The 121,417-nt window shown below is 44.9% G+C and overlaps 3 protein-coding genes, 1 non-coding gene and 1 pseudogene across 7 annotated transcripts; 2 read left to right on the plus strand and 3 right to left on the minus strand.

Annotated features, from left to right (window-relative positions):
• Window positions 1-51,736: 51,736 nt before the first annotated feature.
• Window positions 51,737-63,660, plus strand: USP29 (ubiquitin specific peptidase 29). Of its 4 annotated transcripts, none has more exons than XM_054673011.2 (4): window positions 51,737-51,841; window positions 54,097-54,246; window positions 55,793-55,893; window positions 60,421-63,660. In XM_054673011.2, exon 4 carries the CDS (start codon window positions 60,437-60,439, stop codon window positions 63,173-63,175), a length of 2,739 nt encoding a protein of 912 aa, XP_054528986.1. In that variant the 5' UTR covers window positions 51,737-51,841; window positions 54,097-54,246; window positions 55,793-55,893; window positions 60,421-60,436; the 3' UTR covers window positions 63,176-63,660. The 4 variants fall into 4 exon arrangements, with proteins under 4 accessions (XP_054528986.1, XP_054528985.1, XP_054528987.1 ...); XM_054673010.2 differs by having other exon boundaries at window positions 51,768-51,965; XM_054673012.2 differs by having other exon boundaries at window positions 51,781-52,165.
• Window positions 63,661-65,780: 2,120 nt separating this feature from the next.
• LOC112206460 (small nucleolar RNA U3) lies at window positions 65,781-65,992 on the minus strand. Its single transcript, XR_002940826.1, has one exon. It is a non-coding gene; the product is annotated as a small nucleolar RNA U3 (small nucleolar RNA).
• Window positions 65,828-76,702, minus strand: ZIM3 (zinc finger imprinted 3). Its single transcript, XM_001141874.1, has 5 exons — window positions 76,359-76,702; window positions 74,127-74,183; window positions 69,980-70,106; window positions 68,608-68,706; window positions 65,828-67,828 (listed from the first exon to the last, which is right to left on the minus strand). The coding sequence occupies exons 2-5, from the start codon at window positions 74,139-74,141 to the stop codon at window positions 66,651-66,653; spliced, it is 1,419 nt and encodes a 472-aa protein (XP_001141874.1). The 5' UTR covers window positions 74,142-74,183; window positions 76,359-76,702; the 3' UTR covers window positions 65,828-66,650.
• Window positions 76,703-83,844: 7,142 nt separating this feature from the next.
• On the minus strand, window positions 83,845-98,216 carry DUXA (double homeobox A). The gene is made up of 6 exons (XM_524417.7): window positions 98,136-98,216; window positions 91,374-91,528; window positions 89,881-89,992; window positions 89,042-89,187; window positions 85,992-86,097; window positions 83,845-85,207 (listed from the first exon to the last, which is right to left on the minus strand). Exons 1-6 carry the CDS (start codon window positions 98,158-98,160, stop codon window positions 85,137-85,139), a joined length of 615 nt encoding a protein of 204 aa, XP_524417.2. The 5' UTR covers window positions 98,161-98,216; the 3' UTR covers window positions 83,845-85,136.
• Window positions 98,217-104,632: 6,416 nt separating this feature from the next.
• On the plus strand, window positions 104,633-109,273 carry LOC469033 (small ribosomal subunit protein mS39-like; annotated as a pseudogene).
• Window positions 109,274-121,417: the final 12,144 nt, after the last annotated feature.

Consider the following 121,417-nt stretch of genomic DNA (forward strand, 5'->3'; position numbering starts at 1 on the left):
CTGTGACAGGCTGTAGATGCAGTTGTTGTGATTGAGTTTTCTGGCGCCAGGCTCGTGGGCTGAAGCCCCAGCTCCACAAGTTACTAGCTGTGTGCTCTCAGGCAAGTTACTTAACCTCTCTGGGCCCGGGCCACCTCCGTAAATTAAGCATCATAAAATTACCCCCTTCATGTGGTTGTTAGGCAAATTAATGAATATGGTAAAATGCCTGAATACAGGGTCTGGCCCAGAGTAGGTTGTGTAATCATTTCTACAGCTACTTTTCTCCATCCCATGCTGCTAATGACATCTGTATGATTAGCAGTGCTCTGCGCTGAGCCCTGAGGATGCTGGGGAGGTAGTGATGCCCAAGGAGGAACTCTCCACCCCATAGCATAGGAATGGCCATACATCCTAGTAGGGTGAGGGCTCCAGGCTGGGCCACCGCAGAGAAAGGCGCCAGCCCCAGTTAGGAAGACGTCTACACGATGTGTTGCCTGAGAAGAGTACACCAGCCTCTCTATGCCGAAGCCTGGTTCTACTCCATCCTGGCTACTGGACCTCAGATAAGAAGTCATTGAACTGCCCTGTGCCTCGGTTTCCCCATCTGGAACAACAGTATATTGATAGTGTCAACCTCGGAGAGCTGTTGTAAAGATCAAGTGAGATGATCCTATGAAACTCTCAGCACAGGCAGCTATTATTATTATTGCTGCTGTTGTTGTTGTTAAGGAGCGAGGCTCTGAGGAGTGGGTAAGGATAAGGTGGGTACAGATAAGCATGGGATGGTGCACGCGAGAAGCAAAGTTTAGTGTTTTTGTAAAGCAGAAAAGGGCCCAGCGAGCTCATTTTCTAGAGCTGCCATCACAAAGCGCCACACACCAGGTGGCTTCTACAACCGAAATCAAATTTCTCATGGTCCTGGCAGCTGGAAGTCTGAGATCCACGCGTCAGCAGGATTGGCTTCTCCTGAGGCCTCTCCCCTTGGCTTGCAGACGCCATCTTTACCCTGGGTACTCACGTGGTCGTCCCTCTGTGCGTGTCTGTATCCTAACCTCTTCCTATAAAGACGACAATCATATTGCATGAGGCCTACCACCCTAACAACCTCATTTTACCTGAATTACCTCTTCAAGGACCCTATTTCAAAATACAGTCATATTTTGAGGGCCTGGGGGCGAGGACTTCAATATATGCATCTTGGAGGACACAGCCTAGCCTGTAACAGCCCCAAGCCCAGGAGGTGGGCTGGGCAGTGGTAAGAGGAGGCTGGAGGGTTTGGTAAAGGCTGGATCTGGGGGTCTATTTTACACCACAGTCAGCAGCCTGGCTTCCACCCTGAGTGCGGTAGGAGCCCCCATGGGTCACAGGAGGGCAGGGTCACACTCTGTGTCCAGGCAGGACGGCAATGGCTCCCTGTGGGCCCAACTGGATGCTAGAGGAGGCTGTGTGGAAATCCAGGCAAAGGCTGGAGACGGGTGGGTCAGTGGAGTAGACAGGTCTGGGCGAAGGAAAGAGAGTTTGCACCCATGCCATAGGCCGTGTGGAAATCCAGGCAAAGGCTGGAGACGGCTGGGTCAGTGGGGTGGACAGATCTGGGCGGAGGAGAGAGAGTTTGCACCCATGCCATCAACGCATGAGCATCTTGGCTTCCACCTCCCCTACTAGCAACAAAGCTCGTAAATGAGCTCGCACCCCTGCCTCTCCCCTCCGCTCCCCTTCTCCATGGAAGGAAAAGGGACTGGGTCTAATGCCGTTTCTTTCTCAAGCTCTGCCTGTGATTTCTTTCCTTTTGTAGATTTTAGACTAACTCTGTGGCGCCCTCTACTGACCAGGTGCGTCTCGCCCAGAGCGTTGTCCAGCCCCTTGAGGTCCAATCCCGCGGTCTGAGGCCACCGTGGCTACAGACGCTTGAAGAGGAGCTGGGGGAATTGAGGTGGGCTCAAAGGAAAAGCACACGCCGGATCTCAGAGACTTTGTTACCAAAAAGCACTGGAAAATATCTCGTTAACGGTGTTGTGCAATGGCTGCATGTTGATTACATCATCGTATTTTGAATATACTGGGCTAAATAAGATACAGTCTTTTTTTTTTTTTTTTTTTTTTTGTCGGAGTCTTGCTCTGTCCCCCCAGGCTGAACTGCAGTGGTGCGATCTCGGCTCACTGCAGCCTCCTCCTCCCTGGTTCCAGCGATTCTCCTGCCTCAGCCTCCCGAGGAGCTGGGATTACAGGTGCACACCACCACGCGCAGCTAATTTTTGTATTTTTAGTAGAGACAGGATTTCACCATGTTGGCCAGGCTGGTCTCGAGCTCCTGATCTCAAGTTGATCCACCCGCCTCAGCCTCCCAAAGTGCTGGGATTACAGGCATGAGCCACCACGCCTGGCCAAGATACAGTCTTCAAATTATTTTTACCTGTTCTTTTTTACTTTATTAACATAGATACCAGAAAACTTTAAATGATATTTGCGACTCATATAATATTTCTTTATTTCCCCCTGCTTTAGACTATTATAAATGTAATGTATACATACCAGGGATTCGCAAATTCGGCACTATTGGCATTTGGGGCTGGATAACTCTTGGTGATGGCTCTGCGCTGTGCATTTGTGGGATGTTGAGCAGCAACCCTGGCTTCTACCTATGAAACGTGAGTGTCCCTGCCTCTCACCCAATTGTGACAACCAAAAATGCCTCCAGGCATTGCCAAATGTCCCCTGGGGCACAAAATCACTCCCAATCTAGAATCATTGAAATATATATGTATATGAAAAAGAGACATTGATGAAATGAAAAACCATGAACTCTAAGGACTTTTGACTCTTACAGAGCGCCATCCTGTGTGAGCTCCGTGTTGCATGCCCACCTGTGTTTCCCTCTCAGTCCTCATAATGACCCTACAGGGTGGACATTATCATTATGCCCTTTTTGCAGATGAGGAAACTGAGGCACTGGGTGGTTAAGTGACTGGCCCTGAGGTGCACTGCTAATGGGTGGCCCAGCCCAGACCCAAATCCAGGCCACGTCCCCGGTGTAAGAGAGGCAAGCGTGTGCCTGGCACCTGCAGACCCACGGTGAGAACCCAGATCTCCACTGAGTGCCCCATCCCTGACGTGGAACCTGAGTCCTCCCTTTGGGGAGGAAGGTGAAGAAGTGGGTAGGAGTCACGATTAACTTTACCTCCCTTGGTGGCCAAAAGAAACCAGAAAATAAGCTCCATTCCAACCCCCTCCTGTGGAATTATGATAGAGCAGGAAAGCATAGCAGAGCACGGTGGCTCACACCTGTCATCCCAGCACTTTGGGAGGCTGAGGAGGGTGGATCACTTGAGGTCAGGAGTTCGAGACCATCCTGGCCAACACGGTGAAACCCCATCTCTACTAAAAATACAAAAATTAGCCAGGCGTGGTGGTGTGCACCTGTAATCCCAGCTACAAGCAGGAGAATAGCTTGAACACGGGAGGCAGAGGCTGTAGTGAGCCGAGATTGAGACACTGCACTCCAGCCTGGGAGACAGAGCAAGACTCCATCTCAAAAAAAAAAAAAAAAAAAAAGAACAGGAAAGCAGGAATCCATTCATTCATTCATTGCAGTCAGGTCGTGTGTATGGAGGCCCTGCTGTATGCCAAGGTCTATTGAAGGCAGTGAGAGTGCAGCCATGAAGAAAACAACACAGCTCTGCTCAGGAAACTCACCAACACTGAACAAGGATGGGGAATCACAGAAAAAGGAATTTAAAATTAATTAATTAATTAAAAAAAGGATTTCAGGCCTAGACAAGTTATTTGGAGAAAATAAGACAGAGAAATGACTAGCGTGAGGACAGATGTGAAAGACTCCAGAAACATTTTTCTAAGGTGTCTCCCGGGAGTCACATGTTTAATCCGCATTGTGGGTGATTCTGCAGTGAGGGAGGGGGCTTAGGGCATCCTTGGCAAACCCTGCCTTGGACCCAGCCTGGGTTAGCCCCCCTAGGCCCATGGGGGGTTCAGGGTGGAGGAGACGCAGCCTCCACCCAGACCCTCTTCTGCGTACCCAACCCCCAAGTCTTTAGGGGGTCCCCGCGGTGAGGCCAGGCTGGGATCTGAACCCGCAGGCATGCACAGGCTAAGCCCTGAGCCTAGAAAATTCCAGGCCCCGCATCCCTCCAGCATTGGCGCAGCCCCTCCTCTTCCCCGCGGTTTCCATGGCAACAGCTGTCGCCAGGTGAGATCTCTGAGGGGACTGAGCCTCCCAGGAGCCAGGTGGGGATGGGGAGGGTTGGGCGCATTCATAGTCCACTCTTGACTTTGATGCAGTTAAACGCATCCTCAGACAGGGGTCTTTGCAGAACAGGGCAGAAAAACAGGCCTATGCGGGTCTCTGCAGACTCTGGTAGAAATCCCAGATCGCCAGAAATGACTAGTGACAGAAATGATATCTGTCCGCCCTTTCACTCCTTCATTCATTAAACCACTTAATTTTTGCATAAAGATCAATTCGATCAGTATAGATGATTAATATGAGAGTTTTATGAATCTATTAATGCTGTATCTATTTCGAGCTGCTGGCATTGTTCTAGGGAGACAGTATTGATGAAGAAAAAACCTGCAGTGCTTCCTTAACAGGGTTGGCTTAGATGGGGCTGCCGCACAAAACACCGCGGACCCCGATATGTAATATGATGACAGGCTTTGAAAAGTTCTGCGGAGGCAAGAAAAGCAACCCGTATTGTTTTGGATTTAATTTCCTTCATTTTGAAGTGGTGATACATTCGCAGAGTCAAAATGACATTTTAAGATGTGATTTTAACTCTGCGACTGGAATAATTTCTGGGGAAACATTGTGCAATGAAAATTAAACCTCATGCCCTCATCCCAAGGCACCCGACACCCCTCCCGGAAGCCACATCTGTTCCACGTTCCACATTCCTTCTTGAATAATTCTGAGCACACCGTATTGTCAGCTGCCCTCCCCACCATTTTATTTATTTTTATTTTTTAATTTTTTTTTTTTTTGACAGAGTTTTGCTCTTGTCATCCAGGCTGGAGTGCAATGATGCAATCTCGGCTCACTGCAACCTCTGCCTCCCAGGTTCAAGCGATTCTCCTGCCTCAGCCTCCTGAGTAGCTGGGACTAGAGGCACCTGCCACCATGCCCAGAAAATTTTTGTATTTTTAGTAGAGACAGGGTTTCACTATGTTGGCCAGGCTGGTCTCAAACTCCTGACCTTAGGTGATCCGTCTGCCTGGGCCTCCCAAAATGCCGAGATTACAGGTATGAGCCACCACACCCGACCAGTCTGTGTATTTGTTTGTTTGTTTGTTTGTTTATTGAGACAGAGTTTCACTCTTGTTGCCCAGGCTGGAGTGCAATGGCACGATCTTGGCTCACCGCTGCCTCCCAGGTACAAGCAATTCTCCTGCCTCAGCCTCCCGAGTAGATGGGACTAGAGGCACCTGCCACCCCGCCCAGAAAATTTTTGTATTTTTAGTAGAGACGGGGTTTCACCATGTTGGCCAGGATGGTCTCGAACTCCTGACCTCACGTGATCCGCCTGCCTCGGCCTCCCAAAGTGCTGGGATTACAGGCATAAGCCACCGCGCCCGGCCGGCATACTCACTTTTCATATACAATTAGAGCATCCCATTGTGTCGTTGTCCTATAACTCATTTAACCTATCTCCTCCTCATGGATATTCAGATTGTGTCCAATCTTTCATCATAACAAATGCTAATGCTGCTGCAGTGGATTACCACAGAAGCATGTTCCTTCACACATGCGTAAGTACATCCGTACAACATATTCCTAGAAGTGGAATTTCTCAGTAAGAAAGTACAGGCATCCACATTTTGCTAAAGTGCCCACCATAAAGATTGTTCCACGTTGCACATCTGCCAATAACATATGAAAATTCAAGCGCCATTAAAACCCATAAAATATGGATTTTCCCTTGAAAAATTAGAAGAGCTAACAACACTGGGTTTGATTTCAGCTTGGGAACAATTGGGTGGTGTCTGGTGGTACTGCCCACTTCAGCAAAACACACTCTCTCCCTTTTTTCCACACTCCCCACCCCTCCCTATTGCTTCCCAATGCCCCTACTCTGTATCAGTGTCTGATTAGGATCATGCTTGAGGTGACCATTGCCCTTTCATAGGTGACGTTACTTCACAACCTTGAGAATATTGAGGCCAAAAGAGTCACTTATTTGAAGAAAATGCCAGACCCTTTCCAACCAAAATGGTTGTGCCATTTTATACTCCCACCAACACTGTGTGCTCGTTCCAGCCACCCCACATCCTCACCAACATTTGATGTTGCTAATCTCTTCATGTTTACCGTTCTGGTGAGTGTGTAGTGGCAGAATTACTTATTTTAAGAAAAATAAAGGGCCAAGTGAGGTGGCTCATGCCTGTAATCCCAGCACTTTGGGAGGCCGGGGCGGGTGGATCACTTGACGTCAGGAGTTCAAGACCAGCCTGGCCAACATGATGAAACCCCGTCTCTACTAAAAGTACAAAAATTAGCCGGGTGTGGTGGCAGGTGCCTGTAATCTACTCAGGAGTCTGAGGCAGGAGAATCACTTGAACTAGGGAGGCGGAGCCTGCAGTGAGCTGAGATCGTGCCACCGCACTCCAACCTGGGTGACAGAGCGAGACCCTGTGTCAAAAAAAAAAAAAAAAAACTTGCATTTGGGCCGGGCGCGGTGGCCCACGCCTGTAATCCCAGCACTTTGGGAGGCAGAGGCGGGCGGATCATGAGGTCAGGAGATCGAGACCATCCTGACTCACCCAGTGAAACCTCGTCTCTACTATAAATACAAAAAATTAGCCGGGCTTGGTGGCGAGCGCCTGTAGTCCCAGCTACTGGGGAGGCTGAGGCAGGAGAATTGCTTGAACCCAGGAGGCGGAGGTTGCAGTGAGTTGAGATCGCGCCACTGCACTCCAGCCTGGGCGACAGAACGAGACTTTGTCTCAAAAAAAAAAAAAAAAAGAAAAAAGAAAGAAAGAAAAAGAAAAGAAAAAAAAGAAAAATGAGCCAAGGAGGGGAGGCTGTATCTTTATGGAAATGGAGACATTCCACATTGTTGAATACACACAAGCCCCGCCCACTCTCTCCCCCGCAGGACCTCCCCAGCCTCTGGGGTGGAAGTCTTTGCCTTGGGCTTCAGAAATGTCTGAGAACACGGGAGTGAGCTCTTCATCCAGGTAAGTCATGTCCCCACGGGTTGCTCCTCCCACTTTACTCTTCCCTTCCCTTGATTCTGGGTCTAGACAGAGACATTCTCCTACTACCTGGGGAGGTTGGGGCAGAGGTGTGTCCTTTACCTTCCCGAGTCTGGAGAGTAACCAGAATTTGCTTTTTTTTTTTTTTTGTCGGAGTCTTGCTCAGTCACCCAGGCTGGAGTGCCATAATAGCTCACTGCAGCCTTCAACTCCTGTGCTCCAGCAATCTTCCCACCTCAGCATCCCAAGTAGCTGGGACTACAGGCACGTGCCACTACACCCGGCAAATTTTTTTTTTTTTTTTTTTTAGATGGAGTCTCACTCTGTCACCCAGGCTGGAATGCAGTGGCGCGATCTCGGCTCACTGCAACCTCTCCCTCCTGGGTTCAAGCGATTCTCCTGCCTCAGCCTCCCAAGTAGCTGGGACTACAGACATGTACAGCTACACCCGGCTAATTTTTTTTTCTCTTTCTTTCGTAGAGACAAGGTCTTCATATGTTGCCCAGGCTGGTCTCAAACTCCTGAGCTCAAGTGATCCTCCCATCTCTGCCTCCCAAAGTGCTGGAATGACAGGCAAGAGCCACCTCACTCATTTTTGCATTTTCAATCATCCATCTCCCTAATCCTCCCCATTTGATGCAAGTGAAGTTGGGGACACATTGAAAAAAAAATCCTGGCTATGCTGTGGCAGGCATAGTGCCCAGTGATTCACAAGCAGCTTCCCACTGTCATCCTCACCACAACCTACAGATTCAAAAAAAAAAAAATGTTTACCCAGTTTTAGATGAGAAAACAAGCTCAGAAGAGTGAAGTCACTTTCCCATGATCCCGTATTTTATTTTGTTTTGTTTTGTTTTGTTTTACTTTATTTTTTGAGACAGAGTCTCACTCTGTTGCCCAGCCTGGAGTGCAGTGGCGCAATCTTGGCTCACTGCAACCTCCACCTCCCAGGTTCAAGCAATTCTCCTGCCTCAGCCTCCCAAGTAGCTGGAATTACAGGCACCCTCCACCACACCCAGCTAATTTCTGTATTTTTAGTAGAGACAGGGTTTCACCATGTTGGCCAGGCCGGTCTTGAACTCCCGACCTCAGATGATCCTCCTGCCTCGGCCTCCCAACGTGCTGAGATTACAGGCATGACCCGCCATGCCCAGCTGTATTTTCATTCACTCTCCTAACACACACACACACACACACACACACACACAAATCGTTATAGGCACTCATTCATATGGCAGCTCAGGATTCTAACCCACACACAGCCTGGAAAGTTCCATCCTCTGAATGCCTCTCAGCCTCCTCCCCATCTCCTCGATGCAGTTTCCATAGCAACAGGCAGAGCCTGCCTGCATCCCAGACCCCCAGCGAAGGCTGCTAAGGACCAGGGCAGGGCGATGGGGGGAGAAGCCAAGCAGGGGGAGGGAGCAGGCCTACTGTACCCCATCGGAGATTCAGGTTGGGCATATTAAAACTTAAAATGTGCACATTTAAAATGATGTCCTTGACGAAGGGCAAAACCCAGCCATGTGTGCTTTGCCAACAGGCGTGGAAATCACAGGTTTCTGTTCCGTGGCAGCCGCCAGCACCGATGATACAAACAGCCTTTGTTGTCTAAAGATTAGTCATTTGATTGGCTGATTATACCAACAAATATTTGTTGATTGCCTACTGTTTGCCAGACCTTGTGCGAGGCGGCAGCATCCAACACAGATGTAGTCTTTGTTCTCATTGGAGTTGACAAGTTACTGAGACAGATAATAAATAGATATTGGAGTGGATATAGCTATAGAGATAGGGCTGGAGACTGAGGAAAGAAAAGAACTTCTGTCTGAGGAATGTGAGGGCTTTCAAATGATCGGGGCCGGAGAAGCATTAAAATGATGCAGCAGTCACACCCTACTCCCAGCTTTCAGAATCTCTTGAAACTGCTTGCTATTGCCATAAGTAGCTGTAAATTAAACAGTCCCCAGTGGGACACTAAAACCCATACCCTATAGCTTAACAATCGTCGGCAGTAAAAACCAGATTCCGCCAAATATTTAAAGAGGTTTATTGTGAACCAGGATGAGTGACCGAAGCCTGGGGTTATACAGTCTCCAGAGGTCCTGAGGAGGTGCGCCTGAGGTGGTCATGTTCCGGTTTGGTTGCACACATTTCGAGGAGACAGGAATTGCAGGTAAAATCATAAATCAATACACTGAGGGTATACATGAGCTCGGCCTGAACCCGTGGACATCTTGAAGTCAGCGGCTTACAAGTCATAGTAGGTTTTAAGGATTCTTTTTTTTCACTCCTTCCTGCATACTGAAAACGTTTCTTGAGGGGTGTGTGTGTGTGTGTGTGTGTGTTTTGACACAGTTCTCACTCTGTTGTGCAGTGGCATGACCATGGCTCACTGCAGCCTTGACCTCTCAGGCTCAACTGATCCTCCCGGCTCAGCCTCCCAAGTAGCTGGGACCACAGATATGCACCACCACCCCCGCCTAATTTTATTTTACTTTTTGTAGAGACGGGTTCTCGTTGTGTTGCCCAGGCTGGTCTCAAACTTCTGGGCTCAAGCAATCTGCCTGCCTCAGCTTCCCAAAGTGGTGGGATTATAAGTGTGAGCCACTGAGTCTGGCCTTAAGGATTCTTTAGTTGGCAATTTGAAAGAGTTACACTTTGTTTAAAGCAACTCAGTAGAAAGAAATGCTGAAGTTAAGGGGGTCTGGTCTCTATCACACGATGCTATACCAGAGATGGGTTGGAAGTCAGCCACCTGATACTGCGTTAATAAAAGAACCTGCTTAACAAGATTTTATGGTTTGTAGAGTGTGACTCCCTGGGCCACCTACATAGGAATTTAGGTAAGAGAGAAAAAGGTCGTGGAGTCCTCACAATGCACACCTAATCACTAACCAATGTTATTTCTGTAAATTGTAAACAAAAAAATAAAATTCTAAGCCCCCCAACCTACTGATGGACCCTCCCCTCAGCCAAGGGCATTCCAGAGTTAACCTGAGGCTGGGTGCAGTGGCTCACGCCTGTAATCCCAGCACTTTGGGAGGCCAAGGCAGGAGGATCACCTGAGGTCAGGAGTTCAAGACCAACCTGGCCAACATGGTGAAACCCTGTTTCTACTAAAAATACAAAAATTAGCTGGGCATGGTGGCACACACCTGTAATCCCAGCTACTCGGGAGGCTGAGGCAGGAGAATTGCTTGAACCCAGGAGGCAAAGGCTGCAGCGAGCTGAGATCGCACCACTGCACTCCAGCCTGAGTGACAGAGTGAGACGCCATCTCAAAAAAAAAAATCCACTTGTGGCTGGGTGTGGTGGCTCATACCTGTCATCCCAGCACTTTGGGAAGTTGAGGCGGGTGGATCATTTGAGGTCAGGAGTTTCAGACCAGCCTGACCAATATGGTAAAAACCCCATCTCTACTAAAAACACAAAAATTAGCCAGCATGGCAGCATGCACCTGTAGTCCCACCTACCTGGGGGGCTGAGACAGGAGAATTCCTCGAAGCTGGAAGACAGAGGTTACAGTGAGCCGAGGCAACAGGGCGAGACACTATCTCAAAATACATAAATAAATAATAAAAATAAATAAAAATTAAAATTCACTTGTAACTGCTGCTAATCAGAGTGTGAATCAGGGGAAGTCAAATCTGTGCTCTTGGGTTGTAATCCTCAAGCTTGGCCCAAATAAACTCTTAAATTAGTTTTGCCTCAGCTTCTTCCTTTTAGGTTGAAAGGATAGAGACACACACATATGTGCATATGTATTTTACCATAATCTATATGTACATAGGTAGCACCATATAGAACAAAATTTTTTGTAGTTTTGTCTTTTGACATTGGAAAGCACAGCTCTAAAAACTACTAAGAAAAAAATATATCAGGATAAAAATAAAAAGAGCAGCAGATTGTGATGGTGAATGAATACTTTGCACAAAATATTTTGTTTCAGGACATCCAGGTCGTAGCCAGGAATTGACATTTCGACAAGCCCCTACCTGAACCAGGTGACCACCTTGGTAGCAGACCCCAGGCAGGCAGGCAAGGAGTCCTCAGATCCTCCCAACAGCCCTGCTAGCTAAGGATGGTGATCACACCTGCTGCAGAAGAGTGGACCGAGGCTTCAGAGGGGAAAGCAGTGACCAAAGATCAGATTGTGCCTCTCCATCTCTTCCCAAATAATAAATACAGGTATTTATTGTACACCTGCTCTGTGCCCACACGGGGCTTTTACATCCACGCATTCTGTGCTCAAGGGCATGGAAAATTCCAGCCTGCAAGCCTTGCTTGCTCCGTCCTGTCCCCCACACTGCAGTGGTTTCCATAGCAACAGTCTTGGTCGCAAACATCCCTTGAGTCCCCTGAAGGGGAGGAGGAGTGGCTGATGTCGGAATAGCCTGGGCTGAGGGTGGTGGGACGAGGGGAAGGATTGAATTCTGCAATTCCCACCCCACCCCATATTCCTGGTTCACTCAAGCCTTTAGGGTTCATTCAAGGTCTCCTTGAATGGGGTTTTCGTAGAAGAACGAAAAAGGACCTGGGCATGCAAGTGGCTGCTGGCTCAAAAAAACCAAACAAATAGAAATCCCAGGTTCTCCATGGAGCAGCTGCTGCAGGTGCCTGTGACACCCCCAGCATCTCTGCCCACCTTTCAGTCACTCCTCATTCCTCCTCCCACACAAGTTGACAGAGAGCATATTATGTGCCAGGGATAATGTTAGGCACTTGAGCATAATTTCAAAAACCTGCTATGATGAATAAAAACTGGTCTCCAAAAGCCTCAAGTGTCTCCCCAAAAAACCACAAATGCATGAGGTCCTCTTATTCTCATTTCAAAAGATTTGGGGCCCCTGTTTTCTGGCACGTGGGAACCCCAAACACCTGGAGGAACTAAGAGGAAATGAATGAAACTCAAGACTCAACCATCACCCAGGACCCAAATTACATTACTTTTGAGCTCAGCAGAGTGGGAAAGGTGGCCGGTGGAGACTCTTAAGGGAGACACATTCAGAAATTAACTGCTGTTGATTGCAAGATGCTGCGATGATTCAACCCAACTCAAAAATCTCAGGACATGTGATTCCCAGTTGAACTTTTGATGGTTGGAGAGATTCTCAGTAATTGTGTATGGCAGAAAAAGAAGCATATGGTATATGGAACACACAGCACTGAACATCTGCTTGAGCGAATGTTTGTTTCTTTTTTCTTTTCCATGAAACTGCATAAACTGTCAACGTTTTCTTCTAATGATTATGGGCCTTTTCATAGATTATGTTTTTTTCAAAAGCATGCCCATCCTGGCTCTAAAATATCACGGTCCTCAACAGATGGTGGCAGTTTAGAAGGGAGCATTTGTGCAAAAGGCCATGGAGAATAAACTTAAGGTGTTTGTCTTCAGAGAGAGTTTATGTCATTACTCCTAGCAGAATGAACACAGGCTGAAGAATTAAAAGAGAATGACAAAAACCCACACAGATAGGTATTCTGAAACATAGGCCAGGTGCAGTGGCTCACACCTGTAATCCATGCACTTTGGGAGGCCCAGGTGGGTGGATCACCTGAGGTCAGGAGTTCGAGACTAGACTAGCCAACATGGTGAAACCCTGTCTCTAACAAAAAATACAAAAAAAAAAAATTAGCCAGGCGTCGTCGTATGTGTCTGTAATCCCAGCTACTCAAGAGGCTGAGGCAGGAGAATCACTTGAACCTGGGAAGTGGAGGTCGCAGTGAGCCGAGATCGCACCACTGCACACCAGCCTGGGCAGCAGAGCAAGAGAAAGATCGTGCCACTGCACTCCAGCCTGAGCGAAAGAAAGAAAGAAGGAAGGAAGGAAGGAAGGAAGGAAGGAAGGAAGGAAGGAAGGAAGGAAGGAAGGAAGGATAGATAAAAGAAATATACAGGGTATAGGGGAGTTAGCACCAGCCTGGGCCACATTATTTATTCCTTCTGGCATCCCTCTGCTTGGTCACAAGCAAACTTAAAACATTGCCAGCTCTGTGTTTTAATAATACCATGTCTTGTAATAGCAAATGACTGGGGAAAAAACCTCAATTTCCCTCCAGAGGGGGCTGGCCAACTAAGTTCTGATAAATGCATTCGATGGAATGTTATGCAACTGTGTAAAATTCTGAAAAAGTTCTTTAGGGGCTGAACAAGCAGAATATACAGAGAAAGGATATATAATAATGAAAAGGGTTGGTATGGTTGTGTAAAAGGAGGAAAAGAGAAATAATTACATTGACTTTGTCCAGAAGGAAACTGAACCGTAAATCACAGTTCCATGAGGCAAGGGGGTCAGATTTTGTAGCCCCTAACATCAGACATTGGCTACCCCCAATTGTGGGGAGAGATGAGGTAACCTCCCGGGTGTCTGTGGATGAGGTGGTTCCAGGGGCAGCTCTTCAGAGGACAAGGTCGTTAGCTGCACCTCACCCACACTGCCTGCCCAAGTGGGGTTGGGGCATCCCTGTGTATGTGCTTTCAGAATTTCAAACTTCCTTCCCCATGAACGGAGTCCTGTATTTCATCCGATGGACGATGCTGTCCACTGTGGAGGCACCATTATTTCCTAGCCAGGAAGAACAATAAAGCATAGTCAATTAATGCTACTGACTGTAAAAGGCAGCCCAGTTCCTGAGACTGTGTAACGAGTGGAAAAAAGTGAGCAAAGTGGGGAAGAAAGCAAAAGCATCTTAAAGTGAAAAACATGCATTAGCTGTCGTAAACAAACACACACAATGCCCAGGGCACTCCTCCCACAGTGGAGCACGCACTAAATGAATGAATGACAGGCCCTATCGCACCCCAAAACACACATACAATCTTCCCAGTGTTGGGGGGGCGCTTCCCCAGAACTCCTCCCCCAGTGGAGCACTCACTAAATGAATGAATGACAGGCCCTACCACACCCCAACACACACACACAATCTATCCAGTGTGGGGGGGCTCTTCCCCAGAACTCCTTCCACAGTGGAGCACTCACTAAATGAATGAATGACAGGCCCTACCGCACCCCAACACACACACACAATCTATCCAGTGTGGGGGGGCTCTTCCCCAGAACTCCTCCCACAGTGGAGCACTCACTAAATGAATGAATGACAGGCCCTACCGCACCCCAACACACACATACAATCTACCCAGTGGGTGGTGCTTACTGCTCAGCTGAGCACTGCTAAAAATTGCCAACAAGACTTACCCTCTGGGTGATTTGATGAAATCCTTGATGTCAGGGGGACCACTGAGTTTAACGGGCGTCTAATCTCCTCACACACCCCCATCCATGTCAAATGGGAGGCTAGGCAGGGCACAGTGGCTCATGCCTATAATCCCAGCACTTTAGGAGGCTGAGGCAGGAGGATCACTTGAGGCCTCAAGTGACCAGGGGTTCAAGACCAGCCTGGGCAACACAGCAAGACCCCACCTCCACAAATAATTTTTAAAATTGGCCAGGCATGGTGGTGCCTGCCTGTGGTTCTAGCTACTTGGGAAGCTGAAGTGGGAGGATCGCTTGAGCCCAGAAGTTGGAGGCTGCAGTGAGTTAGGATGGCGCCACTGCATTCCGGCCAGGGTGACATGGTGAAACCCTGTCTCAAATAATAATAATAAAATATAAAAGGGAGGCCAACAGGCTCTGGCAGAGACCTTCTGGGCAACTCCATCAAGAAATCAAGTCCCCATCTCCAGAAACCCCACTTTGAGGTCCAGCTCATGGCTTAGCTGCAGGCGAGATAGGATAGACGAAGAGACCATGTGAGTCAGGGTCCTCTGGAGACATAGAAGCAACGGGACATTCATTCATTCATTCATTCATTCGTTCATTCTCAGGAATTGGCTCTTGCGATTACAGAGGCTGAGAAATCCAGACCCAAGAGGGCCAGTGGTGTAAATTCCAGTATGAATCTTCATCCCAAGGCAGAGGCAGTCTGAGGTCCCAACTCATGCAGTCAGGAAGAGAGGAAGGATCCTTTCTCACTCAGCTTTTTGTTTTATGCAGGCTTTTGACTGATGAGACAAGGCCCACCCACACTGGGTACGGCCATCTGTTTTCGTCAGGGTATAGATTTGAATGCCAATCTCAACCAGAAACATCCTCACAGACACCCCAGAAATGATGCCTAGCCAATATCTGGGCACCCTGTGGTCCAGTCAAGTTGACACAATAAATTAACCATCACAGATGCTTTTTCATACATTTTATTATTGTACTAAATATTCTTTTGATAAATTTGGAATTTAGGGTAGGTTGAAGACTGTGAGGAGGGAGTAGAGTGGGGAAAAGGAGGATTTGAGGTAAGATATGGTTTTGGGGGAAAGATGATATAAACTTTTATTTTGCAAAAATTTCAAATTTATAAAAGCAATTTCAAGAATGATGCAAATAACTCCCATTTAACCTTCACCCACATTCACCAATTGATAACATTTTGCCACATTTTCTCTCTCTCTCTCACTCTTTTTTTTTTTTTTTTTTTTTTTTTTTTTTTTTTTTTTTGAGACGGAGTCTTGCTCTGTCTCCCAGGCTGGAGTGCAGTGGTGAGATCTTGGCTCACCGCAACCTCTGCCTCCCAGGTTCAAGCAATTCTCCTGCCTCAGCCTCCGAGTAACTGGGATAACAGGCGTGCACCACCAAGCCCAGCTAATTTTTGTATTTTTAGTAGAGATAGAGTTTCAACGTGTTGGCCAGGCTGGTCTCGAACCCCTGACCTCAGGTGATCCGCCCACCTCTGCTTCCCAAAGTGCTGGGATTATAGGCATGAGCCACCACACCCGACCTCTCTCACTCTTTTTCTATCTCTTTAGTGTAAGTTGCAGATATCGTGCCCCTCCGCTCCTAAATTTTTCCATGTATATTTTCTAAGAATAAAGGCATTCTTTTTTCATAGCCACAGTACAATGATTACATTGAGAAAATTTAATATTGGCTGGGTGCTGTGGCTCACGCCTGTAATCCCAGCACTTTGGGAGGCTGAGGCAGGCAGATCACAAGGTCAAGAGATTGGCTAACATGGTGAAAGCCCGTCTCTACTAAAAATACAAAAAATTAGCCAGGCACCTGTAGTCCCAGCTGCTGGGGAGGCTGAGGCAGGACAATGGCATGAACCCGGGAGGCGGAGCTTGCAGTGAGCCGAGATGGCGCCACTGCACTCCAGCCTGGGCAACAGAGTGGGACTCTGTTATATATTATCATATAATAATAATAATATTGAGGCATTATAGTCATTTTATGCATAGCCCATGTTCACACACAAATTATTCCAACAACTTACTTGATAGCATTTTCCCCCAGTCCTGGATCAAACCCACCGCTTGTTTAAAGTGGTGTCTGGCACTGTGAAGTTATTTCCCCTCGGGATTAATTGTCTGTGGAAACTGCTTTGAGGCTATGGACGGCTCCTGCGTCTTCTCATGCTTGTGCCCACGAGGCCTAGGATCCTTTGATGGTTCTTGGATGCTTTGATGGTCCTGGATCAGATCCAGGATGATGCATTCTGTTTAGCCATCTTGTCTCTTGAGTCTTTCTAAATCTGGATTTGAAACCTCAGCTGTTCCTCATCTTCCCGACACTGGCGTTTTTGAGGAATACAGAGATTCTGGAGAAGGTCTCCACAATCCAGATCATTTGTCTGATGCTTCCCTGTTCTTTATTTCAGATTTGCATTTTGGTTCACCAGTGACTTTTTTCTTTCTCAGCACTATGTTCAACTCGTGATGACAGTTGGTTCCAATAGTGGTGATGTCAGCTTTGGTCACTTGTTAAATGTGGTGTCTGCCACTGTGAGGTTCTCATTTCCCCTTGTAACTAGTCATCTGTGGAGAACTCCTACGAGATGACAATGCCCTGCTTCTGCTCATGCTCATGTCCAGGGGGTCTAGGGTCTAGGGCCCTTTACTAATTCTCTCTCTCTCTCTCCTTTTTTTTTTTTTTCTGGAGACAAAGTTTCTCTCTGTCACCCAGGCTGGGCTGCAATGGTGCGGTCTTGGCTCAACCTCCACCTGCCCGGTTCAAGTGATTCTCATTCCTCAGCCGCCCAAGTAGCTGAGATTACAAGCACCCGCCACCATGCCCGGCTAATTTTGTATTTTTAGTAGAGACGGGGTTTCACCATGTTGGCCAGGCTGTTCTCAATCTCTTGACCTTATGATCCATCCACCTCAGCCTCCCAAAGTGCTGGGATTACAGGCGTGATCTCTCTCTATTTTTTAGGAGACAGATCTCACTCTGTCACCCAGGCTGGAATGCAGTGAGTTCGTGATCATTGCTCATCGTAACCTCAAACTCCTGGGCTCCAGTGATCCTCCCACCTTCCCTCCCTAGTAGCTGGGACTACAGGTGTGCACCACCACACCCAAGCTATTAAAAAAAAAATTGTAGAGATGGGGTCTCGCTATGTTGCCCAGGCTGGCCTCAAACTCCTGGGCTCAAGTAATCCTCCCATCTCAGCTTCCCAAAGTTTTCCAATTACAGTCATGAGCCACTGTGCCCTGCCCTTTAATAATTCTTGCTTGAAATAGTTAATACTGTGGTGGTTGCTAGGTGCTAAGTTTCTAACTCAACTCCTCCTTCTGTATTTATTTGTTGGAATTCTTAGCCAGAATTCAGCTTTTGCTGCCCAGGCTGGAGTGCAGTGATGCAATCTCCACCCACTACAATCTCCACCTCCCGAGTTCAAGCGATTCTCCTGCCTCAGCCTCCCAAGTAGCTGGGATTACAGGCGTGAGCCACCATGCCTGACTAATTTTTGTACTTTTAGTAGAGACGGGGTTTCACCATGTTGGCCAAGCTGGTCTCGATCTCCTGACCTCAGGTGATCCGCCCTCCTCAGCCTCCCAAAGTGCTGGGATTACAGGCGTGAGCCACCGCGCCCGGCCTGTTGGAATTCTTCTGTGAGGCTCTGCTTCCTTTTCTCACACATTTATTGATTCAGTGTTGATTTTAGGGATTCTGACTTTAGTTTATGGGTTATAATTTATTACGAGCAGAATTTATTTTCACTGAAACTGTTCTGGTTTTGAAGTGGGAATCCCTTCAAGCTGGCTTCTGTATCTTTTAGACATTTTTTTAAAAGCTCTTCTTACTTTCAGGTACAATAAGACGTTCCAGTCTCCTACTGTCCTTTCCCTGCCCAGCCCAGCAATCAGCCACTTCTCCAAGGAGCCCTGGCTCCCCTGAGTGGAGAATCACATTTAGAAACCAGCATCTGAGCTCTAAGCGTGCTGTCTCATAAGCTATGTTTGGGAAAGTAGGCTTTATCCTGAAGACAGCAAAGTTTTAACTAGAGGAGTGATATAATCATTATCTGCATTTTTAAAAACTTATTTATTTATTTATTTATTTAGAGACGGAGTCGCCCAGGCTGGAGTGCAGTGGCGCAATCTCAGCTCACTGCAACCTCTGCCTCCCAGGTTCAAGCGATTCTCCTGCCTCAGCCTCCTGAGTAGCTGGGATTACAGGCGCATGCCACCATGCCCAGCTAATTTTGTGTATTTTTAGTAGAGGTGGGGTTTCACCATATTGGCCAAGCTGATCTCAAACTCCTGAGCTCAGGTGATCTGCCTGCCTTGGCCTCCCAAAGTGCTGGGATAACAGGCGTGAGCCACCGTGCCTGGTCATTACCTGCATTTCTAAAAGATGACTCCAGCAGCTAATGTGGAAAATGGATTGGAGAGCCCAGTGTTTCCAGAAATACAGCCCTTCAAGATCAGTCATTTTTCAACAGCATGGATGACCCTGGAGAACATTATGCCAAGTGAGATAAGTCAGTCACAGGACAAATACCACATGATCTCCCTTCTATGTGGAATCCAAAAGGTTGAACCCATAGCAACAGAGAGTGGAACTGTGGTTACCCGAGACTGGGAGATGGGGCGGGTTGAGGAGATGTTGGTTAAAGGGTGCAAAATTTCAGTTAGGAGGAATAAGTTCAAGAAATCTATTATACAACATGGTGCCTATAGTTAACAATGTTTTGCATTCTTGAAAATTACTAAGTGAGTAGATTTTTTTTTGTTCCCTATACCTTAGTGCTCAGAAGAAAGCAGATTTTAAGTGTTCTCACCACACATAAGAAAATGACAAGTACGTGCGGTAATGCATACATTAAATAGCTTGACATAGTCATCCCACAACATCCACATATATCAAAACATAATGGTTGTACACCATAAATATGCGCAATTTTTATTTGTCAATTAAAAATAAATAATAAAAGGAAATTAAAATTGTATTTAAATAAAATTTTATTTTATTAAAAATATGAATATATGGCACTTCATGTCCCATCTTGACGAATTTTGCCATATTGGTGTCTTTACTAGGATATTAGACACAATATTTTTTCCTTTAAAATCAGTCTCTGTGATGAAGGGAATTTAAAAATCACTATCATGAATGGAAACACTAGTTTCACTTACCGTAAGTGGAAAATAAAAATAGACACAAGAGAAAAAGCTCACAAAAATGTGTGTGTGTGTATACACATTTTTAATATATATATATACACATTATATTAGATATATATATATATATATTAGACAGGGTATCACTCCAATACCCAGGCAGGAGTGCAGTGGCACCATCATAGCTCACTGCAGCCTCGACTTCCTGGGATCAAGCAATCCTCTCACCTCAGCTTCCCAAGGAGCTGGGACCACAGGTGTGCACCACCACGCTGGGCTGATTTTTTTAAAATTTTTTGTAGAGTTAGGCTCTCGCTATGTTGCCCAGGCTGGTTTCAAACTCCTGAGCTCATGCGATCCTCCCACCTCAGCCTCCCAAAGTGCTGGGTTTATGGATATGAACCACCTCACCTAGCCAAAAATATCTTTCAATATTGATTATATGCTGCTGCCAGCCAAGGTTCTGAGCCCAAGACCTCTTTTGATTTTGTGGGGGTTTTTTAAAATTTTGTTTCATTTTGTTTTGGTTCACAGAAGATGTTGGCGATACCGTTAAAGACGTTCAAACCACACCAAGACATTATCCTTTACGAAATACAAAGGTTCAAAACATACTGAAAAGGGGCCGGGCGCGGTGGCTAATGACTGTAATCCCAGGATTTTGGAAGGCTGAGGCAGGCGGGTCACCTGAGGTCAGGAGTTCGAGATCAGCCTGGCCAACATGGTGAAACCCCGTCTCTACCAACAATACAAATATTAGCCGGGCGTGGTGGCGGGCACTTGTAGTCCCAGCTATTCGGGAGGCTGAGGCAGGAGAATTGCTTAAACCCGGGAGGCGGAGGTTTCAGTGAGTGGAGATTGTACCACTACACTCCAGCCTGGGTGACAGAGCGAGACTCTGTCTCAAAAAAAGAGAAGAGAGGGGAGAGGGGGAGGGGGGAAGGGAGAGAAGAGAAGAGGAGAGGAGAGGAGAAGAGAGGAGAGGAGAGGAGAGGAGAAGAGAAGAGAAGAGAAGAGAAGAGGAGAGAGGAAGAAACTGGAAAGGGTTTCTTTGTTCTTTTGTGATTTGAGCATGACTTTTTTTTCTTTTCGAGATGGAGTTTTGTTCTTGCTGCCCAGGCTAGAGTGCAATGGTGCGACCTCTGCTCACCGCAACCTCCACCTCCTAGGTTCAAGCAATTCTTCTGCCTCAGCCTCCCAAGTAGCTGGGATTACATGCATGCACCACTAGGCTCAGCTCATTTTGTATTTTTAGTAGAGACAGTGTTTCTCCCTGTTGGTCAGGCTGGTCTCGAATTCCCGACCTCAGGTGATCCACCCGCCTCAGCCCCCCAAAGTACTGGGATTACAGGCGTGAGCCACCACACCCGGCGATTCAAGCATGACTTAACGCCATCTGTCTGGCATCTTAATTTAATCACTTGAGAGCAGCCATGGGGATAGGTCACATCCTGGAAAGAGGTGCAAAGGCAAGTTAATAATTCAGTGAGTCGTTCAGTCCCGAATGTGAGCAGAGAGAGGGGGCAACGTGGAGGGAGCTGCAGGCAGCTCTTGGGAAGGTGAAGTCCACAGGACCTGGGATGGGATTGGACGCTTAGGCGAGCAGGGACTTGGACCTGAGTAACTTGGTAGGTGAGGGTGGCCTTTGGAGGCAGGCAGGGCAGGGAAGCTGGGTGGGATCCTGGGAGGTGTCCATGGTCATCCTCGGGGTGTAATGGTGGGCTGGACCCGGGAGAAGGCAAACGGTTTGGAGAACAGGCTGAACAGGTTTTTTAGTGGAGGAAGACAATACGACTTGGGTAGAGCTTGATAAAGACAGAAGGGTTAGAAGCTCATTTCTGCATGAGCATGCGTGCAGGGAAAACAAGCCATGAGGAGTTGACACAAGTTTCAGTGGCCACTCAGACCCTCTGCCCTCCAGACCCCACGGAATTTCCAGAGTGGAAGGCCAGGCAGATTCCGGGCAGTGCGTACATCCCTGTAATCGAGGAAGGCCGCAGGACAGTGGAGGCGCCATCTCCACACCTAAAACACCTAAGTAATATTGGCCAGTTTCACACATTATCAACCCTAGTTTTTCTTCTTAACTTGCTTCTCCCTAAACTGAAAACAGTGGGAGCAGTGATTTGGGGGTTTTTTTGTTCGTTTTGAGACAGAGTCTCACTCTGTCGCCCAGGCTGGAGTGCCGTGGCGCAATCTCGGCTCACCGCAACCTCCATCTCCCAGGTTCAAGCGATTCTCCTGCCTCAGCCTCCTGAGTAACTGAGACCACAGGCACCTGCCACCACAGCCAGCTAATTTTTGTGTTTTTAGTAGAGACGGGGTTTCACCATGTTGGCCAAGCTGGTCTCTAACTCCTGACCTCAGGTGATCTGCCTGCCTCCGCCTCCCAATGTGCTGGGATTACAGGTGTGAGCCACGGTGCCCGGCAGCTTTTTGTATATTACCTTTTCTTCTTCAGTTCCTATCATGGTGTCAAGCACACAGAAAGTGTCCAAAGATTTATCCAGGCACAGTGGCACATGCCTGTAGTCCCAGCTACTTGGGAGGCTGAGGTGGGAAGATCACTTGAGCTCGGGAAGCGGAGGCTGCAGTGATCTGTGATAGCACCACTGCACCCCAGCCTAGGTGACAGAGTGAGACTCCATCTCAATTGAAAAAAAAAAAAAAAGGGAAGTGTCCAAAGAAGTCAGTTTGCCAGAGTGATTTGCCTAACACATTCAGGCAAAGTAATGAGCATTTTGCTTTCTGTTTTTGTCTCACTCTGTTATGGGCTGAATTCTTTCTCCTCCCACCCCATCAATCCATAGGTTGGCATCCTAACCCCCAGTACCTCAGGATGTATTTGGAGATGGGGTCTCTACAGAGGTGATGAAGGTAAAATGAGGCCACTAGCGTGGGCCCTAATGCAAGCTGTCTAGTGTCCTTATAAGAAGAGGAGATGAGGACACAGACACACACAGAGGGGAGATCTTGGAGGACACGGAGGGAAGACGGCCGTCTGCCAGCCAAGGGGAGAGGCCTTGGGGGAAGCCAGCCCCAGATCTTGGACTTCCAGCCTCCAAAACTGTGGGAAAATATATTTCTTTTGTTGAAGCCACATGGATCGTGGGGCTTTGTTAAGACAGCTGGGCAAACCAATATCCACTCTGTGTTTATATCAATGTGTATTTTCATACAATTATGTACAGCTACAAATAGGAATGCACTCACACATGTTTATTGGGGCATCAGTAAAGCAAGGAGGTTGGACTCTATGTCTTCAGGAACTAACGGTAACCTTACGGCTCCACTGTAGGGAGGGCCCCTGGGCTGGGGTAGGTGGGTGGAGAGTCACAGCTCCTGTCTCCACAGCTTTCCCTACTCACATGGGCAGCTTTTCGCCTTCTCTCCCCAGATATGATTTCCATGGCTACAGGGCGATGCTCAAATGAGTCCTCTTGAAGAAGCAAGGACAAACAGCTTAACAAATCTCACCACTGTACTCCAGCCTGGGCAACAGAGCGAGACTCTGTCTCAAAACAAAAAGCAAAGGAGCCAGCCTGGGGATGGGGAGGACAGGGGCAGGGCGGCCACCTATCCCTCGCCTCCATTAATAGACTCCCTCCTACCTTTTCTTTCTTCAGTAGAGACAGGGACTCACTGTGTTGCCCAGCCTTTTCTCAAACTCCTGGGCTCAAGTGATCCTCCTGCCTCCGCCTCCCAAAGTGCTGGGATGACAGGTGCGAGCCATGGCACCTGGCCCTTTGTGTCTTGTATCCAACTAAAATTCATCCTCAGATAGGATCTTTGCAGAAGAGTGAAGGTTGTCTGGGTAGGGCCTCTAGAAATCACCCACGTCTGGCAAGGGCATGACCTGTTCTCTCCCTGCGGACGCACTCATTCCCTGAATCCCGGGTCCAAGATTCCCTCCAAAGAATTCCAGGCTCTGGGATTAAATCTATGAACCATCTCTTACCCTCCAAAGAAATGGGGTCAGCACACCACACATTCATCAGTCAAATAATTATGAGTGTCTGTATTTCCCTAGCAAGAATTATTGTTTTTGTATCTTTCGTTTTTTGTTTGTTTGTTTGTTTGTTTTGAGATGGAGTCTCGCTCTGTCGCCCAGGCTGGAGTGCAGTGGCACGATCTCAGCTCACTGCAACCTCCGCCTCCCGGGTTCAAGCGATTCTCCTTCCTCAGCCTCCCAAGTAGCTGGGATTACCCGCATGCACCAAAACGCCCAGCCAATTTTTGTATTTTTAATGGAGACGGGGTTTCACCATGTTGGCCAGACTGGTCTTGAGCTCCTGACCTCAGGTGATCCACCTGCCTTGGCCTCCCAAAGTGCTGGGATTATAGGCATGAGCCGCCATGCCGGCCAAGAATTCTTTACTGGGCACTAAATATATGCCAGAGACTTGGTGGATAAATTCTTATGGAGGTAAGGATCTGGTGAGGGAGAGAGAAGATAAAAAAGTAAGTGACAAGGAAAGAAGATAAAGTCAGATAAAAGCAGTGTTTAAGTCAATCGAAACGGAGGCCAGGCCTGAAGAATCCCTGTGCAGACCACACCAGCCTCTTGAGTCACCTCAACCCTGCTCGATTTGCATACATAAGTGAAACTTAACTTGAGCTATTTCTTGCAAAGGTGTACGTTAAAGAAAAACAGTTTGAGCTCACTGGAGGTTTAAACTCTTGGACTCAGGTGATCCTCCTGCCTCGGTCTCCCAAAACACTGGGATTACAAGTGTGTGCCACCATACCCAGCCTCCAGTGACCATTTACAAATTTACAACTCGGTGGCATTGAGTACATTCACAGTGCTGTGCAGCCGTCACCACCATTTAGTTCCAAAGCATTTTCAGCACCTCATCTTAGTCTATTCAAGCTGTTACAAGAAAATTCCAGGCTGGGAGCGGTGGTTTAAGCCTATAATCCCAGCACTTTGGGAGGCCAAGGTCGGAGGATCCTTTGAGCCCAGGAGACCAGCCTAGGCAAAACGGGGAGACCCTATCTTTACAAAAATTTTTTAAAAATTATCTGGCCATGGTGGCACACACCTGTAGTCCCAGCTACCCAGGAGGCTGAGGCAGGAGAAACGCTTGGGCCCAGGAAGTTGAGGCTGCATGGAGCCATTATTGCATTACCGCACTCCAGCCCGGGCAACAGCAACACCCAGAGCAAGCAAGCAAAGAAGGAAGCAAAGAAGGAGGGAAGGAAGGAAGGAAAAATATATCATAGACTGGGTGGTTTATAAGCAGCAGACATTGGCCGGGCACGGTAGAGCACGCCTGTAATCCCAGCACTCTGGGAGGCCAAGGCAGGTAGATCACCTAAGGTCAGGAGTTTGAGACCAGCCTGACTAACATGGTGAAACCCCATCTTAACTAAAAAAACAAAAATTCGCTGGGCATGGTGGCAGGCATCTGTAATGCCAGCTACTCGGGAGGCCGAGGCAGGAAAATCGCTTGAACCTGGAAGGCAGAGGTTGCAGTGAGCCGAGATTGTGCCACTGTACTCCAGCCTGGGCAACAGAGCGAGACTCCGTCTCATAAATAAATAAATAAATAAATAAATAAATAAATAAATAAAATTGTTAGGGAAACAGGAGCACAGGAGAGCCAGACTGACACCATTTTAAAATCAACCCCACCTTAAAACTAGCGGGGGACCTTCCTTGCCAGTCATGAGCCGTGGTCCTCAGATGTTTACAGCTAAGGGAGCAGCTAGCGGCTTAATAATGCCTGCAAGGACAAACGTCTACCACAACAAAATGTCCAGATGTCCTGATATCACATAACAGCATTTGCTTTAAAATGATTAAATGCTGAGACCTGGGCTTTAAAAAAAAAGATGATTATAGTTATGTTTTGATGTGCTTTCACACTAAAATGCCAAGGATAGCTTTCTTTAAATCAAGAAAGTATTTAATAATACATTTTGTCCTGCTGTCAGCCCACCTGCATGTAGACATAGCTTAACTTTTAGACGAGGCTGCTACATAAGAAGAGTTTAAAACAAAGACAGAGAGTTCCTTCTCCTGTTTTCTGAGGACGCCCTGCCGTGTAACTGAGCAGCTTTCAATAAACAATCTCTGCTCACTGCACTCTGAGATTCACCTTGAACTTTCCCACCTCAGATCCACGAACACTTTCTTGGGGTCTGGATCAAGACCCCTTTCTCTGGCAACAAAATCACACAGTGTGTACTCTGTTGAGCCCAGGTGCCTTGAGCTCACAATCATGTTTGTGAAATTGATGCATGTAGCCAGGCGCGGCAGCTCACGCCTGTAATCCCAGCAGTTTGGGAGGCCGAGGCGGGCAGATCACCTGAGGTCGGGAGTTCGAGACCAGCCTGACCAACATGGAGAAACCCCGTCTCTATTAAAAATACAAAATTAGCCAGGCATGGTGGCGGGCGCCTGTAATCCCAGCTACTCCGGAGACTGAGACGGGAGAATTGATTGAACCTGGGAGGCGGAGGTTGTGGTGAGCCTAGATTGTGCCATTGCACTCCAGCCTGGGCAATAAGAACAAAACTCCATCTCAAAAAAAAAAAAAGAAAAGAAAAAGAAATTGACGCATGCGATTGTGTGTGACTGTGGGGTTGTTCCACGTCGTTGGGACCGTTTGATTCATTGTGTATCTTTCCCCGGCATGAATGTATTTTCCATGTATTTATCTGCTCTACGTCACAGATACTCTTTTGAGGACTAGTGATCTCAAATCCACAGTGTTGATTCTTTACATTTTATACACCTGTGTCACGACCAGCTGATAAGGATACAGAACATCCCAGCACCCCACCAATTTCCACCCACCCCTCCCCGTGCTGTAGCCCTTTGCTCCCTCAGCACCAGATGCAACATCTTTCTGATTTCTGTCATCACTGATTGCTTTGCCTGTTCTAGGACTTCCTCTAAGTGGAAACATACACTATACATACACTATACGTACTTTTGTGTCTGGCTTCATCTGCTCCACGGGGGGTCTGTGAGGTTCAGCCCTGTGGTTGGCTGCAGCCATGCATCCTTCCTTCTCAATGCTCTGTAGAATCTCATGGGATGGACACACTACGCATTTGCATATCCATCCTACTGTGCCTAGTCCTGTGAGTACTTTCCAAATCTGCTGAGTGCTCCTTTTCAAACAAATATTTTATTAAGACCCTTTTGACCTTCCTGAAATGAAACTCATAGATATGAAAATGTTCTGAAATTTTGGCCAGGCGCGGTGGCTCACGCCTGTCATCCCAGCACTTTGGGAAGCCAAGGCGGGTGGATCACGAGGTCAGGAATTCGAGACCAGCCTGGACAACATGGCAAATCCCTGTCTCTACTAAAAAATTAGCTGGGTGTGGTGGTACACACCTGTAATCCCAGCTACTTGGGAGATTGAGGCAGGAGAATCGCTTGAGCCCAGGGGGCAGAGGTCACAGTGAGCCGAGATCATGCCACTCCATCTTAAAAAACAAAAATGGCCAGGCACAGTGGCTCACGCCTGTAATCCCAGCACTTTGGGAGGCCAAGGTGGATGGACCTGAGGTCAGGACTTCAAGACCAGCCTGTCCAACATAGTGAAACCCTGTCTCTACTAATAATACAAAAATTAGCCAGGCATGGTGACACATGCCTATAATCCGCCTACTCGGGAGGATGAGGCAGGAGAATTGCTGGAGCCTGAGAGGCGGAGGTTACAGTGAGCTGAGATAGTGCCACTGCACTCCAACCTGGGCAACACAGCGAAACTCTGTCTCAAAAAAAAAAAAGAGATGTTCTGTAAACATAATGTAAAAACTTACCTGTAATTTAAATCAGAAATAAGGGAGACATACTCTATTATAAAACAATATGTAATTTAGTCAATAAATGCTCAGTTATGATCACTGTAGAAGATATGATGAAGCCAGGCACAGTGGCTCACACCAATTGTCCCAGCACTTTAGGAGGCTGAGGCAGAAGGATTGCTTGAGACCAGGAGTTAAGACCAGCCTGAGCAACAGAGCAAGACCCCATCTATACACTAAATATTTTTAAAATATTAGCCAGGTGTGGTGATGCACACCTGTAGTCCCAGCTACTCTGGAAGCTGAAACAGGAGGATCACTTGAGCCCAGGAGGATGAGGCTGCAGTGAGCCATGATCGCACCACTACACTCCAGCCTGGATGGCAGAGCAAGATCTTGTCTCAAAAAAAAAAAAAAAATACAATGAAGCAATTAGATGATGCTTCCATCAGTGGTAATGAATTGTTGGCTATTATTATATATGTACGGGTGTAATTTACATGTGTGTAAATCTCTGTATATATGTGAGAATAAATCCATATATATTTACGTGTGATACATATGTATGGATTCTTGTGAGTGTATAAGAATATATTTGCACAGTCCAGGAGCGGTGGCTCATGCCTGTAATCCCAGCACTCTGGGAGACTGAGGCAGGAGGATCCCTTGAGCCCAGGAGTTTGAAAGACCTTGTCTCTATCCTAAAAGATAAAAAAGAAGATATTCAGCCGGGCACGGTGGCTCTCACCTGTAATCCCAGCACTTTGGGAGGCCGAGGAGGGTGCATCACTTGAGGTCAGGAGTTTGAGACCAGCCTGGGAAACATGGCGAAACCCCGTCTCTACCAAATATACAAAAATTAGCCTGGCGTGATGGCACGAGCCTGTAATCCCAGCTACTCGGGAGGCTGAGGCAGGGGAATCGCTTGAACCTGGGAGGTGGAGGTTGTAGTGAGCCAAGAATGTGCCACTGCATTCCAGCCTGGGTGACAGAACAAGGCTCCATCTCAAAAAAAAAAAAAAAAACGGCCAGGCACGGTGGCTCATGCCTGTAATCCCAGCACTTTGGGAGGCTGAGGTGGGCGGATCACCTGAGGTCAGGAGCTCGAGATCAGCGTGGCCTAATATGACAAACCCTTTCTCTACTAAAAAAGGAAAAAAGAAAAGAAAAGAAAAACTATATGTGTGAATTTATCCTCTTTCTCCTTCTTTTTCTGAGACAGGATCTCCCTCTGTTGCCCAGGCTGGAGCGCAATGGCACGATCTTGGCTCACTGCAACCTCCATCTCCCGAGTTCTCATGATTCCCCAGCCTCAGCCTCCCAAGTTGCTGGGACTACAGGTGCGTACCACGACACTGAGCTAATTTTTGTATTTTTGGTAGAGACGGGGTTTTGCCATGTTAGCCAGGCTGGTCACAAACTCCTGACCTTAGGTGATCTGCCAAAGTGCGGAGGCCTCCCAAAGTGCTGGGATTACAGGTGTGAGCCACCATGATCGACCCACACATATTTTTTTCTTATGTGTGTGCGGATTCACTGTTTATGTGTGTGCAAATATATACATATATGCACACATACATTCTTACATGTGTTTAGAATTAGTTTATGTGTATACGGGGACATACGTACATATATATTATATATTATATATATATTATTTATATATATATAATATATATTTTTTTAAGACAGTCTCACTCTGTCACCCAGGCTGGAGTGCAGTGGCACAATCTCGGCTCACTGCAAGCTCCGCCTGCCGGGTTCACGCCATTCTCCTGCCTCAGCCTCCTGAGTATCTGGGACTACAGGTGCCCGCCACCACACCCGGCTAATTTTTTGTATTTTTAGTAGAGATGGGGTTTCATCGTGTTAGCCAGGATGGTCTCGATCTCCTGACCTCATGATCCGCCTGCCTCGGCCTCCCAAAGTGCTAGGATTACAGGCATGAGCCACTGCGCCCGGCCACGTGCATGTATTTTTTATCTGCGTGTAGGTTCACTGTGAATGTGACACGTGATCCATCTGCTACAGGCATGAGGTCGATGACTCAAATACCCACCAGCAGCCTTGCCGCACGTGATGTGATTTTTACCATATGAACTGCTCTTACCAAAATCCTGAACTAAACAAAGAGATATCTCCTCCTGATCTATTGGAGTATCAAAGTTTTGAGAAATTCTGCTTGTATTAAAGTTGGCAAAGAATCCTTTATATGTGCATGCAAAGTGAATTGCTGATTATAACATAATGTACCTGATTAGAAGCAGGGTTTGCACTTGCACCCGTGTCTAGCAGGAGGCTGACGAGTTCCAGAGGACTCAGGACACTCTGCCAGGACAGACTGTTTCAGGGTTACAAAGCCCTCGCATCCAGGGATCCTGAGAGCTTCAGGCACCCCCCAGTCTGTGTGGCAATCAAAGATGCCTCCACTGTTTTCAGAATCGCCCCACAGAGGAAGTAACATTTCCCTTAAGAACCACCAATCTGCACCAGGAGTGGCAAGCTTATCTTGTACAGGGTGACAAAGTAAACATTTAAGGTCTTTGTTGCAACTACTTACCTCTGCCGCCGTAGGCCAAAAGCAGCCACAGACACGATGTAATCAAATGGTGTGGACGTGTGCCCATAACGCGGTATTTACGACATCATGTGGCCATCGGACTTGGCCAGTGGGCAAGAGTTTGCTGACCCCTGCTCTCATGTACTTTTAGGGGCTGGGTACGGTGGCTCACACCTGTAATCCCAGCACTTTGGGAGGCCGAGGCGGGTGGATCACCTGAGGTCAGGAGTTTGAGACCAGCCTGGGTAACATGGGGAAACCCCATCTCTACTAAAAATACAAAATTGGCCAGGTGGTGGGCATCTGTAATCCCAGCTACTCAGGAGGCTGAGGCAGGAGAATCGCTTGAACCCAGGAGGTGGAGGTTGCAGTGAGCTGAGATTGCACCACTGCACTCCAGCCTGGGCAACAGAGCAAGACTCCATCTAAAATAAATAAATCACGTCCTTTTAGGGAAGACCAGGGGGATGTATCCCAAGGGTGGAAGCCCTGCTGAGGTTTTCCAGGGTGGAAGGAGGTGGATCGGAGTCTCTGCAGTGCCCCAGGCTGTGAAGCTTGACTTCAGGTGTCCACCAGAGTGTCCTGTTCTTTTGTCAAACACCAGCCTCGGTGTCACTGGGAAGGTATTTTTCAGATGAGATTCACATTTACAATCACTTAAATCAAGTAAATCAAGTAAGAGAGTGTGCCCTCCACAATGTGGTGGTCCTCATTCAGTCAGCTGAAGGTTGAAAGAGCAAAAACTGTGGTTTCCTGGAAAGAAAGAAATTCTGCCTGAAGGCTGTAGTCACATAGAAATCCTGATTGAACTTCTAGCCTGCCAGCCTGCTCTACAGATGTTGGACTTACCAGCCCCACAATCACAGGAGCCAATTTCTTAAAATAAATGTTGATAGATGGATAGATGGATAATTATCTTTCTATAGATATAGAGATATAGAGACATGTACATTTCCTTCTCCAAGGGAGACCAACATCCTTGGAGAGGCTCTCTCTCTCTCTCTGTCTCTCTGTCTCTCCAGTCACCATTAATAAAGACAGAAAACCTATTCAGAAAGAGAGATAAGTATGTAGACCATATTTTTGAGTCCTGTCTCTCTGAGAGAGAGAGAGATAACCTATTGGTTCTGTTTCTCTGGAGAACTCTGACTGATTACAGAGGCCTAAGTTAACAGTGATCTGGTCTAGGGCAGATAAATACAAATACGTGCACCATATTTTTGAGAAATATGTAGGCAACAGGGGAAGATAAAGTTGACTCCACGGGACTTGCAGAGAGGGGAGTACGTGAGGAGTTCCTCATAGGTTTTTGTCTTCAGAACTAGATGGACCTTGACAGCATTTGCTGAGAAAGGCCAGCCTTAAAGGCAAGAGAGAGAAATGGAGGTGGTTCCTGTAACCATCTGCAGGGTATGTGATGGGGGCACTGGGAAAGGAGAGGGAACAGGAGAGGAACTGGTGAGAGGCGACGTGAAAAGAATAAAAGTACAGAGAACTTGTGCTCAAGGAGAAAGAGCAGCTGGGATGTTTACCATCTCTCCAGCGGCCAGATGAAACCTCAGCTCTCAAGTCCGCAACGGAATTTTCCACCGAGCTAAAGGCCAGGAGGAATTCCAAGAATTATATACATCAGCATGTAATTAAGGATGGGAAGATTTTTCTCTTAGACACTAAACAATGTGGACAGTGTTGCAGAGACGTCTGTTTAAAATCACATTTCTCTGAATAGCCATCTGTTTCACAGATTATTCCTGGATTCGGTCCTCCACAATTTTCATTCAAATTTTGAGAGCTGACAACATTTAATTTTATAATCTGCAGGTTTTGTGTCTTTACAAGTTTTTAGCGTAGTGTCTGGCACACAATAAGGGCTCAGTGGAATTATTGTGAAATCATATTTCCTGACATAGTCAATAAAGGAACAAAACATTCCACATTACCTAATTTGTACTCTCTTCTTTAAAAATTTAGAGATGTATTATAATTATATAAATTAAATTTATAAATGTATAATTTATAAATTTAATTTATATATTACACATTTATAAATTATATATTATGTAACATATATTAAACATAAAAAAATTAAATACATTATATATAAAGATGTACTGGGCTTGGTGGCTCATGCCTGTAATCCCAGCACTTTGGGAGGCTCAGGAGGTTGGATCGCTTCAGCCCAGGAGTTTGAGACCAGCCTGGGAACCATAGCAAGATCCCATCTCTACAAAAAATACAAAAATTAGCCAGGCGTGGTGGCACACACCTGTAGTCTCATCTTATCTACTCAGGGGGCTGAGGTGAGAGGATCGCTTGAGCCCGCGAGGTGGAGGTTGCAGTGAGCCGTGATCGCACCACTGCACTCCAGCCTGGATGACAGAGTGAGACGCTGTCTCAAAAAAAAAAAAAGCCATATTGATAAAATTATACCAAGATATATTTAAATACAGAATTAACTGTGTATCTATACTTTATATACATGTATGAATATATTTGAACATTAAATTATAATTATGAACATAAATTTGCATCATATATTCTACTTATGTCTCCCTGGGCACATGTCTGTATGTGTATCTGTGGACACACGTCCATGAAGAAATTGGATGGGATGAACTCGGGAGTAAGTTAACTCTGTCTGCGTTCTGTGCACCTGATGCAGCAATAAATACTCCATCAAAGGCATCGCATTTCCCAAAAGCCCGTGAGGCAGGCGTGATTCTAGTGTCCATTTTACAGAGAAGAGTACTGAGGTGTGGAGAGACTAAGTCGGCCAGCAGTGAACACCCTCAGCCACTGCTCGGACAGCTCTCGCTCGCCTCCCTGCATCTCCGGCTCCAGACGCCACGGTCTCCATCACTCTCCCTCACTCGGGATCTCATGCCGGCTCCCGGCTTGGATCACAGACGCTGACGGCTCAAAAACGTGTGTCTGGGTTAGAGAATCCACCTGTCTCCCTTAGCTGTGCACTGGGGTTGCCCAATTTAATAAATAAAAATACAAATTGCCTGGTTAAATATGGATTTCAGATAAACAATAAAAAAGAATCAACTTTTATTTTAGAATCGACTTAGATTTGGCGAAAAGTTGCAAAGAGAGTAGAAAGTTTTCCTTGTTCCTGCACCCAGCTTCCCCTGTTAGTAGCGTCTTACACGAGTATGATTTATCTCAATATTAGTGAACTGGCCAGGCACGGTGGCTCACACCTGTAATCCCAGCACTTTTGGAGGCTGAGGCAGGTGGATCACTTGAGGTCAGGAGTTCGAGACCAGCCTGGCCAACATGGTGAAACCCCATCTCTACTAAAAAATACAAAAATTAGCCAGGCGTGGTGGTGAGCACCTGTAGTCACAGCTACTCAGGAGACTGAGGCATGATAATTGCTTGAACCCAAGAGGCAGAGGTTGCAGTGAGCTGAGATTTTGCCACTGCACTCCAGACTCGGCAACGAGTGAGACCCTGACTCTAAAAAACCGTAAATAAATAAATAAATAAATAATTGCCAAGTGTGGTGGCTCATGCCTATCTATAATCCCAGCATTTTGGGAGGCAGAGGTGAGCAGATCACTTGAGCCCAGGAGTTCAAGACCAGCCTGGGCATCATGGCAAAAACCCTTCTCTACAAAAAATACGAAAATTAGCTGGGTGTGGTGGTGCCGGCCTGTAGTCCCAGCTACTCGGGAGGCTGAGGCAGGAGGATTGCTCAAGCTGGGGAGGCTGCAGTGAGCCAAGACAGCGCCACTGTACTCCAGCCTGAGCCACAGAGTGAGACCCTGTCTCAATAGAAAAACAAATACATAATAAATACATAAAACGCCTCATGGCAGGGACACACGCTGGTTTGGGTTGGAGCCAGCCTGTAAACCCAAATTTGGGGGCCCGGGCTCTCGGCTGCTGCAGCACTGACTACCGTTAAGGTAAAATAAAACTGACACATGGGCAGCGAGGGGAATTTGCTCTCCTGCCTCCCTCCCTAAGTTCATCTGCTGAGAAAAATGCTTTGAGATAAACCTGGAGCCACAGCTCTCTGCACAGTCAGATCGCAGGAACGCGGCCTAGCTGCTTCAGCCACGTTCTCGCGGCGCCACCTGGTGGCCATGGACCGCCATCGCCGCTGGACGTCAGGGCCGCCAGGCCCAGCGAGATGTCACCTCCTCTGAGGAGCCTTCCAGGATCGCACCCGGCACGCGCTCCACGCCTCGTTGTCTGTTCTTCGGAGCACCGACCATGATCACAAATCAGCTCGCTCGCTGTGTTTCCTGCCGGGTCGCTACCGCCATGATCCGCACGTAGGGGTCAAGGCTGAGGTTGTATGAATGTGGACGTTATAACCCTGGCTCCCTCTCCCTCCCTATGCTGGGCTCCCCTTGATCCCCAGGCGGTGGGGTGCCCCTGGTTTTTCCTTTTTCAAATTATAAGTCTGGCCGGGCGCGGTGGCTCAGGACCGTAATCCCAGCACTTTGGGAAGTCGAAGGAGGGTGTATCACTTGAGGTCAGGAGTTCAAGACCAGCCTGGCCAACATGGTGAAACACCATCTCTACTAAAAATACAAAAATTTGCCGGGCATGGTGGTGTGCGCCTGTAACCCCAGCTACTTGGGAGGCTGAGGCAGGAGAATCGCTTGAACCTGGGAAGCAGAGGTTGCAGTGAGCCGAGATCTCCAGCCTGGGTGGCAGAGTGAGCCTTCGTCTCAAAAAATAAAAAATAAAAAAAAGGTTAAATCAATTTAAATGTCAATGTCCACAGGAGCTACAGATGGTACCAATAGCTCCCAGCTGGGGCTCGTGTATCATTGGTCAGGGCTTCATCAGGATTGGCTACTGCCCCACCCTTGTTAAACATTTTTAATATCTTCCTTGTCTACCAGGGTCGGGCACCTCAGGTAGGTGGATGAAGGATGGGGGGGATGGGGGAGGGAGATGGAAGAGGGAAGGGAAGCAGAGGGAGGGGGAGTGAGTGGGCAGCCCTGATCGGAGGACCCTCCCCATCCCATCTAAAGGGGCTCCCTGGCCGGGCACAGTGGCTCACACCTGCCATCCCAGCACTTTGGGAGGCCGAGGCGGGTGGATCACCTGAGGTCAGGAGTTCAAGACCATCCTGGCCAACATGGTGAAACCCCGTTTCTACTAAAAATACAAAAAGTAGCCGGGCGTAGTGGTTCATGCCTGTAATCCCAGCTACTCTGGAGGCTGAGGCTGGAGAGTCGCTTGAACCTGGGAGGCGGAGGTTGCGGTGAGCCAAGATCGCCCCACTGCACTCCAGCCTGGGCGACAGAGCGAGATTCCGTCTCAAAAAAATAAAAAATTAATAAAATAAAAATAAATAAATAAATAAAGGGGCTCCCTGCTCTTCTGCTCCAACCTGTGGCTGCCGCATAGGAACATGGGTCACAAAACCCAGAAATCTGGATTCCTTTAAGTGAAATCTTCCAAATTTTATGTTTAAGAAGGTCATGTATTTATTCCTTCCTAAAGACCATGCTGACCAAATCAAATGAGTCTGTGGATAAGTGTGTCCAAGCTTCAGAATACTCCCTTTTGGAGCCTGTGGTGTAAAGGGAACAGCTTAAAGTCCCTCGCCCCAGTCAACAGGGGAATTTAGTGTCTTGGGTTCCCTGGCAGAACTTTTCTGTTTTTTTTTTTTTTTCTCTTTATCTAACACTTCCATGTGTCTTACTGAAAGCCAGCTGCAGAGTTAGAGCAGCGTTTGGCAGAATCAAATACGGACTAGCGCTTGCTTCTGTATGGCCCTCAGGTTAAGCATGGATTTTATATGTTCAAATTGTTGAAAATAAATCAGGCCAGGCACAGTGGCTCACACCTGTAATCCTAACTCTTTGGGAGGTCGAGGCAGGAGAATCGTTTGAGCCCAGGAGTTCAAGACCAGCCTAGGCAACATAGTGAGACCCCCCACATCTCTACAAAAAGTTAAAAAATTGGCCGGGCGCGGTGGCTTATGCGTGTAATCCCAGCACTTTGGGAGGCCGGGGTGGGTGGATCACCTGAGGTCAGGAGTTCAAGACCAGCCTGGCCAACATGATGAAACCCCATCTCTACTAAAAATACAAAAGTTAGCTGGGCGTGGTGGTGAATGCCTATAATCCCAGCTACTTTCAGGAGGCTGAGGCAGGAGAATAGCTTGAACTCGGGAGGCAGAGGTTGCAGTGAGCCAAGATGGCGCCATTGCACTCCAGCCCGGGCAACAAGAGCAAAACTATGTCTTAAAAAAAAAAGAAAGTTAAAAAATTAACTGGGTGTGGTGGCACTTACCTATGGCCCCAGCTACTCAGGAAGCTGAGGTGAGAGGGTCATTTAAGCCCAGGAGATCAAGGCTTCAGTGAGCTACGGTTGCACCACTGCACTCCAGCCTGGGTGACAGAACAAGACCCTTTCTTTATTCAAAAAAGAGAGAAAAGAAAAAAGAGAGAGAAAGAGAACAGAAAAAAAAGAGAAACAAAGAAAAGAAAATTATATTTCATGATATGTGCAAATTATATGAAATTCAAATCTTGGCTTCCATAAACAAAGCTGTGTTGGCCCATGGTCACGCCTTCATTGACATCGCCTGGTGGCAGCTTTGTGTTACATCAGCAGAGTTAAGTAGACCGTGTGGCCTGCAAAGCCTCAAATACTTGCTGTTCTGGGCCAGGCGCGGTGGCTCACACCTGTAATCCCAGCACTTTGGGAGGCCAAGGTGGGCGGATCACCCGAGGTCAGGGGTTCGAGACCAGCCCAGCCAACATGCTGAAACCCTGTCTCTACTAAAAATACAAAAAAAAAAAAAATTAGCTGGGCGTGCTGGCAGGTGCCTATAATCCCAGCTACTCAGGAGGCTGAGGCAAGAGAATCACTTGAACCTGGGAGGTGGAGGTTGCAGTGAGCCGAGATCACACCACTGCACTCCAGTCTGGGCAACAGAGCGAGACTCCGTCTAAAAAACAACAAAAAAAAATTGCTATTCTGGCCCTTTCCTGGGGGCATTTAGAGAAAATATTTACCCACCCTTCTAGGTACTTTGCGTGCATTAACTTATTTCATCCTCACAGAGCATCTATGATGAAGGCGCTGCTATTATCCCATTTCAAAGGTGAGAAAAGTGAGTACGAAAGGTGAAGTCCATGGAGACACAGCTGTGTGAGGCAGAGCCAGGATTTAGGCTCAGGAAGCCTGAACCTAGATTCTAGGGTGTTAACTGCTACACGAGGCTGCCTCTCTTTCTAAGCATTTTCACTTGTGTTTCTCTCCACATGCTATGTTCTACCATAAATTGGCTTCCTTGAATGGGAGGGCCACACTGAATCCCACTGTCTCTACAACTGTGACATCATGTAATGCTGACTCCTTTAGCTTTATTAAACTCAGGTTCTAACCTTAGCCACAGGCTCTCCTTCTGCCAAGCTGTCAGCTAAATCAAACCATGCTCTCTTATCCCCAGCCTGCTCCTGCCTTCATCTCCCTCGTTTTCTTTTTAAAGATTAATTATTTTTAGGCTGGGCACAGTGGCTTACGCCTGCAATCCCAACACTTTGGGAGGCCAAGGCAGGCAGATCACCTGAGGTCAGGAGTTCGAGACCAGCTTGGCCAATGTGGTGAAACCGCATCTCTACTAAAAATACAAAAATTAGCCGGGCATGCGGACAGGTGCCTGTAATCCCAGCTACTCGGGAGGCTGAGGCAAGAGAATCGCTTGAACTGAGGAGGCGGAGGTTGCGGTGAGCCGAGATCATGCCATTGCACTCCAGCGCCTGGGTGACAAGAATGAGACTCCATCTCAAAAAAAAAAAAAAAAAAACCTGTCATATTGGATTAGGGTCTACCCTAATGACCTTGTCTTGCCTTAATTACCCATCTAAAGACCCTATTACCAAATACAGTCACATTTCTAGGTGCTGGGAGTTAAGACTTCAACATGCATTTGGGGGGACAAAATTGAGCCTATAACAAGCTAATTACTTAATGTTTTCTGGGAGATGCTTCAACCTGTCCCAAACGAAGCTTATGACATCTTCCCCTCACCTGCTCACCTTCCAGAGTTGCCCATCTCCACCAATGGCACCATTATCCACCTGGTTACACTGACCAGAAGCCAATGGCGCCCTTCTCATTACCCCTCTCATCGGTCACCACGTCCTGCCGTTTGACGCTGATCAACCTGCTCATTTCCCCCCATCTCCTCTGCCGCCACTGAAAACCAACCCACCACCGTCATCTCCTGGACTGCGGAAAGTTCTAAATATCCCCATCCCGGACCCAAACTGCCTCTCCTCACCCAGGAATCATTTGATGTGGTCAGAGCGAGATTCAAACTCCTCCCAACTCCTGAAACTGTCAAAGCTGGACTTGAATACGGAGCAGAGCCGGCGTCCTGTTGGAGTGCTTGTGAGCTCACCAGTGCTCCCTCCCTCCACCGTCACTCTAAATCAGGACTACCCAGCCTGGCACCCTCAGCATTTGGGGTTGGAGGATTCTTTGCTGTTGGGGGTGGGGGAAGGGGTTCTGTCCTGTGCATTGTAGGATCTTAAGCGGCATCTCTGGTCTCACCAACTAGAGGCCAGGAGCAGCCCCTCACCCAGCTGTGACCATCAAAAATGCCTCCAGACACTGCCAAAGGTCCACCGGTTCGGGGAAGGAACCACCTCTGGTTGAGACCCCTTCCACCATCCCGCTCTAAATAATAATGATTTCTCCCATTATGCAGAGAAATACTAAAGTCATCCACATAGGGAGGTGAGTTTAAAAGCCCATCAGGACATGTGCATTTTACTAAGCCATTAATGTCCCTGCGATTTATGAGAGAACAGTAACTGCATTCCGGAAGACACAAATGGCTCCTTCCACGATTTCATTATCTGCCTTGCATGAGTGAGCCTGAGTTTCTGTAGCAGTTGCCACGTGCTGCCACTAGGTGGTGGTGGAAGCCAAGTCATAAAGTAGTTTGGGGCCCTTTTGCTGTTGCTTTGGTTTTGGGGGGTTTGGTTTGGTTTGGTTTGGTTTGGTTTGGTTTGGTTTTTCGTTTTGAGTTTTGCTGTAGCCAGGCTGGAGAGCAGTGGCACGATCTCGGCTCACTGCAACCTCCACCTCCCAGGTTCAAGCGATTTTCCTGCCTCAGCCTCCCGAGTAGCTGGGATTACAGGCGACTTCACCATGCCCAGCTAATTTTTGTATTTTTAGTAGAGACGGAGTTTCACCATGTTCGAGGCCAGGCTGGTCTCGAGCTCCTGATCTCAGGTGATCCGCCCAGCTGGGCCTCCCAAAGTGCTGGGATTATGGGCATGAACCACTGTGCCCGGCCTTTTTCGGTTTTTAGATCTTTATTTTAAAATTGACAAGCAAAAGTTGTATATATTTATGGCATGCAACATGATGTTTCCATATTCTTATACATTGTGGAATGGCTAAATGTAGCTAAGTGATTTTCTTTCTTTTTTTTTTTTTTTTAAGACGGAGTCTCGCTCTGTCGCCCAGGCTGGAGTGCAGTGGCGCGATCTCGGCTCACTGCAAGCTCTGCCTCCCGGGTTCATGCCATTCTCCTGCCGCAGCCTCCCGAGTAGCTGGGGCTACAGGTGCCTGCCACCACGCCCGGCTAATTTTTTGTATTTTTAGTAAAGACGGGTTTTCACCGTGTTAGCCAGGCTGGTCTCGAACTCCTGACCTCGTGATCCGCCCGCCTTGGCCTCCCAATGTGCTGGGATTATAGGCGTGAGCCACTGTGCCCGGCCAAGACATTTAATTTCTATAGCATTTTATGAAGACCAGTTGCTGCTGAAATAGTCTGCCTCCCCACACGCCCCTCATCATGTTTATAATCTTTTCACAAGGCTCTTTTCTCCAGGTCATTTTCAACTTATTTCTAATATATTATGTGAACTCGACACAATATTTATTTTGTTTCCTCCAATAATGTAGAGACCATACTTTTTGGTTATACTCATTCCTAAGCACTTTACATTTTATTAAACTATTTGCATGGAATAATTTCCCATTTAATTCTAATTGTAGTTATTCTGGAATATTATTTATTTAAGTGTTATTGATTAAAATATATTCCTGTGTGCTTGGTCATATTACTAAATTTATGACTTTTCAATTATTATTTCTTGTTTCTTTTTGGTTTTCTAAGCAGTCATTTCTTCTGTAAAAATTATGACATATCTTTCTTCCTATCCACTAGGTATACGGGACTTTCTAGTGATATGAACCAATAAACTTTCTATTGTGGCTTATATCAGTTTGTGTGTTCTGTCATTTCCAACACAAAGAATCTTAACCGATACAGATTTAGAAGAGAAAAAGTTTCAGGCCTGTAATCCCAGCACTTTGGGAGGCTAAGGTGGGAAGATCACTTGAGCCCAGGAATCCAAGACCAGCCTGGACAACACAGTGAGACCCTGTCTCTATAAAATAAAATAAAATAAAAATTAGCCAGGTGTGGGTGTGCGCCTGTAGTACCAGCTGCTTGGGAGACTGTAGTGAGAGGATCGCTTGAGCCCAGGAGTTCAGGGCTGCAGTGAGCATGATTGCACTACTGCCCACCAGCCTGGGTGACAGAGTGAGACCCTGTCTCAAAAAAAAGCAAGTTTTAGAAGCATTCTTGCCAAAGAAATTGTCCCTAGAAAAGTATTTATTCACTAAAATGAACGACTTTTACTTACTTTTACAATTTTTTATAAGTCAGAGTAAAACTTTAAACACATCGATATAGTTCATGAAATGATTCCCCTGAACCTGACATATACTAGCTTTCTTCTTAAAGCCTCAGTGCCTAGGCAGAAACTTGGCAGTTCCTGAGATGACACTGTAGATATAGGGAGGGAAAAAGAAGAGGAAAGCAAAGCAGATGAGACAGAAAAGATAACTTAGTAAGGAAGTTCTGTGACCATAAAATAGTGTTCATTGTTCTGAACATCATTCAAAAAAAACAATACTCACTTTGGGAGGCTGAGGCGGGTGGTCAGGAGTTCAAGACTAGCCTGATCAACAAGATGAAACTCCGTCTCTACTAAGAATACAAAAATTAGCCAGGCTTGGTGGTGTAATCCCAGCCAGCCTGTAATCCCAGCTACTTGGGGGGCCGAGACAGGAGAATCGCTTCAACTCAAGAGGCGGAGGTTGCAGTGAGCCGAGATCACACCACTGCACTCCAGCCTGAGCAACAGAGGGAGACTCCGTCTAAATAAATAAATAAATAAATAAATAAATAAATAAATAAAATGTAAAAGGAAGATTAAAAATTCCTCTTGTGCTGGAATAAAATGATATAGATACAGAAGATGACAACTCTGAAGGATAAGACCTGTGACCCATAAAATAACTTTTATTTTATGGTCATTTCAACTTATGACCCCAAACATCATTTAAAATAAATATTTAGAACATGAAAACAATTAACTTTTTTAATGAATGAAATGTTCTTGAGAAAACTGATCAGAGCCAGTGTAGTATGCATCGGTGCTTCATCGTGATCTATGCTTATGAAGATTCAGTTCTGCTTTTACATAATATCAAGCGACATTGTAGTAAGAAAACAATTAACATTTTAGTTTGTATTGGATTAGGCATTTTTAAAATGAGATACTCACACAACTGCTAACAGGAATGCAAAACATCTCCATTTCTCCACTGAATCACCTTTACATGTAATGTTCTAAATAAATAATAATAAAAATATACACATTTCCTTCTGATTTCTTAAAAATCAACGTAAGTATTCATTGGCCAGGTGTGGTGGCTCATGCCTGTAACCCCAGCACTTTGGAAGGCCAAGGCAGGAGGATGGCTTGAGCCCAGGAGCTTGAAACCAGCCTGAGCAACATAGAGAGACCATGTCTTTAAAAAAAAATTTTTAATAAAAATAAAGGTAGATACTCATCTAACTGCTAGAAAAAACTAAAAAGATGTCATAATTGACCTTATATAAGTTGTATACAATATGAGATACACTATTTAACTGCATATATTATTTTGGCGTGGTTTTTTTTGTTTTTTCTTACTTTTTTATGTTTAAACTTTTATATTATACAAAACACAGGCCTAACATAAGTTTTTTCTCATCTTTTTTTTTTTTGAGACAGTCTTGCTGTGCCACCCAGGCTGGAGTGCAGTGCTATGATCATGGCTCACTGCAACCTCCACCTCCCAGGCTCACGTGAGCCTCCCACCTCAGCCTCCCAAGTAGCTGGGACCACAGGCACATGCCACCATGCCTGGCTAATTTTTTTGTATTTTTTGTGGAGATGGGATTTTGCTATGTTGTCCAGGCTGGTCTTGAATTCCTGGGATCAAGTGATTGGCCCACCACAGCCTCCCAAAGTGCAGGGATTACAGGTGTGAGCCACTGCACCCAGCCAGTTTTTTCCATAAACCTTTAATAATAGGCTTTTAGGTCTAGAAAGTAATTTCTAATATAACAGAGTTTGAAAATGTATAAGTTCCATTAAATTTAATTTAATTTAAATTTAATTAATTAAATCAATTTAAATTTAATTTAATTCCAATTAATTAAATTAATTTAAATTAATTTAATTCCAATTAATCAAATTAATTTAATTCCAATTAATTAAATTAATTTAAATTTAATTTAATTCCATTAAATTACTAACATATAGGCTGGGTGTGGTGGCTCACATCTGTAATCCCAGCACTTTGGGAGGCCAAGGCAGGAGGATCACCTGAGATCAGGTGTTCAAGACCAGCCTGGACAACACGGCAAAACGTTGTCTCTACTAAAAATACAAAAATTAGGTGGACATGGTGGCAGGCACCTGTAATCTAGCCACCTGGGAGGCTGAGGCAGGAGAATTGCTTGAACCGGGGAGGCATAGGTTGCGTCGCAGTGAGTTGATATCGTGCCATTGCACTCCAGCCTGGGCAACAAGAGAGAGACTCCATCTCAAAAAAAAAAAATTACTAACATATAATATGAACTCTTTAGTTTCTAATAAATATTGAGCTAATTTTGAAGGCTTGACTCACAAAATTTTTTGCCTATATGAGTTCTTGCACGTTCACTAAGGGATGAAATGTGAGCAAAGGCTTTTCCACGCTTATTAAATATATAGGGCTTCTCTTCAGTATGAGTTCTCTCAAACAGAGTAATGGCTAAACTATTTTGGAAGGCTTCCTCACATGCATTAGAGACATAACCGTTTCTCTCCACTATGGATTTCCTGGTGTTGAATAATGTCAGTCATGCAACAGAATGCTTTTCCACATGTATTATGTTTGTGGGGTGTCTCTTCAGTGTGAGCTCTAGTATGTTGCCTTAAGGAGGAAAACTCACTAAAAGCCTTCCTACATTCAGTACGTTCATAGGATTTTCCCCTAGTATCAGTTTTTTGATGTAGGATGAGCTGGGAGGTCTTGTTTCTTGTTGCTTTATCACATTTTTTACAATCACAGGTTTTCTTTCCTACATCAGTTCTGCCATGCTGCAAGGAAGCTGAGCTGCATTTGACGGCTTCTCCCCATTGCTTGCCTTCACAGGGCTTCTCTCCTGGGTGAGTTCTCATATGTCGAAAAAGAGATGAACTATCAATAAAGCCTTTCCTACATTGACTATAATCATAAAGTTTCTCTCCAATGTGAATTTTCCAGTGTATAATAAGGTGTGCTTTTCTGCTACAGGCTTTCAGGCAGAGATTGCATTCTTAGGATTCCTCACCTGTATAGAATCTTATGTGTCTAGCATAGGATGGGCAATCAGTAAAGCGTTCCTCACACTCATTGATTGCATCCACAGCGTTTGTCTTTAGTGCATATTCTTTGATGTCCAATTAGGTATAAATTCTGCCTGAATACCTCCTCACATTCACTACATTCTGACTTGTATGAATTTTCTCATGCTTTATTTAAGATGAATTATAACTGAATGATTTTTCATCTCCATTAAATCCATAAAGGTTATTTCTTCTATAATTAAGTAAATCAAAATTATGCTTCAAGCCCCCTCCACTTAACACATGCTCATGGAGTTTTTGTCTTGAGGGGATACTGTTTACAAAAGCGTCACGTTCACAGACTTTCTGCTCAGTACATGTTTTCTCATAGATGAAATTAATTTGATTCGGAAGTCTCTCCTTGACCAGGCACGGTGGCTCACGCCTGTGATCCCCAACCCTTTGGGAGGCCAAGGCAGGTGGATCACTTGAGGGCAGGAATTTGAGACTAGCCTGGCCAACATGGTGAAACTCCATCTCTACTGAAAATACAAAATTAGCCAGGCATGGTGGTGCATGCCTGTAATCCCAGCTACTTGGGAGGCTGAGGCAGGAGAATCGCTTGAACCCAGGAGGCAGAGGTTGCAGTGAGCCGAGATCGCACCATTGCTCTCCAGCTTGGGCAACAAGAGAAAAACCCCTTCTCAAAAAAAAAAAAGAAAGAAAAAGAAAAGTCGCTCTTCATTTTCTTGGTGCATCTCTATTTGGTTACCAACTTCCTAGTCATTTCCTAAAAGGGAAGAGAGAATTTATCACTTGTGAATCTTCCCATTATCACACTGTGGAATTAAACTTCTTTACACATACCCCTTGGTGGGTATATACTCTTATTTTGTCCCATACATCATATTTTTTTTACTTATTGGTTTTTACATCTGACTTTCATTAACTGCGGGCACTTTAGAGACCAGGATCTTAGCTCTAGACTTCAGGGTTTTTTTTCTTATTTCTGTTTTCCTTTGCTGACAACCACGTACAATAACTTCGCTCTTCAGCACAAACCTACAATTCCTCTAGCCCACAAAAGCAGAGCAAATATGAAAGATGAAGTAAATGCCAGCCTGGCACCCAACCTCATGTCACTTGGATCCACACCATGCACTTAATAATACACTTTTTTTTTTGAGACAAGGTCTGGCTGTATCACTCAGGCTGATTGCAGTGGCACAATCGTGGCTCACTACAACCTCTGCCTCCTGGGCTTAAGTAACCATCCTTCCACCTCAGCTTCCTAAGTAGCTGAGATGACAGGCACGTGTCACCATGCTTGGCCAAGGTATTTCCAACAAATAACCTTCTGCTCCATTCAAACCAGGGTGCCAGGCTCCTCAGCTTGCAGACGGCCTATAGTGGAAACTCACCTTGTATGCGTGTGAGTCAATGCCCCTTAATAAACTCCCTTTTATATATACATCTACCATATTAGTTCTGTCCCTCTAGAGAACCCTAATACACAGGCAAATGATGGAATTCTTGGTCTTGTTCAGATTCAGTTCCATAAACAATATTTCAGACTCTATGAGTGAAACATGCACAGTGCCAACCCCTCACTGATCATCAGGGATGTGTGACCTTCTTGTGCCCTGTTTGCCAGATGCTCAGGGGCTCACCTGGACTACCCTGATATGGGGTTCCTGTCCCCAACATCCATGGCTCTTCTCCCCACTCTAAATGAAAGATCACATATGTGCCAGGTACAGTGGCTCACGCTTGTAATCCCTACACTTTGGGAGGCCAAGGCGGGCAGATCACCTGAGGTTGGGAGTTCAAGACCAGCCTGACCAACATGGAGAAACCCCATCTCTACTAAAAATACAAAGTTAGCCAGGCGTGGTGGTGCATGCCTGTGATCCCAGCTACTTGGGAGGCTGAGGCAGAAGAAAGAAGAAGTGCTTGAACCCGGGAGGCGGAGGTTGTGGTGAGCCGAGGTCATGCCATTGCACTCCAGCCTGGGCAACAAGAGCAAAACTCCATCTCAAAAAAAAAAAAAAAAAAAAGATCACACCTGACATGGGAACAGGATACCATTTTTATGGGAAATGCTGGGGTCTGGGGGTTACAAACTGGAGACAAAGACCAAATTTCTATTAACTGTAGTCCTCCTGCTGTACATTAGATCTCTAGACTTATTCATCCTACGTAACTGCACTTCTGTACCATTTGACCACATCTCCCCGCTTCCTCCTCCTCCCCACCCAGGTAACCACCATTCTGTATTTGATGTTGTTGTTTTTTAATTTCACATATATTCAGACAAATTTGAGTTTAAAAAATTTTTTTAATTTTCACATGTAAGTGAAATCATGCAATATTTTTATTTCTGTATCTGGCTTATGTCACTTATCATCCCTTAGTATAATTTGAGTTTCATAGGCTCTCACCTCATTAAAATGGCATTACAGAATCTTGTCAAATAAATATATCTTTCAGGCACTGGAAAAGTCTCAGAAAGAAAAGATATCCTCTCTCCTCTTTAGCTATAGTTCAATAATACGATTTAAATAATCCGATCTGATAAGGTATCCAATGAAGAACATTTATGGCACCATAAACTTGTTCTTCTCTCCAAAATTCAGTGAATATTTGTAATTGTTAGCAATCTGTTATGCTCTCCATTAATATAAACCAACTCTTAAAAGTTATTGGAACAAAAGAACCCTGAAAAGCACTCAGACTCCAGAAATTGTTGCATTAATCATTCTCATTAGGTGCCTTACTCAACAATTTGTTGCCTGAGTTATAATCACATCCTTGAATTTCTAACATATTAACACTTTAAATATTTCTTTATCTCATCACAAGATCAGCACTTTCCTCTCCTCTGAGAAGTATGAGGTAGCAATGTCACTGATTTTTATTAAATGTTTTGGAGTCTTGACTCACTTAAATGCATATTATGTGCCAAAACGTGACAGGAAATTAAATGAGATGCCAGGCATTTCAGAGGAAATAAAGAAAAGAAAATCAAGTTTAACAAAAGGAAGAAGGGTGTCCAATAGTCATCCTTAAAGAAAGCACATTTACTTGTGTATATCTAAAGGTGTAAGGGCAGGGGGCCGAGAGCCAGGTTGACAAAGGCTAGAGGACGGAGAATCAGAGAAATCATCCAAAAAAGATGAGCAAGATGATCCAAAGGACAGCGGGCTGGCCACCACATCTTCTAAAGCCCAAGGCAAGAATGACCGTGGACTCCATTTTTAAGTCCACTGGTCTATCTCTAGTGGACAATCCAGCAGTACCTATCCAAGCTTCAGCAAGTCCACCTCTAAGATCCACCTCTACTGTCTACCTCTAAGCAATCCTCTAAGTCTACCTCTACTGATCCAGCAAGTCTACCTCTAAGAATGTATCCCAGGATATACTTGTGAAGATGGAAAAGGACTGAGTATTATGATTAATTACTGAAGAATGGTTTCTAATGGTAAAAGATTGGAAGCAACCTAAATATTCACCAAGAAACATCTGGCTAAATCTACGGTCTACACACACAGGGACATTGTGCAGTTATCATAACACACTTTGTATGTATACTATGATGTCAAAGTCACTCACGGTTAATGTTCTTTTTCAAAAGAACATTAGAGGTAGATTTTCTGGACCAGTGTGGATCTGAAACTTTAACAGATACTCCCAGATTTCCCACTAGAGATAAATTGGCAGTCTTAAAAATGGGTTCACGGTCTTTCGTGCCTTTGGCTTTAGAAGACACGGTGGCCAGCCTACTGTTCTTTGGATCATCCCACTCATTTCTTTTGGGTAATTTCTCTAATTTTTCCTCCTCTGGCTTCTTTTAGCCCCTTTATTTATCTAAGTTAAATTTTCAAATATTTTTCCAAATTACCAAAAATAATTCCATTAAGAATTTGATTGAGACTGGGCGCAGTGGCTCACACCTGTAATCCCAGCACTTTGGGAGACTGACGCAGGTGAATCACCTGAGGTCAGGAGTTTGAGACCAGCCTGGCCAACATCGTGAAACCCCATCTCTACTAAAAATACAAAAGTTAGACGGGTGTGGTGGTGCACACCTGTAATCCCATCTACTTGGGAGGCTGAGGCAGGAGAATTGCCTGAACCAGGGAGGCGGGGTTGCAGTGAGCCCAGATCCCACCAATGTACTCCAGCCTGGGTGACAGAGTGAGACTCTGTCTCACGAAAAAAAAAAAAAGAGAATTTGATTGAGTGAAAATACCTGGGCAGGACAGACACTCCATTCTTTGTGCTCTTTGATGCTCTTTTTCTTTTCTTTTCAAGACATGGGGTGTCACTATGTTTCTCAGGCCGGACTTGAACTTCTGGGCTCAAGCCATCCTCCCACCTCAGACTTCTAAGTATCTGGGACTGCAGGTGCAAGCCACTGCACCCAACTCTTAATGTACCTTTTACACACATTTGTGTCACAACACCTGTGCCACATGCTTAACAGTTTTGCAGATGCACATCCCAACGTTTTTCAGTTTTGAGAAAAATCACTTTTATTTGGTAAAAATCACACATGCTTATGAAAATAATTACACATTGCACCAAAGTGACAAAGATGAAAGTAATCACTCCAGATCCTAGTTCCCAGAGGTTACTATCTTTAACAGTAGGCAAATAATAAAATCCCAGGTTTTTTGTTTTTGTTTTTTTGAGACGGAGTCTCGCTCTGTCACCCAGACTGGAGTGCAGTGGCACGATCTCGGCTCACTGTAAGCTCCGCCTCCCGGGCTCAGGCGATTCTCCTGCCTCAGCCTCCCCAGTAGCTGGGACTACAGGCGCCCGCCACCATGCCTGGGTAATTTTTTGTATTTTTAATAGAGACGGGGTTTCACCGTGTTAGCCAGGATGGTCTCAACCTCCTGACCTCATGATCCGCCCGCCTCAGCCTCCCAAAGTGCTGGGATTACAGGCGTGAGACACGGCGCCTGGCCAATCCCAGGTATTTTTTCTATGCAAATATACAGAAGGCTGGATGGATAAACAGATAATACATGTAAATACTTAAATTAGAATGTGGCCCAGGAGAACATGAACTCCATGAGGTCAGGGATTTTTGTTGGCTGGGTTCACTTCCACATCTCCTGTACCTAGAGTAAGGTTTCTCAGCCTGGGCACTACTGACATTTGGGCTGGATAACTCTTTTTGTAGGAGATTGGGGCGGGTGGGGAGCGTGCCATCCACTGCACTGTAGGATGCTGAGTAGTGTCCTTGGCCTCTACCCTGGCAGAAGCATCCATGTGACAACCAAAACTGTCTCCAGACATTGCCAATTGTCTCCTGGGGGCAAAACTGCCACCAAGTGAGAATCACTAACCTAGAAAAGTGAGTGTTCAATACACAATAAGTGCTTGTTAAATGTATTACACAACCGGAAAATGATGTAAGGGCAAGTTAAAAAGTAATGCAAACTGGCCAGGCATAGTGGCTCATGCCTGTAATTCCAACACTTTGGAGGCCGAGGTGGGCAGATCACCTCAGGTTGGGAGTTCAAGGCCAGCCTGGCTAACATAGTGAAACCCCGTCTCTACTAAAAATACAAAAATTAGCCAGGCGTGGTGGTGGGCACCTGTAATCCCAGCTACTAGAGAGGCTGAGGCAGGAGAATCAATTGAACCCAGGAGGTGGAGGTTGCAGTGAGCCTAGATCCCCGCCATTGCAAGTCAGCCTGGGCAACAAGAGCAAAACTCCATCTCAAAAACAAACAAAAAAAAAAAGTAATGCAAACTCATCTGGGTTTTGGTCATGTCCTGCATCTCCTGAGGAAGGGCAGAGGGCTGAGGAGCAGACCTTGGGAAACACAAACATGTGAGAATCCAGGTTGGCTCTATGCCCTACCCAGTAACGTAGCCCCAAATCTCTGCCTTAGCTGACATGGGGCCACACTGAAGTCTTGTGAAGGGTAGAAGGGACCATGTTGAGGCAGGGACAACCTTGCCTACAGGTGATTCAGGTAATCCCACAAGTTCAGCCACAGAAAACAAGCATGACCATGTGCAAAGACTTCCACGAGGCCACTTGTCATAGGGTTGTTTTAATTCAAGCAACATCAACATACACCAGAAACTTGTGAAGAAAATTATGGCACATTTGTATAACTTCAGTGTCAAGAAGCCAGTGGTATTTTGCAGATAATGCAAGGTCTGTAGATCAAAAATTAAGTTGGGTGTCTTCCTTTAGTGTACAAACACCTTGGATGTTTGAGGAAATCCAAAGACAAGGTTCTAGGCATTTTATACGTGTTAACTCATGTATTATGTTAATTCTCACAATAATCCTTTGGAACTAGTACGATCACCATCCCTGCCTTATTGAGGAGGAAATGGGGTACAGAGAGCTTAAGCAACTTGCCAGTGTAATGCAGCAGGGAAGCGCTGGAGGCAGGGCTCCAACCCACACAGCCTTGCTGCATGTTTGTGGAATGAACACAGGACTCAGGCACACAACCATCTGGCTGAGGCTCCATGAGCAGCCAGGAGCCTGGTCCCAATGCAGTCTCCTTATAGGCACAAATGGGGTGCCCCTTGAGACAGGAATAATAAAGGTGGTCACAGGAGAACGGAAAATTCCAGGCAACAGTTTCACATGACTAGCAAAGGAAACCGTTGAAATCGCTGCGTAAGCTAGGGGCGGATAAGACTCTGAAAACCAGGGTGTGGGCCAAGCTGGCTAAAGCCGACTGGACCCAACATGGTGCTGGATTCGACCCGTTTCACCTAGGACCTCTCATTATGTGCTCATTAACATACTAAGTCACACACCCACTGTGACAGCTCTGGGGAACACCCATATTTAGTATAAAAATGTGTGGCACCACAGTACCAAGAAATGTTTACCTTTTTCCAAGAATCTTCATGAATATTCCACCCCTTGGTTAAATAAATATTTAAAGGTAGCTCCAAACCCCGTTGGGCGTGATGCTCTGTGGTATGCCTGCACTTTTCTTTCTTCAGTACGTACTTATTCCCGTCGCAATGAATCTCCACACTTTGTTCTGCTCTTCCATGAATTCCTTCTCACGACAGTGTCAAGACTCTGGACACCAGTCAGGGTCGAGGCCTCACCAGCATCTTGGGGCCTCACTGGGCACAGACGCGTGAGCGCCCGGCCTGGAGACCTGACTCTGGCAGCCGCTCAGGCCCTCAGGGGGAGAGATGGAAGCTGGCAGGATGCAGTTGCTACCATGCGGACCCAGCCCCTGGCCAGCCTTGGCCCCTCGCGCGCCGGGACAGGGCCACAAATGACTGCACCTGGGCTTCTCTGGCCCAGGCACCACGCGACTCTACGCGCGCCCAAAGCGACCCTCTGCGCAAACTACCCCCGGTCACCCGTGAGGTCCCGCGGCGCCTCCTCCTAAAGCTCGGCTGGGAAACCGTCCGCTTCCCCAAGACTTAGGGGCTTGTGGCCACGTTGTTTTAGTTTTCCTGTAGGATTCACGGGTGGCTGAGGCAAACACGCTTGAAGGCCTGAGACTTTTAAGTCTCTTCCGCACCCTCTCTTCTGTCTCTTCTACCTGGAGGATGACCGCTTTTGGGGGGGTTTTGTTGTTGTTGTTGTTGTTTTGAGACAGAGTCTCGCTCTGTCGCCCAGGCTGGATTGTAGTGGCGCCATCTCCGCTCACTGCAACCTCCGCCTCCCGGGTTCAAGCGATTCTCCTGCCTCAGCCTCCCGAGTAGCTGGGATTACAGGCGCCCACCACCATGCCCGGCTAATTTTTGTATTTTTAGTAGAGACGGGGTTTCGCCACGTTGGTCAGGCTGATATCAAACTCCTGACCTCAGGTGATCCGCCCTCCTCGGCCTCCCAAAGTGCTGGGATGACAGGCGTAAGCCACCGCGCCCGGCCGGGATGACTGTTATTAACAATTCCTGGCGTGGTTTCTAGCACCAGCCCACCTACCACACCCCACCTCGCTTGAGGCTGAATGGGTAACAGGATGAACCCGCCCCTGGGCTGGTTTTCTCTGAACCCTAACTCCTGCCGTTAAGCCCCACCAGCTCTAGGCCAGGAACTCTATGTGCCCCGGCCACGCTAGAGCCCGTACCTAGACCCGTAGGTCGGGAGGCCTGTGCCCGGCACTGCGCAGACGCAGCGTGTTGTGCCCAGAACTCTTCTGTTCCCAGGAGAATCAGGGGAGGCGGCGCCGGAAGGGGCGGGTCCGAGCTGAGATTTCCAGAGCCATGGGAGCCGGAAGTCCAAGGAACTGTACCTCCATCATGACGACTCCGGTTACGTAAAAACATTCAAACAGAAAATGCTGGCCAGGCTCATGCCTGTAATCCCAGCACTTTGGGAGGCCGAGGCGGGAGGATCGCTTGTGCCCAGGAGTTGGAGACCAGCCTGGGCAACATAGTGAGACCCTCCCCCCCACGCATCTCTACAAAAATTTTAAAATTAGCTAGCTGAGATCGTGCCACTGCACTCCAGCCTGGGCAACAAAGTGAGACTATGTCTCAAAAAAATTTAAAAATTACCCACGCCGGTAGTGTCAGATAGTCAGGAGGCAGAGGTTGGAGGATGACTTGAGCCTTGGGGATCGAGGGTGTAGTGAGGTATGATCGCACCACTGCACTCCAGCCTGGGCAACAGAGCAAGACCCTGTCTCAAAAACTATATAAAAGAAAAAAGGGCTGGGTCAGTGATTCACGCCTGTCATGCCAGCACTTTGGGAGGCCGAGGTGGGTAGATCACCTGAGGTCAGGAGTTTGAGACCAGCCTGACCAACAAGGTGAAACCCTGTCTCTACTAAAAATACAAAAATTAGCTGGCCATGATGGTGGGTGCCTGTAATCCCAGCTACTGGGGAGGCTGAGGCAGGAGAATCACTTGAACCCCAGAGGTGGAGGTTGCAGTGAGCCGAGATCACACCCCTGCACTCCAGCCTGGGCGACAGAGCGAGAGACTCCGTCTCAAAAAAAAAAAAAAAAAAAAAAAATAGAAAAAAGGCCGGGCACGGTGGCTCACTCCTGTAATTCCAGAACTTTGGGAGGCCAAGGCGGGCGGATCAGGAGTTCGAGACCGCCTGGGCAACATAGCGAAACCCCGTCTCTACTAAAAATACAAAAAATTAGCCAGGCGTGGTGGCGGGCTCCTGTAATCCCAGCTACTCAGGAGGCTTAGGCAGGAGAATCACTTGAACCCAGGAAGCAGAGGCTGCAGTGAGCCGAAATCATGCCATTAAACTCCAGCCTCGGTGACAGAGTGAGACTCCATCCCCGCTCCGCTCCCTCATCTCCCGCCAAAAAAAAAAAAAGAAAATGCACTGCAATAGAAAAATAAAAGTACTACACTTTGGTCAAACAGGGTAACTACTAGAACGTAAAATGATCTTTTTGAAACTATCCACATTTGTTACACATGTTGAAAATGTAGGATATATATGTTATATATATACTTATATATGTTATATACTTATATATATGTTATGTACTTATATATTATATATACTTATATATGTTATATACTTAAATATATGTTATATATATACTTATATGTTATATATACTTATGTTATATACTTATATATGTTATATATAGTTATATATGTTATACATACTTATATGTTATATATACTTATATATGTTATATATACTTATATATGTTATGTATACTTATATATGTCATATATACTTATATGTATGTTATATATACTTATATGTTATATATACTTATATATGTTATATATATACTTATATATGTTATATATACTTATATGTATGTTATATAGACTTATATGTTATATATACTTACATATGTTATATATACTTACATATGTTATATATACTTACATATGTTATATGTACTTACATATGTTATATATACATATATATGTTATATATACTTATATATGTTATATATATATACATATATATATATAAAACAAAAAGCACGGTTACTACAAGGAAAACAGGTAAACATTAAGTGGAGTAAAAGTATATCCTGTTATATAAGGGACTTGAACATGTCTGGGCATGGTGGCTCATGCCTGTAATCCCAGCACTTTGGGAGGCTGAGGCGGGTGGATTACTGGAGGTCAGGAGTTCGAGACCTGGGCAACATAGCAAGACCTTGTCTCTATTAAAAAATAGATAGATAGATAGATAGATAGATACATAGATAGATAGATACATAGATAGATAGATACATAGAACATCAAAAGAGGGAGAGAGAAAGCAGACAGATGTGGCAAAATATACACAATTGGTAAATTTGGGTGAAGGGAATATAAGTTATTTCTACTAATCTTGCAATTCTTATGTATATTTGCAATGATTTCTAAATAAAAGTTTTAAATTACCAATTGAAATAAAGTAAAATAAGTCACTAGCCTTTTCTAGACAAATATTTTTAACTCTTACACAGAGATAAGTTAATCAAGAAACGTATTTCCTGGAAAAACCCGTGATATGGGTGGAGCCACCTGGGAATAAAAGGTCGGAACATCATAATCACTGTCAGACTCAACTTCCATCATTCTCCTCCAGGCGCTATGGAGTCTAATCCAGGCACTTTGGAAGGCTGAGGCTGGAGGATCGATTGAGGCCAGGAGTTTGGGACCACCCTGGGCAACATAGCAAGATCTCATTTCTGAAAAAAGAATTATCATCCACTCACCCAGAACAGCTCTCCAAACTGTAAGTTTCATTCAAGGTTTGCTTGTTTGGGTGATGGGATGTGTGTGTGTGTGTGTGTGTGTGTATGTGTGTGTGAGTGTTGGAAGGAGGGTCTGTCTAAACTTAATGCCCTAAAGATATTGTCAGATATTGTGATGAGGGGAATTTCATCTTCTACCCTTTATGAGGTTGAATTGTAAATTCGAACATCCTGATTCCGGGTTTTTATTTTGAGGGGATAGTTTTCTGTTTTCTGTGGCACTGGATATTGGCATTTTCAGAAAAGAGCATGCATCCAAAATGAAAATGATGAAGCCTACCTGTCTTTTGAACTCAGCTCAGGGAAAAGCTGATGATCTCTAATTTTTGTGATTCCTCCTTTCATTAAATTTAAGGTCCAGTGAGGGTGAAGTTTCCCTAAAGAGGCAATAATTTATCAGCAGCAACAGGATGAAATGGAGGGGCTTTTCTTCACACTCTAGATATTATATTAGGATCTCTCAGGAAACTGAGGACACATTAATTATAATCATGGAAGATTTTCTGCTTCCCACATGGTTTGCTGGGTTTGGCATAGTATAGCTTATGCCCTACATTGAAGAAATGTGGGCACCCATCAACAGCAGCCATTTCTGATTACACATCCCTGTTTCTTTAGCTGAGTGACTCCTAAAAGTCCCTTAATGTATTAATAATGCATTTGGACCTCAGTTTTCTTACTATGTTAAATGTAATAAAATTGAATATCATATGGTCACTTGCAGAATTAAATGGTATTAAGGCATGTAAATCATATAGAGTGATGTAGTACAACAAACAATAAACCTGTAATAAAAGTCACTAAACTCCCTTCCCTCCCATGATGGAGCCTTAATTTTCTCTATATGAGGCATCCCTGTAGTTTAATATATTCTTAGAATTAGCAATAGGAATATGATGTCGACAATTAATTCTGAGCCATTTTAGCCCAATGACTTATCCTAAGAAGTCGCTATTATTGTTGCCGTCCCGTTTTCACTTATGCGAAAGTAAGACTCAGGAGGGTTGAGTTTCAGCCTTAGTGTTATAAAAGCAGTAAGCAGTGAAGCCGGGCTTGGAATCCTGGAAGTTGGAATGTACAATGTGTGATCTCGATGCATCCTCTCTGTAGTGCCTCTTTGTAACAAGAAAAAAATAAAGATGCTTAAAGTTCTAGGTGAGCAAAGTCAGAACTAGTCTTTAAGTTAGAGACCCATAAAGTGTAAGGTTTCTCAAACAACAAATGTTGTTAGAAGGTCTTGTTGTGGCAGAGTTCCAAGAAAACCAATGAATGTGAAGTCAGTTGATATATTAATCTAATCTGTGTAATTGGGGAGGGGCGCTTTTAGGAATGCATTTAGAGATAATCCCATTAACACAGGAGGTTTTCTCCCAGATTAAATTAACGTAAACGACTTTGGAGGAAGGTTGGTTTTCCCAGTTTCTAAGATATAATGCAATAAATTAACACGAAAGATGGTTGGGACTATGTGCAGACTTTTTAAATAAACCTCAGTTTCAGGACTCTGACCTTTTTGTTTCTTTCTAGTAACAGCCGTGGCAGTCAGAGCTCTGCCTGCAGTGTGACCATGGACAGCTCTCCAAAGCTTAAACTTCCGTAAATTGACTCAAGTTTCTTCGGAAAGAACTGTGAGTAGCAAAGGGCAACTTTTTCTGTTGGTTTCATTGGGATTTCACTGCTTTTCCTGAAATTGGAATGTTGGAAGGAAGTAGGCATTCCTCACTGCCTGGGGAGAAATGGGCAAATGAGTAAGGGGAGGGAGCAAATTCAGAGAGATATTTTTTATTTTTTCTGAAACCTGTTTGTGTTTTGAGATGTCTTTCCCTTCATGTTTTTTTTTTTTTCACTCTTCATATTTCCGTTTCTCTGTCTCTCTCCCCACCTCGGTTTTGCTAATTAGCTAGCACAACAACTCGCCATCTTACTCCTTTTCCTTACTCCCTGTTTTTTGTGGGGTTTTTTTTTGTTTGTTTTCTTTTTTGTTTTGGTTTTGTTTTTGTTTTTTGTTTTTCAGACAGAGCCTTGCTGTGTCTCCCCAGCTGGAGTGCAGTGGCGAGATCTTGGCTCACTGCAACCTCCACCTCCAGGGTTCAAGCGATTCTCCTGCCTCAGCTTCCCCAGTATCTGGCACTATAGGTGCCTGCCACCATGCCCGGCTAATTTTTGTATTTTTAGTAGAGACCAGGTTTCACCATGTTGGCCAGGCTGGTCTCAAACTCCTGACCTCAGGTGATCCACCTGCCTCAGCCTCCCAAAGTGCTGGGATTACAGGTGTGAGCCACCGTGCCCAGACAGAACTTCTTTATTTTTGCCTTAATTTTGTTATTTACCCAGTAGTCATTCAGGAGCATCATATAGAGTGATGTAGTACAACAAACAATAAACCTGTAATAAAAGTCACTAAACTCCCTTTCCTCCCATAATGGAGCCTTAATTTTCTCCATATGAGGTATCCCTGTAGTTTAATATATTCCTAGGATTAGCAATAGGAATATGATGTCGACAATTAATTTTGAGCTGTTTTAGCCCAATGACTTATCCTAAGAAGTCGTTATTATTGTTGCAGTCCCATTTTCACTTATGTGAAAGTAAGACTCAGGAGGGTTGAGTTTCAGCCTTAGTGTTACAAAAGCAGTAAGTGGTGAAGCCAGGCTTTCCATGTAGTTGTGTGGTTTTTAGTGAGTTTCTTAATCCTGAGTTATAATTGGATTGCACTGTGGTCTGAGAGCTTGTTTGTTATGATTTCCGTTCTTTTGCATTTGCTGAGGAGTGTTTTACTTCCAATTATGTGGTCAATTTTAGAATAAGTGCTATGTGGTGATGAGAATATTGATCTATCTAATATTAACAGGGGGGTGTTAAAGTCTCCCACTATTATTGTGTGGGAGTCTAAGCCTCTTTGTAGGTCTCTAAGAACTTGCTTTATGAATCTGGATGCTCCTGTATTGGGTGCATATATATTTAAGATAGTTAGCTATTCTTGTTGCATTGATCCCTTTACCATTATGTAATGCCTTCTTTGTCTTTTTTGATCTTTGTTGGTTTAATGTCTGTTTTATCAGAGACTAGGATTGCAACCCATCCTTTTTTTTTTGCTTTCCATTTGCTTGGCAAATATTCCTCCATCCCTTTATTTTGAGCCTATGTATGTCTTTGCACATGAGATAGGTCTCCTGAATATAGCACATCAATGGGTCTTGACTCTTTATCCAATTTGCCAGTCTGTATCTTTTAATTGGGGGCATTTAGCCCATTTACATTTAAGGTTAATGTTGTTACGTGTGAATTTGATCCCATCATCATGATGCTAGCTGGTTATTTTGCACATTAGTTGATGCAGTTTCTTCTGTGTCATTGGTCTTTATATTTTGGTGTGTTTTTGCAGTGGCTGGTGCTGGCTTTTCCTTTCCATATTTAGTGCTTCCTCCAGGAGCTCTTGTAAGGTAGGCCTGGTGGTGACAAAATCCCTCAGCATTTGCTTGTCTGTAAAGGATTGTATTTTTTCTTCGCTTATGAAGCTTAGTTTGGCTGGATATGAAATTCAGGGTTGAAAATTCCTTAAGAATGTTGAATATTGGCCCCGACTGTCTTCTGGCTTGTAGGGTTTCTGGAGCAATCCACTATTAATCTGATGGGCTTCCCTTTGTAGGTAACCTGACCTTTCTCTCTGGCTGCCCTTAACATTTTTTTCCTTTGTTTCAACCTTGGAGAATCTGACAATTATGTGTCTTGGGGTTGCTCTTCTCGAGGAATATCTTTGTGGTATTCTCTGCATTTCCTGAATTTGAATGTTGGCCTGTCGTTCTAGGTTGGGGAAGTTCTCCTGGATAATATCCCAAAGTGTGTTTTCCAACTTGATTCCATTCTCCCCGTCACTTTCAGGTATACCAATCAATCGTAGGTTTGGTCTTTTCACATAGTCCCATGTTTCTTGGAGCCTTTGTTCATTCCTTTTCATTCTTTTTTCTCTAATCTGGTCTTCACGCCTTATTTCAGTAAGTTGATCTTCAATCTCTGATGTCCTTTATTCTGCTTGATTGATTTGGCTATTGATACTTGTGTATGCTTCACGAAGTTCTCATGCTGTGTTTTTCAGCTCCATCAGGTCATTTATGTTCCTCTCTAAACTGGTTATTCTAGTTATCAATTCCTGTAGCCTTTTATCAAGGTTCTTAGCTTTCTTGCATTGGGTTAGAACATGCTCCTTTAGCTCAGAGGAGTTTGTTATTACCCACCTTCTGAAGCCTAGTTCTATCAATTCATCAATCTCATTCTCTGTCCAGTTTTGTGCCCTTGCTGAACAGGAGTTGCGATCATTTGGAGAAGAGACATTCTGTTTTTTGGATTTTTCAGCGTTGTTGTGCTGGTTTTTCCTCATCTTTGTGGATTTATCTACCTTTGATCTTTGAGGCTGTTGATCTTTGGATGGGGTTGTTGTGTGGGGGTCTTTTTTGTTGATGTTGATGTTGTTGCTTTCTGTTAGTTTTTCTTCTAGCAGTCAGGCCCCTCTTCTGCAGGTCTGCTGCAGTTTGCTGGAGGTCCACTCCAGACCCTTTTCACCTGGGTATCACCAGCGGAGGCTGCAGAGCTGCAGAACAGCAAAGAGTGCTGCCTGTTCCTTCCTCTGGAAGATTTGTCCCAGAGGGGCACCAGCCTGATGCCAGCCAGAGCTCTCCTGCATGAGGTGTCTCTCAACCCCTGTTGGGAGTTCTTTCCCAGTTAGAAGGCATGGGGGTCAGGGACCCACTTGAGGAGGCAGCCTGTCCCTTAGCAGAGCTGTTGTGCTGTGCTGGGAAAATCCCTCTTATCAGGATCAGCTGCTCTCTTCAGAGCCAGCAGGCAGGAAAGATTAAATCTGCTGAAACTGTGTGCCCACAGCCACCCCTTCCCCCAGGTGCTCTGTCCCAGGGAGATGGGAATTTTATCTGTAAGCCCCTGACTGGGACTGTTACCCTTTCTTCAGAGATGCCCTGCCCAGTGAGGAGGAATCTAGAGAAGCAGTCTGGCCACAGCTGCTTTGCCATGCTGTGGTGAACTTTGCCCAGTCCAAACCTCCCACCCTCCTTAGCACTGTCCAGGGAAAACTCTACTAAAGCCTCATTAATCACGGATGCGCCTCCCCCAACCAAGTTCCATCATTCCAGGTCAACTTCAGACTGCTGCACTGGCAGTGAGAATTTCAAGCCAGTGGTTCTTAGCTTGCTGGGCTCCATGGGAGTGGGACCTGCTGAGTGAGATCACTTGGCCCCCTGGCTTCAGCCCCCTTTCCAGGGGAGTGAATGGTTCTGTCTCACTGGGGTTTCAGGCACCACTGGGGTACCCAAAAAAATCAACTCTTGCAACTAGCTCGGTGTCTCCCCGAACAGCTGGCTAGTTTTGTGCTTGAAACCCAGGGCCCTGGTGGTGTAGGCACACAAGGGAATCTCCTGATCTGCAGATTGCAAAAACTGTGGGAAAAGCGTAGTAACCGGGCTGAGTAGCATAGTTCTTCACGGCTTCCCTTGGCTGGGGGAGGGAGGTCCCCGGCTCCTTGCACTTCCCAGGTGAGGCAATGCCCCACCCTGCTTCTGCTCGCCCTCCATGGGTTGCACCCACTGCCTAACTAGTCCCGATGTGATGAACTGGGTACCTCAGTTGGAAATGCAGAAATCACCCACCTTCTGCATTAGTCTCGCTGGGAGCTGCAGAGCGGAGCTGTTCCTATTTGGCCATCTTGGCCCCTCCCCTTTTTTAATTTTAAAAAATTTTATGTAGCGATGAGGTCTCCCTATTTTGCCATGCTGGTTTTGAACTCCTGGGCTCAAGTGATCCTTCCACTTGGCCTCCCAGAGTGCTAAGATTACAGGCGTGAGCCACCATGCCCAACCAAATTTGTATTTTCTCGATGAGCAGTGATGCTGAGCACCTGTTCATATCTCTGTTGGCCATTTGTATATTCTTTCTCGCCTACCAGCTCCCTTGAAAATGCGTGTGCCTCAGTCTATGTCTTCTGGAGAACTGGCACAGCTTCAGAATATTAGTACCCCAAAAGAGTATTTTACTTAGAGCATAAGAAGACTAAAAATAAATCATTATTATATGTGGATGAGGTTTTTCATAAAATATAACTGTTAATATATTCTTGGTTAAAATGCATGTGTGCTTTTCTTCTTTAGGTTACATAAAGAAAGGATGATATCTCTAAAGTTACGTGGATTCATCCAAATTTGGAGCCAGAAGACTGGGATGACTAAGCTGAAAGAAGCTCTCATTGAAACAGTGCAGAGACAAAAGGAAATTAAACTGGTGGTCACTTTCAAATCTGGAAAATTTGTAGGAATTTTTCAGCTGAGCAACAACATTAGAAGTGTGGTCCTTAGACATTGTAAAAAAAGACAAAGTCACCTGCGTTTAACTTTGAAAAACAACGTGTTCTTGTTTATTGACAAATTATCCTACAGAGATGCTAAACAGTTGAATATGTTTCTGGACATAATCCACCAAAACAAATCTCAGCAACCCATGAAATCTGATGATGATTGGAGTGTGTTTGAAAGCAGGAATATGCTGAAGGAAATTGACAAAACTTCATTTTACAGCATTTGTAACAAGCCAAGTTATCAGAAGATGCCTTTGTTTATGTCGAAATCACCAACACATGTGAAAAAGGGGATATTAGAAAATCAAGGTGGGAAGGGGCAAAACACGCTATCTTCTGATCTGCAGACAAATGAGGACATTCTGAAGGAATATAACCCTGTACCAAACAAGAAATATAAGACAGATTCCTTGAAATATATACAAAGCAATAGGAAGAACCCATCAAGTTTAGAGGATTTAGAAAAAGATAGAGATTTGAAACTCGGGCCTTCATTCAATACCAACTGTAATGGAAATCCTAACCTAGATGAGACTGTTCTTGCAACCCAGACTCTCAATGCCAAAAATGGTTTGACATCTCCATTGGAACCAGAGCACAGCCAGGGTGACCCGAGATGCAACAAAGCCCAGGTGCCTCTTGACTCTCATTCACAGCAACTGCAGCAGGGGTTCCCCAATTTGGGAAACACCTGTTACATGAATGCAATTTTACAATCGCTATTTGCAATTCCATCTTTTGCTGATGACTTACTCACTCAAGGTGTCCCATGGGAATATATTCCCTTTGAGGCTCTTATTATGACCTTGACCCAGCTGCTTGCTTTGAAAGATTTCTGTAGTACAAAGATCAAGAGAGAATTACTTGGGAATGTTAAAAAAGTCATTTCAGCAGTTGCAGAAATATTTTCTGGCAGCATGCAGAATGATGCTCATGAGTTTTTAGGTCAGTGTTTAGACCAGCTGAAAGAAGACATGGAAAAGTTAAATGCCATTTTGAATACTGGGAAAGAATGTGGGGATGAAAATTCATCTCCACAAATGCATGTTGGTAGTGCTGCCACCAAAGTGTTTGTTTGCCCTGTTGTTGCTAATTTTGAGTTTGAATTGCAGCTCTCCCTTATTTGTAAAGCTTGTGGTCATGCTGTTCTCAAGGTAGAACCTAATAATTATCTCTCCATCAACCTGCACCAAGAAACAAAACCACTTCCTTTGTCCATTCAGAATTCTTTAGATCTTTTCTTTAAAGAAGAAGAGCTTGAATATAACTGTGAGATGTGTAAGCAGAAGAGTTGCGTTGCAAGGCATACATTTAGTAGGCTCTCCAGGGTCCTTATCATTCATCTGAAACGCTATAGCTTCAACAATTCTTGGTTGCTGGTGAAGAATAACGAGCAAGTTTATATTCCCAAATCTTTAAGTTTATCTTCTTATTGCAATGAAAGCACCAAACCACCTCTTCCCTTGAGCAGTAGTGCACCTGTTGGGAAATGTGAAGTCCTGGAAGTCTCTCAGGAGTTGATTTCTAAGATCACCAGCCCATTGACACCATCAATGAAGCTGACCTCAGAATCCAGTGATTCCCTGGTTCTACCCATTGAACCAGACAAGAATGCCGACCTACAAAGATTCCAGAGAGACTGTGGAGATGCAAGCCAAGAGCAGCATCAGAGAGACCTGGAAAATGGCTCTGCACTAGAGTCAGAATTGGTCCACTTTAGAGACAGGGCAATCGGTGAAAAGGAGCTTCCAGTGGCTGACTCACTGATGGACCAGGGAGACATTTCTCTTCCTGTGATGTATGAAGATGGAGGGAAGCTGATCAGCAGCCCAGACACAAGGCTTGTCGAGGTTCATCTTCAAGAGGTGCCTCAACATCCAGAACTTCAGAAGTATGAGAAAACCAATACATTCGTAGAGTTCAATTTTGACAGTGTCACTGAGTCCACCAATGGCTTTTATGACTGTAAAGAAAACAGGATTCCAGAAGGATCTCAAGGAATGGCTGAACAGCTCCAGCAGTGTATTGAGGAGAGCATCATAGAGGAATTTCTTCAGCAGGCACCACCTCCAGGTGTTAGGAAGCTGGATGCCCAGGAACATACAGAAGAGATCCTCAATCAGTCTACAGAATTAAGACTTCCAAAGGCTGACCTGAATCACCTTGGGGCACTGGGTTCTGACAACCCAGGAAACAAAAACATTTTAGATGCAGAGAACACAAGAGGTGAAGCCAAGGAACTAACAAGAAACGTGAAGATGGGGGATCCTCTCCAGGCCTACAGACTCATCAGTGTTGTCAGCCATATCGGGAGCTCCCCAAATTCAGGCCATTACATCAGCGATGTGTATGACTTTCAGAAGCAGGCCTGGTTCACATACAACGATCTATGTGTATCAGAAATCTCAGAGACCAAAATGCAGGAGGCGAGGCTTCACTCTGGGTATATCTTCTTTTACATGCACAATGGGATTTTTGAGGAGCTGTTAAGAAAAGCAGAGAACTCTCGGCTACCTAGCACACAGGCAGGGGTGATCCCTCAGGGGGAATAAGAAGGTGACTCTTTGTACAGACCTGCTTGACAGACTCACTCGGCCTCACTTCATCCTTGCAAAGAGAATCCTGTACTTCACTCAGAATGAAGGAGCAAGTATCTCAGGATGAAAGCTCAATGAAAAACACTTATTTGGGGGGAATATCTATTTTAACTGCTTCAGACACCTAGATCCCAGAACTCAGGCACATATGCATATTTTCCCTGCAAGATTAGAATGGTGCTCTTCACGTTTTGACAGTGGTTTTCAAAATGTTATTCTTCAACCAGCAACAGCAACAGCTAGGGACTGATTAGAAATGCAAATTCTAGGGTCACTCTCTAGACCAACTGATGCAGAAACAGGAGGTGTGAGCCAGCAATCAGATGGAGATTCTAGTGCTCATGAAAGTTTGAAGAACACTGGTAATGTGTGGAGTATCTTGATGTATTTTGCTACTGTTGATATGGATTGCTTATGTTATATAAATGATTTTCATTAAATTTTTTGCACTCCTTTATTTTGTCCCACTGAACCTAAGACTAGATAGAGTCACCCCAAAAGTGGCAGCAGGGAAATTCCAACAAGAGGGTGCCCAAAACCATTCTGAGATCGGGCCGGTTGGGATTCCAAAGAAAGAAGCACCAAACACCAGAGGGATCTGTCCGGAGCATTTATTAGGGGGAACTTAGAGAGTTCTGCAGCATACCCTCAGGCGGACAGTGAGAGAAAAAAGCATGGTCAACCAGCTGGGCACCGTGGCTCATGCCTGTCATCCCAGCACTTTGGGAGGCCAAGGTGGGAGGACTGCTTGAGCAGACCAGTTCAAAACCAGCCTGGGAAATATAGCAAGACCCCGTCTCTACAAAAAATAATTCAGCAGCCAGGCACGGTGGCTCACATCTGTAATCCCAGCACTTGGGAGGCCAAGGCGGGCGGATCACCTGAGGTCGGGAGTTTGAGACCAGCCTGAACAACATGGTGAAACTCAGTCTCTACTAAAAATAGAAAATTAGCTGGGCGTGGTGGCAGGCACCTGCAGTCCCAGCTACTCAGGAGGCTGAGGCAGGAGAATCACTTGAACCCAGCAGATGGAGGTTGCAGTGAGCCGAGATCGCACCACTGCACTCCAGCCTGGGCAACAAGAGCAAAACTCCATTTCTAAATAAATAAATAACTTTGCCAGACATGTCTCAGCTGCTCAGGAAGCCGATGTGGGAGGATCACTTGAGTCTGGGAGTTCAAGGCTGCAGTGAGCTATGATCACACTACTGCACTCCAGCCTGGGTGAAAGACCCTGCCTCAAAAAAAAAAAAAAAAAAAAAAGGCGGGAGGGGGGATGGTCTACCTTGGTGTGTCTGCTGCAGTGAGAGGGTCAGGGTATGGGGTTATATAAGTTTATAAGGAATTTGGTCAAGGGCGGGGACTAGTTTCTTTTAGTGTTTTGGGCAACAACCTAAACCTAAATACCTCTATCAGTGCCTGGGAATGTTTCAGGCTCTGGTTTGGATTCAAGCCTTCTGGGAAAAGCCTGCAGCTTGGCTGGTCAGAATGGTCAAAGCAGTCCATGATTTTCAGTCACGACACAGAAAGAAAGCAGGGGGTGAGTACTTTTCCTTTGTAAAGTTATTAAAATAATAACCCAACCCATACATATACCATTGGCTAGCTTCCACATGTGTTTATGACTGGTTACTAGTAAAATTTGCTATGCAGCAATCAACTGTTATTTACCATTTTCCAGGAATTTCAGGGCATAACATCAGGGTTATATGCAAAATGCAGTATACTAAATATCCGTGTGATTTTGTGAATTCAAAAGCACTGCAAGATGTTGCTCATGTTATTAATATGAATAAGACGATAAACCCATCCTCATAAATGTACAACATTTCCTGGTGGCCAAGCCTTAAACAGCTTATAATGTACCCAGTATCAGTGGGTGATGTGTTAGACTGTGAATTCAGCAAGGAGTAAAGAACGATTTTTTTAAATGGCCATGTGAGTAGACAAATGGAAATTGAGAGGATTTTTTGGGTAAAAAGAGATAAGAGCCTGGTATTATATAAGGAATGGGGCAAAATTAGGCAGAGTAGGTGTGGGAAAGAAGAGAAGAGCAACCAGAAACACACGTACGAGGTTTTTAAAAATACATTATTTTTAGCATTTAAGAGGAAAAGAAGGAAAGTACTATGAAAAAAGAAATGTAGGCCGGGCACAGTGGCTCACGCCTGTAATCCCAGCACTTTAGGAGGCCAAGGCGGGCGGATCACAAGGTCAGGAAATCGAGAACATCTTGGCCAACATGGTGAAACCCCGTCTCTACTAAAAATATAAAAATGAGCCAGGCGTGGTGGTGCATGCCTGTCGTCCTAGCTACTACTTTGGAGGCTGAGGCAGGAGAATCACCTGAACCAGGGAGGCGGAGATTGCAGTGAGCTGAGATCACACCACCGTACTCCAGCCTGGGTGACAAGAGTAAAACTCTGTCTCCAAAAAAAAAGAAAAGAAAGAAACGAGGCTGAGTGCCATGGCTCATGCCTGTAATCAAAGCACTTTGGGAGCCTGAGGTGGAAGGATTGCCTGAGCCCAAGAGTTTGAGGCTGCAGTGAGCTATGACTACACCACTGCCCTCCAGCCTGGGCAACAGGTGACACCCTATCTCAAAAGGAAAAACAAAAAAGGCAAATGGCAATTGCAGTGAAGAAATGCCAAGATACCTTCATGCTCAGGAGAGAAAGCTGTACTTCCTGGATGTGGTTTCCAGTCCCCTACACCTCTAGAGAAACCTCTCCACTCATGAATTATAGAAATCATCCCTAAAAGTATAAAGTACTGTCTTATTTGTTTATTTTATTTTATCTTATTTTTGAGATGAAATTTTGCTCTTGTTGCCCAGGCAGGAGTGCAATGGTGCAATATTGGCTCACTGCAACCTCTACCTCCCAGGTTCAAGCAATTCTCCTGCCTCAGCCTCCCGGGTAGCTGGGATTACAGGTGCCCACAACTATGCCTGGCTAATTTTTGTATTTTTGGTAGAGACAGGGTTTCACCATGTTGGTCATGCTGGTCTCAAACTCCTGACCTCAGGTGATGCGCCCACCTCAGCCTCCCAAAGTACTGGGATTACAGGCATTTGAGCCACCACGCCTGGCCAAAAGTATAGTCTTTTAAACGTTTTTAAAGATATGGATACCACTGGTCATTATTCACTGGAGTAAAACTCCATCAGGGTTTTAGCACATTTGGTTTATTGCTACATCTTCAGTGTTTAAGAGTTCCTGGTACACAAAAGGCACCTAATAAATATTTATACTTAATAAACATTTGCTGAGTGAGTATGCCAAATCGGTTTTCAAAGGATACTGTGCATAATAAGTCCTCGCTACCTTCAAAAATAGCCTCCAAATTAGAGGCCATTTCAACATGGAATTCTGGGGTGACAATTCCAGGCAACCATATCTTCCCATGTTTTTTTAAGTGCATGGGGCTCCTATCTGGAGTGAATTCTTTTCTGGTGCCTAACAAGGTATGACTTGTCAGCGAAGGCTTTACCGCATTCAGAACATCCGTAAGGTTTTTGTCCAGTATGGGTTTTTTTATGCAAACTAAGGTTTAATTTCCGGATGAAGGTTTTTCCACATTCACTACATCTATAGGTCCTCTCTCCGCTGTGAGTTTTCTGATGGCTATGAAGGTTTGACTTCTGAAAGAAGGCTTTTCCACATCTGTTACATTCATAGGGCTTTTCCCCAGTATGGATTTTTTTATGTTGAATGAGGTTTTTCTTCTGGATAAAGGTATTTCCGCATAGATCACACTCGTAAGCTCTCTTCCCAGTGTGAATTTTCTCATGATCGATGACATTGGATTTCTGGGAAAAGGCCTTCTCACATATGCTACATTTATAGGGTTTCTCTCCCGTGTGTATTCTCTGGTGTTTCACAAGATCTGACTTGTAAATGAAAGCCTTTCCACAGTCCGTACATTGAAAGGGTTTTTGTCCAGTGTGAACTTTTTTATGTTGAATGAGGGTTGAGTTCTGCCTGAAGGATTTCTCACATTCATTACACTGATAGGATTTCTTGGCATTATGAATTTTCTCATGATTAATGCAGGATGATTTCCAGGAAAAGGCTTTTCCACATGTCTTACATTGATAGGGTTTCTCTTTAGTATGAATTTTCTGATGTTGAAAGAGATTTGACTTCTGCTTGTAGGCGTTTCCACAGTTCTCACATTTATAGGGCCTTTCCTCTGCGTGAGTTTTCTGATGTTTATCAAGCTTCCACTTCTCCCTGAATGCTCTTCCACAGCTATGACATTCAAAGGGTTTCTGACAGGCATGCCTCCTCAGGTGACTCTGAAGGCGTGACTTTGAACTGAATAACTTTCTACAGGCATTACATTTCAGTTGTTGTCCTACAAATTTGGATGGATTATCGCCAACTAATTTTCTGTATCCATTATCATCGTGAGAATTATTTTGTACATAGTGTTGCAAGGAAGATACATCATCTATGCCCAGTGGAAGTATTTTCTTAGATCCGTCACATTCTACACCTTTCTGCGTAGTCAGCGTTTCCTTATTGATTGATGGGACTTCTCTTGCGAGACTCTCTTTCACATCCTTTGGCTTCCAAATCTGCCCTCCAATGTCCCCATTTTTTTCTAAAATGGAATACAAAAAAATGTCCTGTGTAAAACGTTCCACTCACATGCTTGAAATAAAATGCCATAGACAATCTATTGTGGTGATCATTCTGGCTTCAAACCTAATGTCTACGAGAAACCAAAGTTAATATAAGCTCTGTTAGAGTTCTAGGTGAACTAATGTTACATGAAGCTATCACATATCTGTCTGTAAAGGACTGAGCAACGTAGACCTAGTGCACAGGGAGCAGGTGAGAGCCCAGGGATACCAGGGAGAGGGAGATTAAGAAAGAGAGTTCGCCAGGCCAGGCACAGTGGCTCACACCTGTAATCCTAGCACTTTGGGAGGCTGAGGCGGGTGGATTGCCTGAGGTCGGGGGTTCGAGACCAGCCTGACCAACATGGTGAAACCCTGTCTCTACTAAAAATACAAAAAATTCACCGGGCATGGTGGCACATGCCTGTAATCCCAGCTACTCGGGAGGCTGCGGCAGGAGAATCGTTCGAACTCGGGAGGCGGAGGTTGCAGTGAGCCCAGATCGCGCCACTGCACTCCAGCCTGGGCGACAGAGACTCCGTTTCAAGAAAAAAAAAAAAAAAAAAGAGTTTGCCTGCAAAGGAAAACCCAGAGAAGAATGTAAAGAAATTTCTGAGTGGAGAAAAATACCTGGAGATTTCTTCCAGCGCTCCCAGGAAGTCACAGCTGGCTCTACTTGCTGCCAAACGACTTCCTCATTTAGAAAAGCTGAACTGGCTTCCATGCAACATTGACCCACAGTGCTCTCCTGGTCACCTACCTGCACGGCCACTTCCCAGCACTTCCTCTTCCTCTGACCATGGCTCCTTTCCTTGTTCCAACCTCAAGATCACATCGGGTTTGGTGGTTTCCCTTTGTCCTGTGATGGAAGATACCGCAGGGCTTGGTGTTTGTGGATGTGTGAGTTGTTTGTGCAAGTGTATGAGTGTATATAAGCGCTTGCGTATGCTTGCGTGAATATTTGTGTGTGAGTGTGAGCATTTATATGTCAGTGTGTGGGTATGTGCCATTGGTTGGGGGGAGTTGTGTGGATGGATGGTTTGAGGGAATGCACCTGAGCAGTCGAACTAAACAAAGAATGCTTTTTCTGGGCTGGGTGTGGTGGCTCATGCCTGTAATCCCAGCACTTTGGGAGGCCGAGACAGGAGAATTGCTAGAGCACAGGAATTTGAGACCAACATGTTACATGTAACATGAAGATAGCAAGACCCAGTCTCTACAAAACCAAAGCCACGTGTGATGGTGCACGTCTGTGGTCACAGCTATTCAGGAGGCTGAGGTGGGAGGATGGCTTGAGCCCAGGTCAATGTTGCAGTGATGCCAGGCATGGTGGTTCATGCCTGTAATACCAGAACTTTGGGAGGCTGAGGCGGGCCGGTTATCTGAGGTCAGGAATTCAAGACTAGCCTCACCAACATGGAGAAACCCCATCTGTGCAAAAAATACAAAAATTAGCCAGGCATGGTGGTGCACGTCTGTAATCCCAGCTACTCGGGAGGCTAAGGCAGGAAAATCACTGGAACCTGGGAGGCGGAGGTTGCAGTGAGCCGAGATCACACCACTGCACTCCAGCCTGGGTGACAGAGCGAGACTGTCTCCAAAAAAAAAAAATACTACAGCGAGCTATGATTGCACCACTGCACTCCAGCCTCGGTGACACAGCCAGACCCTGTTAGGAGAAAGGAGATAAAGAAAGAGAGAGGAATGGAGAGAGGGAGGGAGCGAGAAAGGAAGGAAGGAAAGAAGGAAGGTAGGAAGGGAGGAAGGGAAGGAGGCAGGGAGGGAGGGAGGGAGGGAAGGAAGGAAGGGAAAGAAAGAAATGCTTTTTCTTCTTGGAGGATAAAGCTTTTCCAAAAATCAAGACCAGGAGTAGGGTGAAGGGCAGGGCACCCAGCCCACAAAACTTACAGAGGCCCTCACTCATTCTCCGGGCACTTGCACGACCCTGAGAATGGGGGCTCCTTCAATACAGCACTTGGTACACTTCACTTGCCTCACCCTAGTCCCGGCTCTACAAAAACATATGCGAAGTGAGGAGCACCTCTGTGCCAACCCTATTTGGCCAGCCATGGGGTGTCTGTGTGTTTCACGCCTTAGGTTTTGAGTCCCCCTGCCCGGGAAGCCGTCCTTACCCACAGAGACAAGGTTGCTGTAATTCTCCAGCATCACATCCCTGTACAAGTTTCTCTGTTCAGGATTCAGCCGCTGCCACTCCCCCTGGGTGAAGTTCACAGTGACATCCTCGAAGGTCACTCTTCCCTGTAACAACAGATTCCCAATCAGTATAAAAATGCCATTGAATCCTGCGGCTGAGGATACAGAAACTTGTTTCTGCTGAACCAAGCTTTAATCATGTCCATAATTCACTCTACTCTGGATGAAAATAAATTGTGCCCAGAGGATCTTGCCAATGAGCCATAAACCTTAGACCTACTCATGACACTGCCATCTTTCTCCACCCTCTAGTCCCACCAATTTTACTTCCTGAATCTCAAACTCGGCCATTAGTTTCCATCTTCTCCACCATTCATTAATCCACCTTGTCATCTTTTACTTAGAGTAAGGCAGAGGCCGAGTATGGTGGCTCACACCTATCATCCCAACATTTTGGGAGGCCGAGGCAGGAGGATTGCTTGAGGCCAGGAGTTTGAGACTAGCTGGGGAACATAGCAAAACCCCTATCTCAAAGAACATTTTATTATTTTGGTCGGGCACGGTGGCTCACACCTGTAATCCCTGCACTTTGGGAGGCCGAGGCGGGTGGATCACCTGAGGTCAGGAGTTCGAGACCAGTCTGGCCAACATGAAGAAACCCCATCTCTACTAAAAATACAAAAAATTAGCCAGGCATGGTGGCAGGCGCCTGTAATCCCAGCTACTCAGGAGGCTGAGGCAGGAGAATCACTTGAACCCAGGAGGTGGAGGCTGCAGTGAGCCAAGATTGTGCCACTGCACTCCAGCCAGGGCAACAAGAGCAAAACTCTGTCTCAAGAAAAAAAAGAAAAAGAAAAAGAGAAGAAAAGAAAATGTTATTATATTTTTTTCTATTTTCCATTTTTCTTTAAGACATCCTGCCTCTATTAGAAATTCTTTTTTAAATAGAGGCCTGGCATGGTGGCTCACACCTATAATCCCAGCACTTCAGGAGGCTGAGACAGGTGGATCACCCGGGGTCAGGAGTTCGAGATCAGCCTCGTCAACATGGTGAAACCCCATCTCTACTAAAAATACAAAAACTAGCCCGACATGGTGGTGTGTGCCTGTAATCCCAGCTACTCAGGAGGCTGAGGCAGGAGAATCGCTTGAACCCTGGGAGGTGGAGGTTGCAGTGAGCTGAGATCACACCACTGCACTCCAGCCTGGGTGACAGTGAGACTCCATCTCAAATAAATAAATACATAAATAAGTAGAATAAGCCAATAGCCCCCTAATTCTTCCAGCTACATCTAAACTGACTGTAATCTATTTTCCACAGTCGACATTCAGACTGGATGGTGCGCTCCCCTAATTTATCAGCTTTCCTTGCATTTGGGAGAAACAGGTGACACCTGCTACAGGGGCCAGCGTCTGGCATGTCTACCACACTCCCACTCACACAGGGTCACACGGCACTCCCCTGGGTCTCTCCTGCAGCCATACTGGACTTACGGCAGCATTTTGCCCCTGCCACTCAACACTCACAGTGTTGGAAATCACACTAGTAAAGCGAATTCCTTTGTCAGAAACTGAAAATCTCACCTCTAAGAGCCAGCATCTAGTGTCCTCTTGGACAGATAAATTTTTTAGTTGTGTTTGTGTTCTAGCTCGCTTTTTTTAAATTTTGTTTATTTATTAATTTTTTTGGTGGGGAAGGGGACAGAGTCTCACTCTGGTAGCCCAGGCTGGAGTGCAGTGGCACAATCTCGGCTCACTGCAACCTCCACCTCCTGGGTTCAAGCGATTCTCCTGCCTCAGCCTCCTGAGTAGCTGGGATTACAGGCACGCACCACGACACCTGGCTAATTTTTGTCCTTTTAGTAGAGACGGGTTTCACCGTGTTGGCCAGGCTGGTCTCAAACTCCTGACCTCAAGTGATCTGCCCACCTCGGCCTCCCGAAGTGCTGGGATTAAAGGGATGAGCCACCGCACCCGGCCTTTTTTAAAAATTTTTGACACAGGTTCTTGCTCTGCCACCCAGGCTGGAGTACAGTGGCATGATCATGGCTCACTGCAGCCTCAACCTCCCAGGATCAAGCAATCCTCCTACCTCAGCCTCCAGAATAGCTGGGACTACAGGCATGCACCACCGTGCTAAGCTCATTTTTTATTATTTGTAGAGACAGGATCTCACTATATTGTCCAGGCTGGTCTTGAACTCCTGGCCTCAAGTGGTCTTCCTGCCTTCGCCTCCCAAAGTGCTGGGATTACAGGTGTGAGCCACCACACCCACCCTTAGTATGCCTTTCCTGTCAACAGGAAATTGGTCAACAGGCTTAATTTTAACAATTGCAAATAAACTACTATCTGCCTAACTGCATACAACTTATCCTTGGTCTTTCAGCTATCCATAATTTACTTTGATTCCGACTGGTACTAGTTTATGATTTTTCAGTTTATTGTGTGGATTTACAGAATTTGTTTCAAATACACACAGAACAAAGTCGGGAGAGGACACACATTCAAGGCACCAATCATTTAAAAAATAGGTTGGGGTGAAACACACGTGACACTGTTACATCTCAGGGCTTAGCAGTGGACCAGGTTTGTAAGAGCAATGGTCAAAAGATGCTTGAGGCTGGGCGTGGTGGCTCACCCTTGTAATCCCAGAACTTTGGGAGGCTGAGGCGGGTGGACCACCTGAGGTCAGGAGTTCGAGACCAGCCCGACCAATATGGTAAAACCCCATCTCTACTAAAAATACAAAAATTAGCCGGGCGTGGGCGTGGTGGTGTGCGCCTGTAATCCCAGCTACTCAGGAGGTTGAGGCAGGAGAATCGCTTGAACCTGGGAGGTGGAGGTTGCAGTGAGCCAAGATCAAGCCATTGCACTCCAGCCTGGGTGGCAGAGGGAGACTGTCTCAAAAAAAACAAAAAACAAAGATGCTTCAGCTGAAACCAGCCCAGTAATCCCATAGACAGTTGTGGGTTTTTTGTTTTTTGTTTTTTGTTTTTTGTTTTTGTTTTTTGGATAAACATAGAAATTGACCCTTCTGCTGTTAAAGCTTGAAACCTGTATTTGTTTTGTCTGAGTTCCTTCCTCAGGAAAAGACCTTCAGATCTCTCAAAGGCAGGCAGATCACCTGAGGTCAAGATTTCGAGGCCAGCCTGGCCAACATGGTGAAGCCCCGTCTCTACCAAAAAATACAAAAATTAGCCAGGAGTGGTGGGGCGCACACCTGTAATCCCAGCAACTCAGGAGGCTGAGGAAGGAGAATCGCTTGAACCTGGGAGGCAGAGGTTGCAGTGAGCTGAGATTGCACCACTATACTCCAGCCTGGGTGACACAGCGAGACTCCCTCAAAAAAAAAAAAACAACTGAAACTCACCACAACTGAAACTCACCACAACAGATGTCTCCTTGCCCCCTCCCTAGTCTTGCTTTCTTACACATTGTTATATTTCTTCCGTGCTGTATAAACCCCTAGTTTTAGTGAGTTAGGGAGATGGATTTGAGGCTGAGCTCCCATTTCTTCAGCTACGGCAGCTGATTAAAGCTTCTTCCTTGGCAATACCCATTGTCTCAGTCATTGGCTTTCTGTGCAGCCAGTAGCAGGACCTAGACCAAACTCCTGCTGTTTCCGTAACCAAGCTTTTTTTTTTTTTTTTTTTTTTTGAGACAGGGTCATGCTCTGTCACCCAGGCTGGAGTGCAGTGGCACAATCATGGCTCACTGCAGCCTCAACCTCCCAGGTTCAAGCGATTCTCCCACCTCCGCCTCCAGAGTAGCTGAGACTACAGGTGTACGCCACCACCACCACACCCAGCTAATTTTTTTGTAGAGACGGGATCTTGCCATGTTGCCCAGGCTGGTTTCAAACTCCTGAACTCAAGCGATCCGCCTGCCTTGGCCTCCTAGATTGCTGAATTACAGGTGTGAGCCACCATGCCCAGCCTTGAGCTTTACTTGAAATGTTTCAGCTCTAATAGGAAAGCAGAAAGTAGAGTGTGTGTTACCTTTTAATAAAAGTATGGAAGGAAGGAGGAAAATATGCCAAAAGGTGAGCGGAGTTAATTCTGAGCAAGAGGAACGTGGCTCATACGTTTATTCATTATGAGATTTAGATTTTTTTGAAAAGCTCACCTGGGAATTGTTCATTTCCTGTTCTTCACCAGTCAATAAAGTCTTGGGAAGGCAGATCTGAGGGAAAATGGAAAAGAACCATGAAATAGCAGAATTCGCTTTGGAAGTTGAGGATCATCCAGCATAGAATGCTCCACACCCTGGATAAAAGCTCTCCTTAACCCACTCAGAAAAGCCCTGACTTGTACCTCGGTGATCCCCTTCTGAAGGTCTTTTTTGTTTGTTTTGGTTTTTTTGTGTTTGTTTATTTATTGAGACTGGGTCTCAAAGAAGAAAGTGCAGGCCAGGCACGGTGGCTCACGCCTGTAATCCCAGCACTTTGGGAGGCTGAGGCAGGCAGATCACCAGAGGTCAGGAGTTCGAGACCAGCCTGTCCAACATGGTGAAACCCCGTCTCTACTAAAAATACAAAATTGGCTGGGCGCGGTGACTCACGCCTGTAATCCCAGCACTTTGGGAGGCCAAGGCAGGCGGATCACGAGGTCAGGAGATCAAGACCATCCTGGCCAACACGGTGAAACCCTGTCTCTACTAAAAATACAAAAACAAAATTAGCCAGGTGTGGTGATGGGCGCCTGTAGTCCCAGCTACTCGGGAGGCTGAGGCAGGAGAATGGCGGGCACCCGGGAGGCGGAGCTTGCAGTGAGCCGAGATCGCGCCACCACACTCCAGCCTGGGCGACAGAGCGAGACTCCGTCTCAAAAAAAAAAAAAAAGAGAGAGAGAGAGAAAGCTAAACAGCAGTTCAACAGCACCTTTAAAACAAGCCTGTGCAAAGACAATGAGGCAAGCATCAGATCAGCTAGAGCACAGTAAGGAAGGCCGAGAGCAGAAACCATGAATCCTGAAGCAGCTGTGGTCGTGACGAATAACGCCGCAGTGAACACGGGATGCAGATAGCCCTTCAGCTTTGCCATAAGCGGGACAGCTGGATCATTGGTAATTCTTTGCCAAAAGCATAGATTTTGGCCACGCGTGGCAGCTCACACCTATAATCCCAGCACTTTGGACAGCCAAGGTGGGAGGATCAGTTGAGCCCAGGAGTTACTTTTTTTTTTTTTTTTTTTAAGACCAAGTCTTGCTCTGTCGCCCAGGCTGGAGTGCAGTGGCACAGTCTCGGCTCACTGCAACCTCTGCCTCCCGGGTTCAAGGGATTCCCCTGCCTCAGCCTCCCGTGTAGCTGGGATTACAGGCATGCACCACCATGCCCAGCTAATTTTTGCATTTTTAGTAGAGACAAGGTTTTACCATGTTGTTCAGGCTGGTCTCGAGCTGCTGATCTCAAGTGATCCGCCGGCCTCAGCCTCCCAAAGTGCTGGGATTATAGGCGTGAACCACCACATCCAGCCAAGCCCAGGAGTTTGAGACCAGCCTGTGCAACATAGTGAAACCTCTGTCTCAAGGTTTAAGTAATAAAGTTTTTATTTTTTATTTTATTTTATTGAGGCAGGGTCTCATTCTGTCACCCAGGCTGGAGTGCAGTGATGTGATCCCGGCTCACAGCAGTTTAAAAATCCCTGGCTCAAGCAATCCTCCTACCTCGGCCTCCTGAATAGCTAAGACTATGGGTGCATGCTACCACATCAGCTAACTTTTTATTTTTTGTAAAGAAGGGATCTTGCTATGTCACCCAAACTGGTCTCAAACTCCTAGGCTCAAGCAATCCTCCTCCCTCAGCCTCCCCAAATCTTGGGATTACATGCATGAGCCACCACACCAGCCAGGAATAAAGTTTTAAATAAGTAAATATGTTTTTAAAAAGAGTAAACTTGCCGGGCACAACTTTAATGTTTATTAAAGTTTGAGGAGTCCAATTCTAGCACAAAAAAATATAAATAATTTTAAAAAAGAGTAAATTGTAAATGCTTTCACCACAAAAATAGATTAATTAGCTTGATTTAATCATCCCCCCAATGTAAACATGTATCAAAACATCACATTGTACCCCATAAATAAACACAATTATTATTTGTCAATAAAAAGTTTTTAGAAGTAGCTGTGGGCCAGCAGTAATGCTAAGGACTGGAGGGCCACGAAAACAATTTTGAGTGTCCTGGGAGCATCACTTTTCAATATGACAACTAAAAAAAAAATCTAAACTACCAATGTAAAATATTTAGCTTATTCCAGCAAATAGGAGAGGTAGAAAAATGAAACTAAGTAAAAATGCAAAACAAACAAACAAACAAAACCCAGACATTTGGCTTTCAGGGAGAAAAAAAAATCAGCTTACCTCCAGTGGAATCTGGCATAAATTAGCAAGTTGATTGATTTCTGATGCCTGTGGTCTTTTCTTCTGAAAGGGACTGAAAATGAAAAGGCGTGTATACTGAAAAGCTAAACTAATGACTAAAACTTAATCTGCCCTCTACCCGCTGTATTCCGCATCATAATCCAGTCAAGAAACAACCCAAAACACTCACTTGCTATCAAAAGCCCCACCTGATCCTATCAGGCCACATCAAAATTTCAATTCCCAATTCTTTCCTCGACTTCCCCAAAACTGAATGAACTCTCATAAAAATTGTGATTGTGAAAGCTTAATTTTCAAATCTGCCCAATCAGTTTCCAATGGAATTTTTTTTCAAGTTCATGCAAGTAAAAATTTTTTACCTTAACTTTGAAATAGAAAGCATGGAAAACATTATCCAAATGTCAGAGGATGAAAATAAATTAAAACAACAAAAATTGGCTGGGCACGGTGGCTCATGCCTGTAATCCCAGCACTTTGGGAGGACAGGAGTTCAAGACCAGCCTGGCCAACATGGGGAAACCCTGTCTCTACTAAAAATACAAAAATTAGCTGGTCATGGTGGCACGTGCCTGTAATCCCAGCTACTTGGGAGGCTGAGGCAGGAGAATCGCTTGAACCCGGGAGACGGAGGCTTCAGTGAGCCAAGATCGTGCCACTGCACTCCAGCCTGGGCAATGAGCGAGACTCCGTCTCCCGTCTCAAAAAAAAAAAAAAAGAAAGGAAAAGAAAAAAGAAATAGGGCCAGCGGAGGTGGAACAATGCCTTAAAGTGCTCTCCGCCCGACAGAAAGTATTCAGGCTCCAACCTCCAACCGGCAAAATCTCTTCAGCTGTACTAATACTCTCAAAATGAGATCAACATGCCAATCCATCCCCACCCTAGTCTGGGTGTTGAATTTAAACACAGGCTACATGCCCTTGCCTGCAGACATGGAGACGTTCCAAAATTGAGCGTCCAACTGAATTCCAAGAGACTAAACCAGACTTCATGGGACAGGATGCACCAGACTAGACCTCCTCCCAGGAGAAGAGGTATCCAAAGATCGTATTAGCAAATGACCCTTGGCGGTGTGCGGTGGCTCAAGCCTGTAATCCCAACACTTTGGGAGACTGAGGCAGACAGATCACCTGAGGTCAGGAGTTCAAGACCAGCCTGGTCAACATGGTGAAATCCTGTCTCTACTAAAAATACAAAAATTAGCTGGGCATGGTGGTACACACCTGTAGTCCCAGCTACTCAGCTACTCAAGAGGCTGAGGCAGAATTGCTTGAACCCAAAAGACAGAGGTTGCTGTGAGCTGAGATCATGCCACTGCACTCCAGCCTGGGCGACAGAGGGAGACTCCATCTCAAAAAAAAAAAAAAAAAAAAGCAAAATGACCCAGCCAGCCTGCTGGTTCACACCTGAATCCCAGCCGCCGTGTTGGACTACTGTAGTCCCAGATACTTGGGAGGCTGAGGTGGGAGGATCAATTGAGCCCAAGAGGTCAAGGCTGCAGTGAGCAAGGATCTTGCCACTGCATTCCAGCCTGAGAGACAGAGCAAGCCTGCAGGTGAACGGAAAGGTGTGGAGTGATTTTATATATATATATATATATAGATAGATAGATATAGATATATATATGTGTGTGTGTGTGTATGTATATATATGTATATATGTATATATATACACATATATGTATACATATATATATATTTTTTTTTTTTTTTGTCTGAGCCGCTGTGCCTGGCCTTTTTTATTTTTTTTTAGAGACAGGCTGGTCTCAAACTCCTGGCCCCAAGTGATCCTCCCATCCCAGCCTCCCAAAGTACTGGTATTACAGGTGTGAGCCACTGCAGTTGGCTCAACAGCAGATTTTCAATGTAGATGAAAAAGCCATCTATTGGAAGGAGATTCCATCTAGGATTTTTATAGCTAGAGAGAAGTCAATGCCTGGCCTCAAAGCTTCCAAGGACAGGATGATTCTCTTACATGAAACTAATGCAGCTGGTGACTGAGTTTAATCTAATGCTCACTTACCATTTAAAAAATTTTAAAGCCTCTAAGAATTATGCTGGCCAAATGCGGTGGCTCATGCCTCTAATCCCAGCAATTTGGGAAGCCAAGGTGGGCAGATCACTTGAGGTCAGGAGTTCCAGGCCAGCCTGGCCAACATGGTGAAACCCCATCTCTACTAAAAATACAAAAAAATTAGCCAGGCATGGTGGCCCGTGCCTGTAGTCCCAGATACTCAGGAGGCTGAGGCAAGACAATCACTTGAACCTCGGAGGTGGAAGCTGCAGTGAGCCGAGATCACACCACTGCACTCCAGCCTGGGTGACAGAGTGAGACTGTGTCTCAAAAAACAAACAAAGAAAAGAATTATGTTAAATCTACTCTATCTGTGCTCTATAAATGAAACAACAAAGCCTGGGTGATAGCACATTTGTCTACAGTATGGTTTTGATTATTTTAAGTCCACTGTTGAGAACTATTTCTCAGACAAAAAGAAAAAGATTCCCTTCAAAGCATTACTGCTCTTCAGATCCCAGGTGTTAAGCCAGCAAACACAATAAATAAATAAATAAATAAATAAATAAATAAATAAATAAATAACTGCTCATCAAACCTAAACACAAAAATAGAAAAATAATAAAAAAGCAAAAGACCACACAAAAACAAAATATCACTGCTCGTAGAAAATGTATCGGGTCACTCAAGAGCTGATGGATGAATCTTAATTTCAGTTGAAGAAAAAAACTCTGATGGAAATATACAAGGAGATGAATGTTGTTTGCATGCCTGCTAACACAACATCCATTCTGCAGACCGTGGGTCAAGAAGTAATTTTGACTTTCAAGTAGTGTTATCTAAGAAATACATTTCATAAAACCATTTCTCCCATAGATAGTGAATCCTCTGATGGATCGGGGCAAAGTCCATTGAAAACCTCCATGAAACAGTTCATCATTCTAAATGCCATTAAGAACATTTGTGATTCATGGGAAGAGGTCAAAATATCAGCATGAACAGGATTTGGAAGAAGTGGATTCCAACCCTCATGGATGACTTTGAGGGGTTCAAAAATTCAGTGGAGACCAGGCACGTGACTTATGCCTATAATCACAGCATTTTAGGACCTCAAGTGGGAGGATCGCTTGAGGCCAGGAGTTTGAGACCAGCCTGGCAACAGAGCGAGACTCCCATCTTTATTTTTAAAATATATATTAATAATTCAATGGAAGTAGTGACTGCAGATGTGGCAGAAATAGCAAGATAACTAGAATTGGAAGTGGAGCCTGAAGATGTGACTGAATTTTTGCAACCTGCTGGTAAAACTTGAACAGATGAAATTTTTTTTTAATTAAAAAAATGTTTTAAATGAAAGACCTCATGAGGCGGGCAGATCACGAGGTAAGGATATCAAGGCCATCCTGGCTAACACGGTGAAACGCCGTCTCTACTAAAAATATAAAAAATTGGCCGAGCGTGGTGGCGGGCGCCTGTAGTCCCAGCTATTAGGGAGGCCGAGGCAGGGGAATGGCGTGAACCCAGGAGGCGGAGCTTGCAGTGAGCCGAGATCACGCCACTGCACTCCAGCTTGGGCGACAGTGCTAGACTCCGTCTCAAAAAAAAAAAAAACTTGACCTGATGAGGAATTGCTTCTTATGGATAAGCAAATAAATTGTTTGTTTGTTTGTTTGTTTGTTTGTTTTTTGAGACTGAGTTTTGCTCTTGTTGCCCAGGCTGGAGTGCAATGGCGCGATCTCAGCTTACCGCAACCTCTGCCTCCCAGGTTCAAGCAATTCTCCTGCCTCAGCCTCCCAAGTAGCTGGGATTACAGGCATGCACCACCACGCCCGGCTAATTTTTTTTTTGTATTTTTAGTAGAGATGGGGTTTCTCCAGGTTGAGGCTGCTCTCGAACTCCTGACCTCAGGTGATCCGCCCACCTCGGCCTCCCAAAGTGCTGGGATTACAGGCGTGAGCCACCGCTCCCAGCCTTAAAGTGTTTTTTTTAAAGGTACTCAAATATGTCAATTTTATTGTTTCTCTGTGTGCACATTTATTTGCTACTGAAAATTGCAAAAGCAGTACATCATGGCTTCTTATTGCAATGCAAACTTTTGAAAACCGGAAAATCTATTATGCTCTAGCCAAACTATCCGACGTTTTCTTCCTTTTTTTTTTTTTTTTTTTTTTTTTTTTTTGACAGAATCTCGCTCTGTCACTCAGGCTGGAGTGCAATGGCGCGATCTTGGCTCACCGCAATCTCCATCTCCCAGGTTCAAGCGATTCTCCTGCCTCAGCCTCCCGAGTAGCTAGGATTAACAACGTGCGCCCACATACCCAGCTAATCTTTTGTATTTTTAGTAGAGACGGGGTTTCACCACGTTGGCCAGACTGGTCTCAAACTCCCGACCTCAGATGATCCACGCACCTCGGCCTCCCAAAGTGCTGGGATTACAGGTGTAAGCCACAGCACCGGCCTCCAATGTTTTCTTTACATTCTTTCCCCATAAGTCACTTTCCTTCAAATTTTTTTTCTTTTTGGAGACAAGGTCTCTCTTTGTCACCCAGGCTGGAGTGCAGCGGTGCAATCACAGCTCACTGCAGCCTCTACCTCCTGGATTCAAGCCATCCTCCCACCTCAGCTTCCCAAGTAGCTGGGACCACAGGCATGTGCCACTTCACCTGGCAAATTTTTTTGAAAAATTTTTTTGTAGAGATGGAGGCTCGCCATGTTGCGCAGGCTGGTCTTGAACTCTTAGCCTCAAGCAATACTCCTGCCACAGCCTCCCAAAATGCTGGGATTACATGCAATAGCCACTATGCCTGGCCTACTTCAAGTTCAAAAATTTAAACCAACCTTCATCCCAGTGTCTTCACAAATGCTCAGCAAAGAAAATTCCTAAGACGATTCAGGGACCTCTCACAACCTTACTGAGAGACGTTAATAAAGAACCTTAGTAACTTGACTCTCAACTCCACTACCAACCCTTCCCCTCTAGCAGAAGTTTCACCCCAACAACAGGATAGAAGAGAAACAATCTTCCAGGACATCAGAGATGGCTTGCCTTACAGGAGGAAATTAGTAAGAACATTGCTCTCTGTGGGGAAAGAAAGGATGGTAAAAATCGAGATACCTATTAATAGATTTTCTCAGCTTGAAACAGAACTGACACTAGGCTTAAGGGAGTGCAGAATGAATCAAGAAGTGAACCATTCAAATGTGGCTGCAGTTTCTGTGTGTATCACAGATGGGATCCTTCTGAGAATGCTAGAAAAGGGAATTATGACACAGAGCCAGTTCAGCCATAAACATTATTTTTGTACTTTTTCTTTCTTGCTGGTAATTTTTTCCTATTCTTTTGAGATGGAGTCTCACTCTGTTGCCCAGGCTGGAGTGCAGCGGCATGATCTTGGCTCACTGTAGCTTCCGGCTCCTGGGTTCAGGCAGTTCTCCTGCCTCAGCCTCCCAAGTACCTGGGATTAGAGGCGCCCACCACTACGCCTGGCTAATTTTTATATTTTGAGTAGAGATGTGGTTTCACCATATTGGCCAAGCTGGTCTTGAACTCCTGACTTCCAGTGATCCACCCGCCTCGGCCTCCCAAAGTGCCGGGATTACAGGTGTGAGCCACCACGCCCAGCCTTCTTGCTGGTAATTTTTTATATAGTGGGTTAAGAAAGCTACTCTATGCTAGGATAGACTATCACAATATTTTTGATATCTTTTTCTGTGATATCTTTTTCTCACACATTTTCCTTCCTACAATGACACTGGTAACTTATAAGGAATCTGTGTAGTTTGAATGTATTTGAATAATTTCAATATACCTTAGTGCTACTCTTTGATTTAATCCCTAAAGCACCAATAGGTCCTAAATATTCTCATGTGTTTTAGAAGCCTGAAGTCAGTGAGAAAAACCCACAGAGAGCAATGTTTTTACTAATTTCCTCCTGTAAGTCTAGCCACCTCTGATGTTCTGGAAGATTGTTTCTTTTCTATCCTGTTGCTGGGGTGAACCTTCTGCTAGAGAGGAAGGGTTGGTAGTGGAGTTGAGAGTCAAGTTACTAAGGTTCTTTAGTAACATCTCACAGTAGAGAGTATGAGAGGCCCCTGAATTGTCTTAGGAATTTTCTTCAGTGAGCATTTGCGAAGACTCGGATGAAGGTTAGGTTAAACTTTTGTCATGGGTCCATTGGCAGGCTAGTCACAAGTGCCTCCTGGATCTTTGGGTCCTGGCGGAAAACGATGCCAGACTCTCAAATTGCCACAAGGTAGCCTGGAAAGAACGCCACAGTCCAGAAGGAGCCTCGAAAGTGGTTTCGTGAGGTGGAATTTACTCCTGGTGAAGATGCTGTGAACGCTGTTTAAACTACAACAGAGGATTTACAATATTGACGCCCGTAGTTAAGAAAGCAGTGGCAGGGTTTGAGAGGATTGGCTCCAATTTTGAAAGAAGTTCTATTATGGGTAAAATGCTATCAAACAACATCTCATGTTCCAGAGAAATCTTTCGTGGAAGGAAGCGTCAGTTAATGTGGTAAATTTCATTGTTGGTTTAAGAAATTGTTACAACCACTTCAATATTCAGCAACCACCACCCTTATCAGCCAGCAGCCAATGACATCGAGGCAAGACTCCTCACCAGCAAAAAAGATTATGACTCCCTGAAGGCTAAGATCATTATTAGTATTTTTAGCAATAAAGTATTTTTATATAATTTCTTTTTAAAAAATAATGGAGCTTCAAATAAGGGCATCAAGTATTTTTTCTTTTAATAGATGGGGTTTTGCCATGTTGTCCAGGCTGAGCTCAAGCAATCCACCTGCCTCGGCCTCCCAAAGTGCTGGGATTACAGGCGTGAGTCACCGCACCCAGCCAGCATCAAGTGTTTTAAAATTAAAGTATGTGCCTTGTTTCCTAGACATAACACCATTTTACACTTTATTAGACTACAGTGTAGTGTAGTGTAAATGTAACTTCTTTTTTTTTTTTTTTTTTTTTTTTTTTTTGAGAGGGAGTCTCGCTCGGCCGCCCAGGCTGGAGTGCAGTGGCGCGATCTTGGCTCACTGCAAGCTCCGCCTCCCAGGTTCACGCCATTCTCCTGCCTCAGCCTCCCGAGTAGCTGGGACTACAGGCACCTGCTACCATGCCCAGCTAATTTTTTTTTTTTTTTTTTTTTTAGCAGAGACGGGGTTTCTCCACGTTAGCCAGGATGGTCTCGATCTCCTGACCTTGCGATCTGCCCGCCTCCGCCTCCCAAAGTGCTGGTATTACAGGCATGAGCCACCGCGCCCGGCCATAACTTTTTTTTAAATAGAGACAGGATCTCCCTATATTGCCCAGGTTGACCTCACAACTCCTGGTCTCAAGTGATCCTCCCCCTTCCATGTCCTAAAGTAATGGGATTATAGGCATGAGCCACCACACCCAGCCAATGTAACTTTATATTCACAAGGAAACAAAACCATTTTTGTGACTCACTTTATAGCAATATTTGCTTTATTGTGGTGGTCTGCAACCCAATCCACAATATCTTTGAGGTATGGCTGTACTTTCTAAGTGTTTCCTGAGTCAGCCTACTTTTTCTCCATTTTTTGGTCATTATTCTATCCATTTTTTTTGTTTTGTTTTGCTGTTGTTTGGAAACAAGAACTTGCTGTGTCGCCCAGGCTGGAGTGCAGTAGCACGATCATAGCTCACTGCAGCCTCACCATCCCTGTGTTCAAACCATTCTCCTGCCTCAGGCTCCTGAGTTGCTGAGACTACAGATGCACACTACCACACCTGGCTCATTTTTTAAAAATTGTTTGTAGAGATGGGGTCTCATCATGTTGCCCAGGCTGATCTGGAACTCCTGGCCTCAAGCAATCCTTCTGCCTCAGCCTTCTGAGTAGCCCTGATCAATCCATTGTTGAAGAATACATGGATGTTACTTTGCAGTCTGTCATCCTGAATTTGTGTTCACTTGACATTGCCTAATTATTAGTTTCAGCTTACCCACCTTTTGTCACTAACACGCAGAAGAGACTGTGGCCTTCTTACTGTATCATATCAGGAAGCATCTCACATTGGTTTGTGCCATTACTGGTGCAGTGACTTTCAGCCACTTGGTTAAGGTGGAGTTGGCCATATTTCTCTGCTGTAAAATTACTGATTTTCCTTTTGTAATTAATAAGTGTGTGTGAGTAGATTCTTTGAGATGAAGTATATATCTTGTTCTTCCTTGAACTTAAAGGTTTTTTTTTAAGTGAAAGCAAATTTGTTAAGAAAGTAAAGGAATAAAAGAACAGCTACTCCATAGGCAGAGCAGTGTCACTTTAAGGTTACGACGTCAAGTGATTTTTGTACAAATCAATAATTACTGTGATGATTGAAAAAAGATTATTACCAAGTTTATTTTCATTGTCTCAAGGTCTTCTGAACTCTGGATCTAGGCTGTGTCAACAGGGTAGTGTGGTACCCCCTGTACCCGTCTCTGCCTCCTACAGTCCTTTTCATTTATTTTGTTTTTTTATAATAGAGGCAGAGTCTTGCTATATGTTGTCCAGGCTGGTTTCAAACTCCTGAGTGAGCTCAAGCAATCTTCCTGCCTTGGCCTCCCAACGTAGTGGGATTACAAGTGTGAGCCACCACATCTGGCCAAGTCCTTTACCATCTTCAGAAGGCTTAGCTTGCAGTTTCAGCAGAAGGATAGACTCCCAGGAAGACTGTGAGACAGATTTGGGGCCCAGTTGATATTATCAAGTACACTGAATTTGACTGTGTTCACCACGTTCTGGCTTCAGAGAAATGGGAGTCACTAGTGAAGTTGGTGCCATTTTGTGTATCTTCTGCACCTAAGGAGTAAAAAAGATAGAGGAAAGAATGTAAGAGGTCAGCTTATATTCACAAACATGGACGTCAGCCTTTTCCCACCTTTTCTTTTTTTTTTTTTTTAGTCGGAGTCTCACTTTGTCGCCCAGGCTGGAGTGCAGTGGCGCGATCTCGGCTCACTGCAAGCTCCACCTCCTGGGTTCACGCCATTCTCCTGCCTCAGCCTCCCGAGTAGCTGGGACTACAGACGCCCGCCACCGCGCCCGGCTAATTTTTTGTAGTTTTAGTAGAGACGGGGTTTCACCGTGTTAGCCAGGATGGTCTCGATCTCCTGACCTCGTGATCCGCCCACCTCGGCCTCCCAAAGTGCTGGGATTACAGGCATGAGCCTCCATGCCCAGCCCCCACCTTTTCAATCCAATATGGAACCTACTACCTCCTGGGAAAGCCATGCCCCCGCTGCCCCTGGCAGACCACACCTGAGGATTCATTCCTCCTCTCACTCAATCACACCTTCAACAGAAGTGTATTGAGCGTTTCCTTTGTACCAGGCACTAGGGATACAACAGTGAATTTGTATCCATGGGGTTGCTGGAATCCAGTTGGAAAGTGGGCAGTGGATTCTTCAGAAGGTCCATAGGCCTGGGAAGAGTCTTTGGGGACTGTGAGCAACCCCATGGTACCGTGGAGCACTTGAGTGGGGATATCCTCCACCTCCCAGGAGGAGCTGTCGGCTCCACCATGACGAAGCACTGGACATCCAAGGGCTCCGCTTGTGAACCACATTGGAAACAACAGGCTAGTTACCTTGCAGTCCCTCAGGAATCTTGCCCTGCTCTTCTTGTTCTAAGGACGCCACAGGTTCCCTTTTTCTCTGGAGAAGTAATCTAGATCTTCGATTTTGGAACCAAATCTAAGTGGTAAGACAAAGAAACTTAATTTAAACAAAGAATGTTGTGTAAAACTCATGATTGCTTTCTTCTCTTTTTTCTTCTCTGTTTTTTGAGACAGCGGTCTCTCTCAGAGTAGCTAGTGCCGCAGCTGTGCATCATCACCTTAGGCTAACTTTTAAACTTTTTGTAGAGACGAGGTTTCACCACGTGGCCCAGGCTGATCTTGAACTTCTGGGCACAACCAATCCTCCCAAGTAGCTGGGACTAGAGGCACACTTGACTGTGCCCAACCCAAGATATATATATATATACTTTTTTTTTTAATACGGAGTCTCACTCGGTCACCCAGGCTGGAGTGCAGTGGCACAATCTTGGCTCACTGCAACCTCCACCTCCCAGGTTCAAGCAATTCTCCTGCCCCGGCTGCCAAGCAGCTGGGATTATAGGCGCCCACCACCATACCCGGCTAATTTTTGTATTTTTAGTAGAGATGGAATTTCACCATATTGGCCAGGCTGGTCTTGAACTCTCGACCTCAGGTGATCCGCCCGCCTCAGCCTCCCAAAGTGCTGGCATTACAGGCGTGAGCCACCGTGCCCAGCCCAACATTATTAACATTTTATGACATTTGTGAGAGTCTATAAGGCCTAAAGAAAACACCCAAAATTCTGAAACTCACACCCAGTCCCTTTGTGATAGGTTTTAGATCCTGAAAGTTCACAGGTCCACCTCATTACAATACTGGTGTTTCTCTAAAGTGACATGCTACATTGCAGCTCTTCCTTCTGCCTGAAATTTTTTTTTCTATCTCTTTTTCTTCCCCTCAGAAATGCCCATTTTACTTCCAAGTCCCAGAATAGAGAATGTCTAGGAAAACATTCTTCATCCCACAAGACAAACTTAATTTCTGTTCCTTCTTTGTGCCCATAGATTGTACATATAGGCATGTAAAACTTATGCATATATACTCACATAATTTGAAATAGCAGTTCATATATACTTATATGCACACACTCACAAAAACCCCTCACCTTCCAGCAGCTACTATATTTTTGAGACAAAATCTCACTGTATCACCCAGGCTGGAGGGCAGTGGTGCGATCACAGTTCACTGCAGCCTCAACCTCCTGGGCTCAAGTGATCCTCCTGCCTCAGCCTCTCGCGTAACTGGGACCACAGCCATGTGCCAGCACACCCAGCTAACTTTGAATTTTTTTCATAGAGTTGTGGTCTCCCTGTTCCTCCTGCCTCAGCCTCTAAAACTGCTGGGATTCCAGACATGAGCTGCCGTACCTGGCCACAACTCTTTTTATTTTGAGACAGAGTTTCGCCCTTGTTGCCCAGGCTGAATTGCAGTGGCGTGATCTCGGCTCACTGCAACCTCCGCCTCCCGGGTTCAAGCAATTCTCCTGCCTCAGCCTCTGGAGTAGCTGGGATTACAAGCATGCACCACCATGCCCAGCTAAATTTTTGTATTTTTAGTAGAGACGGGGTTTCTCCATGTTGGTCAGGCTGGTCTCGAACTCCCGACCTCAGGTGATCCACCCGCCTTGGCCTCCCAAAGTGCTGGGATTACAGGTGTGAGCCACTGTGCCCAGCCACAACTCTTAATAGTGTGAAAATGGCAGTTAAGTTTCAACATTGGTTTTGGAGGAGACAAACATTCAAACCATAGCAATCACTACCTAGTACAGTACCTAGCACATAGTAGATGCTCCGAATAATGCAAAATGAAAGAAGGAGAGAATGAAAAATGAACATGAGATGAGGAAAGTAAAAGGAAAGAACCATCAGAACTACTAATGTGCATTCATGTCCTGCTTACAGGAGGGAGCACTGGTTTAAACACACACACACCCTACACAGCAGTCTGACAATTTTATTCCATTTCAAGATGTGTCAGGAATGAATCCTCAGACAGACTGGTACATTTCTCTGAGCTAAATGTTAAATGTCTAAAGTGGACCTCATAATTTTTTTTTTCAAGACGGAGTCTTGCTCTTCACCCAGGCTGGAGTGCAGTGGTGCAATCTCTACTCACTGCAACCTCCACCTCCCAGATTCAAGTGATTCTCCTCCCTCAGCCTGCCAAGTAGCTGGGACAACAGGCGTGAGCCACCGTGCCCGGTTAATTTTTGTATTTTTGTAGAGATGGGGTTTCACCATGTTGGCCAGGCTGGTCTTCAACTCCTGACCTCAGGTGATCTGCCCACCTCAGCCTCCCAAAGTGCTGGCATTACAGACGTGAGCCACCGCACCCAGCCTGGACCTCATAACTCTAACCTCAGGGCATAATTAGAAGATCTGAAGGATACAGTAGACATAAAGACTTCAGTCAAATAGGCCGGGCACGGTGGCTCAGCCCTGTAATCCCAGCACTTTGGGAAGCCAAGGAGGGTGGATCACCTGAGGCCAGGAGTTCAAGATCAGCCTGGGCAACATGGCGAAACCCTGTCTCTACTAAAAATACAAAAACTATTAGCCAGGCATGGTGGCACACACCTGTAATCCTAGCTACTCAGGCAGCCGAAGCACAAAAACCGCTTGAACCTAGGAGGTCGAGGTGGCAGTGAGGCAAGATTTCGCCGCTGCACTCCAGCTTGGGTAATAGAGTGAGACCCCATCTCAGAAAAAAAAAAAAAAAGGCTTTAGCCAAATGCCTGGCTTATATGCAATGTTAACTAATATTCACTCACTCAACAACTTCTCATTGGGTGTCACATGCCACGCACTGTTCAGGGCCCAAGGAATACAACATTGCTCAAGACAGACAGAAAATACCAGAAGGGGATGTGACATTGAGTCCTGTGGGCACCTGGGGGTAGAAGCCAGCAGACAGGGAACAGCTGTGAAAGACCCTGAAATGTGCCCAGCATGATGAGGAACTGCCTGAGGCCCATGTGGCTTCCCTTCCTGTATACCTAGATCCCTAGGAGATGGGACAACCACCTTCTTATCACTCACCTGGACTCTTGACTCTGGAACACCGATTTCTTTAGCAAGTTCTTCTCTGGAATCAATCCCAGGATATGGGTTTTTCATAAATGCCTTGATGAGAGTGTGTAACTGAGAGGCGCTGTAGGTGGTACGACACCGTCTGGCTTCTCTACCTAGGGAAGGCATGGAAAGATGGAGGGGGGCGGTCAAGGAATATTGCAAGGGTCCGTTCACATATTCAAACACAGAACCCAAACTTGTCACTCTCCCTCCAATTTCGATCCCACTGACTCCTCCTGAGAGGATCTTGTCCCAGGTTCCCTCCAGGTGGAAGGTTCTAGAGGAGACACAGGATGATATGTCTGGGCTTCTGGACTCCAGTAGAAAGAAAGTAGGCAAGAGGCCGGGCGCAGTGGCTCACGCCTGTAATGCCAGCACTTTGAGAGACTGAGAGGGGGCAGATCACAAGGTCAGGAGTTCAAGAGCAGCCTGACCAATACGGTGAAACCTCGTCTCTACTAAAAGTACAAAAATTAGCTGGGCATAGTGGCGCGCACCTGTAAATCCCAGCTACTTGGGAGGCTGAGGCGGAAGAATTGCTTGAACCTGGGAGGCAGAGGTTGTAGTGAGCCAAGATCAAGCCACTGCACTCCAGCCTGGGTGACAGAGTGAGACTCCATCAAAATAAATAAATAAGAAAGCCTGGGAAGAGGGCAGGGGAGAACTTCTAGGGTACGATGAACCCTTTGCCACCATAAGACCCTGAACAGGAGGTCATCAGGGAGGAGACATTCTTTTTTCAAAGTCGCAGTTGGCTCCGCCGTAGAGAAGCTCTGCTGGGGAACAGAACTAAGAGGGTTATTTACTTGGAAACTCCACACCAGGTTGATCTTGCCCCTGGCTCTGGCTTGATTCTAAAGTCTCAGCTTCTGGTCTTTTCTGGAATCCGTGCCTAGCTCTTCGATTCTGAAACCAAATCTAAGTGAGGAAAAGAAAAGGAGAGAATTACGTGTTAATGTCATTTAAGCTGCATCACTGCCTGTTCCCAAAGTGAGCAATTCTTATTGGGCCTAGGCCCAGGATTGTTACCTACTTCTGTCACATTCTACCAAGTCCTTTTTTTTCTTTTTTGAGATGGAGTCTCACTTTGTGGCCCAGGCTGGAGTGCAGTGGCGTGATCTCGGCTCACTGCAACCTCCACCTCCTGAGTTCAAGTATTCTCCTGCCTCAGACTCCCAAGGAGCTGGGATTATAGGTGTGTGCCATCATGCCTGGCTAGTTTTTGTATTTTCAGTAGAGATGGGGTTTCTCCATGTTGGTCAGGCTGGTCTAGAACTCCTGACCTCAGGTGATCCACCCACCTCAGCTTCCCAAAGTGCTGGGATTATAAGCATGACCTACCACGCCCAGCCCATCTACCAACTCTTTGGTCAAGACTTGGCATTCACACCCAGGGCAACATTGTGTGACAACATAATCTCTACTAAAAACAAAAAAGTAAAAAAAAAAAAAAAAAAAAAAAAAAAAAAAAATTAGCCGGCCAGGTGCAGTGGCTCATGCCTGTAATCCCAGCACCTTGGGAGGCCGAAGCGGCAGATCACGAGGTCAGGAGTTCAAGACCAGCCTGGCCAACATAGTGAACCTCAGTCTTTACTAAAAATACAAAAAAAAATTAGCTGGTCTTGGCGGCAGGTGCCTGTAGTCCCAGCTACTTGGGAGGCTGAGGCAGAAGAATCACTTGAACTTGGGAGGCGGGGGTTTCAGTGAGCCAAGATCACACCACTGCACTCCAGCTTGGACGACACAGAGACACTCTGTCTCAAAATTTAAAAAAATTAGCTGTGGTGGCACACGCCTATAGTCCCAGCTATCTGGGAAGCTGAGGGAGGGTTGCTTGAGACCGGGATTTCAAGGCTTCAGTGAGCCTTGATTGTGCCCCTGCACTCCAGCCTGGGTGAGACAGTGAGACCCTGACTCAAAAAGATGAAAACAAAAATAAAAATAAAAGATTGGGCATTCAGCATCTTCACAATCTGCTGCCAACATGATTTGCTCTAATTATTAATATTTAATTGGTAAATAGCTGCTACAATTATTACATGTTTAAAAGCCAGCTCAAGTATCTCCTTCTCTGAAGGTACGCCTACACGCGTTCTCTCACCTCCTGTGAGCTCGCTCATCCTCAGTATCCACATCTGTGAAGTGAGGCTAAGACCAACACCTTCGTGGGTTCATTGAGGGTCAGTTGAGATACTCCCCACCAAGCCCTCAGCACATGGGTACATAGTATGGGCTCCGTTAATGGTTCTCTCTCCTGCCTTTCTACTTCCAGTCCTGGAAATATTGAACTTTAACTTACCTGGATTCTGGACTCTTCTGTATTGATTTCTAAAGCAAGTTTTTGTTTGGTAGCATAACCTGGGTAAGGCTTTTGATTGAAGGTATTGATGAGGATTTTCAACTGTTCTTCTGTGAATTTTGTGCGACAGCGCCTATGATTTGTTTTTACCATCTCTGTAGGAAGATTACAAAAGAAGAAGCATGTAATAGGTTAATTTATATACTCAAACTTCAGGTTCAAGCTAGTCTCTCACTTCCTCTTCCCAAATCCACTGGAATCCACTCCAGGAGAACTACCCTCATACAAGTATGGAGCTCTTGAACACACAATGGCGATTTTTCAACTTCTTTAGCTCATCTGAATGCCATACTAAGAAGTCAGGGATCCTCTGTTTTGAAAAACCATTAAAAACCATTGTGAGCCGGGCCTGGTGGTTCACGCCTGTAATCCCAGCACTTTAGGAGGTCAAGGTGGTCAGATCATGAGGTCAGGAGTTCGAGACCAGCCTGGCCAATATGATGAAACTCCATCTGTACTAAAAATACAAAAAATTAGCCAGTCGTGGTGGCGGGTGCCTGTAATCCCAGCTACTCAGGAGGTGGAGGCAGCAGAATCGCTTGAACCTGGGAGGCGGAGGTTGCAGTGAGCCGAGATCGTGCCATTGCACTCCAGCCTGGGTAACAGAGTGAGACTCTATCTCAAAAAAAAAAAAAAAAAAAAAAACTGGGCACGGTGGCTCACACCTGTAATCCCAGCACTTTGGGAGGCCAAGGCGGGCGGATCACAAGGTCAGGAGATCAAGACCATCCTGGCTAACATGATGAAACCCCGTCTCTACTAAAAATACAAAAAATTAGCCGGGCGCAGTGGCGGGCGCCTGTAGTCCCAGCTACTCCGGAGGCTGAGGCAGGAGAATGGCGTGAACCCGGGAGGCGGAGCTTGCAGTGAGCCGAGATTGCGCCACTGCACTCCAGCCTGGGTGACAGAGCGAGACTCCGTCTCAAAAAAAAACAAAATGAAGTAAAATAAAAAATAAATAAAAATAAGAATATGTATGTCATGAAAATGCCAATAATTTTTTTAAAAAAACAATGTGTTCTGTTCATATGGATTAGAAACAATCTAAGTCAATAATGCATGCGATATGTCATTGTAGTGATGAAACCATAGAAACGAAGAGTTTCTGATACAAGGACCATTTCAACCCCTTTCAGTTTTTCAGGTCAAAATTCCTTGGTATTTTATTTTTATTGGCATATATTTTATTTTTATTATTTTTATTTTTTCAGGCAGGATCTCACTCTGTTGCCCAGGATGGAGCGCAGTGGCGCAATCATGGCACACTGCAGCTTTCACCTCCACAGGCTCAGGTGATCCTCCTACCTCAGCCTCCTGAGTAGCTGGGACTACAGGTGCACACCCCCACACCCAGCTAATTTTTCTACTTTTTGATAGAGTTTCGCCACGTTGTGCAGGCTGGTCTCAAACTCCTGGGCTCAAGCGATTCCCCAGCCTTGGCCTCCCAAAGTGCTGAGATTACAGATATGAGCCACCACCCCTGGCCGGAGCATTTTTTTTTACTTTGACCTCCATTGCTCAATAGCAATAACAGGCAAACAGTATCCGTTTCCAAGGTATTTTTAAAAACACCACAGGAAGGACAAAATTAACTGGGAAAAGAATTTCATACTTTCAGTAGAATTTTCCAATAGGAAAAAAAATACCACATCACATAATTTTCTGGATAGGACATCTCCTTGAAATAACCAAATCTGGAAAGCATTTTGGAAGATACCATTTCGTAACAGAATTAGACTTAGTGAATTGAGATAAGAAGAAACTTTACTAGAGATGCTAGAAGTTCAGTTAAAAGACCAACAGCTTTTTTGTTTGATCTTTGAATGCTTGCCCTTGTCTTCAGTTTCACACACCTGGTCCATTGTTTTGTTTTTTGTTTTTTGTTTTTTGAGATGGAGTTTCACTCTTGTTGCCCAGGCTGGAGTGCAATGGTGCAGTCTCGGCTCACTGCAACCTCCACCTCCCAGATTCAAGTGATTCTCCTGCCTCAGCCTCCGAAGTAGCTGGGGTTACAGGCACGTGCTGCCACGCCTGGCTAATTTTTTGTATTTTTAGTAGAGACAGGGTTTCACCACGTTGGCCAGACTGGTCTCGAACTCCTGACCTCGTGATCCACCCCCCCCCCTTGGCCTACCACAGTGCTGGGATTACGGGTGTGAGCCACTGCACCTGGCCCGTGGCCCACTGTATTTCACTGAAGGGGGAAGTTTCAACTTTTACAAGCTCAATGAATTGGCTCATACAATCCACCTTTGACATTACCCATCATTCCTCTTGAACCTTGACCTCATCATACGCGACATTCCATACCTTGACCTCATCTCCTTGACCTCATCATACGCGACATTCCACTTGGCTTTATATGTTGCAATGTGTACTCCTGCCATGATATCTAACTTCCATCTGACCCCCAACCCGGCCAACTTCTTCCTTCTCCAGAGTTTTCACTTGCTCCCCCGTCTACCTACAAGGCTCTTCACACGATGATGGATGAGATCACCTTGCTCATGTCTCAGCTTGCACACCATCTTCTCAGAGTCCCTCCCTGACCCTCCGGTCTAAGGCGGTCCACACCCCATGCTATGACCTCTCACTTTACCACCATGCTTAGCTAAGTTTTTGATGTTTTGTAGAGATGGCCTTTCCCTAGGTTGCCCAGGCTGTATGAGACTCCTGGCCTCCCCATACAATCCTCCCACCTCAGCCACCCCAAGTGCTGGAATTACAGGAAAGAGTCACATCCTCCCTCTTTTTTTTTTCTTTGAGACAGAGTCTCACTCTGTTCCCCAGGCTAGAGTTCAGTGGCACAATATCGGCTCACTGCAGCCTCAGCCTCCTGGGTTCAAGTGATTCCCCTGCCTCAGACTCCTGAGTAGCTGGGATTACAGGCACCTGCCACCATGCCTGGCTAATTTTTGTATTTTTAGTGGAGACGTGGTTTTGCCACGTAGGCCAGGCTGGTCTGGATGATCCACCCACCTCAGCCTCCCAAAGTGCTGGGATTACAGGTGTGAGCCACCATGCCTGGCCAATTTCTTAAACTTTTTTAAAGGGTAGTTGTCACATGGAGTCTGAAAACATATCAATGAACTTTTCTTACTGCGTTATGTTAAAATACATTTTTGTCTTACATTTTTTTCAAGTTTCCAACACATTATCTTACATTTTGAATGGCTCTTTTACCTATCGATGATTTTGTAGCCTCTTGCATTGATCATTTAAAATAACAGTTTAGACTGGGCGTAGGTGGCTCACACCTGTAATCCCATCACCTTGAGAGGCCAGGACAGGTGGGTTCCTTGAGTCCAGGAGTTCAAGACTATCCTGGGCAACATAGTGAGACACCATCTAACTCATTCTACAAGGCCAGTATTACTCTGATACTCAAAAGCAGGCAAATAGACACATCAAAAAAGGACAATATCCCTAATGAACATTGATGCAAAAATCCTCAACAAAATACTAGCAAACTGAATTCAACAGTAAAAAGATAATTCCTCATGACCACATGGGATTTATCCCACGGATGCAAGGATGCCTCTGTACCCCATACATATATACACTTACTATGCACCCACAAAAATTCAAAATAATTGGCCGGGCACAGTGGCTCACGCCTGTAATCCCAGCACTTTGGGAGGCCGAAGCAGGCAGATCACCTGAGGTCAGGAGTTCGAGACCAGCCTGACCAACTTGGAGAAACCCCGTCTCTACTAAAAATACAAAATTAGCCAGGCATGGTGGTGCATACCTGTAATCCCAGCAACTTGGGAGGCTGAGGCGGGAGAATCGCTTGAACCCGGGAGGCAGAGGTTGCAGTGAGCCGAGATTGCACCATTGCACTCCAGCCTGGGCAACAGGAGTGAAACTCCGTCTCAAAAAAAAAATTTAAAAATAATTTTTTTAAAAAAGGCTAGATGACTGTAGGATTTTGGTGGAAACAAAAATTTTTTTAAAGATAAAAAATATTTCAAAATAATAAAAATGTGAAAGGCTAGTTTTATGCTAGCAATTCAAATAATTACATACATCCTTCTTTTCCAGACAAGCATCCTATTCCAGTATGAAGCACAGGGTTTGATGCATATGTCCCTTTGTGTTACACAGGATATTAAAAAGGTGTAATCAAGGGTTAAAGTTTAATAAAATCAATAATTGTTACTGCTTAAGGACATTCCTAAGTGAAACCACTTTTTGTTCTTGCACTGAAAGTATGAGGGTAACCACAGTAACTACCAGTACAATTTGGTTATACTGGTTTGATGCCCTCTGAGGTACCAGCAGATTTACCCATCATTGTTTTTGTATCATCAGTGCAAAAGAAAAATGTCTTAGTATAATTAGGAAAATTGTGTCAACCTTACAATTCCTGGAAAGGGCTCTGGAGCTCCACCGACCATACTTTGAAAACAAGTGCCCTAAAATAAATCTTCTATTCTTCCGTATATTTGTAAGTAACACCACCCCTTTCAAAAGACCACTTCATAAGATTTACATAGACCTGCCCTGATACCTTGAGAAATTGATCCTCTCTGCTTTTGTAATTAACCTCAGAAAGCCACTCCTAAATCCATTTTGCTTTTCCTCAACTTCTACATTTCTGGAGTAGGAAAAAAAAAATATATATATATATATATTCATTCTTTTGACTGAATTCTAATTTCTAACACTTTACCTTCTCCACACAACAAACATTCACTTCCAGAAATGGCTAGGTAAGTCCTAGTAGAATTAACCAGAATATTTTCATCTAATTTTTCAAGTGTTAAAAAATTATTAACGCCTATTAAAAGCCAGACCCTGGCCGGGCACGGTGGCTCACGCCTGTAATCCCAGCACTTTGGGAGGCCAAGGCGGGCAGATCACGATGTCAGGAGATCGAGACCATCCTGGCTAACACAGTGAAACCCCGCCTCTACTAAAAATGCAAAAAATTAGCCAGGCGTGGTGGCGGGCGTCTGTAGTCCCAGCTACTCGGGAGGCTGAGGCAGGAGAATGGCATGAACCCGGGAGGCAGAGCTTGCAGTGAGCCGAGATCCCGCCACTGCACTCCAGCCTGGGTGACAGAGTGAGACTCCTCTCAAAAAAAAAAAAAAAAAAAAAAAGCCAGACCCTATTCTAGGCACCATAAACAAAACAGTTAAGATATCTTTGATCTTTAAGGAGCTGAAAGATATCAAGCAAACAAGCAAAAGATGTAGTGTATCAGATGATGAGTATTTCCATGGCAAAGAAGACTCAAGTGGCAAGAGTAGAGAGTGCAGGGGTGAGGTCACAGTTTTAAGTGCAATAGTGAGGGATGGGCTCACTGAGAAAGTATAACATGAACAAAGGCTTGAGGCACATTAGAGAGTGAGTAATGCTGACGTTTGAGAGACATTGCAGGAGGTGGGGAGAGGCCCTGGGCTGGGACACTGCCTGTCCTATTTGACATAAGGCAAGGAGGCCAGAACATCTGAAAAAAAAGAATAAAAGGGAAGCAGACGAGGTCACAGACCATACCGGGTGCCACGTTATCTAGGGCACGATAGGGCCAGGTGCCTTTTTGTTGAAGGTTTTGAGCAGATAAGTGACATAATTTAATTTATGTATGTATGTATGTATGTATTTTTGAGATGGAGTCTCGCTCTCTGGCCCAGGCTGAGGTACATGGCATGATCACGGCTCACTGCAACATTCACCTCCTGGGTTCAAGCAATTCTCCTGCCTCAGCCTCCCGAGTAGCTGGGACTACAGGCGCCCACCACCACGCCTGGTTAATTTTTGTATTTTTAGTAGAGACAGGGTTTCACCATGTTAGCCAGGCTGGTCTTGAACTCCTGACCTCGTGATCTGCCCACCTCGGCCTCCCAAAGTGCTGGGATTACAGGCGTGAGCCACGGCGCCCGGCCGCCATAATTTAATTAACAGTTTAACAACATCACATGAGGTACAGCGTTGAGAATAGGTTGGTGGAAGCAGGGAGATCAGTTAGGAGAAGACTGCAATAATCTCATGCAATGGACCAATAATCTAATGAGATGGACCAAGAAATGGTCAGATTCCTTAAATATTTGAATGTTAAAGCCATCAGAATGTCCAGCCTGACTATGTTATGAGGGAAAAAATGGAGTCAGGGGTGTTTTCTAGATATGAGGCATGACCTGGCACCTCCTGAGCTGGAGAAAACAGTGCGAGGAATAGTTTAGATATGAACATAGGGAATTCAGTTTTTGGAACACATTGAGTCTGAGATGCCTGTTAGAGACAAGTAGGCAATTAGATGAAGTCCAAAGTTCAGGAGAAGAGTTCAAACATTCTGTAGAGAGAAATCAGGAAAGTGCTTTCCAGATCTGGAATCCTTGATTCCAAGGATATTTTGAGCTCTGAACTTTGTGACGTGTCCCATAGTTGCTCTGTTTTAGCATCTGTCTCCCTCTCCTTTTTTTCTTTTCCACTCCTTCCTCCCCTCTTCCTTCCTGAAGCTCAAATATGTCTTATTTAGTTCTTGAATATCTGTACCTTTCTGAAATTCCCAATGCTCAAATGCACTGAAAACAGCCTATTTTCATAATATCACATCAGAGAAACCGGTTTTCCCCTATCCAGATACAGTTAAAGTTTAAAAATGGAACTCTCACAACTTCTGACAAGACCACTAGGTTTTTAGCCCTACTTTTTCCCCAAACCAACAAAAGCTCAGTCAAGCACAAGGGAACTTACTGTGTGAATAGGTGTCTTCGGCCATGCTGGAAGAGAGTCCTGAAGGCTGAGCCACTGTCTGGGAGACAAGTCACTCTGCACAGAGACTGGGTTTTATATGCGCAGCCAGGTGGTCCCGCCCACTTTTTTAAACCATTTACATAAATCTCTAGCTCCACCCTTAGTAATTGTATCACTCCTTAATCTAAAAAGGACTAGATAGGACCCCTTTCCATCAATTGATATTTAATAATTTACACCAGTGTATAAATTATTACCAACCCCTACACCTAAGCCATCACAAGAAGAACATTTCGGCCCATGCCAACTCACATACACAGAGTCATGCTCCGTGGCTCCCCCAGCCCCCTTGTGGGAAAAAAATTCCTCCCAAATCACTGGAACCTGAACAGGGAGACAAGCTTGCAATAGTTGCCAATTTTTAAAAAAAGAATATTTTTGAGTACTGTTTTGCTTACACATATTTTTCAATGCTTATTATATACGTATAGTCTTTTGTAAATGGGGTTTTTATGCTCTCCACCTATCTTTTGACATCGTGGCCTCTCCTTATAAATTAAAAGTGTTATTTCTAATTAGTATCACGTAAGAGTGAGGCTAGTGAGACAGGAACAAAATTTAAGGGGGTGCTAAAAATTCTGTGATCAAGATAAATAGTATTTCAAAGCAATATATATTTTAAGTAATGTAAAAAGTCCATCTTAACAAAACATAAAAATTGAAAATAAAAAGAAGATCCCACCCTGCACATGCACGACCCTGCAAGTTATGCAAGTGAGGGTACCTGCGCATTGAAAAAAGATGTCTCACCATTGACCAGTCATTGATCAGTCATTGATCAGTCTTGAGGGAAGCTGGCTGGTGGCTGTCACTTTTTATAGCTGTAATCTACAATAGTGCAGGATAAAAGGGAAAATTTTATTACATGTCTATATTTGTGTAATTTTTTAAATGTTATTAAGAGCACATAAAGAAGTGATATGAATTTCATTTATTGATATATTTGACTATCCATAAATAAAATTTGGCCAGATATCAAGCCATTTTGGAGAAACAATTTCGAACCAGGAAAATGACATGAAATAACATTTAACAGGAAAATTTTACACTTTATTTAATTAAAACAATGATAAATTGTTTTTCTTTTCTGTATATGACATTTCATCACAATATTTTTTCACCAAATTTGTCTGGAAATCTAGAGCAGAATTTTCTGCTGTTTGTTTATATTGATGTTTATATTTTGATGTAAATTATATGTACATCTACTTGAACATTAGATATTACAATTATAAATGTGCTTTAAATTAATTGACACAATATTGAATATTCATTATAATTATAATATATTATCATTAAATATATATTAATATATAATATTAATAATATAATCTTGATATACCATATAACAGATATATTACATTATATTATATTTACTCCAGTTAAATATTATATTTACTTTTTAGCTTTATTGAGGTACAGTTGACAAAAATGATATATATTTAAATATACAATTTGAATTTTGATATACACATATAATTGAATCCCAGATTCAATTACCATAATCAAATCAAGCTGATTGACGTATTTACCACCTCAAATCACACCCTTTGTGTGTGTGTACATATATATTACATTATATTATATTTACTCCAATTAAATATTGTATTTACTTTTCAGCTTTATTGAGGTACAGTTGACAAAAATGATATAAATGATATATATTTTAAATATACAGTTTGAATTTTGAAATACACAAAAGATATAATTACCATAACCAAATCAAGCTGATTGATGTATTTACCACCTCAAATCACACCCTTTGTGTGTGTGTACATATATATTACATTATATTATATTTACTCCAATTAAATATTGTATTTACTTTTTAGCTTTATTGAGGTACAGTTGACAAAAATGATATAAATGATATATATTTTAAATATACAGTTTGAATTTTGAAATACACAAAAGATATAATTACCATAATCAAATCAAGCTGATTGATGTATTTACCAACTCAAATCACACCCTTTGTGTGTGTGTACATATATATTACATTATATTATATTTACTCCAATTAAATATTGTATTTACTTTTTAGCTTTATTGAGGTACAGTTGACAAAAATGATATGATATATATTGTAAATATACAGTTTGAATTTTGAAATACACAAAAGATATAATTACCATAATCAAATCAAGCTGATTGATGTATTTACCACCTCAAATCACACCCTTTGTGTGTGTGCATATATGTTACATTATATTATATTTACTCCAATTAAATATTCTATTTACTTTTTTTTTTTTTTTTGAGACAGTGTTTCACTCTTGTTGCCCAGGCTGAAGTGCAGTGGGGTGATCTCAGGTCACTGCAACCTCTGCCTCCCAGATTCAAGTGATTCTCCTGCCTCAGGATCCTGAGTAGCTGGTATTACAGGCATCTGCCACCACGTCTGGCTAATTTTTTGTATTTTTAGTAGAGATGGGGTTTCACCATATTGGCCAGGCTGGTCTCGAACTACTGACCTCGGGTGATCCACCTGCCTCGGCCTCCCAAAGTGCTAGGATTACAGGTGTGAGCCACTGCCCTGGGCCTTGTATTTACTTTTTAGCTTTATTGAGGTACAGTTGACAAAAAAGATACATATTTTAAATATACAATTTGAATTTTGATATACACATATAATATGATATGGTTACCATAATCAAATCAAGCTGATTGATGTATTAACCACCTCAAATTATACCCTTTGTGTGTTTGTGTGTGCGGTCAGAACACTTTTTTAAAAAATATCCTTTTCTCCCCCATGCAGCAGAACACTTAAGATCTATCCTTGTCGCAAAAAATAAAAATCTATCCTCTTAGCAAATGTCAAGTAGTATTGTTTTTTCATTTCTGAACATCCCATTTAAAATTTTTTTTTCTAATTTGTTAACTATGTCACATAATGTCACAGTGTACATGTCAAATAACGTCACTATGTACCTTAAATCCCCAAAACTTATTTATCTTGCAAAACCGAAAATTTGTACTTCTTAACCAACATTTCCCCATTTCCCCTTCACTCAAGCCCCCGGCAACCACCATTTTACTCTCTGCTTCTATTTTTGATCCAACCTCACCGTTTGTGTCCACGCTCCTTAATTTTCTTGGTCATGAGACCACGAGCTTAGATAACACCTTAGACAATGAGACCAGTGACCCTGACCTGTTTCAGTTTAGTTATTTAAAATATTTTTCTTTCTTTTTTAAATTGTATTTATTTGTTTATTTATTTATTTGTTTTGAGAGGGTCTTGCTCTGTCGCCCAGGCTGGAATGCAGTGGTGCAACCATGGCTCACTGCAGCCTCCGACTCCTGGGCTCAAGCGATCTTACCCCCTAGGGCTCCAAAAGTGCTCTGAGAGTAAATGCATGAGCTACCATGCCCAGCCATCAAATTTTCAATCATTATAAATCTTAGAGCTGGAAATAATATCTCATTGTTTTATTTTTAATTTGAGCGCTAGCGTGCTTGAACACTTTTAATCAAATGTATTTGCCATATTTTATTTTTCTTTTATTAGCTTTCAGATTCTTTGCTTCTTTCTTAGGTAGAACATTTCTTTGAGACTTAAATATTATGCTGCATTTGTCCTATGTCCTGCAAGTGTTTTCTTAATTCAGTATTTTAAAATAATATTTTGTTTTTATGTTTTTTGTATCTTTATAGCATTCTTCTAAATTGGATCTATGTTTATTTTAATTGTCTAGTCAAAGTACTGACAAAGAGGAGTGAACTTCCTGAAAACGGAGAGCAAGATGTGATGCCTTTTAGTAATGTTTACCAAAAGACACAGGATTCCATTTCCAATTCCATATCGAGAACCTTTAAAATTGTACATAAAAATGCAGGTGAAGTCGTGGAGAAGGGAGGCCAACAGTGCACACAGGTAGTGCCTCTGGGGAAGAATCAGAAGTCATCCTGCATCCTAAATTCCTGATCTGACCTTTCTGCAGGGCGAGTATCTGACCTGTGCTACACCATCAGCAACACAAAGAAAACTTGATGAGCTTTTATTTCCTTTTATTTGTATGTTTCACTCCAGTTTTCAATTCCGTGCCCTGAAAAGCCCGGATATCATCACCGGTACCTCTTTTAAGCTTCACCTCTCTGTGCGGCTCCGCAAGTATGTTGGTCTCCCTGGGAGAGTGGGGCCTGCAACCTGCTGGGCGCAGGCGCCTTGAGCTGCCACGTCTGCCCTTTTACTGGCTTGGGTGCAGGCAAGGGAAATGCGTCCTCGGGCCGGGGGGCGCGAGCGGGGGTCCGGGGGCGCGAGCGGGGGTCCGGGGGCGCGAGCGGGGGTCCGGGGGCGCGAGCGGGGGTCCGGGGGCGTGAGCGGGGGGGCGGGGCGCGCGAGGGGGCGGGGCGCGCCGGGCTCGTCCTCTCCGCGGCGCTCAGTGGCAGCAGGGAGGGCCGGTGAGATGCCAGAGCAAGGTAGGGTCCTGTATTTGGGGACCGCTGACGTTTGGGTCCCCCTCCCGCGGCTGTTAGCGCTGCGTGGCCCGAGACCTGCGGTCGGGCGGGGATTAAGGCTGCTTTCCGGAGGGCCCCGGCCGCGTGGTCGCCCTGCCAGAGCGGTGGATGTCAGGCAGTGCTGGGAGGCGTTGCTCTCCGGGTTCGCTTCTCTCCTGTTGTCCTAACTCTGCATCTCTCCCGGGTGAATCACAGAGCTGTAAACTAAAAATCAAATTCTAAGCTCCCAGCCAACTGAATGGACCCCTCCTCTCAGCTAAGAGCATGGCAAACTTAACCGGAAACACTAGTTCGGCCGTGATAGGAAGGAGATGGGACATGCCTCATTTTACCTTCCTCTCTTTGAAATTCAGGCACAGGTCGGGCGCGGTGGCTCATGCCTGTAATCCCAGCACTTTCGGAGGCCGAGGTGGGTGGATCACCTGAGGTCAGGAGTTCGAGACCAGCCTGGTCAACATGGTGAAACCCCGTCTCTACTAAAAATACAAAAATTAGCCGCGTGTGGTGGCGGGCGCCTGTATCCCAGCTACTCAGGAGGCTGAGGCAGGAGAATTGCTTTAACCTGGGAGGTGGAGGTTGCAGTGAGCCGAGATCGCGCCACTGCCACTCCAGCCTCGGCACCAGAGCAAGACTCCGTCTCAAAAAAAAAAAAAAAAAAGGGAATTCAGGCACAGCTGACCAGTATTAACATTAAAATAATTTTTTTTTAGTATCTTCATGCTAAAGGGGTAAGTAGAAATTGCATGTAGCCTCCCATCAGTTTATTCCAAATAGCAAACATTTACCAAGCCCTGAGTTATTAACTATGTATTTTCTTTTTGTAAACCTTACAATTGAGCAGGCAAGTAATAACATTATCTCCATATTTTTAATGTGAGGAAACTGAGGCCCAGGAAGACGTGTAATTTGCCCAATATCAGGTATTCAGTATATTGGAGATTTGAAGGACAAGTTATTTATTTTGAAAAATGTATACCTTTTCCAAAGTTCCAACAATAATTCAATGAACACTTTTATTTTGCCCCAGAATTGCCAATGATGTTATGTCCTATAAGGAGGCACCTAAGTATACACTTTGTCCATTTGGGAGATTTGAATTTTGACTACTTGGTTAAGATGGTATCTACTAGATCTCTCCACTCTTTCTTCTTTGTAATTAATAAGTAATCTGTGGGTCAATTCTTTGCAATGTCTGAATAATATTAAGTCCCCCCACTTCAGCCTCTAGTTTTAGCCTCTGTTGATGATTCTTCCCCGAATCTGTGATCACTGCTTGTGGGGATTCTATCTCTATTCTTTACATTTTATACTTAAAAGTTGACACTCCTGTAAAGAACTTTACCCATCCCATTCTTTTTTCTTTTTTCTTTTTTTTTTGTTTTTGTTTTTGAGAAAGAGTCTCACTCTTGTCGTCCGGGCTGGAGTGCAGTGGCGCGATCTCGGCTCACTGCAGCCTCCGCCTCCCGAGTTCAAGTGATTCTCCTGTCTCAGCCTCCCAAGTAGCTGAGACTACAGGCGTGTGCTACCACACCCAGCTAATTTTGGTTTTTTGGGGGTTTTTTTTGTTTTTGTTTTTGTTTTTGTTTTTGTTTTTTAGTAGAGATGGGGTTTCACCATGTTGGCCAGGCTGGTCTCAAACTCCTGACCTCAGGTGATCCACCCCCCTCGGCCTCCCAAAGTGTTGAGATTACAGGCGTGAGCCACCGCGCCCGGCCCACCTCAGGTGATCCACCCCTCTCAGCCTCCCAAAGTGTTGAGATTACAGGCGTGAGCCACTGCGCCCGGCCCATCCCATCCCATCCTTTTTAAGTTAGTTAATTATTTTAGAAGCCACATGGAGTGGATGATTTTTTTATCTGCTGCATTATAATCCATTTATCTCATTGTATTGGTGCTCACACTACCCAGCATTAGCCTCTCCAAACTCAAGTAGGCTTGACTTTCTTATTTCTATCACAGAGCTCCTAAAACCCTTGGAATTTCCTGTGTGTTGAAATGTCTTCTGTTATTTTTAATGACTTTTTGATCACATCTCAGTTTATACCAATGAGATGGCTTAGGGTGGAGACCCTAGACAGCCTCAAGATGAAGCTGGTCACCAGAAAGATTAGAGAGTTGGAACTTTCAGTCCTACCCACCAACCTCTGTGAAGGGGAAAGGGTGGGATGGCTTGACATGAAGCTTTATAAAAACTCTCGGACAACAAGATTTTAGCTTTCCAGATTGCTGAACACATTAAGTGTTCCTGGAGAGGGCATGGAAGCTCCACACCTCTTCTCACATACCTTGCCCTGTGTATCTTTTCTATCTGACTGTTTGTTTGTATCCTTTGTGATATCTTTTATTATAAAACAGTAAACATAAGCAAAGTGTTTCCCCGAGTTCTATGAGCCATTCTAGAAATGAGTTCTAGGGGGTTGTGGGAACCCCAATTCTAATGTAGTTGGTCAAAAGCACAGGCCACAACCAGGTGATTGTGACTGGCATCTGAAGTGAAGGGCAATTCTGTGGGACTTAGTCCTCAACCTATGGGATGTGACACTTCCTTCAAGTAGATAGTGTCAGATTTGAATTATAGGACACCTACTGGTGTCTCCTGGAGAACTGGGATGGATGAAAAAACCTCCACTCATTTGGTCACACAAATGTTCTGTTTTGAGTGAGTTGAAAGAAAAGAACAGTTAGTTTTTTTGCTTTAGATGTGGTGTCAGAAATGGGATGTTGAATGATTGTGTAAGAGTGGGAGCACTTGGCAGAGAAGTCAAAGATGGCGGCTGTAGCTGCTGTTCGCTGGCTGGGGCTCTGCAGCAGGCTTGACCAGCCACTGACGGGTCAGCCAGCAGGTCTATGTGAACAGGCACACAGCTGAGATTTTATTCTGGAAGTGCAACCCTCTCAAATATTGAAGGAACTGATATAACAGGGATTGAAGAAGTAGTAATTCCAAAAAAGAAAACTTGGGATAAAGTAGCCGTTCTTCAGGCTCTTGCATCCACAGTAAACAGGGTTCCCACGGCTGTACCTTGCGTGTTTCAAGATAATCCTTACCTCATACCAACATCCTCTTCAGAATCTCGTTCATTTTTACTGGCAAAGAAATCCGGGGAGAAAACGGCCAAGTTCATTATTAATTCATACTCCAAATATTTTCAGAAAGACATAGCTGAACCTCATACACTGTGTTTAATGCCTGAGTACTTTGAACCTCAGATCAAAGACATAAGTGAAGCCACTCTCAAGGAATGAATCAAGCTCAGAAAAGTCAAAGTCTCTGTGGACGTGTTTGATGAGCTTTTGCAAGCAGGAACCACGGTGTCTCTTGTAACAACATATAGTCTCTTAGATTTATTGTGTTACTATGGTGACCAGGAGCCCTCAACTGATTATCAGTTTCAACAAATTGAACAGTCAGAAGAATTGGAAGAGGAAAATAATAAGAGGTCTAGGAGGAAAGCTGGTGATCAATTTGGAGTTACCTGGTGAGCACAAAACAACGCTGAGAGAATGTTTTCTCTAATGCCAGAGAAAAATGCACATTCCTATTGCACAGTGATCCGAGGAATGGTGAAGCACCAAGCTTATGAGCAGGCATTAAACCTGTACACTGAGTTACTAAACAACAGACTCTGTGCTGATGTATACACATTTAATGCAGTGATTGAAGCAACAGTATTGGTGATAAATGAGAAATTTGAGGAAGAATGGAATAATATACTGGAACTGCTAAGACAAATGGTTGCACAGAAGGTGAAACCAAATCTACAGACTTTTAATACCATTCTGAAATGTCTCCGAAGATTTTATGTACTTGCAAGATTGCCAGCCTTACAGATTCTACGTGAAATGAAAGCCATCAGACTAGAACCCTCACTTGCAACATATCACCATATTATTCAGCTGTTTTATCAGCCTGGAAACCCTTCAAAGGGATCATCTTTCATCATCTATGATATAATGAATGAATTAATGGGAAAGAGATTTTCCCCCAAAGGACCTGGATGATGATAAGTTTTTTCAGTCAGCCATGAGAGTATCTTCATCTCTCAGAAATCTAGAACTTGCGTACCAAATACATGGCTTTTTTTTTTTTTTTTTTTTTTGAGAGAGAGAGTCTCGCTCTGTCACCCAGGCTGGAGTGCAGTGGTGCGATCTCGCCTCACTGCAAGCTCTGCCTCCCGGGTTCACGCCATTCTCCTGCTTCAGCCTCCCGAGTAGCTGGGACTACAGGCACCCACCACCATGCCTGGCTAATTTTTTTGTATTTTTAGTAGAGATGGGGTTTCACAGTGTTAGCCTGGATGGTCTCGATCTCCTGACCTCATGATCCGCCCGTCTCGGCCTCCCAAAGTACTGGGATTACAGGCATGAGCCACTGCACCCGGCTACATGGCCTTTTAAATACCAGAGACAACTGAAAATTCAGTGGACCTGATAAACGGCATAATTCCTATTATTCCATGTTCTTCAATTTGATTTGTCTAATGGAACGAATTGATGTCACCTTGAAGTGGTATGAGGACCTGATACCTTCAGCCTTCTTTCCCCACTCCCAAACGTTGATAGATCTCCGAGCATTGGATGTGGCCAACTGGCTGGAAGTGATTACTCAAATTTGGAAAGATAGTAAAGAATATAGTCACACTTTCTGCAACAACCTGAGAGAAGAGATCCTGACACTCATGGCAATGGATAAGCACCCACCAGAGCTTCAGGTAGCATTTGCTGACTGTGCTGCTGATATCAAATCTACGTATGAAAGCCAGCCTGTCAGACACACTGCTCTGAATTGGCCAGCTATCTGTCTCAACTGTATAGCTGTCTTTTTTTTTTTTTTTTTTTTTTGGGACGGAGTTTCGCTCTTGTGGCCCAGGCTGGCGTGCAATGGCATGGTCTCAGCTCACTGCAACCTCTGCCTCCTAGGTTTAAGTGATTCTCCTGCCTCAGCCTCCTGAGTAGCTGGGATTACAGGCGTCCACCACTATGCTGGCTAATTTTTGTCTTTTTAGTAGAAACAGGGTTTCACCATGTTGGCCAGGCTGTCTCGAGCTCCTGACCCCAGGTGATCCACCCGCCTCAGCCTCCCAAAGTGCTGGGATTACCTACATGAGCCACTGCGCTCAGCCAGCTGTCCTCTTTTTAATGGCTGGGAGAATCCAGGAAGCCTGGAAAATGTTGGGGCTTTTTAGGAAGCATAATAAGATCCCTAGAAATGAGTTGCTGAATGAGTTTATGGGCAGTGCAAGAGTGTCTAACAGCCCTTCCCAGGCCATTGAGGTAGTAGAGCTGGCAGGTGCCTTCAGCTTACCTATTTGTGAGGGCCTCACCCGGAGAGTAATGACTAACTTTGCAATCAACCAGGAACAAAAGGAAGCCCTAGGCAACTTCACTGCATTGACCAGTGACAGTGATACTGACAGCAGCAGTGACAGCGACAGTGACACCAGTGAAGGCAAATGAAAGTGGAGATTCGGGAGCAGCAATGGCCTCAGCGCAGCTGCTGGAATCACACCTGAGAGCGAGATATGCTAATATTTAACACTGTTACAAAGAAGACAAGATACAGATTGGGTGAATTTGTTACTGTGAGATACAGTCAGTACACAGCTGACTTATGTAGATTTAAGCTCCTAATTTGCAACTTAATAACTGTCTATTAATACACCATTAAAGGTTTAGCATTTAAGTAGCAACATGGCTGTTTTCAGGCCAGGCGCAGTGGCTCACGCTTGTAATCCCAGCATTTTGGGAGGCCGAGGCAGGCGGATCATGAGGTCAGGAGGTCAAGACCGTCCTGGCTAACACGGTGAAACCCCAACTCTACTAAAAAATACAAAAAAAAATTAGCCGGGCGTGGTGGCGGGTGCTTGTAGTCTCAGCTACTTGGGAGGCTGAGGCAGGAGAATGGCGTGAACCTGGGAGGCGGAGCTTGCAGTGAGCCGAGTTTGTGCCACGGCACTCCAGCCTGGACAACAGAGCGAGACTCCGTCTCAAAAACAAACAAACAAACAAACAAAAAACAAAAAAAAAATTGCCGTTTACAGACACATGGTGAGGCCCATGGCTCTTGTCATCAGGACAAGCCTGCAACCTACAATGTTGGTGTGCTGACCTCGTGCTGCCGTCCTCGTGTGACTGCCCTCTCCCTGCTGCCATCCTCGTACAGATGCCCTCTCCCTGCTGCTGGGTCCTCATGCGATTGCCCTCTCCCTGCTGCTGGGCTTCTGCCTTTGTTGGCCTGATGTGCTGCTGTGATGCTGGTCCTTCATCTTAGAAAGGTGTTCATGCAGTTTTATCACAGGTGGTGTTAGGTCAATAGTTTCCCAATTTCAGGATATTTCCATGTCAGAAACAGTGCATCTTAGGAATGACTAAACAGGATATTGGCAGTTTAGGCTGCACAACTGATAAAATGACTGTAAATAAATGTTGTAATAAATGTAGAAAAAAGAGTGGGAACACATAAATATTTGGAAATTAAAATAGTGCCTTTTTAATTTGCATTTTTAGATTTTAAAAATAATTATAGAGTTGCAGAAATTATAAAAAATAGTGCAGAGTTCTGTGTATTCTTCATCCAGCTTATTCAAATGATGACATATTTATATAGTACAATGTTAAAACCAGGAAATTGACATTGCTACAATCTGTAGGCCTTATTTAGAGTTAACCAGTTCTCTACATCTCTCGTTTGTGTATATATGCGTACTTCTATGCAATTTTAATTTTTTTCTTTTTCTTTTTTTTTCTTTTTTCTTTTTCTTTTTTTTTTTTTTCTGAGACAGAGTCTCGCTCTGTCCCCCAGGCTGGAGTGCAGTGGTGTGATCTCGGCTCACTGCAAGCTCCGCCTTCCGGGTTCAGGCCATTCTCCTGCCTCAGCCTCCCGAGTAGCTGGGACTACAGGCGCCCGCCACCATGCACGGCTAATTTTTTGTATTTTTAGTAGAGACGGGGTTTCACTGTGTTAGCCAGGATGGTCTCGATCTCCTGACCTCGTGATCCGCCCGCCTCGGCCTCCCAAAGTGCTGAGATTACAGGCGTGAGCCACCGTGCCTGGCCGCAATTTTAATTTTTTTAATGAAGCTGTAAAGGGAGACTTATACAATAGCATAATATCCATTATTAGTAGCAAAGTAACAGTGTAAGAAACAGTACATCAGACTTAGTCAAAGGGCAAACAAAAGCCAAGTTTGGTGATCAGGGAAAACTCTGCATCCCCAAATGCTTATTGAGTAAAATGAAGGCCTACCAGTCAAAACACCACATTAAACCAGATGCTGGAAAAAGGATGGTGATATGGTTTGGCTCTGTGTCCCCACCGAAATCTCACCTTGAATTGTAATAATCCCCATGTGGCAAGGGCAGAGCCAGGAGGAGATAATTGAATCATGGGGATGGTTTCCCCCGTACTGTTCTGACGATAGTGAGTTCTCATGAGATCTGATGGTTTCATAAGGGGCTTCCCCCTTCACTTGGCTCTCACTTTTCTTACCTGCTACCATGTAAGATGTGCCTGTTTTACCTTCCGCCATAATTGTAAGTTTCCCCAGGCTTCCCTTGCCATGCAGAACTGTGAGTCAAACCTCTTTTCTTTATAAATTACCCAGTCTCGAGTAGGTCTTCATAGCAGCATGAAAACAGACTAATATAGATGCCATGCTCCTCTAATACCAACGTTGCTCTGTGTATGTGTCTTTGTCTATGTAAGAAAGAACTGAAACTAGAAAAGTAGAACCATTACATTTAGATATGTCCTGGCTGTAGTTTGGATGGGTTTGGAGGGCTGATACGATAAAAGTAATCTGACAGATGAGAGTAATGGGTTTAGAAAAATAAATGTGTTGGCTGGGCGCAGTGGCTCACACCTGTAATCCCAGCACTTTGGGAGGCCGAGGCAGGTGGATCACGAGGTCAGGAGATCGAGACCATCCTGGCTAACACAGTGAAACCTGGTCTCTACTAAAAATATTAAAAAAAAAAAAAATTAGCTGGGCATGGTGGCGGGTGCCTGTAATCCCAGCTACTCGGGAGGCTGAGGTAGGAGAATGGTGTGAACCCAGGAGGCGGAGCTTGCAGTGAGCCGAGATCGCGCCACTGCACTCCAGCCTGGGAGACAGAGTGAGACTCCATCTCAAAAAAAAAAAGAAAAAGAAAAAGAAATTTGTTTCTAATGTGCAGGTTTAATTAGAGTGGAAGATGTCAATAAATAAGGTTTTAGCCAGACACGGTGGCTCACACCTATAATCCCAGAAATCTAGGAGACCAAGACAGGTGGATTGCCTGAGTTTAGGAGTTTGAAACCAGCCTAGGCAACATGGCAGAACCCTGTCTCTACAAAAAATACCCCCCCCACAAAAAAATTGGCCAGGTGTGGTGGTAGGCGCCTGTAGTTCCAGCTACCCTGCAGGCTGAGGTGGGAGGATCGCTTGAACCTGGGAGGCAGAGGCTGCAGTGAGCTATGATTGTGCCACTTCACTCCAGTTTGGGTGACAAAATAAATAATAAATAAATAAATAAATAAATAAATAAAATACAATAAAATAAAGAAAAGAAAAGAAAAGGAAGATTTTAAAGATACCATTGAGTAGCCTAGAGCACTAAACTCTGATCTGCTTCTCCTTACCTAACCCTTTTGGGTTTTTTGTTTGTTTGTTGTTTTTTTGTTTTTGTTTTTGTTTTTGTTTTGAGATGGAGTCTTGCTCTGTCACCAGGCTGGAGTGCAGTGGCATGATCTGGGCTCACTGCAACCTCTGCCTCCCAGGTTCAAGCGATTCTTCTGCCTCAGCCTCCCGAGTAGCTAGGACTACAGGCAGGTGCCACCACACCTGGCTCATTTTTTGTATTTTTAGTAGAGACGGGGTTTCACCATGTTAGCCAGGCTGGTCTCGAACTCCCAACCTCAGGTGGTCCGCCCACCTCGGCCTCCCAAAGTGCTGGGATTACAGGCGTGAGCCACCGCACCCGGCCAATCCTTTCTTGTTACTTTCCTTTAATGCAGAGTTTCTCAATCTTGGCATTGAGAATGGGATGGATAATTTTTGGTTGCAGTGGGACATCCTGTGAAGTTTAATAACTTTAACAGCATCACTGGCCTCTTTTTAGTACATACCAGTGAGGCAGGATAGGTAGTCAAGGAGTGACCATGTCCTGGGGACACAGCAACCAGGGTGTCCATACAATCAACACAATAAGCCTCAGCATTCGAATGGTAGTTCAGCTCATTCAAGCAAAGCTTTCTTCAGCAGGGAATTTCACCTGTAGGAACATGTGCACTTTGATTTTACCTTTCCTCAGACACCCTTTGCTCATTATAATAGTAAAAAACAGGCCGGGCATGGTGGCTCACGTCTGTAATCCCAGCACTTTGGGAGGCTGAGGTGGGCGGATCACCTGAGGTCAGGAGTTCGAGATCAGCCTGACCAACATGGAGAAACCCCGTCTCTACTAAAAATACAAAATTAGCCGGCGTGGTGGCACATGCCTGTAGTCCCAGCTATTCAGGAGGCTGAGGCAGGAGAATTGCTTGAACCCGGGAGGTGGAGGTTGCAGTGAGCTGAGATCACGCCACTGCACTCCAGCCTGGGCGACAAGAGCAAAACTCCACCTCAAAAAAAAAAAAAAAAAAAAAAAAAAGTAAAAAACACACCCATGGGTGGAGATTTAAGATGTTAATGAGACATGTGACATATGAACAAGTGTGTACAGCTACTGCACATGTGCACCCAGAGGAGCACCCAGAACATGCTTACTAGTAACACCTCTTTCCCACCTCCTCATGAATAATCATGGAAGTCTCCCATAAAGGGAATCCCCCAGCACCAGTCTTTGCTGTCTAATCCTTAGGAGCACCCCAGCCTGAATTCTCTCTCTCAGGGTGTATTGTCTATTTTTCACCTAATTTTCAAGATATTCTTTTTGCTTTACAATAAATTACTCTGTGCTCCATCTCTTGCTGTGTGATTCTTATTTAAGTTCTTTTAAACTAAGAAGACAAGAACTGAGGTATCACAACACCATCAACACCAGTAGCACCTCCCATCCCGAATATATGTTAGTGAAAAATGTCTCTGGATTTTGCTAAATGATCCCTGGACCATGACACTGACCCATTGCTTGCCTGGCTCCATCATGCTCCAGGAGGAGTGCAATTGAGTCTTTGAGGTTGTTAGGGCTCGTAAAGTTTGGAGGCTTTAAGTTGTACCTGCACCAGTTTTGGAGGTGGACACGCACATTTGGGGATGCTAGGACTCTGTTCCTCCCCCAACCCCCAGACTTTTAAGGCACCAAGGAATATAAATATCATTTATTATTTTCCAGGCAGGTGCCAAGCCCTTTTTATTTTTCATACAAAATTTGAAAAATTAAAAAAAAACCTGAAGTGGAGATTTCTACCTCTACTTTTTCAGATGAGAAAATTGAGAAATCAAAAGTCCTGAGACTCATTTTTTAAATTGCGCTCATATGTTTTGAGTGTTTCTTATGTTGCCAGATGTCAATGGAGTTTCTGGGGTCTGAGGGAATGTGGGAAAAACTTCGTTTCTTTTTTTTTTTTTTTTTTTGAAACGGAGTCTCGCTCTGCGCTCTGTCGCCCAGGCTGGAGTGCAGTGGTGCGATCTTGGCTCACTGCAAGCTCCGCCTGCTGGGTTCACACCATTCTCCTGCCTCAGCCTCCCAAGTAGCTGGGACTACAGGCGCCCGCCACCACACCTGGCTACTTTTTAGTATTTTTAGTAGAGACGGGGTTTCACCATGTTAACCAGGATGGTCTCGATCTCCTGACCACCTGCCTCAGCCTCCCAAAGTGCTGGGATTACAGGCGTGAGCCACCATGCCCAGCTGAAAAACATCGTTTCTTAGTTGAGTTATAATTAATATTGAGAGCATTAAATTTATGTAGAAAAAATCATTTTTCCTTAAATCCTCAAAGATAACAAACAAGCATAAAAATCATTTATAGATTTAGTATTTTTCTGTTAAAATCATTTACTCTTCTTTGTTTTTGGGTCAGTGTTCAATTGGTTTATACCTTTGATAGTTGAAATTTACTTACTGAATACTGATATCATTTGTGGGTCCTGGTAAATATTTCAAAGTTGTCGTACAAACAGGACAATAGGTTCTCTCAACTCTTCAAACGTCTAACGTGACAGACTTATAAGTCTTTTTTCTACTTCTTTTTTTTTTTTTTTTTTTTGTAGAGATGGGGTCTCGCTATGTTGCCAAGGATGATCTTGAGCTGCTGGGCTCAAGGGATCCTCTCACCTTGACCTTGGCCTCCCAAAGTGCTGGGATTATAGGCATGAGCCACCACGCCTGGCCTCTTGCAAAGTCTTATAATGTCGTTTTTAAACTCTTAAGCTGCCAAGTGTGGGTGGCTCATGCCTGTAATCCCAACATTTTGGGAGGCTGAGGTGGGAGGATCACCTGAGCCCAGGAGTTCAAGACCAGACTGGGCAACATGGCAAGAACCTGTCTTTACAAAAAATTAAAAAATAAATTAGCTGGGCATGGTGGTACACACCCACAGTCACATCTACTTGGGAGGGTGAGGTAGGAGGATTGCTTCGGCCTAAAATGTTGGCTGGGCATGGTGGCTCACACCTGTAATCCCAGCACTTTGGGAGGCCGAGGTGGATGAGTCATGAGATCAGGAGTTCGAGACCAGCCTGGCCAACATGGTGAAACCCTGTGTCTACTAAAAATACAAAAAAATTAGCCAGGCATGGTGGCAGGTGCCTGTAATCCTAGCTACTCGGGAGGGTGGGGCAGGAGAATTGCTTGAACCGGGAGGCAGAGGTTGCAGTGAGCCAAGATCACGCCACTGCACTCCAGCCTGGGCGACAGAGAGAGACTCCATCTCAAAAAAAAAAAAAAAAAAGTCAAGGCTGCAGAAAACTATGGTCACTCCACTGCAACTACATCCTGGGCAGCAGAGTGACCTTTAATAAAATAAAAACACCCTTGAGCTACTCTCGTAAACCCAGTAAGACTTACACATTTAATAAATCAGATTATCTTAAGCCTTTTGACATCCTAAATATAAGCTTATGCAAAGCAGCAACACACATGTAGAATATAAAAGTAACAAAGATAACTTCAATACAATTTTTTTTATTTTAAAAATTTTTTAAGAGTTGGGGGCTTGCTCTGTTGCCTGGGCTGGAGTGCAGTGGCAGGTTCATTGCTCACTGCAGCCTGAAATTCCTGGGTTCAAGTGATCCTCCCATCTCAGCTTCCCAAGTTTTGGGGATTACAGGTGTGAGCCACCATGCTCAGCTCTTAACAACTTTTTTTTTTTTTTTTTGAGATAGCGTCTCCCTCTGTCACCCAAGCTGGAATACAGTGGCACCATCACAGCTCACAGCAGCCTCAACCTCCTAAGCTCAAGCGATCCTCCAGCCTCAGCCTCCTGAGTTACTGGGACGACAGTTGTGCACCACCATACCCAGCTACTTTTTAATTTTTTTGTAGAGATGGTGTCTCACTATGTTACCCAGGCTGATCTCAAACTCCTGGCCTCAAGCAATCTTTCTGCCTTGGCTTCCCAGAGAGAGTTTTTCAGTCCATCATTTTTCAAGATTGTGAGCCAGGGTTCCATTAGATCTTATTGAGATATCTCTAGTGTGTCTGCTGTGTGCCAGACATGGTTTACAAGACTAGAGATACAGGCCAGGGATGGTGGATCACACGTGCAATCCCAGCACTTAGAGAGGCCGAGATGGGCAGATTGCTTGAGCCCAGAAGTTTGAGACCAGCCTGGGCAATATGGCAAAAGCCCATCTACAAAAATAAAAATAAAAATTAGCCGAGCATGGTGGCATAGCTGCAAGTAGTCCCAGCTACTTGGGAGACTAAGGTGGTAGAATCGATTGAGCCTGGGAGATCAAGTCTGCAGTGAACTGAGGTCACGCCACTGCACTCCAGCCTGGGTGACGGAGCAAGACCCCGTCTCAATTAAAAAAAAAAAAAAAACTTAGGATCCAGCAGTGAGCAAAATCATCACTGATCCTTACCCTCATGGAGCTAACATTCTGGACGAAAAGTCAGAAATAAACAATAATTACAATAAAGAAATAGACATGATAAGTTAATCAGTGCTATAACAAAAAGAAGGAAAAGGAGAGTAAGGTGGATCAGGGTGTCAGAGTTTGGGGAATTGTTTGCAATTTTCATTAGAATGATCAGGAAACAGCTTATTTAGAATGTGACATAGATCAAAGTCTATAGGGAGATGAGGGGCTGAGCCATGTGGAGATTGGGGTAGGAAGTGGATTTCCTGCCACAGGCTTTCAAGCAAGCATATAATATCCAGGGCTGGGTGCTGTGGCTCACGCCTGTAATCCCGGCACTTTGGGAAGCCAACGTGAGAAGATTGCTTGAGGCCAGGAATTCAAGACCAGCTTGGGTAACATATTAAGACCCCCATCTCTATTTTTTTTAATCTTTTTTTTCTTTTGAAACGGAGTCTCGCTCTGTCACCAGGCTGGAGTGCAGTGGCCCGATCCCAGCTTACTGCAATCTCTGCCTCCTGGGTTCAAGCGATTCTCCTGCCTCAGCCTCCTGACTAGCTGGGATTACAGGTGTGTGCCACCACACCTGGCTAATTTTGTATTTTTAGTAGAGACTTCCCCATGTTTGCCAGGATGGTCTCGAACTTCTCACCTCGAGTGATCCACCCACCTCAGCCTCCCAAAGTACTGGGATTACAGGTGTGAGCCACTGCACCTGGCCAAAATAAGCCTTTTTTACTGTATTTATTTGAAGATTAAAGATGATTTAAGGTGACAAGGGGTAGAGGATGATTGCCAACTATATGTGTAAACTTGTTTAGGCTGTACTACCCAGAAATTGTATTAAACACTGACCAGAGTATTGTTATGAAGGTATTTCATAGAAACGGTTAACATCTATAATCAGTTATTTTGATAATGTAGGTGGTTCTTATCTAATCAGTTGAAAGGCCTTAAGAGAAAAACAGGGTTCCCTAGGGAAGAAATTCTGCCTCAAGACTGCACCTTCAGCTCCTATCCACGTTTCAATTCTGCTGGCCTAACCTCTAGCCTACAGATTTGGGACTGGCCTGTCCCTGCAATCACATAGCCCATTTCTTCTTCTATCTTTTTTTTAAATTTTTATTGTAGGCAAGGTGGGTGGCTCACACCTGTAATCCCAGCACTTTGGGAGGCCAAGGTGGGCGGATCACGAGGTCAGGAGTTCAAGACCAGCCTGGCCAACACAGTGAAACCCCATCTCTACTAAAAGATATAAAAAATTAGCCAGGCACAGTGGCGGGCACCTGTAATCCTACCTACTCAGGAGGCTGAGGCAGGAGAATTGCTTGAACCCAGGAGGTGGAGGTTGCAGTGAGCCAAGATTGCAACACTGCACACCAGCCCGGGTGACAGTGCGAGACTCTGTCTCAAAAAAAAAAAAATTATTGTGGAGGAATGTTCTCACTATGCTGCACAGGCTAGTCTCTTAACTCCTGGCCTCAAGAGCCGGGTCCGTCATGTAGACCCTGGCTGAGCGATGGATGAAAGGAGTACTCGGACACAGGTATGTAGTGTAAGAGCAGCTAGGGGACTGCTGAAGAGTGAGCAGTCTCGATAAGCTGGGACTGCTTGCTTTTATTCAGTACAGACATAATGCCAAAAGCCTGGAGCCAACACAGTCTGTGGGTAATTAACATTATTGTTCCCCCTTTTTGGGGCAGCCTCACTCATGAATGATCAAATGTTGGTTCCTAGTTAACATAAGTAAACAAGCCTGTTTATGTTAAATTCCCCTACATTTTCTTGTACCTACTCCTTGCCCTCTGCCTCAGGGTAAGAGAACAGCTGCTTTCAGCTTATTCTCCCCCGAAGCTATGCAGAGACTTCTGACCTTTCAGAAGGTTTGAATCCTTTTCTTATAGCTTCTCCCACCACTCTGACCGATCTCCTACACTCAAGCAATCCTCCTTCCTCAGCCTCCCAAAGTGCTGGGATTACAGGCATGAGCCACCGCACACCACCCCCATTTCTTGCAGTAAAATGTGTGTGTGTGCGCGTGTGTGTATTCCATTTCTCCCTAATACCATTTCTCAACTGCATGAATCCTTAACTCATGAAAGATACTTTTTATCCTCTTGACTCCACAGTTAATGGAAAATAAAAATCATCAATAGTGACCCCTAAGATTGCTTAATATACCTTTCTGGGAGGACAGTTAGAACTCCTAATGTGAGCTTGTCAGTTTCTTGTGAAAACCAACCCAATTGTCCCATAGAACTGATGTTTGTGGTTTCTTTTCACTGAACCTAGAAATTGACCCTCCCACTCTTAAAACTTGAGAAAAGTACATTTGTCATAATCGTTTGTCACAGAAATAACCAAATTTCCTTGTCCATTGTTTTTTTTAACTATGGTTGTCCTAAGACTTTTGTCATCCACAATTAGTGTTTGACTTTGAGTCTTCTCCAAAGGTGGCTTACAGTCAGCTACAGTTCAGGGCTTCTTTGAGAGAGTTCATAAAAAGAACACTTGAATTCAAGTTTCTGGTAACTTTGGAGATTGTCCTATTGGCCTAGAGAGAAAACTTCCAGGACTCTAATTAGAAGGCTGATATATTCATAAAATACATAATTATGTATACATATGTTTATGCAATATGAAGCAGAGCAGGAGTTTCATGGACTGTACTAATTTATTTCATTATAAATAAAAATATTTTATTATATAGTATATTAAGCCATCTTAGAAGTCACTGTTGATGATTTTTTTTTCTCCATTAACTGTGGACCCAAGAGGGTAAAAAGTATCTTTCATGAGTTAAGGATTCATGCAGTTGAGAAATGGAATTAGGGAGAAATGGAACACACACACACAAACACAGAGATTTATTTCAAGTACTGAATTTATTTTATTATTTTTTGTGTGTGTTTGAAACATTGCTGATTCTTTTTGTTTTGTTTTTGAGTCAGGAGAACTTTTTTTGTAAATCTACTTTCTGTCTCTATGAAACTTTTTTTTCTTTCCAGCTATTTATAGCCTTTAACAATTGAATATACATTTGTAAACAAAATTTGAGGGCTATTTCTCTCTCTGCCTGATTTCTCCAGAATTCAGAAACTATTTGTGAATATTCTTAATTCATGGCAATGTGGTTGTTTGCATATGTTCAATAAGAATCTGTTTTCTAGCTAGGTGTAGCATATGTTCAATAAGAATCTGTTTTCTAGCTACTTGGGAGGCTGAGGCAGGAGGATCGCTTGAGCCCAGGAGTTTGAAGCTGTAGGGAGCTGTGATCGTGCCACTACACTCCAGTCTGGGTAAACAAGCAAGACCCTATCTCTATTTTTTAAAATCCATATTATTTTATAACACAATTGTAGGCACTGGGTCTTTTCCCAAGGCTTCGACAGGAATGGCATATTTTTAACTATGCGAGACTGCTTTGAGGAATTAAGACTGACTTTATGGGCCAGGCGTGGTGGATCATGACTGTAATCCCAGCACTTTGGGAGGCCAAGGCGGGTGGATCATGAGGTCAGGAGATCGAGACCATCCTGGCTAACATGGTGAAACCCCACCTGTACTAAAAATATAAAAAATTAGCCGGGTGTGGTGGCAGGCACCTGTAGTCCCAGCTACTCGGGAGGCTGAGGCAGGAGAATGGCGTGAACCCAGAAGGCAGAGCTTGCAGTGAGCTGACATCACGCCACTGCACTCCAGCCTGGGCAGCAGAGCAAGACTGTGTCTCAAAAAAAAAAAAAAAAAAAAAAAGACTGACTTTATGGAGCTGATGGGAGCCCTTGGAAGGACTGGCCTCATATCTTGTGTACACAGTTCCTTTGTGGGGTTCCTGGCCTGTAGTAAATACAGTGTCATTTTCTGATAGGCCTAGGAACCTCACGATGTTCTGGGGCCTCAAGAAAAACGGGTTTCACCCAATTCATGCAGGTATGTGCAGGTGCAGACAGATCTTTGGCTGGGCTTAAGAGGTCTTTGGGTGTTGAGTCTGAGAGATTCCTTATGAGGGGTTCCAGCAAAGCCAATTTAGGAGGAATTGTATAAACAGTGATTCTTGCTGTACTTTGGATAAGTATGGTGGGACTGAAGCTTGTTTTGCAGGTAAGTTGTTCCTGCTGTGATTTGCTTTTGATGGAAGTCAGGGACTAGAGAGAGAAAAACTGTGTTTCCAAAGAAAACTATAGTGCTGCCAGGTGCAGTGGCTCACGCCTGTAATCCCAACACTTTGGGAGGCTGAGGTGGGCGGATCATGAGGTCAGGAGTTCGAGACCAGCCTGGCCAACATGGTGAAACCCCGTCTCTACTAAAAATACAAAAATTAGCCAGGCATGGTGGTGGGCACCTGTAATCCCAGCTACTCGGGAAGCTGAGGCAGGAGGATCGCTTGAACCTAGGAGGCGGAGGTTGCAGTGAGCAGAGATCGTGCCACTGCACTCCAGCCTAGGTGAAAGAACAAAACTCCATCTCAAAAAAAAAAAAAAAGAGAGAGAGAAAGAAAAGAAAACTATAGCGTTAGATTAACCTTTGAGTTAATCTGAGTGGCCACGTGGTCATCTATGGTATGCAGCCACCCACAATACCCCTCCTCAGCATAAAGCAGCCAGAAAGGTCATGTCCAGATTCCCCATGATTGAGGAATTGATAAATAGAAACAGGGAACTGAAACCAGCTCCAGTGTCCCATAGAACTGATATTTATGGTTTCTTTTGAATCAACACATTATAGACATTGAGCCTCCCCTTCCTAAAACTCGAGACACTTTTATTTGTCTTATCTGATTTCCTTTCTCAGGAAACCAAGCATCAGGCCTCCCAGATAGTATAAAGAAACTGAAACTTACTGGATTACCACATCTGGAAAAACGAGATGCTATACCCCTTACCCATGATGATTGCCTAACTGACCATCTGCTGCCTGTTGACCCATTCCTCTTCCTTACCCCTTCCTAATTCCTGTTTTCTCAAACATAGTTACACTTCTTCCCTGATGTATAAACCCCTAGTTTTAGTCAGTTGAGGAAAGGGATTTGAGATTGATCTCCCATTTTCCTCAGCTGCAGCACCGAATAAAGCCTTCATCCCTGACAATACTCATTGTCTTGCTGATTGGCCTTCTGTGCAGCAAGCAGCAGGATCTAGATGCAAGGACCTGGCCTTTCTGGTAATATTGTCATCAACCATTTAATGATGTAGACTTGGTCCCCGGCTCATGCTCTGTGTATTTTCTTCTCCATCTACATGCATTGCCTTGATGGTCTCACTCAATATCATGACTTGAAATAACAGTGTAAGGTAACTCCTAAATTCATATATTCATGCTCAAACCTTCTTCCAACATTCAGTCGTAAGTTGAATTGCCTGTGACAGAGATACTTTGTGGTTCTGTAGACATTTCAAACTAAGCATCCTGAGCCTCCAAGCCTCCTCCACTTGCAGCCTCCCCACCTCAGAAGTGGGCAAATCCACTTTTTGTGTGGTCTGGGCCAAATACATGGCTCCCTGCATCACGTGGCGGCTGTGCTGGTCCAAAGAAGGCCCAAAAGAGGGCAGTTTGCGCACACAACGTGTCGGGGCAGGGCTTCCAGATGATCATTCGGCTTTTTTGTGTCTTCCAAGATGATGATCCGGGGAGGAGGGATCTGAAAGGGGGTCAGTCGCCAGGCGAGCTGAGGACCCAGTTCTGCGCCTTTGCCTGTGCCCTGACCTGAAGGAAAGTCCCTGTCTCCCGAGCTCCGATTTTCCCGAGAGAAGA

This window comes from Pan troglodytes, chromosome 20, assembly GCF_028858775.2.
Source record: "Pan troglodytes isolate AG18354 chromosome 20, NHGRI_mPanTro3-v2.0_pri, whole genome shotgun sequence".
In the NCBI taxonomy this organism is placed as follows: Eukaryota; Metazoa; Chordata; class Mammalia; order Primates; family Hominidae; genus Pan; species Pan troglodytes.

Coding starts and splice junctions, on each gene's coding strand:
- USP29 (XM_054673011.2), top strand. CDS start 60,437: ATGATATCTCTAAAGTTACGTGGATTCATCCAAATTTGGAGCCAGAAG.
- ZIM3 (XM_001141874.1), bottom strand. Junction 68,707..69,979: donor CAGCAACCTTGTCTCTGTGG/GTAAGGACGGCT, acceptor CTTCCATCACAG/GACAAAGGGAAACCACCAAA. Junction 67,829..68,607: donor GCTGGGAAGTGGCCGTGCAG/GTAGGTGACCAG, acceptor ATTCCATTTTAG/AAAAAAATGGGGACATTGGA.
- DUXA (XM_524417.7), bottom strand. CDS start 98,160: ATGGCCGAAGACACCTATTCACACA. Junction 89,188..89,880: donor ACCTGGTGTGGAGTTTCCAA/GTAAATAACCCT, acceptor TGCCTTCCCTAG/GTAGAGAAGCCAGACGGTGT. Junction 85,208..85,991: donor GATTCCTGAGGGACTGCAAG/GTAACTAGCCTG, acceptor TTTACTCCTTAG/GTGCAGAAGATACACAAAAT.